We start from the raw sequence: 144,179 nt of genomic DNA on the forward strand, positions 1-144,179 counted from the left end.
TTAAACACAACTGTTTCCTAATGTTTTTGCCACTGTGGCAAAGGGAGGGGCACTAGGCCTGGAATCATGTGTGTCCCCTCCATGGAGGTGCATCTGGACATGCACAACAGCAAGGCATATGACACGAATGTGCCACTTTCAAAAACAACAACATGTGGGTTTGTTAAGAACAATCACAGCAAATTGTTTAGTCTTCAGTAAGTCAGCAAGCACCTGATGAATAAAAGTTTAGATTGTTCAGTAAATTCTTCATATCTAATCTAATTTCTCCACACTTGAATTACTATGTTGAATTTCATAAGATATGCTGTGAAAATAATAGATTCCTAAGATACATTGATGAGATTTAATAAAGTTTCAGATAAGGAGAGTATCAATCTATTGGTTTATTTGAGTTTTATTAAAGTGATCAGCATCTTCAATTTTCATCTAAAATTAGAAGATAATATTTTTTCACATCCTATTATTCCATATACGGAAATGGTATATCTTTAAAGAAATACAAAACAAAACTTTTGCTCATAATGAACACTAAGTAAGACCCAACCCCTTGAATACTGGCTTCAGTTCTAGAATGAACGAACACCTGTGGTGTCTCTGAGCTGTTCTGCTTCAGAAATCAATCCGGAAGGACTGAGCTTCAGCATAGCCAATGTGGTTTTCATCCTTCCTTCTTGGATTCTTCCAAGGAAACAGACTCTGGCATCATGCCTCAGCAGTGTCCAGGCTTCGATGTGAAAGGCGTAAGGTTAGGAGTGCAAAGGGAGCCCTCTATACGTTTCTGACTTCCGCCGTGAAGAATAAAATATTATAAGATGGAGACAGTGGCGTGAAACACCTGCAATCCCAGCAGTTGGCAGATGGAGGCAGGAGGATCTGGAATTTGGTCATCCTCTGTTGCAGTAAGTTTGAGAACAGCCTGGGCTATATAAAACTGTCCCAAAAAGTATGGGATGGAGAGATCTGTATAAATTTTCCAAATGGAGATGTTTAATGGAGAAATAAAGTGGAAAGATCTGAAAACCCATCATAAATTAAAAGCTAATAAAAAAGTACCAAAGCACAATTGAATTCCCACTCAAATGCACGATTGTTTCCAAGGCTTTTCATGTCCTATCCCATCATTGGCTTTAGCGGGGAGCAATGGATAAAACAGAACTATATCTAGGGAGAAGTTTACAAATCAACAAGAAGCTGTGCTACCTCCTGACGTTTATTATAGTGCCGTTAGTTCTTATTGCATATGGTATGTGCCCGTTACAGGTAAGGGATCTGTGCGTGTAGGATGCTCAGTTCAGTAGAAGAGATGTCTATTGCTTCTCTGGTGACAGTCATCAGCATGCAAGCGCGGTATTTGGTGTGTAGGGTTATTCTTTCAAAAAGTGAAAAACTTCTTAGCTTTAACTGAGGAGGGAACATGATCTTTATTGGCTTATATGCAACGTTTAATTTTGGTTGTATGCAGAGTTTGCATAGTTCATGATTAGTTTCTAATGAAAAACTAGATGTGCTGTCAGTGACCTCGACGATCAGGTGACAGTGGCAAACAGAAAAATTTGTAGAAGAGGCATAACTTTTAAAGTAGAAAGGTCAGCCAGAACTGCCTGAAACAAACAAAAAAAAAAAGAAAGAAATTATTAACACCAAAGTCTGTCAAATCAAGCACAACATAAACCCCCGTTTGGGGTGATTCTGGCGGCGAGCCCCTCTCAGTTCCTCTGCTGGCTTCAGTCTCTCACCAGGCTACACTTCCTACTTGGAATCTCTGAACATGTGCACAATCTAAAATGCACATAAGAAGAGAACTGAGCTCAGCCTTGCGCTTTCCTCACATCACAGGCAGCGGGAGTTTATAGAAGGTCTAGCGTTTCAGCTTGGTTCTATTAATAAACCTCCATTATGAACCCTAGACCCGTTACTCCAGTGTAGAGAGTGACTGATGCGGGAATCATGTTGAGATGTGGCTAGTATTTACTCAGTTGCACGACACAGAAGCATCCTCTTCCCTTTAAACACAACACGTAGGTGGCTATTTGAAGGACAAATAACACACACAGTCCCATGGCAGGCACTATTTAACTGAACCATATCTCAGGTATAAACTCTACCACTGAAAGAAATCAACTTTAAAGTTTATCAGTGGTTACACCACAGAGAAGACTGACACCCTCCCCCAACAAGAGTAAACTGCAAATAGTCTATCCCATGGGCTCCTGCACCATAGATTGGTGCTAGTCTGAGCCTCCCATCTGAGAAGATTTTTTTTGGCAGAAACTCATAACTGGTCAAAGTCTGAGAAGAGGTGATTGTCAAGTGCTCAGTCCTCCACTAAAGCTCAGGAACATCATGGAAGAGGGGCAGAAAAAAACTCAAGAGGCAGAGGACTGGGTAGGAGGCTGTGAGCCTGTGTCTTCTGGACAAGACAGGGCCATTGCCCCTATGAAATCACACAGTTGTGGTTATCTCCACGAGGCCTACACAAGTTTAAGCCTGTGAAAACTCCACTCTGCATGGGGAAGAGGTTCACCAGGTCCTCACGGTCTGGAGGAATTCCCAATAGTTAACGGCTGATGGAGAATGGGGCTCATTTTCACAGTGGTGCAGTGACTGATAAGTTGATCACGCTTCAGTAAATAATATTATACCCAAGCTCACGAAAGCAGCCCTAATTAAACCCCAAAGATCACACCTACACAGTGGGGGAGGGGGATAGGAAGCATGGGTATCAATTAATGGGAAAGAGGATTTTATCAAGAGACAGACAGGGATGAGACAGTGGCCGAAATTGACCAAAATTCACTACACACTTATATAAAAGTTTGCCAAGGAAAAAAAGAAGCACAAACAGAAAATATGGTGGAGCACCAGCAAGAATCATGACTGAATTCTGAAATGGACAAAATACACAGAGATGACAGGAAAGAACCCAAAGCTTGGATGGTGAGAACTTCCTTCAAACACTTACTATTTAACTCTTTCAGTTAGTGTTAGTTACTGTTTGTAACACACGGGCAAAGAAAGTATACTCTAGGTTCCCATTAAACCCACTAGGTATTTGGTTTCCCATAATGGTTTCCTGAAATAATCTTGTTTATGGCCCCTCATAAGAAGGTTGTTTTCAAGTGATTAGGGAAATTTGAGCACTTAGTAATACTTAACTCAGAATTTATAGGTTTTACCCGAGTTACAAAATTCAGCTACAAGAAGTGAGTGTCCTGTGCAGCAGACACTAGAGCGAGGGCCTGGCGGCCTCTCGGGAGCTATTTCCATCCCACGGCAGTGAAACGTATCCTTACTTCAGCTGCGGCCAGTGATGTCACCTCCATCAGGTTCACTGCTCGGAAAGCAAACACAGCAGCTGCCAGCACTGGAAAAGAATGCACAGTATTTCAACTGCTGGCCTCCTCCACAGCCCGGACACACATGCTCTGCCCACAGCCACCGCAGACAGCAGAAGGAGTGTGCAGCGCAGCTGTTCCTGCCCTCTGCCTTCAGGAGGCATCGTAAGTGGGACATCTATTCTGGAGAACAGCGCCTGGCCACTTCACGGAGTGAGTCCCATAGTTTGGGGGAAGGAAAATTGGGTGGTCTCAAAAAGTCATTTATAAACAAATGACTTCCTTCACACCAGCAACGAGCACCATAACTGTTGAAGTGCATGGCACTCTAAGGGTGGTCTTTCAAGTCAGTTCATTTTGACAGATATTTCTAGTATATGAAAATGAGAAGCCTCGGAAAGTCACATGAAGTTAAATTTTAAAAACTCATGTGTTTGAGGGAGGTGTCCCAATATAAACATGGGTGTAAAGCCGTTTAAAAGTGATTTATAATATCTTGCTATATTTATATCTTTATGTACTCATTATTGACTTTCAAAGAGCTATCTAAATGGCAGAAGGCCATTGTAGGGCTAATCTTGATATTTACTATGTTAGCTACAAGAAAAATAAGTTGAAAATTCAAAAGTATATAGACAATTTGAATTTAGTAACAGACACTAAGTAGAAACATTGGGACCATTTGTTTCTGTTAAACACACACAAGAAGGGCCAGGCAAGCATGCACTGTTTATCAGTATAGGAGTGACCATGAAACTCCAAGCCAGTGAGGACCCATTTACTAGACAGGCAACCCTGGTGAGAAAATAGAATTGCCTGGACAGAACCCCTGACTCTACCACTTTCCCCCGTGGTCTGAGCTGGTACTGCACTCCCTACCCTTTGAGCACTGAGGCGGGAGGTAAACATGATCTGGAAGACTAGTTCTCAGGTTCATTACATAATATGCAACACAAACTTTTTATATGATTTTACTATGAGAAAAACCATGGCAGTTAATTTTCACGTCGTCCACTGAGAATTAAGTGCTATTATCCGGTCCATTTTGCTAGTGTAGGAACTGAGGCATGGTGAGCTGGCTGTCATGTTTCTGGTCACAGGAAGAAACAGAGCTGATACTTAAACCTGGTTCTAAGCCCTGTGCATGAGAGCCTTGTATGACTTCCCTACTGAGTTCAAAGGCAAGGAGTAGGACTCGGCCCTGACATCAGAGACTGTGCTCTCCTAGGGAGGGTCAGCATTGCAGTGCCTCAGAAGACTCTCCAGACGTGGCCTGTGGTGGTCCAGGGCCCTGATAGGAAGGCTGTGCTTGAGGAGTGGATATCAGGCGCTTGCTGTCCAGGTCTCCAGCTCACCCATGAAAGGAGCAGTGCAACCAGGGGAGCTCAGGCATTTTGCGTGCAGATGAGAGACTTTTGGGATGTCTGGCAAGACCATTATAATTAGACAAAAAAGAAAGCCCTGTAGAAAACTCAGGGATAATCAGAAGATAAATTAAAAAGAATCAGCTGGAACTATTAAAATTGAAAAAAGGGATTAAGAGATCTGGATCAAAGGGCTTTCTTTCTCTTTAACTGAAAAGAGTTAAAAAGGAATGTAAAGTCATGGAACATGATGTTTACAAGAGTATTAAATCCATTTCTGTAGGCTAACAATTGTTTACTGCTTCCCACTATCGGGAATCATATTTTGGACAGTGGAAACACTTTAGAGGCTAAGAAATATGACTCCCACTTTCATTTCTGTATATAGTTGAGCAGCTGTGAAAGTCTGACAGGATGTCCAAATATTTGCTGCAGCAGGAAAGAGTCCTAGATGGTGGCCAGCTGTGCGACCGAAGGTAGCGGAGTCCACTGATTGAACTCAGCATCCAGATGGGAGCGCAGAGCCTTTATTTATCCTGGTGTCACATCACACAAGTGCCTTTCTGCTTGCTTCATGTTGAGTTTGTCCAGCCCCTCTGTACAGAACAGAGTGGCTTGCCATGGAGAGAGGAGCTATACTTTGGAGCATCCTTAACTGAAGTCAAGCTGCATATGAAATGTGGAAATGGCTGTGTTCACTTTGGGTTTTTACAACTATTCTCACTACTTTAATCTTAATAAACTCTATCATGACATCAAGATGCCTCTGTCTTCAGCTCTTCTTTAGTGGTCTGCCAGTCATAATTAAGGACAGATATATTTATGAAAAGATTTTTTAAGACTCTATAATAACATACTTCATGTTAAAAGGTGGCTCTAAATACCTATATCAAAACTATATGACATAATTGATAGAAATCTGTGTATCTCTTCATGAAGTGATCTATTATTATAGACTTTTCCATGGTTGGGAGCGCCAACATTCCAGTTTCATCTGTAGATGTTCTAAAATTCTTGTAAGCTTTGAGAACATTCAGGCAAGTGTGTGGATGCAATATATGGATCAGTTTCTAACTCTTTGCCAGTCCGGTTTTAATTCATGCACGGAACTAACAAGAGTACCTGGTAGAAAACAAACCCAGTAGTCTACATACTTCTCTCTCCCTTTCTCTAAGCTAAGGCAGTGATGAGGGACAAACCCGGACACCTGGAATCTGAAGAGCCCTTGAAAGTTTTCTAAATCAAAGCTTCTTTCACGAGAAAACGTTTCCACTTTCCAGGTGGCAAAGCTCACGCTACTCAATCACTCTCCAAGAAAGCACTTCTCACACCTTGCTCACCCACGGTCTTCTCTGGAATGATCAGAAACCGAGGAGTATGCTCTTTAAAGTTTGGGTATACCCAAAGAGAGAAGCTTGGTGAAGTCTAAAATCCAGACATTTGTGAAATGGTAGCAGAAAACCAGACTGCTTAGTCTGGAAAATAGAAGACTCCAGCGAAAGATGGGGGACTGAAAGCAGAAAAACCATGAAAGCATCTTGGTTTAAAAGGGGCCTATTTGGAGCTGTAGAGATAACTCAATGGTTAAGAGCACTTGCTGCTCTTTAATATAACCTGAGATCAGTTCCCAACACCCAGGCAGAGTGGCTCACAAGGGCCTGCAATTCTAGCTTTGTGAGATTAGATGCCCTCTTCTGGTGTCTGTGGGTACCCCCCCCAATAAAATCTTCAAAAAAAGGGGGACACTTTAAATTTTAAGTTGTGTTATGTATTGTGTGTGTTCACATATGTGTGTGTGCATACGGAAGCCAGACGATAACTAGCGGTCCTCTCCTTCCACCGCGTGGGGCTTGGGGATTTAACTTGGGTTGTCAGACTTGGCAGTAGGTACAGTAGGTAGGGCAGTTGGTCAGCAATGTCTGAAAAGCTGCAGGATGCTCTCTGACATTCCTGCATTCCTAGATGATCTGCCACTGTCCTTTAGTGAAAACGATGAGAGGAGACTGTTCTTCCCTAACAAGTTTATATGAGCGTTAGGAAAAATGACAGAAGGATGCTGGGAGTTGTTAAAGCATCAATCAATGTCAGGCTGACTGCACCTGAGGTGACATTTATCTTCATGTACTTTATAGTTATTCTAATTTCACCTTTCCAAATGTCACCCAAATACTATGAGCCTGTGGCAGTCCAGAAAATGTTAATATGGTGCCCAGAGAATATTCTTGGCACATTATTTTTCTTATTGCTACAATATCCCAGAAAGGTGATTTTAACAGTAAAGGCAGGAAGCAAACAAAACATGGCCAGGTTTTCTGTACCTCATAAGTTGTTGCAAAAATATCCTAGTTGTTACTTGAATTTCCTAATAATCCTAGTGACAAAGAACTGAGTCAGCTGTGCACTAGGGTGCAGACCACACAAGGAATCTGTACGTGGAACGTTACAGTGTGATTGGTATACATCTGTTGTATAAACTGCTTAATCATTAACAATGGATGAATCTATGGCTTCCTTGAGCAAAAGAAGAAGTGTCTCCCCACCCTCCACCTTTTAAAGAGAGAATACCTAAGAGAAGAAATTTTGGCACCAGGGTAGAAGACAGAGACTACTAGCAAAAATGAAAAGGTTTGGGATGCAGGATAAACCGCAGTCCAGAAGAGGCATGCCTTGAGATATGCAGGGGGCTCAGCCTCTGAGAAGGGGCATGGGACAGAATGTCTGAAGCTGGGGGTTAGAGCATAAGGCAAGTATATCTGCTGCACAAACCCCACAGAGACCAGGACTCAACTGGAGCAGGGAAGTTAGGTAGGTGTATCAAAGCTCAGAACTTCAAAACCTGTCTTCTAGGCCTTCTCAAGCTATTAAACATTCAGTGATGAATGCAGACCCTTCTCTAATGACTGTAGGTAAGTGTCAGACAGGAAAGGGGCTTCATGTAGAAACAGCATGAGTTTCACAAACAAGCACTTACTCTTACCAGCAAGAATTTCCAGAGAGTTGTATCCTAGGATTCTGTCCCACAAAAGCAAGAGTTGATCTGTAGCTAAGTATCCAGAAAAGGCCCGAACCATCCACTTAAATGATATACGAAGTCTGTGGACAAGAAAAATAAGAATTAATTGTGTCATTGGATCCTTTCCTCAGAAAAGGCAATATTAGAAGAATCAAGTCAATTCTGTTTTTATTATAGATTTTGAGACTCCTTATTTCCTAGAAGCTGGAAAAGGTCACGGCAAGCAGGTGGGCTTCACTCTGAGGTCCCCGAACTACTAGGAGGAGGAACTGTGTATGATGGAGTTCATGTTTATAAACATCTAACACTGATCAACAGGTGTATCTTAATTTCTGGCAAGCCATGACATTTTGGATTGCTGTTCTGAAAACTTTTAAAAATGTTCAGTGCTTTTATATTTTTCAGTTCAGTAAGTTTTACCTGTACATCTCAGCCAAACTGTTACATGGGATAGATAAAATAAAGTAAAGCAACAAGTAGGAAACATGGAAGAAAAATGGTTTAAAGCAACAACATACCTTAGGATTCTTATTTCAAACCCTTCATTTTAATGAGATCATAAAAACAAATTCAATTGAAATCATTTTGCTACAAAAAGTTCAGAGATATATGAGATCCCACTTTGATAAATCATCTATATTACAATAATAGTTTTCCTCCAGAATCACAAAATGAGCCCTTTAGTTTTACTGTCATAAGAGATAAATAAACCTCTCACATTTCTGTATTGTCTATGAGCATCTAAAAGTCACTTGACTGTACCTGAGAGGACACAGTCAAATTCTTTGTGGAATTACTCTAGATTTAATATGATTAAGTATTGGTCAGTGGTATTTACAAATTAAGTCTTTTGATTGGTTTAAAATCAAACAAAAAACTTTGTCCATAAATATTTTAATATTGAAAAATACATCTAAATTGTTATATTCAATCATTTTCATTTTACTCAAATTCTCAGTGTCTTGGGGAAGAAACAGTATCTCTCTTCATATATGTTATTCCATTGGGACACTTTAAGAACTAACCACGCCCATCCCAGCCACTTTTGGACCCTCCCCCTGCCACCATCCTCTCTCTCTCTCTCTCTCTCTCTCTCTCTCTCTCTCTCTCTCTCTCTGGTGTGTGTGTGTCTTTGTTTTATGTTTGTCTATATCTCCCTTTTTAAGTAATAAATGTCTAGCTTTATATATAGCCTTATGTCCATTTACTCTGCCGTTCACCGCATCCAGCTGCTTGACTCTGCTGCTCGCCTGGGGATCCTGACTCCTCCCCCTCCCCCCCCCCCCCCCGCCCCCGCCGCATGGCGCTTCCACTTGCAGCTGCTCCATAAGCTGCCCGGGACATTTTATCATCATATTCTTTTAAAAAGAACAAAAATATATATAACACAACAGTGATTTTAAAAGCATAAACTTGTTGGGGGATAATTTAGCATAGCAGAATCTACCCTTGAAGGTTTACAGTTCCATGAGTTTTATATGAAGAATGAGAAGATGAAAATTGCAGAATTGAATAGTATAATAATTATTTGAAAAAGATAAAACATGATACAACCTCCCAGTTACTGAGTAAGTCTGATAGACTGAAATGAGTAAGGAAAGACTCGGATGAGCATATATCCATAGAAATATGATCTAAACAAGTCTCTAGTCTCAACCACAGAAAAACATCATTGGAAAATCAAGTAACAAAAATTAAAAGAGACACACAAATAAAAAGCATGTATAGAGTTTCAAGCACCTTGCTGGGGTGGGGAAGCAAAACTGAAAGCATTGACATGGTTTCCTGTAACTCAGAAGAGGAGGGTAGTGTGGTGCACAAACATACTGCGAGATGGCAGCTAACCAAAAAGTCCCACAGTATGACAACAGATATAAATTCATAAGATGATCAACAGAATCCAACAGCATAAACTCAGAAAAATCCAAGTCTAGATATATTGCAATCAAATTACTGAAAGGTAAAGATTTGAGTTTTGATAGCAACCATAGAAAGAAGAATTAAAATAATCCTTCCTGAAATGTTCAGTAGAATTTCAAGTTGTTCAGACACCCAAGCTTAGAACTATTTTAAAAGTAGAATATATACATTTACTAATAAAATGCTATGGAACAGGAGGCAGCTACCTATGGAGGCCCAAAACTGTGAGCCGGTTTCTACCTTGTCTGAAGGTCAGAGAGTCTGAGAATGCACAAAATTGTTGACAACAACCAGGGCTACAAATCCTGACCCAGAATGTGGTTACCTGTTTCTTTTGACTTTGAGTGCCCATACAGGGAGAGCCACTCCACCCTGAAAAATGGTCAGGATGTGCAAGCATACTTCTGCTCCTTCTTTTGAACAGGAGGTTTGACCTTGGGAGTGGCTGTATTCAGATATTTGGTCTAGGGTGAGTTCACTGCCTAAATAACAGAATGTTAATGACTTGATATCTCAAGGTATTGAAACAAAGAACTATTCAAGTTGTCCTTTGTATTGTGTTAAAGAAGTCTTTTGTTGCCTTCTTCCCCCTTTTGTATTGGGGTATAAAAGTGTATGGAAAATTAAATGCAGGGAATTCAGTACTCACTGGAGCTCCCTCCGGACACTGTCCTATGTCTCTGGTTTATTATTTCACTTGCATCTTCCCTCTCTTTACTGTTTTTCTGATCCCCATACCCCTACCCTGGTAAGTAGTATTTTTGTTGAAGCTGGTCACCCCGACACCTGCCAAAGATCATTCATCAACAGCGCAAACAAACAATGAATGGTGTGGGTAAACTGGAATAAAAAGAGCTCAGTTTTTTAAAGTAGACAGAAGTAAATGAAAAGAAAGAGCATAGGAAACAGAAAATTCTAGAATGATAGATTTCAATAAAATAATATCAATTATGTTAAATAATAAGTGGCATAAACATACCAGTTAGAAGACAGATTACTATATGGGAAGAGTCAACTATACTCTGACAAGAAATGCACTTGAAAATTAAAAGCATTGATAATTGATATATTAAGTTTAAAATAGAAAACACCATGCAATTAAGAGAAAGCTATCATGGCTATACTGATATCGAGTATAATAGATTCATGGTCAATAATTAAGGACAATATTTGGGCCAAATCTCCTTAAAACATATATTTAAATTATATATAATAATGAAGGAAGAAGACATCCACAATTGTATAGAGACTAATATTGCTCAATAATTAAGAACAAAAGAAAACTGACAAAGAGCTGAATAAATGTAGAAAAGGGGCATTCCAACATGTGTTGATTTATTGACATTTACAGACTTATGTCAAGTATTTATGGAACACAAATCCTTTGAGTGTGTGTGTATGTGTGTGTGTGTGTGTGTGTGTGCACACGTGTGTGTGTGTGTGATTGTTACAGAACAAGTTTTGGGAGCTGGCTCTTGTCTTTCACTCTGAGGTTTTCCCAGTGCTGTGCTGTATACTCCAGCTGAGTGGCTTGTCTGAAGATGTCAGGTACAGCCTTCTGTTTCTGCCTCCCATGCTACCACAGCAGTGCTGGGATTGCAGATGTAAGCTACCACATCCAGCTTTTTATGTAGGTCCTGGGGCTGGGAAGTTGGGTTGCCAGACTTGTATATCAAATATTTTTACACAGAACCATTTCCTTGCTCCAAGAACATAAATTCTTTTCAGTGGATATGCAATATTTGTCTTGATTGATTATATTTAAGTCCAAAATAAATCTAAAAAAATTCAAAGCCCTGAAGTCATATGAAATGTGCTGACTAACAACAGACTATAAACAGATTGCAATAGTAGAAAAAAACTCTAACATTTCCAATATTTGGAAAGTAATATCACATTAAATAATATCACATTAAAAATTATGGGGTAGGGATCAAGTCAGGGTCTCTCATAGTCCTGGCTGTCCTAGTACTCACTATGTAGACTAGGCTGGCCTCAAAGTCATAGAAATCTTTCTACCTCTGCCTCCTAAGTACTGGAATTAAAGGAATATGCCACCATACCCAGCTCAATTTTGAATTATTTTAATAAAATGTTTTCATATCCTTCTCCCTCCCTATCCACACAACTCCTGTTCTTTTGCTGTCTTAAAAACCCCACCAAACCCCAAACCAAAATGTTTAGGTGGGGCTTCACCCCAGCCCCCGGCATCCATTCTAAAATGTTTGAGTGGAACTTTCCATTCCAAGGCCCCTCCCCTGGGAGTTGCCACAGTCCAGACTCCACCTCTGAAAAAGCCCACCAAAGGGTGGTTCCTCCCCGGGGAGGGTCAAGATCACTACCACAGGCTATTTAAACTACCCCCAGAGAAAAAACATCTGGACTTTCTGGTTCTCCTTCCTGCCTCCCCTCCATGTTTTCCTGAAAGGCCACCTGAGAGGGCATCCATTAATTTGGTCTGATTTGGATTATTGCATTGGTGGAGTGGTTTGTTGGGCCATAAAAACTTTATACAGACATCAAAAAAGACAAAACAACTACAAAACTCACAAAATAACAATAAAACCCATAGGGTCTGTTTTGGGTTGGTCAACTACTTTCAGGCATGAAGCCCATCTTGAAGTGTGGTTGATATACCCAGTGCTATTCCACTAAAGGAGACCGATTTTCCCTTTCAGCAGGTATCAACTGTAAATAGCTTCTTGGTTAGAGGTAGGACTTTGGGCTTTCTTCCCCTTCTCTTGTACATGTTGTCAACAGTCACTGTGAGTTCATATGTGTATCAGCCATGTAGTATCTGGAAGACACTGTTTCCTTGGATTCATGCACAAACTCTGGCTATTATAACCTTTCCACCTCCTTTTCACATAGATCCCTGAACCTTGATGAAGACATCCCAGTAAGGGCTGAGTGCTCCAAAGCCTCTCATTCTGAGAACATTGTTCAATTGTGGGTCTCTGTGTTAATTGCCATTTCCTGTAAGAAGTTTCTCTGATGAGAGATGAGGGATGCACTGATTTATGGAGATATCAATATATCATTAGGAATTCATTTAGTAGAATAATAGTAAGTTTTCTCTAGGGACTATTACCTATCTAGTTCCTAGACTTGTTGACAGTTAGTTAGTTCTATCTCTGGTTCTTGGAGTTGCTAGCAGTTTCAGGTATGGACTGTATCTCATGGAGTAGGCCTTAAGTCCAATAAGAATGGGTTGGTTACTCCTATAACATTTGTGCCACTATTGTACCAGTGGGTATATCTCTGAGTTCATAGCTGAGTGAGATTGATGATTATTTGTGTATAGTACCTTCTAGCAATATGAAAGCTAGTCAGTAAGGGTCTAATAGGAGTGTGAATGATTTCTCCTTAAACATTACTGTTTTTAATATACTTGATGGTCAAATAGGAAATTGCAAAGGAAAATCAAACATTTTTAATTGAACGAGATGATAACATATAAAAGTTTACTGGGATGAGGTAAAATTGACTGTGAGAGAAATCTTTAAAAATAATGCTTGTACCAAGAAGGAGAGGTACCATAAATAAAAGTAAAATAAACCCAAAGCAAGAATGAAAGAGCAGAAATGAGAGTCACTGAAACTGTAAAACTTAACAGGACATCAGGACATAAAATTCATTCTTTGATGGCTAAAGTTAATAAATCCACAGGCAGAATAATCAACAAAAGGAGGTAGGGCAGGGATGCACTGAGCCCTATCTCCAGGACCAACTCCAACTAGAGAGCTGACTGATGCAAACTGTCCTCTGATCTCCACAAGTGTGTGTGTGTGTGTGTGTGTGTATGAGAGAAAGAGAGAATACATTGTTTTCTACCTATCTGCTGGGCTTTTTATACTTCCTTCAGTTGAAGAATTTTAAGTCACTAAAATCTAAATGTAGAATTTTTGTAGTGTTTTAAAATGTGTAAGTAGAGTAGAAAACAACTACCAACACTTTATTTTCTAGCAATGAACTAAACATCTTCAACCCAATAAAGAAAAAGCCCAGTTATATCCAACCTTAATCTCTCAACAGTGAACAGAGGTCAGTGACCCTTTAAAGAGCTCAATATAAACTATTTTTGTCGCATTCCTGTTTTACAGTCTCATTTAAGAATACAATACTTTTCAAAAGAGGCCACAAAAGAGTATCAATTCTGAATTATCAAAGGATAATGAGAAATATTGTTTCTTAAATAACACTTGAAACTTTTTCAGATCCAATGGGCTTCAGAGAAATGCCTTCTATGTCTGTATCTTGTCTATTCTCACAGAACCTGGAAACAATTCCATAAGATCAGACTTCTCTTCACTTTTAAGATAAAGAAATTGAGATATATTGATTTAAATATAAATATGAATTTATAGCTCACATAACTTTACCTGGATGCACAGCTTAATAGAAATAGCATTTGCAGTTGGGTTGCACTTATATCCACTAAGGCAGGCACTTGCTGTAGATTTACGTATGAAGAAGACAAAAACCACACTTGGTTGCCATTAAGTCCTGAGGTCTTAAAGAGTTAGTGTCCTTTCTTCACACAGACCAAGCTTAACAGTGTGTACGGCTGCTTAGAAAGGATAGGAGCAAAGCTCTAATCTAGAGAAAAGTATTTAAAAGGAGACAGAGCCATTTACTGAGGTCGGAGTTAATTCACATATTCACCAATATTCGCCTACTACTCAAACTGAGATCAGTGAAGCAAATGCGAAGTTCTATAAGAGAAAACACAGGACAACTGCTGGGAGGAGTTTGGTCTCTTCCCTTTAGTGAAACCAGCAAACTTTAACCTTATACATGTCACAGTTGGGCTCTGATAACTAGTCCACACTGACTTGTACCACACTTCCCAGGCTCTATTTGTTTCCATAAATGTTTTCATTGTGAACTGAAGTTAGATGAATTTGGTGGTCCTTCTACCAGACACAGAACTCACTGGGATCCCAGTCATTCTTCTCAGCACATTGTGTTTTTCAGTGCTGGACCTGAACCCAGAGGCTCGCACAGGCTGGACAAGTGCTTTTCCGCTGAGCTGCGTACCCAGCCCTCTACTAAGAACCTTATTGTTTCTTCTTGAGCAATATAGATGCACTTAATAATTGGTACTTTTGGGGGGAGAACTGTCGCCTTACTTCCTGGAGGACAGACTGTGGCCGTGTGTCAGGCAAAGAGCAAGAGCGTTGTGTTTCCAGCTTCACCAGGGGGAAGCTTTGTGCAGAGGCGGTGAGGCAGCAAAAATACTCACGGCTGAGCTCCGATCTCTCTCAGGTGGTAAAAGAGTTGGGGGAGATAGGTTTGAAGAAGAGTTTCAAACAGCAGACAGAGCGACACAATACCCTGCATTCAGCGAGTCGAGAGAGAAATAGTTTAGTCTTTTAAATACGAACTATGGTAACACATCATTCAAAAAGACACATATCAATATGCTTTGGAATCAAAACAGAGAACACACCAATGGACCTCTGACACCATATTTAACAGTAAATTTTTATATTGTCATAAATATGCACTGTTGACATGCTAAGCAGTCTCTTTTTAAACACAACAGCCTCCACCCCCCATAACTGGACAACTCAAGGCAAACAAGCATTCTTTACAGAAAGCCTGCCACTTTGTGAACCACATAGCATCACTCAGGTCTAGCCAAAGTAATTTTTTTATGTATGTGCTCCAGTTCCCAGACATTTCCTGGTGCTTTTGCTCTCCTTGTCCCTCTTTCCCCATGTGTGTCTGTGCCTCCAGCCCCACCTTTTTGGAAAACACTGCCTGCTTTTCTCACTTTTTTGAATCACACCAAGTTATAAAACAAAAAAATCTAATCATTATCAAACAAAAAATATAATTATTATCAAATAAAAATATAATCATTATCAAACAAAAATATCTGGTTACTAAGAATAAAAGTTTTGCTTGTTTTTTAAATCTACTTTTTAAAAAGGGGCATTATTTGTAAAGTAGAAGTAACCAGTTTAAGCAAGTTATTTTGTTTTTTGTTTAAGTGTTTTTATTCCTTAGCAACTCTAAGTTTTTCTGGGACTCAGCAATCCTCAGGTTGCTCTTTGTAAGGAAGTTTTCACCCTCTTTTTGAGTTTCTAAACTGTCATGGTTTTAAATAGTTGCAGTCTGGCCATAAGCCCGAACATGAGATGAGTGTCAGTCAATTCCCCAGAGAAAGAAGGAAAGGGGCGGGGCTAGAAGGTGTGGCTGGGTATTGTCCAGATAGTTTGTTTTTTCAAAACTCTGAGGCATAAAATATGTATGGGAGTCTGTATGTGCATGTTTCTGTGTGCTTGTGTGTGTGCTTGTGTGTGCACATGTGTACGTACACTGTGAGTGTGAATGTGAGTGTGAATGTGTACGTGGCTACAAGACTATGATCCTGACGATATCAGAAAGGAGAATTATTAATAATCATCTTTCTGTTTATTCTAGGTTAAATAGGAATGGAAGATAACAACTAAACCCAATTCTCTTCCAGAGAGTCTCAAGATGATTTGTTAGCTTATCTGTGACATTCTAGAATTTTCTTAGTTGCCAGCTTTCACTGGCAATGCAGGAGGGCAAACTGAACACAAAGACAGTGGAGCAGGGCACACAGTTGGAAATGGAAGGATAAAAACCAGCTGTTCACTTTAGTAGAAAGAACAGTCTTCACTGGGCAGTTTGGCCGGCCCGCCCTGCCTTCCACTGACAGGTTCTCACAGAGAGCTGGGTAAGCTACCCTCAGGAAGACCAAGACCACAAAGGGGAAAGCTGAAAGCAAAGTAAGGGCTGCCTTGGCCAGGGCTCATAGGCAAAAAAAGATAGATAAAGAAGTAAAAAAAAAAAAGAACAAAAGACTTAACTGCTGTTAATATAGGAGCTGAATAAATACAAAAAAAATGTAACAAAATAACTGATCATTGGCCACAAGACAAATAATGCTCAATTTTCATTTGAAAAGATGAAATGACAATAACTATAGCAATAATAAAAACATGAAAGTAGTTATTTATATGCAGAGCGCCCATTCAGTTCTCACCTGCACGCTCTGCTCTGTGAACTTCCCACAGCAGCACAGGTGGCCTCATCAAGCTCCCTTCTCAGACCCGGTATCAACAAAGGAGGGAGGCATCTTTGTAAAGGATGAGAATCTAGACAGTCCATTTTTTTTTTAAAACACAGAAAGCTAAAAATCTAGTCAATAAGAGATGCTTTCCTCGTTACTCTGCAAAATATTTAAACATCACTTTCTTCTCTCTCATTGATTCTAGAAACACATTATTTGAAACCATACATTAAAATTTCCTGCGGTGTAATTGAGCAGGAGACGTTCTCTTTAGGGAAAGAACAGTTTAGAGTCTGAGCTGATCCAACTTATGCACTTACAGAAGGGTGAGAGGAGATGGAGTGGAGCCTGAAGAAAAAGCGGACGTACATCTCACGGAATATCTGGTACAGTTTGTACGGTTCATGATACAGAAAACACAGCGGTGCGACTAAAAGAGAAAGTAAGTGGTAATACTGCGTGACTAAAGTGTTTCGGTAAGTTCACGAAATGCAAAGCCCAAAACAAGAGAGCATACTGTTCATACCCACAGCAGAGTCTGCTGGTCATGCACAAATTGTGTTTTAATGCTGCAAGTTAAAATAACTGTTAAATATCATACATGTACAGATTATAAATGGTTAGAATCCCAACCTATCATCTGGCTGAGACTGAAGTGACAGAGTTATATATGCATAAAAATGAATTAGCAGGGAAGCACCATCCGTTTCTTACCCCTTTTCTGAGACAGGTGTCATAGCCCGTGCTGGCCTTTACCCCGAACTCCCTCTGCCCCTCAGCCTCCTCAGTAGAAGTTCCTTGTTCTTCTTTTCAATCATCATAACAACTTATTCATTAGAAGAATTGTTATCTGAGATTTGCAAATGGAGAAACTGAGGCACAAGGGAGCTGAGATATTTCTTCAAGGCTACAACACAGACTTGTTTCAGTGTCTGGGTTTTCATCTGTTACACCAGCTTTTTGTTCCTGTGTCCTTGGGGATTTTCAGAAATGAAGAGCCCACTCCATAGCACATCTTAAATGTGACACCCTACACTTTTCTCTCTAAATCAGAGCTTCTACAAAATACATATTTTTCTGCACCTTTATTGTTAGCATATAGGTAGAAAGTTTATCTGTGTATTGACTGTGTTTCTCAACCTTACTAAATTCATTTATTAATCCTCACAGATTATCTGATTATTCCTTTGGCTTCCCTATGCACATAATCACAATATCTGATAAGAAGGGAAGTTTTATTTTCTTTCCAGTATTTGTTTATTTATTCCCTTATTTATCTTGTTTTGTTTCATTGGCTATGACCTTCAAAGGACTATACTAAACAAGCAGTACCAAGGGGGTATCTTTGTCAGTTTAGAGACTAAGCTTTTAATATTCACTATATATTCAGGTATTATTGACCAGAATAAAGACATTCCCTTCTATTCTTAGATTTAGATAAGAGTTCTTATCACAAATATTTTGCTTATTAGTATAAATTATTCATAATGAGTTTCATCATTACATTTTCATATATGTACAAAATGCATTTTTATCAAATTTACTACCAGTTACTCTCGTGACTTCTTTCTGCACTAGACAGTGGTAACTGCAGATGCTCACAGCTGCTCAGAAGGATAGAAACAAGGGACGGCTGATTGCCCAGCCATGAATGGGATATGTTACCCCCTTCAAGTTTCTAGAAACATCGTGGAAGAACAGGTAGAAAGAATGTAAGAGCGGAGGGGCAGGAAGCAGTGGGAAAGTAAAGATGATCACTGATTTCCTCACATCACAAGGTCACTGCGTTCTTCAGGTTAGAGCGGCTATGCTTGCCTACATAAGATGCATACGATCAACATCTGATTCTAGAGTGGGGACAATCTCATCAGGTCCCAACCCTTCCTGAGGATTTATATTCAGTTAATATAGGGTGGGAGACATAGTCCATTTTCTTCAGTGATGTAGCCAACTGGCAACATGCCCATACTTTTGTAAAGAACTCCTCAAAACAATCCTGAGCAAAAAGAACAATGTGGAAAGATTAGCATTCCAGACCTCAAGGTACATTACAGAGCCACTGTAATAAAAACAATATGCTACTGGCACAAAAACAAACATGTAGATGGAACAAGGAGATACTTCTCATTCTTCCATTTCATAGTTTAAGAACTCTCTGGTCAGATTCCTAGCCAATTTTTAAAAATATGTCTTTGGTTGTTTGTTTTTTGACTCTGCTTTTTAGTTCTTCATATAGTCTGGATATTAATCTTCTGTCAGATGTACTTTGGCAAAATTGTCTCCCATTCTGTTGACTTCCTCTTCACTTGATTGTGAAGTGATTGAAGAAAAGCAACTGAACAATGGGCACCATTCTGTAACATGAAAAGGCCGGGCCTGCTTGTTCAGATTTCTGTCCTGCCCAGCCCCCCAGCTGTTTAGTCCCAGAGAAAAATCACACAAGAGATCTCTGTAAGTTAAAATGCTGATTGGCCCATTAGGTCAGGCTTCTTACTGGCTAATTCTCACATCTTGATTAACCCATTTTTCTGGTCTATGTTAGCCATGCGGCTCAGTACCTTTTTCAGTGGGCAGATCACATCCTGCTGCTTCTGTGATCTGGGCAGAAGTGGGGGAATCAGCTTCCTCCTCCCTAGAATTCCTCCTGCTCTCCTTGCATCATTTCCACTTCCTGTCTGGTTTTCCCACCTACACCTCCTGCCTGGCCAATCAGCGTTTATTTAAAACATGATTGACAGAATACAGACAATTCTCCCACACCAAAAAGACCCAAACACAAGTACACATAACTACAGCCAACTGATACTTGACAAAGATGTCAAACACATGCACTGGATTAAAGACAGCATCTCTAACAAATGGTGCCAGGAAAACTGGATAGTTACATGTAAAGAGCAGGAGTGGAGAGGCCCCAGCTGGTCTTTACCAGGTACTCCATGTATATATCATGGCTTCCAGTTTAGTGTTTTATGAATTCAATTCCTGAGTATGAGAACAAGTGTATCTCAGATTCTTGTATCTTCTCCTTGTTTCTTTTCTTTCTGTTGGTTTCCAGCCAACTTTAATGTAATAGTTTTTATTTTATCTTATATTTTATTTTGTTATATTTTAATGTTCTCTTAGAAATCTGTTATTTTCTATTTTATTTTTTCAAAAAAATAAAACAAACTTTTTACATTTTATATACTAATCCCAGTTCCTACTTCATCTCCTCCTCCCATTCCTTCCACCTACTCCCCTACAGCACCCCCGCAGCCACTCCTCAGAGAGGGTGAGACACATTGCTTTGGGAAAGGTCCAAGGCCCTTCCTACTATATCTAGGCTGAACAAGATATTCATTTAAAGAGAACAGGTTCCCAAAATGTCAGTACAAGCAGTAGGGATAAATTCTGATGCCATTGTCAGTGGCCCCGCAGTCTGCCCCAGCCATGCAACTGTCACCCACATTCAGAGAAACTAGTTTGGACCTATACTGGTTCCTTTTCCATCTAGCTCGAGTTGGTGAGCTCCCATTAGCTCTGGTAAACTGTTTCAGTGGGTGTCCCCATCAAGGTCTTGGCCTCTTTGCTCATATTCTCACTTGTCCCACTCCTCACCTGGACTTTGGGAGCTCAGCCCAGTGCTCTGCTACGGGTCTCTGCCTCTGTGAAATCTGTTATTTTCTAGTGGGAGACAGTAAGGGAGTGGATCTGGATAGAAAAGGGGGTGAGGATGAACTTGGAAAAGAAGAGGGAGAGGAAGCTGTAATCAGGATAAATTATGTAAGAAAATAATCTATTTTCATAAAAGGAAAAAAATAGAGTAGTTGGTTTTTCCCATGACATTTGTGCCATTATTGAACCACTACAGGCTGGTTACTGTTATTTATAGATCACAGGGCTTGTAGCTGGGTGGCATTGATGATTATTTTTCTTCTCTGATGGTGTGAAGGGTACCTTCCAATACAATAATGGTAGTCATTATTGAAGTTTATAGTTAGGCACAACTCAACATTTCCATGTTTGATGATTTAATTAACTGTCTTCTTCAGCAGTAGGGCCTTATCAGACTGTAAAGAGCAACCAATGACCTTAACAACATCCTTAGCAACATCTTTGGGGGTTTCCATGGAGCTCCTTTGACCAATGAAGCAACAAGATGTAATTCATTCCTGCACTGGAGAGTTTACTTAGTGACGCAAGATGTCTAGTTGGTACACTGTCTCCTCCATTATTTGGTGATTCCATTTATATTCCTTTTACATATGCATGGATGTATGTTATATAATTTAAAGTATATTAATTTATATATTAAATTTACATTTATGTATTATCTATTATAAAGTAATTATAGCCAACATAAATATATTTATACAGATAAATATATATGTATGTACATTTCAGAAATCTTCTATACTAGTAAGTATCTATATGGCTTTTCAAATGGCCTTTAATGTTGTTCCTCCCCATATTCCTTTCTTTAACCTTCTCTCCCATCCCCCTTCCTATTTAATCTTCCTATTCTAGTTTCCCTTTGACTCTTCATAACACTGTACTGGAGATTCTCTTTACCCTAGCCCCTAACCTCTGTGGTTATTTGGATTGTAACATACATAAAGAAGGCTTAAAATCTAATATCTACATAGAAGAGAAAATATACAATATTTTTCTTTTAGTGTCTAGGTTATTTCATGCAGGATGATTCTTCTACCTAAAACCATTTACCTACTAATTCCATAATTTTGTTTTCTTAACAGCTGAATAATATTCCATGGTGTAAATATAACACATTTTCATTATCAGTTCACCAAGGGACATCAAGGCTGTTTCCAATTTCTGGCTATTATGAACACAGTAGCAATGAACCTGGAAGAGCAAGTATCTCTCTGCAGCAGGATAGTCCTCTGGGTATAAACCCAAGAGTGGCATAGCTGAATTCTGGATAGATAGAACTCCACCAGCTTCTTAAGGAATCACCATACTTAAATTTCCTAGTGGTTGTGCCAGTTCGCACTCCCATCAGCATCCTCACCAGAATGAGCTATCATTTGTTTTCTTGATCTTGGCCATTCTGGCTGGGAAGATTAAATCTCAGAGGAGTTTTGATTTGCATTTCGTTGATTCCTAAGGGTGTTGGACATTTCTTTAAGTGTTTCTCAGTCATTTGTGTTTCATCTTTTGAGAACTCTCTGCTTAGCCCTATATCTCATTTTTAACTGGGTTATTTGTATTCTTTATGTTCAGCATTTTTAGTTCTTCATATATTTTAGATGCTATCTCTCTATCAAATATAAGGATCTTTGCCCATTCTGTATGCTGCTTCTTTGTCATACAGAGGCATCTCAGCTTCGTGATGTCCTGTTGGTCTTAGTGCTGAGCTGTCAGTGTCTGGTCAGAATGTCCTGTCTGAGCCAGTGAGTTCAAGGCCATTCTCCCCTTTCTCTGCTGTCAGATTTAGGGTATTTGGTCTTGTGCTGAGGACCTTGATCCACTTGGAGTTGAATTTTGTGTAGGTTGTGAGTATGGATCTATTTTATTTCTTCTACAAGGAGCCATCCAGTCTCATGAACACCATTTTTTGAAGATGCTGTGTTTTTTCCAGTGTGCTTTTTACTTCGTTGTCAAATACCAGGTATCCATGGTATGTGCACTTAGTCTGTGTCTTCTCTTTGATTCCATTAATCAGTGTGTCTGTTTTGTTCCAGTCCCATGCTGTTTTTATTACTATAATAGAGCTAACTACTAGTGTGTTCTTATTCCATTAGATTAGATGGCAAAGCTCACAGCAGCCTTCACAGTGTGTTCTCATTCTTATCTGCTGAGAAAAGATTACCTGAACAGTTACAATCTTTATTTTTAATTTTCTTAATTACATACAAAAAATTGTATTTAATATCTATTATGTACATAGTACTTTAAGTTTTGTGAATGGTGAGATATAACGCATTATCATTATGTTTGAATTTCCAAAACATAACAAAAATGATGGCTAATCAAGCCCAACTTACCATACATGGAAAATCCATGGAATGGGATTACACCTGAAAAGTAAAGAGAGTATCAGTCACACACCTCTGCTTCATGCAGGAGTCACAGGATCAAAACTGCAAATAGAGATGTTTCTTTCTTCTTTCAGTTTGTTTGAAAGGTCAGCAAGAGCGATTGTAACCGACAACAGTTGTTTTAACACTCAGAAAAATTTAACTCTCTTAGACATTTTCAAACATATCCAAGATGGAGGAAGTAAGGAATTAACCATGAAGTGACTGTGGAAAACTACAGCTATGCCTTCGTCTTGGGCAGGAGTTGGAGAGCACTGGCGACCTGCCCATGTCTTGGTCTGTGTGTCCATTTCCGGATAGAATACAGCATTGGCCATGAACCTTCTTTACTGCAGTGAGGTTGTTCCCACTGAGTCAGAAATTAAGGCACTGTCCTTTGCTAACCATGCCTCCTGTACTAACAAGGGGGCAAGTTACTATCATCCTCAAAGCCCAGGTTTAAGCTTAAATTATAATAGCATTTGCATTAGTTTGGACCTTTTCCTTTGTGGGCTTTTCAATGGGAAGAAATGTCCTATAAAGGAGATAGGGTTCACCATAATTTCTAAGGGGTAAAAAAATTACCTTATGTCCATCAATAAACATAGCACACACCTCATAAATATTTATAAAGCATTAAAAATATTGGCAAGGCAGCACCCAATGGTCTATCCCCCTGCCCACTCCTTCGTACTCCCACTCCTACTCCCACATATACAGATTTGGGTCAGCCTGCTCCAATCTCTCTGACTCGTACTATCATTTTACATTTCTTTGTTTATTAACTTCCGCCACTCTGTATCTCTCAGCTAGATTCTTTCCTTTGAAAAGACCAAAATTGAAAAGAAATCTTCACCTGATGAGACATCCAATTAATTTTCTATTGACGTGGCAGAGCAAGCAGAACTGAATTATGTGCTTACAAAAATCAGGACCACACTGTACAGGCTGACCACGCTGTACAGGCTGACCACGCTGTATAGGCTGGCCACGCTGTACAGGCTGATCATGCTGAACAGGCTGGCCATGAAACTGAGTTGGAAAACCACCGTGATGGTTTTAGAGTCAGTTGATTATGTTCCTCCTTAAACAGTTATATCCTGCCTGCTAGAATCCAGTCTGCTAGGTTCAGTGAGATTTTCAAGGCATTTCTTGTAATCTACATTACTTTATAGAAAAACTACACGAATTTCATCAGTTTTACTAATAATTCTATCCTGGAATGACAGGGCTGTATCATAAATTCATACGGTATAATCATCTGACAAAAATATTATACAAAGTCTACATTGTTTGCAAAGAAAGACTCAAAGTCTAACTTTAGTACACTAATTATCTTGCTGTATTCTGTGGAAAAATCAGAATTTACATACCCTTGGTTCTAAACAGAGTACCTATAATTTATATTACTGAATATTGTATCATATGGCGTATTAATCAGTTTATCAATGCACTCTAGAAAAAACTCAAATTTATGCTTATTTATTTTAAAGTATAGAAATACTGTGTTCTTCTAACTTGTAAGGAGGCAAAAAAGTATTAGGAGGCCATCTAGACTAAGTTCTAAGAAATCCCAGCTGGCTCTCAGTCAAAGCATATCCAGCAATAGAGGACAAGGCCCATTTCCAAGGCATCTTTGTGGGAAACAGTTTCTCATCTGGGTCAAACTCCAGCTACCTGCAACATCTAGTTCTTATCCTAATTCTGACCGTGAAGGTCACATGCAACATGTCTAATTTGCCTTCTATTGTACAGGAAAATATTCAGAAATATTTACTCTCACCCTATCCCTGTTACAACTGAGTACCTACAGAGGCTCCATGAGGTTCTTGAATTGTTCCTCAGAAAAAGTAGCCTGGCTCTCTGATTTATTCTCATCTGAAAGTTCAGAACTAAAACTGCTTCCCACAGAGTCACAGCCAAGGTGGTGCATTTGGACAGTTCTTTCCGGACCCGGGTAGGGCTGTGCTCTTCTTGGCTCCATGTCTTCTTTGTGACCATTCCAGTTGGAGGTAATTCTGGGCTTGCATTGTTATCTAACGGGTCCGATGTTCTCCCTGATACACAGTAGCTGTGCCCTCTTCTGTGACAATATAAAATGGTGAAGAAGAAAGGGTGAGGATAGCATTGTCTCTAGAAAACACCTTCAATGCAGGCTCCAGCTCATTAACCGCCACCCTTTGGAGTCAGTGAAGAACACAATGAGATACCAGCAGACTTGTGTGGTTAATCTGGTTTTGTCATTTAGGAGTTTTCTGTGTCTTTCATTAAGTTTCTTAATTTATGTAAGCTTCAATTCCTTTATCCACAAATCAGAGAGCATGCTAGAACCTACTTTACATGATTAAATGAGCCAATGACTGTGGTTCAGTCCTTATATAAGAGTTAAAATGCTTGGGTTTGTAATAAATGTATACTGTTGACATAAGCAGTCAAAAATGATGTCATGCTTCTTTGTTTAAAAACAATTTAATAAAAATATTAAGATGGGAACACAGTTATTATTTTGAGCTAGTATGCCCCTGCACCCGGCAGTTAGCAGCATGGCTCTTAGGTGTCAGGTGCTCTCCGTCTCTTTTCTGTCTCCGGTGCTCACCTCACAGCACGGGGATGATTTATAAGTCTTTGTGCACTTTGGCTGTTTCTGTTGCTCACCAGGGTTCTCCTTATCTCTATTTGCCTAGCCACCATATGTTTTGAAAACATTCTCACTTTTAACACCCAGCAGCCCTTACTTCCCCTGCACTAGAAGGCTGAAGTCACTGGCATGACCTCTGACCTGTCTGTTGTTTATATCTCACTTTTTCTCATTGGTGTTCTCAGCAGGATGACATTCCCCTTCCCTCCCCCCCCCCCTTCAGGTCACTAAATCCTGTTTCTTTAAAGTCTCCAGCTGTTAGGAAGCTAATTTCACTCCACGACTTGTTCATGTTTGGCTTCTGTGCTGAGAAAGGCCTTTGTATTGTTAAAGATTATTTACAAAAACAAATAATATGGAGCAGAGAGACAGTGGCCAGAAAAACTGAAAATATTGACATCTGACTGGTTACAGAAAAAGTCTGCCAACCTCGCTTTGGAATCCTGTCCATCAATGATCCCTTTTTCCCTTCATGCATGTCACTCAGGCAAACACCTGCTGAACTCTAGCTCATCTGGATGCTATTTTAAGGATGGCAACTGACCTTTTCTTAGGGAAAAATTGTAAGTTTCTATAGCAAAGTGAAGAGGGATGAGGAGGTCAGAGGTGCAGAGGAAGCCACAGGGGCTGTACAGGAAGCACCAGATTGGTGTGGGAAGTCCTTCTGCATATGTGCTGATATTATTCGTTAATGAATAAAGGAGCTGCTTTCAGTCAGTTGCTTAAGAGAATATAGCCAGGCTGGAAAAGATATATAAAGAGAGGAGGCAGAGTCAGGGAGAAGTCATGTAGCTTCTGCCTGGAACCATGCCAGTAAGTCAGAGCCATGTGGCAATACACAGATTAATAGAAATGGGTTAATTTACGATATAAGAGTTAGCCAGAAATACGCTTAAGCTATTGGCCAAATAGTATCGCAAATAATATAATTTCTGTGTGATTATTTTGGGTCTAAGTGGCTGGGAATGAACCAACAGCCTCCCCCAACACTGGATGAAGGGCCCAATGGCAGTCAACTGATGGCTGAGAGAAGGAGGAAAGCTCACTACACACAGTATAAGGTGGATGGTTGTGGGCCTGCCCTTTACTTCTACTGTGGAGGCACAGAGGCAAGGGTGGGGTTCTAAGTTTTTGTATTTTTAGTTTCTGTGCACACCTTTCAAAGATTTTACACACACGCATGCACACACACACACATACATACACTTACACACACACACACAAAACACATACACACAAACCAAAATATCTCCTTACACATCACCATCAAAAGTCCATTTCCTTCCCCAGACACCCTTATATGATAAGATCTATTTTCTGCCCATATGGCCCTAAATTCTGGTTGCCAAATCTCAGGTCTCTCTGCCTGTCATGACTAAGTTAGATTCCAACAACTGAAGCCACCTTCTGAGCCTTGACCTTACCATGGCAATTATGACCTGGGCAGATAAGGCAGATAAGGCTGTTTATCTTCATACTTCAGTTTACATGTTTTATTTTCTGTGATTCTTCTGACAATTCTTAATCTCAGCTTCCTTCCAAGACTCTGCCATATTTACTTTCCTTCTCTCTACCAGAATTCTCATTATTAATCTTTAATTGAAACTGTAAAATTCCAGGATCTTGCCTCTTTCTGGATGTTGCTTCTATGGATGCTCAGCATATCCCCTGACAAGCAGGAAAGAAACCTTTAGGCTATCGCTGCTTCCTGGTTCTCCTTTGGTTCTGGTACCTGCTATAGTATATTCTCTCTTTCTGGTCAGCTGTGCACTTGGCTACACCAGCAACATCATTCTTTTTGCCTACCCTATAAACATGACTCTTCCTCCCCAGTGGACAGCATCCTCTTTAGCTTTAGGCAATGACATTCTCCTCTAGCCCTGTACCTAAGTACATTTAAATTTAAAAATTTTAAAAAGATACCAAGTTATTTGAAAACTTATATATAATATATTTTGACCATAGTCAGCAACAGAATCATCTCCCAACAGTTCTTGACTTCTCACCCCAAACAATCCATCACAGAATACTCCTGTGCCAGCTGAGCTGCCCTGACTGATTGAGGCACAACCATTTCTCCATGTACCTAGGCAACACTATGCAATTCCAGCTCTATCACTGTCTACAGACATGAAGGGAAGTTATTTAACCTATTTGTTCTTCCAGAACTCTCTCAGACTAAGGACAGTGATCCTGGACCAAGAGCTCTAATTGGACTATAAGCACTACACAAAGTTCATGTGTTTTCTGAGTAACCATCACACATTCTCAGGTCAAATTCCCTGAAGCCAGTTCACAAGGCTTATATGTTCTTTTAGGTTCTGATGAATGTATCCTGTAGGACAGAGAGTGGTCCAGGGGAGGTTCTTTGTGGAAGCAAGAACAGGATGAGAAGAGGTGTACATATTGTACTCTGGGGACTGCTGAGGAGTCACAAAATCCAAAACCTGCCCTTCTGGATTGTTATAAAGGTATCTGGGCCCAGACAAAAAAATGAAGAAAATTTTACCAGATCATTGCTTTGATTAACAACTTATACTATTTAGAGTTATGATAGATGGGTCCTGTGAAAGTTATGGATAGAGCAGCTTTCACCTATAGAGCGCTGTCAATGGTATGGTTAGGGAAAAAGATAATGTAACACAACACAATACTTGACAGAAGTCAGTGGTCAATACAAGCATGTTCCTTCTCTTATCTCACTGCCCTCGAATTCATTCTTAGTTTTTATAAAATATAGGTCCTTTGAACATAGGAACTACTTATTACTTATCTATCCACTAAGATAAGCACTGCACCAAAAATATAATTGTGCCTATTACATGCTTGCAGAAAGAACCCATGAAGCCTAGAGCGTCTGCCGCTGCTATTTTTAAACCTTTTATTTAGTTACCTACATCCAGGGTCTGTAATTGGACTCTGATGAGCTCTTACCTGTGGTTCTGCAAAAGCCTCCTAATTTCTGCTCCTCTCTCCAAATGCTCAGGTCCCTAACTAACTTTTCAAATTGCTCAAGCTATCTTCTGAAATACTGCTCAGTCTACAAGGAAGACCTCTACATCCAGGGCTTCCTGATACCCATTCATCAATCTATCACAGGTCACTTCAAACCATGATGAAGACCTCAACATCTGGGGCTTCCTGCTGTCCATCTATCCATCCACCACAGGTCACCTCAGACTATGAGGAAGACCTCTGTATCCATGGCTTTCTGCTGTTCATTCATCTATCAACCACGCATCTGCTGAACTCTTACTGGTTTAATTAACTGATATTCTGTAGCCTCTATGGAGTTAAAAATAAATGAAATATGGACCCTTCATTACTAAAATTCAAATTCTGCTTTAGTTACATTTGTTATGTTGATTAAATATCTACAGAGTGGAATTCAAACCTGTGACTGGCCCAGCAACTTGAGATACATCTACTTCCTCTTTACTATATGACCAAGTTCAGAGCCTCTGAGGTATAGCACACTACATACACCATCACCAGACTTCATCAGGTACTTTAACACTTCAGTAGCTTTTAATGATAGTTCTGTATACAACAAATTCTGTTAGAGTATACAACTCAACTCTGTTAGTGTGAGTGAGCTATGACCTAAAAAAAATCCCTAACCTCTTAACCTTTTCTTGATAGTCATCGCACTTGAACTCTTATGTACCCCCAACTCCCTACAACACTTACATTTAAAAATAAGAAAGAATATTTTTTAAAAAATCTAGATAGTCTTTCCTGTTAAGCCTTTGCTGAAACATTTTGATTGGTGGGTTGAAATGGCGCTATAGTTATTTTTATCATCTACTACAAATTCTGAGGATTGCTAAGTGAGTCATAGCTTAATCAGGACAAGGCACTTTTAATAAGGAAGATTACAGCGATGGAGCAGCACAGAGGGGTGTGCACATCAATGTCATCCATGGCCATTAAAACTTTCACTGCATCCTCCCAAGATCTGATGTCTGCAACTGCTCTACATAAAATAAGGACCACATTCAACACCATGTATCCTCTTCAGGATCCAGCGCAGCATCTTCTGTGTGGTGCTGGATGATGCTGTTAATGTTTACAAATACTATAAAGGCTTGTAAGAAACATGCAAGTAAAAGCTCACGTATAATGTGTGATTAAGATACAGCACGGAATATTCTAGATGACACAATGCAAAGAACAAAGGCTCAATGAAGTCATACAGAGTTAAATTCCTCATGACTTTAGTCAAGTTACCACCCTTCTCTGCATCCTTAATTTATGAACTTTTGTGGGGTTCTCTTCAAATACAAATGAGTTGTTGTACTTAAAACATACCAGTGTAATCTTTAGTAAAACATTGGTGTACAATATCTATATCAATATCTATATCTATAGCTATTTATGCTCTTCAAAGAGAAAGAATCATATTTAAATATGAGCATAAACCCAAGAAAAACTTGACTAAGATTAAAGGGTGCTTCAAAAAGTCTCCATGGTCTGAATAAGGACACAGAAAAATCATGACAGAAAAAAAGGAGGCCTGAGGATCAGTGAAAACCCCATGAGCACTCCAAGATACACATTGGATTTCTCTGAACATAGGGTTACTTCTTAACTAGTTTCTTCAGACCCTTTCCTCTGCCTCTCAACACTTTAGCCTTTCAAGAGTCAAGTTTCATTCACCTGGCCACCACCCAAGCATGCTTTGAATCTGGCTTCCAAGTTCCACAAGTATGCAATGAGAGGCTGTTTTAGGATCCATGCCTCCCTCCTGCATCTGAAGGTCTCAAATGTTAACTGTCCATCCCTTGTGATATGACTAACGGTACAAAGACACCCTTTAATACACCCTTGCCAAAGCTCAGAAAACACTGTCAACAAAAATAAATCTTGAACTAAATAAGACATAGATAGTAAATATGACTCACAAACCCCACAAATATCAACATGCTTCACACTTAGCAAATCTGTTCCCCCTTTCCTCACTGTCTTTATAGCTTACACTGGATTCACTTCAGTTCACAGTTGAAGGGGGTAGGCCCTTTCATTTGCTTAGTACATTCAGTTGTTGAAATAATAAATTCCTCGTTTATTCTCCCCTTACATATAACCAACATGTCAGTAAAGACAGTGATTAAGACAATGGATAAATTGGTTTCTTAAGCTATTTTCATCATCTTTCTGAATTAAAACTTTAAAGTATAACTTTGACACTTTACTTAATTAAGAATTTCCTAAACCATCACAATATAACAATATCTAAATGTGAATACAAATTTACATTTATGCTCTAAACAGAAATGAAGCCCCTGCTGACAATCACTGTTCTAGAGCCCAAAACTTCCCTACTCAACGTCATTATTGATTAATGATTAGTACATTATTACCTTAAAAATCACTCATAGGTAAGTCTAAGGCAGATTTTTCCTGTTATCATAGGAAAATCTCTTTCTTCCTCTCTCTTCTTATTCCTCTGAATTCTTCTGCATTAGTTTTCTTATTCATTTGAATATCCATCCCGTTGTGTTTACTGAACACAGACTTTATGCTACATATCATTACAAATGCTGGATATATTGGTCATCAAAACTATGAAAATCTGTTCTCTTCAAGTTTACATTTTAAAGACAATCACATTGTACACAGCAGCCAGGATGACTTTTGAAAGTATTAATTGGAAAGCAGAAGAAGCCGTCATTGGGAAGAATAGAGGACGCAGCTCCAACCACTGTCCCCCAGTAAAGCAATGCTTAACAAACAAACAAACAGAAAAAGCTAGAATCGATTTTTTAAAAACACTCCAGAATCTAATAAAAATAATACTCTTATACCAAGGGGAATGTTTAATGAAGTGAGAATGTTGGTAAGACTGAGCTGTGGCATTTGAATTTACCCACCTACTGCTGTCCCCTACTCTCTGGCTTGACAGCAGCCGTGAAAACAGCAGCCCACATTCCTGATGTAACTTGCTGGTGTGAGAGAGAACAACACAGATCTTTATATATATATATATATATATATATATATATATATATATATATATATATATACATATATATAAAATGTTCCTTTGTGCTGTGACTTGTCTAGTAGCTACCTGAAAGCTATGCTCAGATATGCTTTGCTACACCATCTAGTCTCAGGGATTTCTTAGGACTGAAATGGCCTGTCAAGCAGCATTTGTCAAGAGAATTTAAAGGCAAATAAATACACTAACTATGGCCCCAAGGAAGAAGGAATAACAGATGGGGCAAATAATAGACAGACTGAAAAGCATGAAAAAGAAGAGGCTCAGAAAGGAACTATATAAGGAAATAAGGACTTTGAAATCTCCTATGTATAGAATACAGAGCGACTGAGGACGGACAGAGAACCCAGCTTTCACTGCTGACTTTTAGCCTCTAGAAAAGAAGTGAAGACTCACATAGAGTTGTAAATTACCTAGATAACATTTGGTGTGACCCACTCCAAGGCAATTTGCAAACACTGGGAGATGTTTTAATTAAAAAATTAGTTCTAAACATTTAAGGAAATTCTTATCAAATCACTAGCTCACTATTAAGCTAAAAGAACAGAGATTTCAGTAGGTACAAATATAAAAATATAATAATTTAAGAAAGAGTTTACATAAACCACTAAACAAATAATTTTAAAGTACAAGCAACAGCAGTGAATTCTGGAGAGGAGGCAGTTTGAATCCCAGAATTATCATTATTGCAATTGCTAGAACTTCAAGCACTATGTTGAAGAGAGATGGTGAGAGTGGACAGCCTTGTCTTGTTCCTGATTCTAGTGGAATGGCTTTGAGTTTTTCTCCATTTAATTTGATATTAGCTGTTGGTTTGCTGTATATTGCTTTTATTATATTTGGAATTATCATATTTTAATAGGGAAGACAGTCAATTTTCAGCAATGGGGAAAAATATCTACTAGGTATTTAAAAAATGAAGTACAAAGGGCTGGAGAGATGGCTTAGAAGTCTTTATTTATTTATTTATTTTTGAAAGTTGAAATGGAAGTTTAATCATTACTTTAGAAGTTTTTAAACATAAAGCAAAGAAAACCAGCCCACATATCACAATCCCAGAGAACCTAGACAACAAATGAGAACCCTAAGAGAGACATACATGGATCTAATCTACATGGGAAGTAGAAAAAGACAAGTTCTCCTGAGTAAATTGGAAGCATGGGGACCTTGGGAGAGGGTTGAAGGGGAGGGGAGAGGCAGGGAGGGGAGCAGAGAAAAATGTAGAGCTCAATAAAAAATCAATAAAAAAATGAAGCACAGTTTATCCACAAGGGGAAGAAATTAAATAAATAAAAAGAAATTAATACAAACTGTCATTGAGTAATCCTAATGGATTTACATCAGTCAGATCCCACCCTGGATGGCCCTGGTTTGCCTCTCCTACTTACCCTGTATCAACTCATTAGAAGCCACCCTACCCATCGTGGTGTCCTTCAGACCATCTGTCTTGGTCCTACTCTTGGCCTTAAACATGCTATGCTCTCCCTCTGAAATGTGCTTTTCCCACTGCTTTGCATAGCTCACCCTGCCCACTTGGACTCTATTTTTTTCTGCTTCCTAGAGGTGTCTTTTCATCTGCCTTATCTACACAGCCAGGCTTCCCCCACTCCCCACCCTTTCTGATACCTTTACTGTTCAGTTCATCACTCTCAAATGTTTTCTTGCTTTCTTTCTTGCCTATCTACTTTACTAGCATGAAAGGTCCTTGGCAGCAGGTCCATTATTTGCACAGTGTGGGTCACTCAGCATTGAGACAGAGCAGGAAATGAGCAATCAGCAAACAAACAGAGGCAATCTATACATGTTGAATAATAATAAAAAAAAAAACTGTGAAAAACTTTTAAGACACATCTGAGATGTCTCCCTCAGTTCAGAATTCTTGTTTAAGAAGAATTTAATTATTAGAGAGGATCTGCACACTGACGATTCTTCAGTGAGGTAATGTCTCATGCCACCTTGGCTTTTACGTCTATTCCAGGAATGGCAGCCACAGATGGGTGGAGGGACCATGTGGGTGGCGGTGAGAAAAGTTCTGTCCACGGGAGCGACTGCTGATCAGGGTCAGTACTCCAGAGTGCTGCAGGTGAAAGTCTTTCTCTGCCCAGGAGAGTCAGGCCAGTTCTGGCTGTGGTAGGGCTATAGATGTCCCTCGGTTTTCAAAGTGTATTATTCTGGCAGAGGGCGGAGAATGAGAAGCATTGTGTAGTATTACCTAGCTGCAGAGAAAGGACTCTGTGCACTAAGTGGACTTGGTCTCTAGAAAGGTGTCCTTGGCTCTGTAAGTCCTAAAACCACCTCAAAAGAAGTGATTCTGTAGAATTAAATTTATGAACAGCTATGAGTTTATCTCAGCTTGATTTCAGCTATGTACTTTTAGTGTGTGTAGGAATGTCTGTAGAGCTCCTACATGGGACTTTTCACTTTATCAATACTGTAGTCACCTTCTTCTCTTTGCAAACTATAATATAATATAAGAACTATAATAACTTCAGTTACAGGTTCTGGGGCTTAGGAGCAAGTGATAAAATTATTGTTTCTGAAGCCAGATATCTTGGGTTCAAAGCCTGGCTCTGTCACTCACTAGCTGGATAGGTTAGCCTTTTGTGCCTCAGTTTCTTTTTCTGTAAACTGAATAACAGTAATACCTGTATTACAGGGTTATTATAAGGATTTCATGAGATAATACATACAATATAGTTAACATAACTCTGGCTTGCTTAGTATGGTTCAGAAGATATTAGCTGATGCAGCCACATTGCTCCTAGGTTATAGTTGTGACTGTATGTACATATGTCTCAAAATGATTTTTAAAGATCTTATCGTAGGGCTAGAGATAATGCCAGTGGTAGAACATGTGCCTAGAATACGTGACACAAGGTTAGCACCCAGTACCACACACGTACACGAAAGACATGAAATTACAATATATTACAACCTTGTAAAGATCAGAGAGTTCCTGGCTTTTATATGAATCAGTCCCAGGATGATTTCCTGGACTGCTCCTGTATAAAGTTTTATAGTCTGAGGTCTTTACACTTTAGTTCTGACATGTGTCAGGCATGTGTTTAATCTTCTAAACAATGCCTCCTGTTACCTTGAGTCTATGAACACTTTTTTCAGCTACTTAGAGACTTTTTATCTTTTTATGATTTTCTATTTCTTAAATATAAAAAGTTATTGAAAAATTAAGTCCCTGGGATGAAGGATAAAAAAATTATGTCTACATAGAGATATTAAAATTAAAACACATCTAATTTAGTTCAAGTAAACGAACTGCAACAATACAACTGCCAGATACTAGGAGGGCAATGATGAAACAAGAATATGATCCTGGGCCGTCAGAAGTCTGCACCACTGAGAGGGAGGTGAAGTTAAGAGATGCCAAAGTTCTCCGCCCTGGTACACGTAAGCCAAGAGAAGGGCCCTTAACACTCTCTTGGGCCCTACAAGGGATTTATCAATGCATCCAAAGAGGATCATGTCTGAACTGAGCCCCTGCGGACGGTCTGTCCTCAGCGGGAACTGGCGCTGGCCTGAGATAGGAGCAGCACAGAGCTCGTGGCGGAGCATGCGCTGTGAGAGAACAAGCAGCTGGATATCGGTGGTGAGTGTTAAATGTGCTATGGGAAATGGTGCTATATGGAGCCAGGGAGTCAAATGTACAGGGGTCAGACTCCCATGATCTAAGTCATACTGAGAAACCTGGGTGTTAAACTTTTCAGCAACTTTAAGAAACTATAAAAAGTGGCAATCCTCAGACTTTCATTTTGGAGGTGTAACTGAGATGGCAGAGGCAAAACCCAAAAACTAGAAAAGGTGAGGAAGAGACAGCAGTAGAGATGGCCATTACAGTTCCAGGAGACAGCAGGGTCAGATGGGGCAAGGCAGCGGGGAGAGTGGGGAAGAGATAGCCCCAGGTGAAAGCGAAAGGCTCTGGAGACATAGATGGGATGACTTCCAGGTTTCAGGCCTTGCGTAACTGGGCAGATGAAAATGACAGTTGACTGAGAAAGGTATAGGTTGGTTGCTTGTTATTTCAATTTTGTTTTGTTTTGTTTTGTTTTGTTTTTATCCTGAGGGGCACAGGAAAATAATATACTAAGTTGGGTTGTACTAAGTTTGGGATAGCCACAGAAGAGGGCAGAACTAGAGAGAGAAGTTTTAGTAATTAACAAGCAGATCCACAAAAGCAGGTGGAAAGCCAGAGAAATGTGTGAAGACAAAAGAGAAGAGCAAAGAAACAAGGCTGTGAGGAACCAGGTCACAGAGCTCAACGGTACAAGATGAAACAGGCCGGAGAGCCACATTTGGTTTTCATATAGCGCTCGACACTGCTAAACACAGCCGCGATGGCTGCACCTTCTGCACCCACTACGTTAGGCCCTGCGCTCCTGCTTTCATAGCACGCCTCAAGGGATGGTTATCCATATGCCAAGCTGATGGGACTCACGACAGGGAAGTCACGGAACTTAACCCAGGTCAGAGGGTGAGTTGGCAGAGCTCAGGTTTGAATGCAGATCCACTGGGTCACAATGCCCAAGCTCTTAATTCCTCTAAAGCAAAAGTTCTTCAGGGTGTGGTTTAATACCAGCAGGATAAGCACAGCTCTCCACCACATCTCTGTGCTTTCTAAAAGACCTGTATACTGAATGTCTAAATAGTGAATACTGGGTCCTGTACAATCATGTCTCAGCAAGTTCAACGGTTTTCTTCACAATCTTTGTATTTCATAAATACCTCACTGGCTGCTTATGAAGACAGGGCGGTCTGCTTTCTAACTGCAGCCCTGTGATAACACACAGTGAGAGCCCTGGTTGAGCTCATTAGGAAAACCACATGCCTCAGACTTCGGCTTCTCACAAATCTCCTGTTGTCTCCAAGAAGAGCTGGAGAGGACATGCACAGTTTGGCGTTAAACTACACAAACATGGACAAAGTCACTAAAATATACCTTTTACAGAAGGAAGGAATATTTTAGATGATACTTTGTGTTCCATTTTAAGGACAGACTGAGAAAGTTTCAAGCCCAGAACAAAAGCTGTCATTGCCCCATTTCCTTCCAGAGGAAGCAGCAGCATCACTTACCATTTGGTGGATAAAAGACAGCGTATTCTTCCAATCCTAGCTTTCCTGTAAGAGAAAGTCACAGATGGTAAAACAGAGTTTGCTGGTTTTGTTTTTGTTTTTCTGAGACAGAGTTCTCTGTGTAGACCTGGTATCCTCGAACTTGCATTATAGACCTTGAACTCAAAGAGAACTCTGTCTCTGCCTCACAAGTGCTGGGGATTAAAGGCATGCGCCACCACTACCTAGTTAAAGTTTTTACAAAACCAACATTCTGTGAATGTCCTAATAATGAATGGATAATGAATGGAATTTTAAGAATAACCACAGTCTAACTTTATTTTTTTTTCTTGATATGGAACTAGTTGAAAATCTGTCAGCCATTGGTGTCAGCTTTGTCTGACACCAACAAAGTCTTTTAGGAATTAAAATCAATAATATTGCTTAAACATTGCTTTCAATTTCCTTAAGCACTTGAAAATAATTTATCAGCATACAATTGTTTTTCTAAACTTAAAAACACTGCTCAGTAAAGCAAGTCTGAAGGCTTGCCATATCCCATTAGCTTGTATTTTTAGAAAATGTGCTGAAGAGTTAAAAACTAAATATCTTTTTTTTTTTCCAAGACAGGGTTTCTTTTTGTATCTTTGGCTGTCCTGGAACTTGCTTTGTAGACTAGGCTGACCTCAAACACAGAGATCTGCTTGCCTCTGTCTCCTGAGTGCTGGGATTAAAGGTATGCACCACCATGCCTGACCAAAACTAAATTATCTTCAACTATGTAACAGTCACGTATCCTGACTCCCAACACAGTTTGTGTGGTCAGAGAGAAGGACAGACAGCTGAAAACAGAACTGCTCTGGGAAAGTACGTTCTCTGTAATGCTCAAGAGCTGCTCACGTTCCCATCTTCCACTGAGTAACGTGAGGTGCGGTGATGACTAGTTTCATGTCAACTTGACACAAACCAAGCTATCTGAAAGGATCAAACCTCAATTGGGAAAACGCCTCCATAAGACAGACTGTATAAGACAGACTGTAAACAGATAAGCCTGTAAGACATTTTATTGTTTAAAAATTAGTGGCTGACTGAGGAAGGCCCAGTCCATTGTGGGTGGAGCCATCCCTGGGCCTGGTGGTCCTGGGTTCCATACAAAAGCAGACTGAGCAAGCCCTGAAAAGCAAGCCAATAAGGAGCACTCCTCAGTGGCCTCCCTCTGCATCACCTCCTGTCTCCAGGTTCCTGCGCTGTTTGAATTTCTGTCCTCACTTCCTTTGATGATGAACTGTAACATGGACGCATAAGCCAAATAAACACTTTCCTCCCAACCTGCCTTTGCCATGTGTCTCCTTGCAGCAGTACTAACCCTAACGAAGACAGGGGCTTTATTCTTGACAGTTTTCGGAACAACTCTGCATTTATTAAAAAGACATTGATTTTTGCATTGGGATTTGAATTAAAATTTATTAAGTGTTTTGTTTTTTTTTAATTGGGTATAAAGCAGGGAGAACAGTAAAAAAGTATGGCCATCTTAGGTTAAGGTGGGGACACACAAAACTGATCTTTGTGAGCAGAAATGGAATAATGAGACCCGGACACACAGTTGATCACAGCAGTAGACATGGAGACAAACACGGCAAATATAGGGTACATGCCTCACCCCCATGGCCAACAACCCAGGCCAAACCACAAATAACAGAATAGGACTGCTGACTTCTTTTAAATGGACTTGGGGGTTTCAGTGCTTGGGGGAGGAAACTGATGATAGGCTGGCAGGCATGAGACAGGCCGGGTCAGCCAGGACCTATAATTTGCGGGCCAGGAATGTGAAGTTTCTCAGGCACCAGGGCTCTGGAAGGGCGAGGATGAATATAGAGAGTGTGAGATAATCAGGGAAGGAAAGAAGATGAGGTTAAGATGGCGGGGGCGGGGGGGTCCTTAAAATTATAGCTCATTTTAGTTCACTAGGTAATTCAATTTTATCATCACTCTGTGTGCAGGATGGGATGTAGGTCTCTCTCTCTCTCTCTCTCTCTCTCTCTCTCTCTCTCTCTCTCTGTGTGTGTGTGTGTGTGTGTGTTAGCAAGTAGAGGCCAGAGATCACAGTCAATTACCTTCCAATCACCTTCAACTTATTTTCTGAAGCTTCAGCTAGACTAGCTGAGCAATGAGTGGGATCCACTTGTCTCTGCACCCCAGGGCTAGTGTTTTGGCACACTGCTCTGCCTGGCCTTACTGGGAAACAGACTCAGAGCCTCGTGTTTGCACCACAGGCAACTTATCAACTGAGCCATTTCCCTACCCCAACAATCTCCTAAGATAAAAAGAAAAGAAAGTTTTTATGTATTCATGTCAGCCCCAAGTTGGGGAACACTGACTCCAACACAAATGATGGAGTTTATCCTACCTAGGGCAAAAGTTGGAGCAACCAGGCAGTGATAAAACCCTGGGGAAACGGGTTCTTTCTTCATGGAACCAGCAGAAAGGTCACACATAAACAGACAATGGGGCAGTGAGATTTTAGTGCTGGGTGATGAGGGAAAAGGAGAGAAGGGCTCAAGTTAGTTCAGTCTCTAGGCGGTGACAGGACCTGAGTCGGCGGCATGGACACGATGAGGCAGCTCGCGTTAGAGCACTAGAATACGCATTAAAGGGGAATAGCACGTACTTTATGCCATAATTTTAAGAGTAGCAGAACTAGACAAATTCAAAGATTAATTCACAAAAAGAAAGTTAAGAAAAATTGAAAAGGCAAATCTCAGCGATGAGTTCATAATTAGGAAAGAGAAGAAAATCCGACAGATTTGGCGCAAACAGGACAGAGGAGGCAGGAGACGGTAAGGACTAAGAAGGCAGCTGCGATGCTATCTCTGTCTCCCTTGGAGGAAGATCTGGGATTTGTGCTGGGTGCTGACGTTGAAAAGACAGTCAGTACTATTGCAAAGAAATAGAAGTAATTTTCAGTTTAAAAACTGGAAATACCAATATAAGTTATAAACCACTCAAACATCCTTGGAATGATTATGTAAGTCTGTAGTAATTTCTCTTTAGTATTATTAAAACATTACCTCTGATGTATGATTTCGGTGGTGAAGCGCTGTTGTATGCAAAGTGACCCAGTACAGACGTATCCCGTGAAAAACAAAGTAATACCTGGATATAACATTGGAAAAATAAACAATGAGCACTGCTATAAAACAATTGGTAACAATTAAATTAATTATAACTTCATACAGAGGAGGCCCTGGAGTGGGATGGCTTAAGTTTGAGGTTGCTCTTTGCAATGGAAGAGCGCCCTCTATTGGTACACTTACATTAAATGCTCATAAAGGGACTCATCATGAAGGCAGCCAATTCTCGTAAGGATTTTCCCCTATTTGTCCCCAGACTTTAAACACCAAAAAACGCAAGTTGCTAACTATGTGATGATTTTCCTGTGTTTTATCTGGAGACTAAAATCACCTTGAGAAACTTAACAGATGAGAACCACATGGGGCACCTGTGGGTGATCACACACAAGCACCGAGGGGTACAGGGAATGGGAACCAGACTTAATAGGAATGCAACAGTTGGACATGCCAAAAATGAGGGGAGAGCCTCCATCCCCGGAAAGGATGGCAGCGGAAAAGCAAAGGTTTTCCCAATACAGGTAGAAGCTGGCTGTCCCGGTCAGCAGGGGCACACAGCAACTCTATCAAGAAATAAAACAGAGATGGTGCAATCAGGACCAAGCCAATAGAATAGCGTCAGCTGGAGTGTTGACACCAGCCTGAAACTTGGGGCCAGGGCCCAATCCTCAGGAAGATGAAAGCATTTAGAAGACCTGGGGTCCCAAGTCATCACAGAGAGGACTGCATAAGAAAAAAGGGCACAGAATGAGGAAGGAGTTTGGACCTTTTGTGCCAGGTTGGTTATCCATCTAGACTTAATTTTGCAGTTTATTAACTGGATGGCAAGGGTAAGTAAGTGACTGGACTTCTAAGTATTTGTGTCCTTATAAGTATATGTAAAATGCATATAATAACAATGCTAAGGTCTAAGTGTATTGTGGGGATTAATTGATATGCAGGAAGTGTTTAGAATAGTACCAAGGTCACATTATTTAAATGTTATCTATAGTTATTGCTAAACTGTCTATATTAGCTCATCTCTGTTCTTGATATATTTAATTTGGGATCTGATTACATATATGGCTCAGCTACCATGTTTCTTCAACTTAAGACTGTGTATCTCCACTTCTGGAAACACTCAAGCATTGTATTTTTGAACGATCCCCACTTTTCTATATTTACGTTTAGAGGACTTCTATAATTCTGACCTTCACCTCTTCAACCTTCTGTCCCTTTCAATTATGTCTATCACTTCAAACTCCACTTTTGAGAACTTCCGCAGATTTCTAAGTCAGCTGACTGTCTTCTTTTGCTCTTACTATCCACCAAGCCCAATGCCAGGATGAAGTAGGGGGTCCACCAAAAGAAAGCCATGCAGACGAACATTGCTCTCAGTTACAGTGAAGGGAGGTAACAAGCAGCAAGTGTGGTGCGACAGTAAATCAGATAGCACACTACATGGCAAGTTCCGTAGGAACAAGGTAAAGGAGGCCCAGAGAAAGGCTTGTAAGTCCATAAAAGAGTGGTTTTTGTGAAGGTGCCCTTTGGTCAAACACTTGAAAAGGGTTGAGAACCTTAGTGTGTGGCTGACTGGGGAAGAGTACCCTGGAAAGGAAAGGGAACAGCTGGAATGCGGGGAGGGGGGCTCTGGAGCTGCGAAGGTGGAACATTGGTGTCAGGTGTTGGGGACAGTTGTCTTTGTGTCAGTGGGCATATGCCTAGCACTCAATAGTAATACTACACTCAATAGTAAGTAACACTAAATTACATTAAGACAGGAATGCTGGTATTATGGTATTATATGCTCACTGTTATGCTAAGAAATATGTTTCCTTTCTAGGATACAAATGGTATAAAATGGATATTGGGTTGTAAATATTAACAATGAAAACACTTAACATCACATTTAGTCAGCCATACTGATGAGACTTCATGGGTGGAGTCTCTCAGGCAGGTTTCCAGGAGACACAATCTCATAGCAAACTCTCTGTTCCTCTGTCTTTTCAATCTTTCTGACCCCTCTTTCACAATGATACCCGAGCCTTATTCACAGGAATTATGTTCTATTTGTGTCAGTGAGGACTGGGGTCCATAATTGATCAGTTGTAATGGTCTCTAACTGTTTCACAATAACCCTAAGTAAGGTGGCAATACTTGTTTGTATATCCTAGTAGCCTAATTGGACTTAAGGCTGGCTCACCAAGAGGGAAATCAAGCCTGGTATTGGAAACCTAGCCAGCCACCTTGGGATGGTCCTTAGGGAGGAGGCATTCAGGTCAGTTCCTGCTCAGGGGCCTCTATGCCTTGTATCTTACGTGCATGGTGTCTTTAGTAATAAAGACTTAGCTTCCAATTCTGGGGGCAACCAAGGGCAATAGCAATAGCCTATAATGCTTTGGGGAGTCTCTTGGACAACTCCTATACCTAAGGCTCAGGGAGCATTTTGAAGAAGGGTCAGAAGGTTAGCAAAGAGCTGAAAGTTTGCTGTGAGATGGTGTCTCCTAGAAATATCCAAAGCTACATCCATGGAATCTTAGCAACATGGCTGCCTAAACATGACCTGACCAAGGAAGAGACCAAGAGACATGCAAATGTGGAAGGGGGAAAACCCATGAGACCTCAACCCTAGACAAAGAACTCCAGACAAACAAGGGATGCTAAGAGCTGGAGAAGCAGTCCTCCCTAGGGAGAAGCACGCGGACTGGCTATCTATTGACAGATGGTCACCTCTGAAACACACAAATACAAGTAACATTATATGCACTGAGTGGGTTGTATTTATGCAGTTCAGAATATATAAGCATATTTGAAAGTTAAACAACTGTAGAGAAAAAGGCCATGAATTTGAAAAAGAGCAAGTTGTGGGGAGGGCATAGAGGGAGGAAACAGAAGGCAGAAATGATGTAATTATAATCTCAAAATTTATTTTTTAAAAATTGATCTTATAGATGTCATTATATTGACAATCTATGAATGGCAAGATTACCCAGGATTGTATAACTGGACTCAACATAATCATAGCGCTCTTTATCAAGGAGACAGAGGCAGCAGGGCAGTGAGAGGGACTTTACAATGCTGTCTACTGCTGCCTCTGAGAATGGTGGAACCAGTTGTAAGCCAAAGCATGACATCATTCTAGAAGCCAGAAAAGACAAAGAAATAGATTCTCCTTCAGAACTCCCAGAAATAACGCAACCCTGTGGATACTGCGAGTATAAGCAAGTCAAACCACTCAGATTTCTATCTCAGAACCTCAAGAGGATTTATTTACTTTAAACCACTGAATTGTAATGATTCATTACTGCCACAGCAGTAAGCTAGTACAAATAATAAACTAATACAATAGATAACACCAAATAAAGGCAAAAATACTCAAAAATAAACCAAGGAAAATCCTAAGAAAATGTTTCTATCAACATTCCCTTAGTTTAGCAGGCTGGGGTAGCACAGTAACTTTAGAAGAAGCACTGTGCTTAAATATATCCCATAGAGGCGCTGCTGCCTGTGGCCCCGAAAAGGCAGGACATCTGAGATGCTCCAGGGGAACACAGGGACTGTAAAGTGAGAATGCCAGGGGTAGTGCATAGACAGTACATCCCGGGGCGCAACCCTGCCATATGAGCAGGGCTGTCAACTCCTGCTCTGGTCTCAATCGGTTTAATTCTCATTTCTTAATTGGTAAAGAGATGCCAGGTTCATCGTAACCTGCTGGGATGCACACTCAGAAGCAGTGGCCACTTATAAATTAAGAAAACTTAAATGTAGCAGGTGAGCTTACTCACAGCAGGGCTCTCCGTTATTTAGAAGAATTGTAAGAAACAGGCGCTCATACGACCTGCAGGTTTATACCACAGAGTTAGACCAAGAATGTCTGCAAAGAGTTTACCGGGGCTGAAAGCTTTCTTAATATGTCAAAGTATATTTCTTTTCAACGTTTCTAAGAAAAAAGTCATTTGTGTAATGAAAACCACAAAAGAAATGATGGGTGCCATCTGGACAACATGGTTAACATGTAAGTGCTAAAATCTTCCCATTTGCATTTTCTCTAAACTAATGAAGAAATGATAAAATTTCAAGAATGGCTTGAAAAGTACTCTTCCCTGCCTTAAATTTTTCATAAATTAAGGGTTTTAGACATGGAACAGGCTTGGGGGCCTTGTAGTTGTATGAGCTTGGGATCGTCTGTATTTCATCTGAGAAAGGGAATAAGGTTACCCTGGAGAGCCAGGCATCCCTGCAGTCCCAGCACTTGAGATTCGGCTGAGGCAGGAGGATCAGTAGTTTCAGGACAGCATGGGCTACATAGCAAGACCCAATTTCAAAACTCAAACCCAAACAATGGAACGTTTTATGTGGTTCTAAGAATTAGCTATCAAGAGGACTCTAATAATAGAGTAGCAGGAAGCCATGACGCTGTCTTCCCATCCAGACAACTACCGTGCAGGCAGTGATGTCTCATATAGCTATTCGGGAAGCACGGAGTCTGTGGACACCTTGAAGTTTTCAGGGGGACCTCTAGTGGCAAATTGTGGCTAACATGGTCAATGCCAGCTCATAACACAGCAGCATTTACCCCCTCCCCACTCTTGAGATGCAGTCGTGTATGTGTATGTTCTTAATACTCTTGCAAACAAAGCAAATAACTACCAAGCATAACGCCACATAATACAAATGTGATTTTTACTTTCTTCGTAAGTACCCAAATTTAAATTTTCTAGTTATGATTGCTACTTCCTTACAGTCTACGTCCTAACAAATTCCAGCATGCCTGCTGTTTCCTTACAGAGAGAAATAAGACTCGGAATTCCATGTCACGGTGGGAGCTACAGCCCCTTCCTTGCTGCACTGTAGAACTGCACAGCACTCTGGACACCTACTCCCTGACTGATGGCTACTGCGCATGCCTGGAGTGGTGCAGAGGCGGAGGTGGAGAAGGGCCCGCTGTTACACACACCTCCACTGCTTTCTAGCTGAAGTCAAGGCTCTGGATTTAAAGAGCCGACTGCTCCCATCCCTGCTCCATTCTCTTTTCCTCCTGTTGGGAGACAGGACATTATAACAAATGCCCCTGACTACGGAAAAACTGAGAAGGTAATCCTCCATGCCCAGGTAAAATGTAGGCTCAGAAAAGCTCTGGAGAGACTTTAATGTTGTATCTCATGCTGACTTTGGAAAGATCTTACAAAAATCAAAGCAACAAAAACTCCAAACGATACTTAAAAATATGGGCTAAGAGGTGAAGACAGTATGATTTTTAGAGATACATTATTATACTCAAATATCCAGTTTTCAACAAAAATCATAAAGAACAAATACAAAGAAATGAGAAAGTATGGGCCATTCAAATGAAAAAGTCAAATGAAATTGTCCCTACAAAGATCTGATGGAAAATTTAAATGTTTGGGGGTTAAGACAATGATCTCAAAGATGCTCACATAAAGAAATACGTGGAAAAAATAAACAATGACATCTGAATAAAATGGAAACCCCAATTGAGAGACAATGGACTCAGAAAAACAACAACACAAAACAGAAACAATGACTGAAGCAAAAATTCACTGGAAGGATCAAAGGCAGATTGGAACAGGTGGAATACATCCACCAAAGCTGAAGATAAAGCAATGGAAAATAATGGGTTTGTGAAGCAGAAAAAAAGAAAGTACTAAAATGAATAGACTTTGGAACCTATGACGTCACACTGACTACTGTATGTGCTGTACAGAGTCCAAAAGAAGGAAAGAAAGAAAAAAGGAGGAAAGATAGTACTTGGGAAGTATGGTTTGGGGATTCCAGAATAAGACACTAGAGAGGAGAAAGCAATTAAAAATCAGTCAAGCTCGATGAGAATGCCAGGAGGCAAAACACAGGTAAGCTCATGACCACGTAGCCTGGAGGCCAAGAAAAAAAGGAAATTGAAGAGGCATGATCAGCTGTGCACATAACCTCAGTGCTGCGACTAATGTGTGCAGGGCCTGCATAAGACCAAGCGAGACAAAAATCCCTGTGTGGATAGGCGAGGGGTGCATGAAGGCCCAGCTGAGGAACTATTGGCACCTGATGACTGACAGAGAGGGAATGGCAGTTTTCTTCAGGAATGTGACCCAACAGGCTCTCCACTCTACAGGACATGGTCCCCACCAATGCACGTACAGGCTGCACAACTGGACTCAATGTTTTGTTGGTGGCGTTTTTTTTTTGTTTTGTTTTGTTTTCTAAAATAGAGCACATGAGGTTGAGAGGGAAAAGTGATGGGGGTTAGAATGTCCTTTCTGTGTCAGTGAGTTCAAGCCCATTCTCTTCTTTCTCTTCTACCAGATTCAGGGCATCTGGTCTTAGGCTGAAGTATTTTATCAATTTGGAGTTGAATTTTGTGCAGGATGCTAAGTATGGATCTATTTTCTTTCTTCTACATGCAACCATCCAGTCTGATATGTCCATTTGTTGAAGATGCTGTATTTTCTCCAGTGTCAAAACTCAGAAGTCCATAGGTGTATGGATTTGTATCCGTGTCTTCAATTCCATTTCATTGGTCAATGTGTCTGTTTTTATGCCAGTTCTTTTTATTATTCAGGATTCTTCTTGCCATCCTGTTTTTTTCTTTTTTCTTTTTTCCGTGTGTGTGTGAGTTTCCATATGAAGCTAAAGATTATTCAGTTTCTTTAAACTGTGTTGGAATTTTGATGGGGATTGTACTGAATCTGTAGATTGCTTTTGGTATTATTTGTGCTGTTTTCACAATATTAATCTTACAAATCAATGAACATGGGAGTTTTTTCCATCTTCTGGTGTTTTCTTCACTTTCTTTCTAGAGTATCTTAAAGTTTTTACTATACAAGTCTTCCATGTGCTTGGCTGGTATTGTCCCAAGGATTTTGTTCTTGTCATTTTAGAATACTGTGAAAGGTACATTTCCCTGATTTCTTTTTGTCATATGTATGTAAAAAAGCTACTGATTTTTGTGTGTTAATTTTGTATCCTATTACTGTGCTGAAGGTGTTATCAGCTGTACAAGTTTCCTGGTAGAGTTTTTAGTGTCTTTTATGTACAAAATAATATCATCTGTAAGTACATTATATTATTTATAAAGTTTTAAGTAATTGAACTATTCATAAAATAACTTTAAAATATCATCATGAGAAAGTATTCTTTTGAGACAGGGCTTTTCTGTGCAGCCCTGGTTGTCCTGAAACTCTCTCTGTAGACCAGGCTGGCCTCAAACTCACAGAGATCCACTTCCTTCTCCCTCCTGAGTTCTGGGATTAAAGGTGTGCGCCACCATCGCCCAGTGAAAAAAGTATTTATTAATACCCGAATATAGAAAATAAACTTAATTGAGTAATTTCTCAAAAGAGAAACGTCTGTGTTGTAAGCATCCTCTCATTATGCAATGAGGATAAAGATCTATATCGAAGCTTATTTAGAAAAATGAATAAAGAATATACACAATAAACTAAAATTTAGTCTTTACAAAGAATGACATCTTGTCACATGAGACTTGGATGAACCCAGATGGCCCTGCTGTATGAGGCAAGCCTGTCACAGACAGACAAAGATGGCAGATCCTACAGATGTGAGACTTTTAAAGGGCCAAACGCACATCAGTGGGGATCAGGGCGGCCATTGCCAGAGTTAGCAGAGCACACAGGAGGGAATCGATAGTCAATGGATTCAGTTATGACAAAGTTATCAGAAATTTGTGAGATAGGCTATGCCCCACATACAGTTAATAACAACTCTTGTTTAGTATTACTTCTAGAGTACAGCAGCAACAGCAGTCATAAGATGCAGTTGAAAAAAATTATGTAAAACCTAAAAAGAATGGAATTTGAACTAAAATGTTGATAAAAATGAGTAGGCGCTCAAGGTCATGTTGAGAATATTCCCTGTATGCACTGTGGGAACGTCACACAAGCCCTGGCCAACAGTTCCGAACCTCCTCTACATCCATGCCCTGTCTCAGCACCCAGACTGTGGGCCATTAGGGGAACTGTAGTTTACACAGTGTGGTGATCGTAAGGATTCCCTGAAGATTGTCCTGGTTTTCCTCGGCAAACACATCCACTGTTTGAAAATGCTGCTGCTATCTGACTTGTTTACTTTCAAGTTTCTTACATATAAGTCACTTATGTGGTGGTGGAATGGATATGCTCTTATGGGTCATTCTGGTATTAACTGGAAAAGTTGTTACCCTTGCTCACTGACTCTGTCAGCAGGTAAATTTGTCACCCAGCAAACTTGTTACCACCACCAAAAGACTTTACAGCTGGAACTTAACACTGATGGCCTCTCCTCATTCACCAAACGTGATAAACTTGTCAAATTTATACTCTCTGTAACCACACATTGTAATACAACAGTCAGAGACTATAAATCATGACATTGTTGGCTATTGGTTGATACATGGTAATGAATATGTCCATAAGCTTGGTGTTATTACACTTTTAATGTAGTATGGTGTATATATATATTCATGTGTATAGATGCATGTGTGTGTGTACATGTATGTGTTTGGATGTGTGTGCATGTACACATGTGAATGAAGATCGAAGATTAATCTTTAATTGCTGTTTACCTGAGTCATTGAGGCGGGGTCTCTCACTTGAACACAAAGCTAGAATACAGGCTAGTCTAGCTAGCCAATTTACTTCGTTTGTGCCTTCTGAAAACTGCAATGACTGGCAGACTACATGCCCACCGAGATGTACATGGGTCCTGGGGATGAGAACTCTAGTCCCCAAGCTTGCATGCCAGGTACTTTATTCAGGGAGCCCCTTGGTCCTGTTATAATAGTTTTGTATTTGTGATTAAAACAGGATAAAAAGGACCAAACATTTTAATAAGCAGAGAAATTTAGATGTTTCAGGGTTTTTTTTTTGGTTCAAAATGCATCTTTACTTGTATAACATTAATTACTATATTTTCCTTAGGAATCAGTCCAGAAAGGATCCATTATATTAGGAACTAAACCACAGCAGAAGGAAATTTAGAATTCGATGATCCTGGAGAAACCTCAGCCAGAGAGTAATATTAAAATCTAAAAAAAATACTCAACTTTTGGATAAGAAAAGCAAGTTCTGTTCACTTATCTACTGATCTATCCTCCAAATTCACTGATTACTTACTGAAATTTCAAATATACTGTTGAGCCACTCAGACAATTTTTCATTTCAGTTATTTTATTTTTCAACTCTAGAATTTATGCTTTATTTTCATCTCTTTATTGACCTTATCTACTTGATTAATAAGTCATCCAAGCTTTCTTTACTTAAGAATGGATTCTTTAGTTTTTTGACATGCTTAATTTTAAGAAGTTATTTATTCTTCGACAATTTTATACATATGTGCAATGTATCTTGAGTCTATACACCCTGAACAACCCTCTCTCATTTACTCTGTTCTATGAAATATTTCTAATGGATGCTTTGAAGTTTGTGTCTGTCAAAATGATCAGAATAATCATGATTCTTCACACTGGTTTTAGAACATTTAACTATTTATTAATATATCCAATAGAAAGTAACATGTAAAATGCATTCTTTAAACATCTTGGGATTACTTAAGTATTAATTAAGTAATGTCAACTTAAGTTGACATCCAGTTTTCGAATTTGTGCCAACAAAAACTATAGAAAACTGACTTGCTAGCACATCCTGGCTGCAGCATATAAAACCAAAAGGGGCAGCTCAGAAACTCACTTTGGAATTTGGAAGATTTATTTAACTATAGAATATCTTTAAAGTATTATAACTTGGAGAATCTAAAACAAATATCTGGATAACTTAAAAACTTACCTGATATAAATAATCTTCAAATACAAAATAGTAATCATCATTGCTTGCTGTCAGTTTCACATCCTGAAATTAAAAGTTACAAAGCACTGAAAATTACTCAAATGAATCTGCCTCTAACTCTAAAGAATAAATGCACCATTTGGAAATAATATTACAGTGAATTATATATTTTATGTGATGTTATAGAAATTTCCTGGTAAGATTTTATTCCTATTACATATTTACTCAGTAAAATATGTACTACACTATTTGCTTTCTAATTTCTCAAGGTTTCATTAAAACTCTTTAAGATTTATTTCAGTTCATCTCCTCCTAGATGTCTTAAAGCTAGAAAAGAAGAAAAAACAGGATCACACATCCAGCTACAATTGTAACACTCTCCCTAGACTAAACTCCATCCTCACCACTCACAGCTAACACACTTAGCCAGTCCCTCAAACATCCCCTATGTGTTTGTCATTGATCACTTGAAAATCACCACCTGCTCCTGGGAGGCTGTAACTTTCTTGCCCCATGAATTCATTCTTCAGGGCTATGTCATCCACTGGATAAAATGTTGGTCCTTTCTTTACATACTTGGTCCTTTCTTTACATACTTCTGTGTGCACTTCTTGCTCTGAGACTATTTAAAAGAGTTCTACTCTCCCAAAGAGACCTTTGGCTCTCTCATCTCCAATGCCTTGCTTGATACACACTTAGCTCCATCACAGGGTCTGACACCTAAGCCATCAAAACATGCGTTTGATGGCTCAATGATAAAATTAACAGAAACTAATGGCCCAACTGCAGTTCTCTGTGATGTGATGCAATGTATCATTACATAGGCGACCTATTCCATGGCAAACCAACAATAGCTCAAAAAAAAGAAAGAAAGAAAGAAAGAAAAAACATTGGCATTCCCCCTAGACTGTCTCTAAACAGGTTTTATGTTGACTTGAGCTATTGATTGTGCACTTCTGGGTAAAAGTCACGGACATTCCACCAGATCTGACTATGAGTTCAATTCACTTACACTACTTCTAGCTGCATAACTTTGGCTGCACTGCTCCAAATCCAGGCCACTTTGCTTTGATAAATGACCCTCAAAAGTCTATGCGTTAAAGGCTTAAGCCCCTACTTCATACACTTCTGAGAAATGCTGGAACTTTAAATGCTGGTACCCAGTGAGAGAAGTACAGTTATTGAGAGGTGACTCAAGGAGATATGGACCCTGGTAACTTTCTGTCCCTTTCTTTGTACCTTAGCTGCCATGAGGCAAATAGCTTTGCTCTACGTTGACTCTTGCCCTGAGGTACTGACTTCCCAGACCAAAAATCACTAGGACTCCATAGTATGAAGTATACAGTAAAGCAAGCCTTTCTTTCTTCAACAATAGTATCTCATATACTGTCACTGTAACAACAGAAAGCTGAGTCTCCATGTCTGTAAATGGGTAGATTACTATGTTATGGGATATTTGTACACTGTGTGAAGATGTGTTCATGTGACTGGTGTAATAAAGAGTTGGCTGGCTAATAGCTAGGCAGGAGAAAGAGAGAGAACTCTGGGAAGAAGAAAGGTGGAGTCATCAATTAGATGCAGAGGAAGCAGGATGAGCAGTATGAAGTTGAGAAAACGAGCCTCGTGGGAAAATGTAGATTTAAAGATATGTGCTAATTTAAGTTATAGGAACTAGTTAGGAACAAACCAAAGCTATGACCAAGCTTTTATAATTAATAAGTCTCCATGTCATTTTTTTTGCAAGCTGGCAGTCCAAATAAAGAAGTGCTGCATTACTACTTATGTGAAAAGGTATGGTAACAGCATCAGAGTCTGAGCCAGTACTCAGAAAACTCTAAGAGTTGATCAAAGGCTCCTCCAGGTATATACTTAAGTAGATAACACTGTACCTTGAAGATCCTCTACACCCAAAAGATGCTGACACTATTGAACCCACTATATAATCGATTCAACAAGTACTGACTGGTTGATCAGTGTCGATAGAGGTTTCTGTCCCACCCAGACCCAAAGCCATTTAGTCCCAAAGAAACACACAAAGACTTACATTAATTATAAACTGGTTGGCCTATTAGCTCAGACTTCTTATTAACTCTTATATCTTACATTAACCCATAATTCTTGTCTGTGTTAGCCACATGGCTTGGTACCTTTTATCAGTGAGGCATTCTCTCTTGCTTCCTCTGTGTCTGGATGGCAACTGCAGACTGAGCCTTTCCTCTTCCCAGAATTCTCCTGTTCTGGTCACCCTGCCTATACTTCCTGCCTATACTTCCTGCATGGCTACTGGTCAATCAGTGTTTTATTAAACCAATACAAGTAACAAATCTTTACAGGGTACAAGGCCATTATCCCACAGCACCCCCCCCCCCTTTTGTTTTTCAAAACAAAAACTCTGAACCTAATCTTTGCTTAGCTTTTTTTCCTGACCATTATCTGTAACAACTTGTAACCAACAGTCTAAACAAAGACAAACATCTATAATCCATTTTTAGGGAATGTGGGCACAGTTTTCTAGGCTACTTCTTGCTGAGTAGGGATGTTGGTAATCTTATGGGGGCATAAAGAAAATTTAGGATTATGGTAAAGTCCAGACTGGAATAGTCTGTGAGGTTTGATCATCTCAGTCAGAAGTCTTGAGGCTGTTCTGGGTGTAGAACTCAGAGGGAACTCCAACAGAGATCCTCTGAAATGTTTGATCATCTGGCCATTTGCTCCTATTGGAGATTTTTTCAGGAGATCTTCCTTGACCAAACCTGATTTTTTATTAACCCAGAATAAACCCATAGCCTCTCATTTCCTTTATCAGTGAGACATTCTCATCTTGCTTCCTCTGTGTCTGGCTGATGATTGTAGAATGAGCCTTTCCTCTTCCCAGCATTCTCCTGTTCTGGTTGCCCCACCCATACTTGCTGCTTGGCTTCTGGCCAATCAGCATTTTATTGAACCAATACAAGTAACAAATCTCTACAGAGTACAAGACAGCAGCTAAGGATGATCAGAATGAAGGACACCAAAATCAAAACACAAAGAAAATAAAGATAATGTTTATCTTTAAGAAGTTTACTCTATCAGTCTGAGAGATGGTTCAGTGGTTAAGAGCACTGGTTGCTCTTCCAGAGGTCTTAAGTTCAATTCCCAGTACTCACATGGAGGCTCACAACTGTCTATAACTTAGCCCTATGGGATCTGTTGCCCTCTTCTGGTGTGCAAATGTACATGCAAACAAAACATATACAAAAAAATCTACCATATCAATGAAAAAAATTTGTAATAAAAATATGGAAAAATCACAATGATGGATTAAAATGATCCTTGACTATACAGCTGAAACAGTCTAGAACATTCAGCTAAGTAGCCGAACCAAACAGAAGTCAAGGGATTGATGTAATAAGTCATGAATAGCTCTGGAGAAAACTTGAAACTACAGAACACAGGGAAAGAAAAGGATCACTCATTCAGAGGTTCCATGGGTAAGGTAAAGCAGTGCCTTCTCAGCAAAGGTGAGATGGACTCTGAGCCAAATGGTCTCAGGGGTAAAAGTGATGTCTTACAAAGGCTTCTGAAATGCCAAAGCAAATCCTCACCCAAGAGAATCTTGTTGATTGTCGTTAATTCTTATTAGAGATTAATTAAGCCTTTTCCTTGGGAGTGTGATAAAAAAGACTGAAAAAACATTGGTATAACTGGCAGACCAGAGTAAACAATAGAACTAGAGGTTACAGTAACAAGGTAAGATGTTGGGGAGGCGAGGAGAAGCCAGTACAGATAAAAGAATCTAATAGTTAAATTCCTTCCCACACATTTCTTGAGCCATAATTATTCCATAAACATTCAGGGGAAATGTTTATATTTACAGTTTAATTCCTGGCACCAACCACTCAATGTATCCCTACTACATTTTTGAGTAGTACTATTAAGTTGAGATATACTTGACCATATATTTAGAAGCTTAAACAAGTGTTTATTACATGACTGAAGAGAAGGTTCAGTGCTCAAGTACAGAACAACTTTTGCAGAAGAGTCAAGGTTTCTTACTTCAGACATCTCACAACCAACTGTAACTCCGGGGGCACCTGCATCCAGGTGCACACTCCCATATGAAGACACATACACGTAATTTAAAATAGTTTTATTACAAAGAAAATATACAATAAGTCCTAAATAATTATGAGACAAATAGGATTAAAATACTATAGTCTTGTTTTAATTTTAGTTGTTTTTCCACTTTCTTTGTGTGGAAGACTTGAATTTTAAATGACCAAAGTTTTTTCTCTTCACAAAAACATGGAGGAGCTGGGAAAAGAACATAAGAATAATTCCCTTGAAAAGAAGATAACACTGTCTGCAGATCTCAAGCTTAGGAAACCAGCCTCAATTTCACAGGTACAATTATCACATCTGTTATTTCCTCCCTACCTTGCCTTCTTTCCTTCGTTTCTTTCATTTTCTTGTTTTTTTTTTTTTAAACAGGGTCTCATGGTTAGTTTCAAACTCATTAAGAATCCAACATGGCCCTGAACTCCTCCTGGTCCTCCTTTCTCTGGATTCAGGGTACAGGCATCCCATATATGTACTATCACACAGTCACTCAAACTGTTTTTCAAGTTTAATGTGTACTTTTGTCCATAGTTCAAGCCCTGAAGGGAGAAAACTTTGCACTGTAAATGCCACTGATGAAATGGGAAACCATGGGTACTTTTACTTACTTTATAAATTAGACTGTCCACCAAAAGGTCATGCTGTATCACATTGGTCTTCAGTTGCTCGTAATACAGGATGTCCTGTATTTAAAAGTAAAGCATATAAAAATTTAATGTTTATAATGTCATCCTCAAACCTTAATAAACAATAGTCTATAATGAAATTATGGCTTTAAGAGGTAGGGACTCTGTTTTATCCATTATCCATTTATTCATTACTACGTAATGATAGTTAAGTAACAGTAGATGTTTAATAATATGCCTATTTTCATCATATGTACCTACTGGGTATTCAATAAATATCTGATAAACTAATTAACTATAATAATGACTACAGCATTTATGAACTATGTGGATCTGATGATTACTTTAACAAAGTTAAACAGAACAGTGAGAACTATCTCTACCCACACTTGAAGAGCTTAGGTCCAGAGAGAGCATAACTCACTGTCCAAAGTCATGAACTGGTCATTGTCATGGTTCAAGGCTTTACAGCTGGGCTACTGTTTGTTTTCCCCCTTCACAGTTTGTGAAGCATCTAGATGTGAATACTAGGAGAGATGTGTTGGACAAGGCTGCTTGTTCATTCCCGGCTGCCCAGACCATGAAATAACCACACAGAAACTATATTATACTGTTTGGCCAATAGCTTAAGCGTATTGTTAGCTAGCTTTTACATCTAGTATTAACCCATTTCCATTTTTTTTTAATTTTACCATGACACTCGTGGCCTACTGGCAAAGTTCCAGCTGGCAGGTTGTATCTTTCCCCTCTTGCAGCAACATGGATTCTCACTGACTCCACCTTCTTCTCAGCATTCAGTTTAGTCTTGTGCTCCCCCCAGCCACCTAGCTTTATTCTGCCCTATCACAGGCCAAAACAGCTTCTTTATTGATTAACCAATAAAAGCAACACATATACAGAAGGACTTCCCACACCAGAGCTGGCCCTCGGGAGAAGGCTTCTAGGTCAGCCCCGGTTCAGTTCCTTGAAGACTTGTACACCACAGCTTTAACGTCACTTCCCTATCAATGGAGACTCAGGCTGTCTCTAAGCAGTTTGTCCCTAGGCACAACGCAGCAGTAAATCCCCTCCTGCACTGTTTCACTGTTACAGGATAAACAGGCAAAGTAGAGCTCTAGGGTGAAAACTCTACACACCTTCCGTCAGCATATGGACTGCCTGACTACTCTCCAAGAACAATACCAATTCAAAGCCCCCCAGTAAAATGAGTAACATTTAATCTACACCTCTACCTCTATAAACTCTGCATTAATGAGAAATGATATTGCTATGTTGTGTTCATTTGCACTTTTTTCAATCAAGAACCTGAAGATCCTCCCCTCTGCTTCCTGGCCTTAGATTTCCACAGCAGGGATCTGCCCTTCACAGGATTACCTGTCTGTCCATTAGGTAGTCTTTCTCTCTATAATGTGCCAGTCTCTTCATTAAGAAGGAGAACCAACCTTCTGTCATTGCGTTGTAAGCACTTTTCTTCAAAATAACATGCTGTTTGAATTTTTTGGTAAACACTGACAATTCCTTAAACGTTCTTTATGGTTTTGAGTTTCCTTACATTAGGAAAGGCCTTCACACCACATGTTCATACAAATCGTTTTTGAAAAGCCGCTAATTTTTCACTCAAATATCTGTATATTTCCTGGAACTTATTATTGTGTCTTGTATCAAAAGGTCTTACTGTTTTCTGCCAGTGTAACAGCTAATTATCAGCATCAGCATCAGCATTTTCTTTTCTTTTCTTTTTTTTAATAAATGAGTTGTTGACACATTGTAAATATTCCACATTTTTATTATGTAAGAAACAAGACATTTGGAGTAAGCCACCAACCACAATCAGGAGATTGTGATTTTTTTGTATGTGACATATATTTACAGAGAAGCAAATACATGCCTACTGCTTATTTCTTTAACTAGCATTTTCTTCTCTTGCTTTCTAGGACCCAAAGCACAGGAAATGGTGCTGCTCACAGTGGGTTATGTCTTTCTACAACAATTGAGACAATAAAGAAAATCCTCTATAGACAGGCACACAGCCCAACCTGATCTAGTCAATTCCCCATTGAGAAAATCTCCCCAGGTTATTCTAGACTGGAAAGTTGAAAATTAAAACTGTAATAACTCTGACAATTATCAAATATCAATAATTTAAAAATGCACTTCTGTGGCTTTTGAGGAGTTGCACTGTACAGCAGAGTAATCATTATCTGTAGTAGCTGCTACTGCACACTAAAATTTTCAACTAAAGTAAAATTATAGAGCAAGGACTATGCACTGATTTGCTACTCTGTTTTCTTTAATTATGGATTTGGTTATTCCCAGACACTTAAACTCCATAAAAACCTTAAGGTGACTACATCTGGTTAAAAATAAAGAGATTTTCCCAAATATTTATTTTTTTAGAAAAAAAGTGATATTTTATGATGTTAAAGCATCCCATCCAAGAATACAATGGAGATCTTTATCGTGTAAGACAAATCTATAAGCTTTTGTGGGCTGCAGAGAAAGCACGCAGCACTTTGTTGGGGGGGGGAATGGATACATACCATAAGCCCATATTGGTGCCTGGTCGGTTTCCTGGGGGTCAGGTTTTACTGCTCTCTGCCTTTTGTGTACACTGTTTTCCTCATGTGCGCTCCAAGGCTCTCTACATTAAACCTTTTCATGTTCCTGCTATAATAAACCAAGTGTGTCTCACTTCTGTATTTCAAGTTGATAATATGGATAAAAGCTAATGATTTTTGAATGTTTTTATAGAACATCCTACTAAAACATTTTACTTATAGTAATTTTTTAGTTTTCTAGGTACTTAACCATGATCTTAATACATATGACTATCATATACACCCAGAATATGACTGTGTGTCTTCATCCTCCAATCATAAACCAGTTCATGTCCCTATCTTACAACATTGGTTAGAACCTTAGAAACGGTGCTGCATAAATAATGGTACTATTGCAGCCTTGTGCTGATTCCAGTAAGAAAAATGTGAGAACCATTGTTCAGCTTGTACTCAGATTGCTTGTAGGAAATAGTCTTAAGTTTCAGTTACTTTCAAGATTTGATTTGGAATGGCTGTTGGGTTTAATCTGGGCCATATGGCACCTACTGTGACTTTTTTCTGTTAACATGCAGATTATGTGATGGGAAGCCTAGTAGCTATACCACCATTACTTGGTGTCCTGCCAGTATGAATTCAGTTGATCCAAATTGAACAGAACAGGCTGTCTTTTCGCTCCCCTGACAATCTACAGTGTATGTGTAACCAAAGAAGATGACCATTCCTGTCTGAGAGGGACAGTTCTGCAAGTTATTAGTGATACATTGTATTAAGCTACATTTTATCCTAGCACTTTTATAGCTCTCATAGAAAGCAGAGATAAACACAGTTCTTGTGACATCTGAGAAAATAGTGCTTTAGAAAAGGTTCAGTGAGTTTACACTATTAATTTTTAATTTGTTCTTTAAAATTTTTTGATCATATGTATGTTGACATATAAACAAATGAAATCAAATCAATTCTAGGAATTATATCTATGGGTAATATACACTGAAAAAAATTTACCTGTATTTATAACTTCTGAATTACAAATGCTCACAGAAAATTTTACTTTAATTGCTATGCCCAACAATATTTATTTGTAACTGTAGTTGTAATGTTTTTTGGTAATACTTTTTATTATCAACTAATAACATGCTTTTCTTAGCCATTGCTAGAAAAGTAATAAATATCTTAATAAGAGTAATCATTAAAATACTAATTTTAGGATCATATACTTTTATAAAGAAATATATCAAATGCATTTAATAAAATTTTAATCACAAAGAAAAATTTTACTGGGCCCAATTATTCAAAATAGTCAACAATCTCATAAATATAATTACAGAGTAATCCCATGAACTAATAGAGCTGGCCAAAGTTCAGACAAAGTAAAAAAATATTATGCAACAAAGCAACAAATACAAAATTCTGGGTGACCGAGTGAAAGCAAGGTCATGCTGGTTCATAAACTCATCTGTCCATAAAATTTCAAAATCATAGGCTAGATAGCAAAAATGCTTCAGAAAACCAGTTTACATTCTTTCAATATGTAGTCAAAATATACTGGCTTCTTCTAATAAGTAAATTAAGAAGTATCTGTAGCCTTCATAAACTGAGAGCAGTGGCTCCTTCACACTGACTTCAGTACCAACAAGCACACAGAGTAAGTCATAGCGGTCTACTGATACTGGTATGCACCAAAGCTTCTGTGTACCAGAAATAATTACACAGATAAATATTTTTGTACTTTGCTCTTAATTATATTTTACATGTCATCTTACTCGGCTAAACACATGTTTATTAATCTTTAGTATATTTTATTTAAAGTGGTTTGGACATTTAATATTTTCTCTCTTGGAGATAGAGCTATGGAAAGAATCTAGGTAGATAAATCATCATACTTCACAAACCTGTAAGTTAAATTTTTTTTAAAAAATCATGCTTATGAGTGTTTTACCTGCACTTATGCTTGTGTACAATGTATGCACCCATGGAGGCCAGAAAAGGGGATTGAATCCCTTGGGACGAGGGTCACAGGTGGTTTTGTGAGCCACTGTGTGGGTTCTGGGAATCAAACTTCGATCCTCTGGGAGAGCAGCCAATGCTTTTAGCTGCTGAGCCATTTCTCCAAACCCAAAATCATGTGATGTAGGCACAAGTTCAGAGAAATTTCCTGGAAGATGAGGTAAGCTACCTGATTCTAGAATTACCATTGTGCAATGTGTTTTATTTTCATGTAGATCATCATAAACATTATAGTCCATCATTTATTCAAAATTAAGTATTCAATAGTAAATTAAAGGTAGGTGCTATTTTCCACACTAGTATAGTTCCTCAAGATTTAAAAACATCTACTGAACCAGTTTTAAGGTTGTCTGCTGCCTCAGAGCAGTAGGAGAGGAAGAGCTAACAACCCATGGCCTCTGAGAAGCCCTAATCTCCCATGAAAATAGAAAAAAAAATAGAAAAAGGCAAATTCAAATGAAGACCTAGGTTATTCCAAGGACAAAACAGGCAGCTGTATTAAGTAAAGCAGCAACAAGTATGTGCCCTTGGTGACTTGGGTAGGGCATTTGCTGCTGTGCAGTGGGGACACAGACTGGACTACACCAGACTGAGCAATTTATTAAAGAAAGCAATGCATCCTATTAGATAATGTAAGTCATTAATGAAATTCAGTATAGCACAGACTTTTAATACTCAGCTTTGAAAGGAAAGAGGAACAGGGTAACAGCTAGAAAAGACACAGAATCTGTAACTTGCTTTTATTCGTAGAACAAAGAGGATGTGAACTGAGTGCTCCAGGCTCGAGTCTGCAGGGCTATGCCCAGAGACGGCTGCTCTGAGACACAACTCCTTTTGGCACTGGTGTTTGCTTATCTCACTTGAACAACATTCTCTAAGAAAGACTTGATGACCAATATGATAGCCATTCTAATTCTCCATGAATATTTGTATCCTTAGATGTCTCAAAGATTAAATAAGTTGGGTTTCGGAATGATGGCTCAGTACCTAGGAGCACTGACTGCTCTTCCAGAGAACTCTGGCTCAGTCACCAGCTGTAAACTCCAGTGCCAGGGGATCCAGTGCTTTCTTTTGCCGTAGAGGGTACTACACACACGTAGTGCACAGACATATGTGCAGGCAAAACACCCATTCACACACAAAAATTTTAAAGTAATAAAAAGTTTTAAACTAAATTAGGATCCAGTAATTCAGCACATATTTCCTGATCATCTTTTATGTGCTAGGTAGGATTCTTTCTTTTGCCACAGCGCTCAGAACAGACCGTCCTAAGGAAATATTTGCTGCTCGAATATCCAGTGAGAAAGTTGTAATGTCAGTGCGGGCCCAGGCAGGCTCTCTGGAGAAAGGGACAGAACAGACTTGGAGGACCTCAGTATAGGGGGAGATCTTGTTTATTTGTTTTTTGTTTGGAATATGGGACATATGCAAAGATCAGAAAGAAACAAGATGTGTTGAGGAATTTTAAAGAAAAGGTTTAAAATGTTTTAAGCAAGAAGGCAGTGGTGGCGCATACCTTTAATCCCAAAACTAGGGAGGCAGAGGGAGGCGAATCTCTGAGTTTGTGTCCAATCTGGTCTACAGACTGAGTTCCAGGGCAGCCAGGGCTACACAGAGAAACCTGTCTGAAAAAAACAAAAGGTGGGGAGGGGCAGATGTTAATATTAGAGAAAGAGTGTTTGAAAGCATTTGTAGGGAACAAGGTGGCATGCTAGAAGCCAGATTGAATCCAGGCACAAGAAGATAATACTATAAAATGGAAGGGTAGAAATATGTATAGAGAGAAACACATGAATTTCAAACAAGAGGGAATTCCAGATGAATATGGTATGATACTCATGTAGACAGAAAAGAATGACATGAGCCTTGCATCTGGGCACTCTGACGGACAGTGGTACAAAATAAGCAAAGACTTCAGGAAGAACCAGGACATCTTGAACTTGAGGTGCTCAGAAGATATTCATGTGCATCAGTCACTGGGCACCCATCTGAACCTCAAGAAAGACCTGACAAGACCGTTAGTCTGAGATAACTGTAACGGGAGTCACAAGAATTAAGGAGGGTTACTAAATGTATGAATGAAAAGAAACAGAACACCAAAAACTTAAAACCCACATGGAGAGGGGAGTTCAGAGACGGAGCACCCTCCCTAGCAAATATGAAATACTGGGTTTGGTACCCAGCACCCCCAACATACACATCACTAAAGAAAGCCTTATATAAGTGCCTGTTGTTTCATTAGTGAACAAAATATCGAAAAGTTTTTGTTTTTAGTTAGCAAACTGATACCAAGCACTTTTAAAATATGAATAACATTTGCTAAATATATTTTTTGCTCACACAGAGATGTGCAGAAAATGAGCATATAAAAGCAATCCTTTTAAACATATCATCTATTTTCTTGAAAAGCAAGAAGTCGAAGTTAAATACTTTCCTATTGAATGTACCATATTAACCAGCAGGAATGCAAAGTATTGTGCTCAAGGTTTTTGCAGTAAAATGAAAAAATTAAATATCTCAATAAAATTTTATCTTAGAATAGCTTTCATTTACTGGAAACATTCAAAGACAGAACAATGAGTTGAGCCAAACTTCTAAAGAATAGATTCGGAGGAGCAAATCTGAATGTTCTGCTTGTGTGTCTAAACTTTCAACTATGACTGTAACTAGATATGTAGTTTAAATGATAGAAAATTCACTCAGCAAAAAGTATTTCCCCCTTTCCTCCCCTACCCCACCCTCAATGCTTTACCTGTAACAGTTATTTTGAAACTTCTGTACTCTACTGTTTTTCTGAAAATACTAATTTCTAATTATAAATATTAGATAGATTTAGTATTTAAATTTACATTCTAAATGGCTACAATTTCAAAATTCCAATGTAAAAATCGTGTTGGAATATTGCCCAACAATCATTATCTGTCATTATTAAGGTTGCGAAAGGCAGCAATTCCTTTGCACATGGAACAGAACTGTCTAACCCAGAGCAGTGAGAGCATGTGTTCCTTGGAAACTTAAATCCAAAGAATTCGATTAAATTCAATGTTTTCTAGAAGATCAAACAAACATAAAAAATGTTTTGTGAACAATTATCTTCAAATTGTTTCCAAAAGACAGCACTACCTCATGCTGCAAAGCTGCTCTGCTGTAAATCACAGCTTCATTCTTTCAAATAAAAGCTACATTAGTGCTGTTCAGAGGGAGACTTACAACACACGCCATACATATATACACAGACACACTACACATAACTTGTAAAGGTTAGAAATGTAGTTTTTATAACAGACAGTAATGTTTTAGTTTGTTATCTGAATTATAAATCACAACTGATTTGTAACATAATTACAGATAATATTAATTTATTATGACTACTGCCATTAGTGGCAAACATTTGTGTCCATTAGTATATAGACTTATCTATGTTACTTTTTGTATATTTGTCACAATTCTGTGATATAAATATTATCACCTATATTTATGTACAGTTAATACTGAGGCTTGAAGAAATTTAAGCAATTTGCTCAGTGATATGTGTTCAGTAAGTTGAGGGAACTCTGAGTTTAAACCAGGTTTATTTAATCATAGAACCTGTTACACTACTAGTGTGACAATGATTAAAAATCTCTAAATGGGTGAATTTACAACTATATACAGTCACTGTATGTAGATAACTATATATGCATACACAGTGAGAATATTTCAGGAGAAGCCAATGTCTTACGCAAGTTTTCATTACTAAATTTATGACCCGGGCTGGGGATAAAATTCAGTTGTAGAGTGCTTGCTTTGCATGCCTGAAACCCTAAGCTCCATCCCCAACATTAGAAAACAAAAAACACATGGTCTATCTTTTAGAGATTTAGCCACTTCCTTTAATATTCATTGCATTTCCTGAGAAAATGATCAAGTATTTGGATAATATTCCCACATCATGTCAAATTTTAGAACTACAGGGATAGCACACACTTCCTAGGTAAGCACACACCCAATGTGGCCGTGATGCCTACAATCCCACCACTTTCAGAAGTAGAGACACGAGCATCAGCAGTTCATGGCCAGCCTCAGCTACCTAAATGAGTTTTAAAGCAACATGCTACATGAGAGCCTACCTCAAAAAAGACAAAACAAACAAACCAATAAATCAAAATTCACAAGGAATTCACTGACTGGTTCGCAGTTGCTCTTCTTCGTTACTTGCTATCATAACATCCCAATCTGTCACATCTTTGCTGACCTGAGTTCTTAAGATTTTACCTCTTGTTCTACTACAAATACACATGATCACACTATTTAAAAGTGTCTGCTGAGCACACTGATTAAATTCAATGTTACATCCTTCCTTACCTTAACACTACAGTGAAGGTGGGAATGAAAAGTGGGGTGAATAGCAAACTAGTTACTGGCTTTGGAAAAACCGGTATTTCTCAAACAAACTCCAACAAACTCAAATTTGATCCCTCCTGTTTGCTTCTTACCTCAGGCTGACTGGAGATATTCAAAATGAGCGCCCAGAGCTCAGCTCTCAGTGCCGTGGGACTCCCTTGTCGGATGTACTGCTGGGCAGCCGCGCTATCCTGCTGCACCAGCACTGTCAAATGAACGCGATAACCCTGTTAGGATTCCCGCTGCCAGGAGCATCTCAGGATGGCTCATTACCTCAGCCTCTGGAAGGGACACAGCTGCATCTATCTTTTTCTCCTGTCACTCTCTTTTCAGGGTGGCCCTGCTACAGCTGAAAGGAGTCCTGATCTCCCTAGCTCCTCCTCGGCCTGCCCAGAGCCTTCAGTGCTGACACCTTAGGTCACTGTGCTTTCCCATAGCTCCACACACCCACAAGGACTCCCCAGCCTGGGGTCTGGCTTCTGTGACAAAACAGAGCCTCATCCTCAGAACCCGTGATTTCCATAAATGTATGCTACCAAGTCATGGAGCTTCTGGTATTTGAAAGCGGCACTGTAAAAATATGAGACATACTATGGATTCAGTCTTTATCCAACAGCATCATTTTTTTTTTGTTTCCTCTTAAAGGGAAGAGGAAATTTTCTACTAAATGAAAAAGACATGATGAAAAGAGACAAAAAGGGCATAATAATTTTTAAAAGAACATTCTTTATCTGAATGTTTAATGAAAGAGGTCAAGCCTACAAAAAAGGTCTTTGAAATTAAGATGACTTTGAAAAACTGAAGTAGGGACATTGCTACATGACAATAATTGTCATGATGGTTCGGTCTGACACACAGTCTTCTTTGCACCTCAAAGACAGTAAAGGATTTATAGAAACAAGAAAAAGAGTGCCCAAAAGGTGAGCAATTGTTCCCCAAGATATGGAGACCCGCTACGCTTATTAAGTCTTATCATTGTGAGCAGTCAGCGGGATTTAAGAGCTCCATCCTCTCCTGATGCAGGAGCATGCCCTCATTAGTGCTAATGAGAGGTGTGTGGGTGCATTAAACAGGAAGCTGCCTGCTTGATTGTGAGATGAAATTCTGCTCTTGAGTGCTCGCTCTCATGTGGCTGACGAATGTGGGCCTGCATTTCCTGTTCAGGGAACCAGCTGTGTGCTTAATCTACATTGCCTGAGACAGCTAACACGCTGCATTTGCTTCTAAATAAAGATTCCTGTTAGATTACTGCTCGGTTAAATATTATGATCTCCCGAGCTTCACTTTACGGCGAATAGATCTCAGCTGAGGCTGTCACAGCACAGTCACCTAGCGCGGTCTCATTTTATAGAATGTAATAAACCCGACTGAACTTACCTTTTTGCCCAATACGCACATGCTCATTTTCAAAAAGTTCTAAAAATGTTAAAAGAAATAAAATTAGACACAAACATGATCAACTACATTTAGAGTAAAAAGTATTTTACCCCAGTGCTGATACTTTAATTATTTTTAAAGTTCGATAACTATCATAGAAAACATAAGAACTCATTTGTTTGTTTACGGCTGAATCTTGCTGCCCAGGCTGGTCCTAATCTCATTAAGCAGGCTGGAGGGGTCTCAGGCTCACAACCCTGCTGCCTCAGCCTTCTGAGTTAAAGGCACCACTATCACACACTACCACACTGGCTCTGAAACCTGGAATCTGCAACCTAAATGTAGAAAGCCTTCACCTAGGGAGCTAAAAGAGAGTTTACACATTTAAATGGGGAACAAAAATGGACACATTGAGTTTTCTTTCGTTAAAGTGGAATATATTCTTATACAAAAATGTTTCTATACATTTAGAAAAATTCAAAGAAAGATTGTTTTTAACATCATTCCAGTGGCTGGAGAGATGGCTCAGGGTTAAGAGCTGTTGCCGCTCATTGGAGAGGCTGAGACCTGTTCACAGAGCCCATGCCGGCCGCTCATTGGAGAGGCTGAGACCTGTTCACAGAACCCATGCCGGCCGCTCATTGGAGAGGCTGAGACCTGTTCACAGAACCCATGCCGGCCGCTCATTGGAGAGGCTGAGACCTGTTCACAGAACCCATGCTGGCCGCTCATTGGAGAGGCTGAGACCTGTTCACAGAACCCATGCTGGCTGCTCCCAACCACCTGCAGACTCCAGCTCCAAGGGAATCAGCGTCTGCCTCTGGTTCTATGGGCACCCTCACACACACAGTCACACGATTACACAGACATATACATACAGAAGCGTGTGCGCACACACACTACATAAATAATGCAAAATAGTTGAAAAAATAAAGAAAAATTCTTTGAATTAAAAACTTTAACAACCTTGTTAGCAGTTCATGTATAAAGTTCAATTCCACTCCCGCTGAGCATCAAAGTCTAACACAGCCTGTCCCTCGTACGTAGAAGCCCTGCCTCATGAATGCTGTTTAAGAACTTTCACTGGAAACAGTTGCTTTTTAAAAAGTGTCAATCATAATGCAAACAGACTCATTAACTATGACATATTAAACTCTGTTCACAGAAAAGTCAAAGAATACCATTAAGGGAGTTTTGACAAGGTAAGTCTCTAAAGTATCTGTAGTGTGTGTGTGTGTGTGTGTGTGTGTGTGTGTGTGTGTGTGTCAGAGGGCTTATATCCAGAATTTATACAGACAGCCTTACAGAGAAAGGCACTTGCCAGACACAAAAGGCCAAGAGTTTGAGAAGGTTCTTTATCAACAATCAATTACCAATGGTATAAAGAACAAGGAAACATAAAAAAACTAGTCATCCAAAAAAAAAAAAAAAAGAAAAAAAGAACCAATATAAAAGATGGAGCCACTGCAGTGGTAAAAACAAAAAAAGACTGAAATTTTTTTTTTTTTTCGAGACAAGGTTTCTCTGTAGCTTTGGAGCCTATCCTGGAACTAGCTCTTGTAGCCTAGGCTGGCCTCGAACTCATAGAGATCCGCCTGCCTCCACCTTCCGAGAGCTGGGATTAAAGGCGTGCGCCACGACCGCCCAGCTAAGACTGGAAATTTTAAATGAAGAAAAATATGGACCAAATGAACGTCTCATACAAAGTTGATGAGAGTGTAAGCTGGTATGGTAACTTTGGGAAACTAGCAGTGTCTACTGACATGCGTGTGCACGATTCAACCACTAGCTCACTCCCAGGTGTATGCCTTGAGATGTACAACACATCAAATGGCCTGTCAAAGAATATTCACAGTAGAACAATAGCTGATAACCAGATGGTGGAAATAATTCAAATGGTCACCAACAACAGTCAAGCTAGACATCAGTATTTACATCTGGTGAACCACAATACAAAAAATGGAAAATAATAATTTTTCTCCATAACACTATGTATCTTATAGACAATAGTAAGCTGACGAGACCAGTCAGCAAGTGGGTGCAGCGAATAATTCCAAACAAGTCACCCTATCGTGTTGCAGGCAAGATGGCTATTACTATGGGGATGGCAGAAACAGTACCTGTGCCGGGGCGGGGGTCTAAGCTATTGTAATATGCTGTTTCTTGATTGGGTGGCAGTCACACGGTGTGTCCACTTTGTAAACCGCTGATCTGCATATGGACAACTTGTGTACTTGGAAGTTATCACTTGTTCACTAATTAAATGTCACATGGGAAATACTAACCAGGAGGCACTTGTGTAGAATCATCTATACCCAGTTGTCCTGTAGTTAAGCCAAGTTCTACAAAGCATTCTTTCTGAAAAATAACGTATGAAGAATTAGCACACATCTCAGACTCTGGTGCGTGAGAAAAGGTTAACAAGTCAAAAAAAATCACATGTAAAATGAATCTCTGTTTCATTCAAATATTAAAAACTAAAGAACAGTAATAGACTCGAGGCATTAGGAGCAGAATGAGCACAGCTGTGCACTGCACAGTGACTGCATCCTTTTCATGTGAAATGAATATGACTAGAAGAATCATAGCATTTAGGAAAACTTAGTATACACAATGAAAAAAGAAACTTAAACACATAGTATTTTTCCAGTGCAGGAGCTTTGATAATATTTTTCTTTCTATCACTTTTTCCTTTCTAAATGTTTTTACTTTGAACACTTAGTAGTATGAATGCTGGCACTGTCTTCTTCAAATTTTTTTCCTTGATTTTTCCTCTTTAGGTAACACAAATCAGCATAGTAAGAAATGATACTGATCCTTCTGGGTAAAGGCATAGTGATGCTCCAACCTTTCCTAAAGCAAGGACATGCACACAGAACACATGCACACACACACCCCCATGCACACACACAGACGTGTGCACACAGAGCCACTCACTCACTCATCACACTTATCAGTTCTATCTAACATTGTCCAAAATTACCAACATAAACTTCTGGGTTTTCTATGATTTGGCATCTAACTCTGATGATAAGAAGCCAAACCACAAATATCCAAAACAAGTTCATTTCTGAGCAAAACTGAAGTATTAAGTGCTCAGCTAAAATAAGGACGAACTAGAGTTATTCATAATAGCTTCCTTCACTCATCTAGCAATGTCCTAGGACAATAATCACATAGAAAACCCCATGTTAATCATATTATTTTATTCTACAAGCAATTAAATATTCTATTAATAGTTGCTTCAGTGCTTTATAACTATTCTGATTGGTGAGCCATACTTCAGTCTCCTTTAAAATTGAGCTAATTTTAATTTTTCCAGATTTTATCTGATAGTGAGTTTCATGATTCTTCCATTTCAACCACTGTCTTCCATGTACTTTATGACTTTTCCTTCACTGAATCATTACTGTTAATGATTATGCATCTCAGTTTAAAAACAGCATTTATCTGGATACTAAAACACAAGTCTATGGCCAATAAACACTTCAATACTAGGTTCTGTAATCAAGATGAAGAGTTTTACTTATGACATGTGAGATCTGGGTGTCCATTTTCCATGTCATCCTCTGGACTATTTTTTATTCAACATTAGCAAATAATCAGATTTCCATCAAAACTGATCATAGGGAGTGTGCCTCCTTAGAAACCTTTCGTACTGTTCCAGGCTGGCAAAAGAAATTCTAAATACATTATCTTCTCTCAGCCTCTACCTAGACTAGACTAGATTAGACTAGACTGGACTGGACTGGAGTAGAGCTGTTCTTTTCCTATCTGTCCATCCCCTCCCCCAGCCTGTAGTCCTCTGAGGATGAGAAGTGTCTCTTAGTACTGAGCTCCCCAGTACTTATCAAAGCACCTGGCCTAGCAAATACTGAGCACCAGTGTCTAGTTCCATCCGGCTGCTCCACTAAATTAGTCACCAGCTCTCTTTAGAGATAGTAGATCTCCATTTCTAGAAATTTCCTTGTAATGTGGAAGAGTACATAATCCAGGAATTCAGAGTCAGAATCACCCTGACCCAGTCTAAAGATGGCAGGGACTCGTCCTAATGACTACAGGGCCTGCTCCACAAGAGGGACTGTCATGCCTGATGCTACAATCCTTGTTAGAATCCATGAGTGGGAGATCATAGACCATAGGGCAGAACCCGCAATTTTTATTTTCCCAACAAATACTATTCTAACCACAGAAAAGGAGAATTTCTAGAAATGTCAATGAAGAGAAAAAAAGAAGGGAAAAGACTCTACCGACACCCAAAACAGACCAATCCAAGACTGGAGCCAGCGCTCGAGACTACCGGAGAATATATGTTCGACACCAGGGCTGGAACACTGGCATGTTTGCTGTTTTCTGCTTGTGTCATTTTACAAAATCTAAACTATTTAAGGGGCCAAGCCGGGGCCTGTTGTGCAGCACCCACCAGAGGTCCTTCTGTAAACGCACAGTCTCAAGCTCATTCACTCTCACTCTCTCTCCCCATGCCCCTCTTTCTGGTCTCTGAACTCATTGCCTCATGCTCTCAAACTGCAGCAGTTCAAATATCTGGGTATTTTAAGTTCATCACTCCACTCTGGGAATAAAGCAAGAAAAATGTGATTGGCAGCTCTGCAGCAAAGACTTCCCTAGAGTGTGGTGGGCCGCTCTGTTAGACAACTCCTTAGCCAGCCAATTGTGCTGTATATAAGGGCTCTCCACATCTTCACCTGCTTTTCTGGTGTCCTAGAGTAGGTGGAGGGTCAGAAAGCATAGCAGCAGGGACAAGAATATCAGTCTCACTATTCCATAGACTTCACTTGATCCCTGTGTGAATGACCTCTATCTTCCTTCTGCACATTGGAAGTCTCAGTCTGGAGTGGGAAGGAGCTCTGCGGGACAGTCTTCCACAGAGTCTCCATTCTCAGCCCTACGAGTTGCCTTGGCGAGTACCCACGGCATCTCATCTCTGACCCTTGAGCCTTCCCAAGGTTCTACAAAGAAAACCATTTGCTTCTTTTGTCAGTCAATTTCTACTGAAGAAAGAAAAGGCATGCCACAGACGTCAAGAGGAAAAAACAGGAGTGGCAAATGCAGAAAGCAGCCATGGCTTCTACGAGTGTGAACTAGATATGAGTACGAATCAGAAAAGTGTCCTCCAGTGCTCAAGGCCATGGTCAAGACCAGGGTGGGAAAAAAAAAACTGTCAAGAAGAGCAGGCCGGAGCTGGGCTGTGGACAACATTATTATACAGAGGAACCAGAAGGGACACAACCTTCTCCTGCTGACGCCTTTCAAGTGTCCCTCCAAAAATCATCTTTCTAGTAACAAAATAACAGGAGGCCTGCCGGCAAATGGAGAATAGTCCTGATCTAGCCGGATGCAGCAGATCACAGACTGGAAGACGTGGAGCCGGCAGCCTGAGTGGTGCTTGTGCACCTCTCACTCACACTTCCCGTCTGGTCTGACTTCTCCGGCTTTAGGTTATTTATCACGACCTCTGCATCTTTAAAGTTCAGAGCGTCACCACAGACGTGCTGACAGTGCTGCATCCTTTATTATTTTGGAATGAGAGACAGAAGGAGTGATGACAACATAGCTCCGCCATCAGGAAATCTCAAAATTAATTCTAAAAACTAACGCTTCCCCAAAAGGATGGGTTCCTGAGCAAATGCAGTTTCTTAGTGTCTCAACATGTTCTGGGCTCCAGGAAAGTTGATTAAATTAAATAACATGTGCTTTCTTAAATATCCTTTGAAAATCTTATATTTGTTCCAATTTACAGTTACACATCAGACACCTGAGACCCAGCAAAGATCCAACACACTCCCTCATAAATATTTGTTCTTTATTAAAATAATGGGCAAAACATTATAGGTCAATGTAAGCTTGCTTTGGCTTACACTCCAACTTGCTCTTTCTATGTACATGTTCCCAGCCAAAAAGCTATCAAATTAGTAATTGGTTAATATGTCCATGACTTCTTACAATAGATATATGCTATATCAAACTATTTTTCTAGTGGTTATTAGAACATTAATATATTTCTAAATGTCTATACTTACCAATTCAGGGATGTCTTTTACTTTCAGAGGAACTTGGATTAAACCCAAATGAGTCCTAAAACTAAGAGAATCACCATTTTCATAATTTGGGTTGCGGAGATTAATTAATACCTTTAAAAGTAAACAACAAGCCTGGTTAGTTTTTTGTATAGGTTTGCCCTTGCCAAACATGATAACTCTTGTTGTAAAACCATAGGTTAAAAAGTCATTTGGGGTCATGCACAACCTTCAACTATATCCATCATATTTGCATATCTATCCCATAGAACATACCTCAAGAAAGTCCTTAGGAGCATAAACAGGCCGAAAAAGGCTTAAATCTGGGACGAGTTAGAGTAAAACAAAACTTCAGTTAATATATGAGACGAACAATAAATATTAATGTCACTTTACTGTGTTCCTATAGAGGTGAAGCACACATGTGTTAAGTATTGGTTATTTGTTGTACAATGTGTGAAACACTGGGAACACAGAAATAAAAACACAGTCCTTGACAACGTAAACAACATAGTATAGAGGATCTTAAGAGTTTCATATAAAGATTCTGTATGAGAATTTTCAAAGTATTTAGAATACTAATAATGCATTTGCAGTGAATTTATCCGCTGTGTTTAACTTCCCTGATCTCAGGTGCAACATTTCCTATCATAGGAAATGCTTGTCTGGCTCGCAGACTCGCTTGGGCAGTGGGGGCACAAGATGTGGGCAGTCATGTATACATCTGTCCACATAATTATAGGCATCTACAATACACAGTTGTTACTCATTATATAGTACTAAATCTGGCTATATATTAAATTTAAAGTGAGACAAAATACATTTTAAAACCATTTTAATTCTTGACATTTACTTTTCATTGGTCAATCTCCTTAGCATCTCAGCCAAATTAACCTTACAGAATTTCTACTTTCACTAAAAGACAAGTCTCAGGAAGCTATTGAATGAATTTTATTTACTTGGTTTTTTTTAATTTCTGCATTTATGAATTACAGACTGACGGGCTTCGTTATGGCACTTCATACCTGGGAATAGCATATTCTCATACTTCAATCCCCTACCACTATCCCCGTCCCCACTGCCCCACTCTCTCTAGCTCCAAGCCCTCCTTCTGCTTTCATGTATGATCTCTATTGTCTTTTCTCTTTAATTATTGTTGTTACATGCATACATATAAATCTATAAACACAGCCAACCAAGTCCATTTAGTGTTGCTGATAAGCATGTTTTGGGGGCAGAATACTTGATATTTGATAACTGCTTGGGGCATCTCTAGGGAAGGCCAGTTTTCCCTCTCTCTTAGCAGACCTTAACTGTCTACAGTCCTTTCTTTAGGAGTGGGGTCTTCATGAAATTTTCCCCATTCATGTTGGCATAGCAACTAGTGTTGTCCTTGTTCAGGTCTTGTTTAGGCCACCCTGCCGTGTTGTGGTCATTTCATGGGTACAGCTTTCCTGTTCTCTAAAGAAGATATAATCTCACAGCAGATCTCCTGACCATCTATCTTTTACACGTTTTCCCCCAGTTTATAAATCTACTAACAAAATTCCTACACCTAAGGGAACATCATAGAAGAGGGGACAGAAAGATTATATACTTCTTAATAAAAATGTTTTAAAATGATATTTGAAAAGAAGGAAAAGTGACTTAATGTTGGCTAAACAATAGAAAACAGAGCCTAAAGTTGGGAATTCTTAAGCTGCAAACTAGAAACCAACGAATCAGATGGCGGGGGATTAGTGGAGGTGGAAGGCTGCCACACTTTCAAAGGAAGCAGTGCATTATCTCAGTCAAAAGACAAATCCTGCAGGCAGTCCTTCGCATACCTGGTTCATCAGTCCCCATTTCATTCCATTTATTCAGAAGTTCTTTCTGTTCTCCAACTGGTCTCTAAAAATGTTTTAATTAGTTTCAAAATCAATAACATATTCAAAAATGTAAAAACGGTACATATGAGAAACAAATTAAACATGGAAAACTTCTTTGGAATTACACTTAAATTAACTTTTAAAATGCTTGAAACATATCTAGTCTCAATGGCTTAGTTAGGACTTGGTGCCAATGAGTCTAAGAAGAGAAGGTAAATGAGCAGACTGGCCAGGAAACCTCACAGAGAACTGCCTGCACCTCAGCCACCTCACATCCTATGGTCCTCACCCCATCAGCAAGCTCAGAAATGCATGGCAAGAGGACTGGCTGGGGAAACACGACAGATTCAGTAGCATGATCTTCTGATGTGCAAGACAGTATCGTATCATACTACATATTCAGACAGGTTTTCATCTAAGGTTTTTCTATATACTACCCTGGTGAGTTCTCCGTGGCTCTCATCAAAAGTCTCTGCTCCCGATCTACTCAGTGGAGGATAACTGGTATGCCGAGAAGGAGGTGAAGGAAGCTCATTCTCTCCTGCTTGTCAGCATCACAGCATCTAACAGACTCATGTTGACTTTTCTCTCATTTCCTACCTCTCCCACCACTAAGTAAGGACTAGATCTAAATATACCCTGTGTCTGCAGAGATACAACAAATTATTCTATGCTCCTTCTACTAATACTGGAAAATTTTTATCATATTGCCAATGACAGGATTGCAGTCAGTCATCAGGGCCTTTGAAGAATAGTGCTCCTGTGTTCACCAACACAGAATGTACAAAGACTAGATGTCATTAAAATCTTGAAAGTACACTCACTCCTTACAGCTGTGGTAGCTTGAATGAGATGCCCCCTAAACTCTCGGCATTGGAATACTTGGTCTTCTCACTGGTGGTGCTATTTGCGGAAGTTAAGGGGTATGGCCTTACTGAACAAAGTATGTCACTGAGGGTGCACACTTCGTGAGTCACAGGTCTGCACCATTCCCAATTGGCTTTCTGATTCCTGCTTCCGCTGTCAGCTGCTGCTCCAATCACCATGCCTGCCTATGGCCTGCCATGCTTCCCATTGTGATAGTGACGGATTCTACCCTTCTGGATCAGTAAACTCCAAATAAACCCTTCTTTCTGTAACTTGCTTTGGTCACAGTGTTTTAACACAACAATAGCAAAATAACTAAGACAACAGACAAATGTCTAAGTAGGGCTGTAGCATAGGTTCATTATAACAATCACTAGAGGTTATACAAAGTAAGAATATGTCTAAGACATAATCAAACATTTGGCACTTACAGATTTTTATTAAAAAAAAGAAACCTGATGCACCAGTAAATGAAGACTAACAAGGTTAACAGTTATACAACTTTGTGACATTTTTCAATACTTAACTCACAAAAGTATTTCAGCAGAAAATGTTAAAAACGTTAAATTTACCTTTCGTGCCAATGGGATACTCAGCTCAGTGCACATACTATTTAAACTCTTCAAGATTCGTTTTTCCCAACTTCCCTGAAACAAAAGGAACAATCATTGTTTTTCACTAACAATATCTACTCTAATAAGAAAATATATTATTATGAGATTCATAGACATGGCAAAGATAGTTGTGCTCATTAGTTCACTCAACAAACACCAATTACTTCTCGCTCTGCATCAGATACTGCCCATACTGCAATGACATTAACTCTACTGTAGTTTGGGTAGACAGTGCTCTTGGGCCCATATATAAAGTTCTGAACTCCAGGCATACACAGTTGAGAGAAAAGGGAACTTTTTGAGAACTAGAGCCTAGTGATAAGTCATTTAAGACATTGGGAGGGTTTCCTGTAGGGCATTTTGGTGATTGACAGACATTCACATGGTATATTTTGAGTTTCCATAAGCAGATAAGGGCTACATGAATCCCACCAGGAAGCACGGACTCTGGTGCATACTGCCCAGGTCAAGGTTCAGTCTACCATGACTGCTTTAGTGAAGTGAGGCAGAGTGACCACCTCATCAGTTGCCATGAGTACTAGACAAATGGCCACATGTGAAATCCTAAGTTGCTGTTACATTAGACCTCTGTGTGCTACACGCACTAGTTTAAAAGAAAACAGATCCACTTACAAGCACTTGTACTAGTTTCTCCATATACTGCTTTCTTTGACTACACCAAAGTAGTTCCCAAGGCTTCTTACACAGAAATGGGGTTTCACAATCATGGAAGTTTAAATAACACTAAATAAAATTTTAAACATTTAAATTTCACTTAATCCAATGTTGTTCAAACTTGCATGACTCTAGCAGTCAGAAAAGCTGTAATTCTTCGTTCAACATAAACTAAGTTCCTGCAGTATAGCAGTCAGGAGAGCAGACGCAATGGGTGCAAAGATGCCTCAAGTGTTCTTTGGGGGGCACACAGCTGGTCGGGAAGGTGTGCACAGAAACTGCTGCTGCAGGTTATGCTAAGGGCTATAAAGCAGAGAGCTATGAGCTTGAAAGGAGGGGCAGATCCTTTCACCAGGGGTACTGGACAGTGACATCAGAGAAAAGATGCCACCTTAACTGAGCCTCACAAGATAGATGGCATCTTGGTAACACAAAGTAAGCAGAAAGCTCTTGCCAGGACAGAAAAAAACAAAATGCAAACAGCGTTCATAATGCAGAAGGAAAGGACACAATGACCTAAATGAGAGCATAGGACAATCACACAGCAGCAGAGGATAGTAACATGGAAGGGGAAGCTGAGGACAGAGAGGGAAAGCTCTTAAATGCTAAGCTTTAGGTTAGGAGCTCCACTTCTTAGGCAACTGGGAATCACAGCGGTACACCAAATGGCCTAGTTTATGAGACAATCACAACATTCTCAACAAAGGTAGAGACAGACACTAAAGATGAGTGAGACACTAGTGGAATTGTAAGTCATCAAAGCATGGTGACATTTGGTACAGTCTAAATGGAAGGCAGATACTAAGTAAAAAGTATTAAATTACTAGCTGGCAGAAAATTAATCTACTAAAAGTTAAATAAATGATTTTGGACTAATTATTAAGAGAATTAGTGACTTCCTGACCCCTAAACTGTCAACAGTTTGAGAGGAGACAACGGACAGTAGAATACCATTATGCCAAGGACTTGAACAGCAAACAAAAGAAGTCTAAAGGAGCAAAAGACTATGAGGCACAAGAAGGAATGTGATAAAATGGTAGTCATCAGATCTAGACTAAGTAGGCTCCATGGAAACTGGAAAAAAGTGCTCAACAGGGCAAGGAACTGAACTGGCTTTTCTATGGACAGGAAGTAAAGGAAGAAAAACTGACAGTGATTAGGAGAATATTCTTATGATTTGAATATAAAATGTTCCTCCACAAGCTATGTATTAACTGGGAGTCAATAGTGGGGAAGTGGTTGGATCTTGAGGGTTCTGCCCTAATGAATTAAACTGATGGATTTATAATAAAATTTCATTATTAGAAGATAGTGAAAAATAGGAGGTGGAGCCTAGTGGGAGGAGTTAGTCACTGGGAACACATCCTATAAAGATGTGTTTTGTCCTCTACCCCTTATCCTTATCTGTTTCTGTCTGACGTAAGGTGAGAAAGTCTGTTCCTCCACAGCCTTCTGCCATACCATGGCCCATAGCACAGGAGCTAACTGATCATGCACTGAAGCTTTTGGAGCTGCGAGCCACAAACTTTCCCCTCCTCTTGAGTTTTTCTCCCAGATATTTGTCACAGTGATGAAAAATCTAATAGAAAATTGGTACCAGGAGTAGGGTCATTACTATGAGAAAACCTGACCATCTGGTTTATGGCAAGAACCAGGAGAAAAAAGAAACAGATCAGAAAGATTTACAAATAATGAAGTTTGGTCAGAAAAGTCTATATAAATTGGGGTTATGGCAGGTTTGTTTTCTGAAGAGATTCACACTATTAAAAAAAAAGCCAGATATTTGAAATTGAGACATGTCAGTCATCTTAAAGGCATCTCAGAAACTGGCCAAAGCCCACTTATTACAAACTCAAAATTACAAAAGGTACATTCATTTGAAAGGTTTTTCTCACGAGAATAGAGCACCCATGAGATAGGGTGCCCTGTTGGCACAGAGTCACTGTGCTCAGCTGGCCAGGGAGGCAGAGGTTGCTGCAGGTACAGTCCAGAGAGACCTGGTTATCACTCAAGTTGAGGCAACCTTGGTGTCATTCATGGGATAAAGGCTTTGCAAGCATGCAAAATGTAAACAATCCATTGTCATGGAGGCATCCAGCCAGATTTCAAATAAGTATAAAATGATGCCTGTTGGAGAAAGGCCGCTTGTTTGTTCCCAGCTGTTTAGCCCCAAAATAATCGCACAGAAACTGTATTAATTAAATCACTGCTTGATCCATTAGCACTAGCTACTTAGTGACTAACTCTTACATCTTAATTTAACCAATCTCCATTAATCTGTGCATCACCACGAGGTCGTGGCCTATCAGCAAAGTTTCAGCATGTCTGTCTCCGGCGGTGGCGCCATGGCTTCTCCCTGACTCTGTCTCCTTTCTCCCAGTACTCAGTTCAGTCCCCCAACCCCCCTGGCCCCGCTGACCTAAGTTATGCCCTACCAACAGGCCAAGACAGTTTCTTTATTCACCAATGGTATTCACAGCATACAGAAAGGAATCCCACAACAGATGCCAGGAATGTGGAATGTCTGAGAGAAAAGCTGTAGGCATAGGAGAGAAGCCATGTGGACTGCAGCTGAAAACACTTGCAGTGGTGGGGCTGCCCAAGCCATCTGGAGCTCACATCAAACCACCATGTGTTCCAGATGACACTGGGTTGCAGTCTTGCTTTGGTTTGATCCTTCCTTTCCAATGACTTTGGAAATCCTTTTCTATGACTTTGGAATAGAATTGTTCACTCTGTACCACTGTGTAAGTATGTAACTATCTTTTGGAATAGAATTGTTCACTCTTTACCATTGAGTAAGCATGTAACTTGCTTTTTAAAATTTATAAGGGTTCACAGGAAAGACTTTTCCCTAAGTCTTAGAGGACAATTTGGAATTAGATGTTTGGGCAATAATAGAATTATTAAGAATATGGGGCCTCTTGAAGATGAACTAAATGCCGTCTCACCTTATGAGGAGAACAAGAACCTTTAGGAGCTAGGGAGTGAAATGTTACAGTTTAAATATGAGCTGACTCCATTAGCTCAAAAGTAAATGGATCATAAGGCCTCTGAGATAACTGATGAATTATTCCCTTAAAGATGCATAATACTTTTGTATTATTGGGAAGTGGTACGAGTGGGAGACAGACGAGCTGGAAGAACTGGGTCACTAGGGACCTGTTCTCTAAAGATGCATTCATCCTTGGCCCTTTCCCTTCCCTGGTTTCTGTCGACCAAGAGATAAACAGAGCTGTTCCTCTGTACCCTCCCACCATAATGTTCTGCTCCAACACTGCACAGAAACAATGGAGCTGGAGGATCATGGACTCAACCTCTCAAAACCGAGAACCAGAACAAATCCATCCTCCTTCTGAAATGGTTTTCCAGGCACTTACCACAGCCACAAAGGCTTGACTAGTAGGAAGAGATATTTCATATGGCATGGTTAAGGAATCGATTAATTCAAAAGATGCCTATTCAGAAGTACTCTAGGCTAGGCACTATGCTAGGTGCTGGGGAAAGATGCTCTTAAGGCAGTAAACATTTGGAGCAAAAGGACAGGTAATACTACAGGTTTTGCAGGTCACAGGATCTCTATTGTAGCTACTTAATTCCTGCAGTGCAAAAAGGGTCAGAAACAATATATAAATGACTAAGTACTATTTTCAAAAATATATTTTTGTAATTCCCATCGTTTTCCTGTGCTGTAGACTTATTTTTCCTCATTGTTTACAAATTATAAAAATTTTCACACATGAAAGATAAAAAATAATTCAACTGGACATTCATATATATACCACCATTAATTTTTACCTCATCATGTAGCTAGTTTATATAAAAGAAAATGCATAATCTAAATGTATCATTGCATGGGGATCAAGCAATAAATATACATGTACAATCTAAACCATAACCAAGACACTGAATATGATTGTCATCCACAGCAAATTTCCTCTTACTTCCTCCTTTAAACGTCTACCCTCAAACTTCCTTATTCTGAAACTTCCCTTTTATAGATTAATTCCCATCCTAAAACTTATTAATGGAATAATATAGCATAATTTTTTTAAAAGACTTATTTATTTACTTTATGTATATGAGGCTCTAACTTCATGTATGACTTTGTGCTAAAATAGGGCATCATATCCCAGTATAGATGGTTGTGAACCACCATGTGGTTGCTGGAGATTAAACTCAGGACCTTTGGAAGAGCAGCCATCTCTCTAGGCCCTAGCATACATTCTTTATGGAAGATTAATATGACTCAATATAATATGTTGGAGGTTTATCTATACTATAGTATGTATTGATAGCTTGTTTTTCTTCATTTTTGAATGACAATCTGATATAGGATTCCCCTCTGTATGCTGTGATTACCACTAATAAATAAACTGCTTTGAGCCTATAGCAGAGCAGGGCAGAACTTAGCTACGCAGGGAAAACTAAACTGAATGCTGGGAGAAAGAAGGGCGGAATCTAAAGAAGTCATGGAGCTGCTGCCAGAGACAGAGATGCTAAAACCTTGCTGGTAGGCCACAAGTTTCATGGTAAAATATAAAATAATGGAAATGGGTTAATTCTAGATATAAGTGCTAGATAGCAATAAGCTTAAGTAATTGGCCAAGCAGTGATTTAATTAATACAGTTTCTGTGTGGCTATTTGGAAGTCTAGGTAACTGGGAAACAAACAAGCAGCCTCCATACAACAACAATCCAATTGTACAGAGGAAATAGCTTATTAAGATTTACTAACTGACGGACAGCCAGGTTATTTCTAGTTCGGAGCTCATAGGAATAAGGTTTTTGTGAGCATCCTTCTAAAAGTCTTTTCATGGACATTTGCCTTTTTATATTTTGGGCAAAAGATAGGGGATGGAGTTTGTGGGTCATAATACACGTGTTTATCTTTGTATGGAACTGTCAGACTTCACCCCACTGGTGACAGCATTTGAATTCAGGCTACCACCACCCCACCAGTGTTTATCCTGTCAGCCTTCAGTTGTGGTCATTCTCCTGGTGTACAAAACACAGTTATTAATATTATTCTTAATTTGCTTTGCAGTCAGTTACAAACATGTGTAAAACTGGCCTTTGTTAGCCCTAAACCACAGGTGGCAGGCTGCATTGAGCCCAGAGGGTGCTGTGTGACAAATCCTGAGTCTGAAATAAAAAAACAGAATCCACCATAGACAGAATAAACTGCTACAACCCGGAATGTCAGCACTGCAGTTTGAGGGATGAAGAAGTTACTATTTGCCTTAGTTAGGGTTTTTTGTTTTGTTTTGTTTTTTGTTTGTTTGTTTGCTGTGAAGAGACACCATGTTCACAGCAACTCTTATAAAGGAAAACATTAAACTAGGGTGGCTTACAGTTTCAGAGGTTTAGTCCATTGTCATCATGGCTAGGAGCATGGTGGCATACAGACAGTGCTGGAGAAGTAGCTGAGAGTCCTACATCTTGTAGGCAACAGGAAGTTGACTGAGACACTGGGCAGCATTCTGAGCATAGGAAACCTCAAAGCCTGCCCCCACAGTGACACTTCCTCCAACAAGGCCGTACCCACTCCAACAAGGCCATGCCTCTTAATAGTATTACTCCCTATGAGCTTATGGGGACCAATTGCAGTCAAACTACCACATCTGTCACCTCTTCTTCCAGTCATGCTAGAACCTCTGCACTTTGTTTCTCAGGTCTAACATGCGAAAACTGATCATTTTTCTATATTAATTAATTAAAAATTTCTGCCAGGCATGATGATGCACACACATTTAATCCCCAAACTACAGAGGAAAAAGCAGATGGATCTCTGTGAGTTTGAGATCAGTGAATTTCAAACTAGCCAGGGCTATATAGTAAGACCCTGCCTCAACATATCCAAGCCCAGGCTGCTGCCAAGAAACATATCTGGGTCTACTCTCCTACCACAGCTGGGGTCTGTGACGATGTCCATCTGCAGTCCATGTTGCCACCAAAGGCCACACAGGTGCTGGGGTCTGTGGCCATGTTGTTGTCTGAGGGCCATGCTGCCACCAGGGCTATGCCAATCTGATTGGCCTCCATGGCCAACTGGGACCATGAGGACCTCTGGACCTGAGGTGCTGTAAAGGGCCATGCTGGACCAGTCCTGCCCTTTACTGGCCCTGGGATACCTGGCCCTGCCCCTGACTAAATGCTGCAGCAGGAAAGCTAGCCCTGTCCCTCATGAGAGAGCTGCCTCCTCCCCCCATACTTACTTCCCCCTCCACAAAACTTGGGAAAGATGGCCCCATGGCATGGGCCTAGGAAAGCTGGCTCTGCCCCTTGCCTGAGGAGATGGTTCCAGTACCCTGGACTGACAAGCGCAGCTACCACCCAGGCCCACACTCTAGGCCTTAGGTTGGCCTACCCTAACATCTATGACCTGCTGGAGCTTGTAAGGGACTTGTCCTGCAGAATGATAACCACAGATTCTCCATGACTCAGGGTAACAACAGAATATCTGAGAGAAGTTTTGGTGAGCGTCCAGTAATGATGTTGTGCCAGAGGCCTTGAACCAGACCAATGACTCATATCTGAAATGAACATTTTGTTGGTGAGGCTGATTGAACAAAAGGGTATACTACATGACACACCACAGCACCCAATGCCACTAAGATGAATGAAGAGGTATTGGAAAGACAGAGGATGGAGGTGGGGTTTTTGTTTGTTTTGTTCGTAATTAATTTTGAGAGGAGTTTCCTTTGAGGGGATGTGGATAAGGAGGTACTGGGAGGTGAAGAGGCCTGGGGTGTGTGATGTGAAATTCCCAAAGAATCTATGGGAGTGCAAGCTGATACAGCCCCTTTGGATGTCAGTGTGGCAATTTCTCAGAAGATTAGGAAACAGCCTTCCTCAAGAAACAGCAGTACCACTTTTGGGTATATATCCAAAGGATGCTCAATCGTGCCACAAGGACATGTGCTCAACTATGTTCATAGCAGCTTTGTTTGTCATAGCCAGAATCTGGAAACAGCCTAAATACTCCTTGACCGAAGAATGGATAAGGAAAATGTGGTATATTTACATAATGGAGTACTACACAGCAAAAAAATATAATGATATCTTGAAATTTGCAGGCAAATGGATAGAGCTAGAAAATATCATTTTGAGTGAGGTAACCCAGACCCAGAAAGACAATTATATGTACTCACTCATAGGAGGTTTTTAAGCATAAAGCAAAGAAAAGCAGCCTACAAATCACAATCCCAAAGAACCTAGACAACAATGAGGACCCTAAAAGAGACATACATGGATCTAATCTACATGGGAAGTAGAAAAAGACAAGATCTCCTGAGTAAATTGGAAGCACGGGGACCCTGGGAGAGGGTTGAAGGGGAGGGGAGAGGCAGGGAGGGGAGCAGAGAAAAATGTAGAGCTCAATAAAAATCAATTATATATACATATATATATATATGAAAAAAAGAATTGGGTTATTAAAAAATATTTAGATGCCAACAAATAAGCAGGAAGAAGTCTTAAGAATCCGCCACCCCAATTTCTTTAACCCATGGTGCCTAACCTCCCACCTTTTTATTATAAAAAAAAAAGGAGAGAGAGCTGCCTCTCCACTGAGGCAAGTTGAGTTCTCTCCATCTTTCTCTTGGAGAGGCAGCTTCGGTCTCTTCTCTCTCTCTCTCTCTCTCTCTTTCTCTCTCTCTCTCTCTCTCTTTCTCTCTCTCAATATCCAACCTCACTCTACATGGTATGCCTATCTGTCTGTCTCTCACGATGCCTGCAGGGAATGATGCTGGAGACCAGCAGTCTTTGGAGACCTGGGCTGTGGTCTCATGCACAGTCCCTGCCTAGGACTGTCTGCTCTCTGGACTCCCTGCCCAATGCCTGCCTACAGGGATCCTGCAGCAAGCTATTCGGGGATCCGCAGCAATTTTTAATAATCCATTACACTTAACTTCTAGTTTTTGTTTCAGTTTAAATCTTTATAACAAAAGCCACACAATTCTTTTATGAATATGTTTAACTATCATGCTTTTATACAAATAAATAAATACTATTTTGTGAAGAAATAAATACTATTTTGTGGACCCATTTCTACCTTGTCTGATGGCCAGAGAGTTTGGATTACTCAAATGTTCGACAAATGTAGTTGCCCGTCCCAACTCAGGACGTGATTGCTTGGTTCTTTTGACATTAAGAAAGCTCCATTCAATCCTGACAGCTGATCAGGATCTGGAAACACACTTCTGCTCCTTCTTTTGTAACTGAGGTCACCTGGGGAAGGGCAACCTTCAGGATCTGTGACCTAGAGCAGCTTCCCTAACTAGATAACAGAATGTTAATGATTTGATGTCTCAGAGTGATAAAGCAATCGGCTGTGTGAGTTATCCTTTGTATCATGTTAATAAAGACTTGTTACCTACCCCCCTCAATTATGTTGGGAATAAAAGCTGTGAAAAAATTAATGTGAGTGATTTCAGAATTTCAGTCACTGGAATACCTTCCTGATACTTTCTATGGTTTCTATCCTGTTATTTTATATGCATTTTCATATTCTTTACTTGTAGTTCTAAAATTCCCACGCCCCTCCCCTGGTGAGAAGGCCAGTCCTCGACACTGTCTTGTCCAGGGCCATGAGAGGCACAGCAAGATAACTAGCGGTCAACAGACTCAGCTGCCAGGAGAGTGGTTCTCTGGTAAGGAGCCTCACCTGCAAGACCATTGAGTTACTGACTGTGGAAATCGATTGCTCCTGTCTGTAATTTCTCTCATGAGTCACTTCATCTCTTCCCTAAGAATAGCTTTGGGTGTTCCCAACTGCTTGTGTGTTTATCTCATGAAAATATTCCATCTACTAGGCACATGTATGTGTAGGTAGTCTGGAAGATTCTTCTCATCTGACTGTATAATTGTGATATATAGAATATATACTGGGTGCCTTGAATTCTCCCACAGCTGACTTGGGAAACAGCAACCTCAGTTTACCCCTGCTCTCCTACTTACCTTCACCTCGGTTTTATTGCTACAAGATCTTAGTCTAGAAAATTAACTGTTTGTGCCTTTACTTCTAAATATACAGGAAAAAGCCATGGCTCACTTATCCAGCTCTGGAGAAAGGGTTCCTTCTCATGCGGGTGTCCGCGAGAACAAGCACCTGCTGCTTAGCCCAAAGCTCAATTTTACACTATGTAGCCACAGCTTTCCCCTTTGATCTAGCCAATTTAGATGTAATCTCTAGAGCTGAGAGACTCCCTTTAATCAGCTAACATTTGGTGAAAATGCTAATGCAGATCAAACACCATCCATTTTCCTCCAGCAGATTATCCCAGTTGCCCTGGACACAAGGCTAAGCTCCCAGCTACCGCTGAAGAAAGTGCTTAGAAAGTGCACAGTGCTGCCATGTTTTCTTCCCTTTTCTACATTTATTTGTTTACAAACTTCTGGCTTAACTAACCACACAAGTGTAGTTTAACAAACAAAATCCCTTTCTCCCCCGCTTAGAAATCATAGTCCCTTCTGCTATTGACCCTTTTTGCCTCTTAAGATATACTGGAGTGTTTCACAAGTCACGCCCCCTTAGCCAATAAATAAGATACAGGCACCTGCTCTGTGAGCCCTTATCTGTTTTCATGGCCCTGAGAAATGCATGCCTGGTACCCTTACTGTTGCCAGAAAATTGCTGATTGTGTGTGTATGTGTATAGAAGCTGGAAACTTTGCAGCCAAGAGAACAATAAATGGCAGAAAATGAGAAGAAAACGGTGAGCTGATTTTCCTTAGCCCTCAGATTCTAGTTCCTTCACTTATGGTAGTGTCTCCTTTGAACCCTGACAGGAGGTTTGTAAGACTGACCCATAAAAGCCTTCGGTACTATCTGACCCTAGAGATGCCACCTAGAATATATATTACATATTTCTTCAAAATCTCCATAATTTCTGTTACACTGTCTCTATCAACATCTGATTAGGAGGAGGTTTTAATGAAAATAAGTTAGACTCTTGCTAATGTATACTTCTGTGAGCCTGGCAACTGGACACAGCAGAGCACTTTCTACAACAGCAATGGAGCAGAGGGATGAGGGCCCATGATTTCTGCAGGAAAGATTTGAAAGCTTCATAATAAAAATTTTAATCTATTCTGAGGCCACACTGGAAAGAAGAACCCAGTCTCTGGCTACAATAACCCCACAGTCCCATCTCGCCCTCAAAGGAAGGCCCACAGGTATGGCTGTGCCAGAGAGGACGGTGGGCTGTGTCCAGTGAAGAACAGCTAGAGAGATGGGAACACGTGACAGGCTCAGTGACTTTACATGTTGTTTTCTAGCAGGTTTTGTACTTAACTTGTTTTAGTTTTTTCTTTGGCTTGTTTTTAATGCATTAGTTCATCTATATTCCATTCTTTTAAATGCACAGGCCATGTGGAATAGATGGTTAGAGAAGGTTTTACCTTACTTCAAACTTCAAGCCCGGATGGTTTATGACCCTTTTATTTCTACATACTGTTTTCCATGATTACTATAAACCGGTATGAACCTTGATTACTGAAAATAGAAAGGCAGAGTGTATAAGACTTATTAACATTACTAAAGAGGTTCTTATCCAATCTTTATATAATGAACAAATATATATTGTGTCAATAAAAATATACTCTGCATCGCATTGCTTGGCATGGAAGAAGAAAACAGAAATGAACCGTGGCCAACCTGTGCTTTTCTCATGTAGACCAAAGGCTCTTTGAGATGCTCAGGAGGTGCAGAAGGGTGACTGGGCAAGGGATACCTAGAAGCAGAAAGAGACAACTAAGTAGTATTTTGAGCTCAGAATAATGAATTCTCTTAGTAAGAAGTTACTCACCTCTGAAGTCCATGCTACAAATGAAATAGAGTATCTGTTAACAGTTCAGGTATGTATGCCAGATCTAATACAAGTTTTAATTATACCATTCTAGCAATGGTAATGTTTTTGCTTTGTATTTCACACAGGGTCACACTGGGTAGCCCTGGCAGGCTTGGAACTTTTTATACTGACCAGGATGACCTTGAACTGGTCCTACCTCTGCCCACAAGTGCTGAGATTATGGGTGCGCAGCACTATGCCCAGGTAAAATATCATCAGTTAAGAACAGAAACACTCTGGTTTATAGTACTAGGCCCTAGGAAGTCAAATATTCAGGTGCCAGCATCTGGAGACAGAAGGTAAGAGGCTCACCGGGCAAACAGCTAAAGCCTGGCCTTTTATGGTTTCTCCAGTACAGTCTGAAAGGGTAAGTAAGGTTCTTGTGCCCTGAAGGCTCCAAAGAGTCTCAGCTGGTAATACTGCTACCGTGGCAAATAAATTTCACCTATAAACCTGGAGGGGACATTTAAATCACAGCAGACCACTTAGATAATTGCTGGGTCCTCTCTAAGGGCAACACAAAACAGATTGAGACATGGTCTCCGCATTTCCAACCTGTACGTCATGAGCCATAGGTGCCCAAATATAGCTATGAATATGACTCAAGAAAAAAAAATATAATAAACCTACTTGTCTTAGTTAGGGCTTCTATTTCTATAAGGAGACATAATGACCACAGCAACTCTTTTAAAGGAAACCATTTAATTGGGGCTGACTTAGAGTTTCAGATGGTGGGAAGCATGGCGTCCAGGTAGCTGGCAGGCAGCACACAATGAATGTCACACTGAGTGTGGCTTAAGCATCTGAGACCCCAAAGCTCGCTCCCAGTGACCACTTCCTCCAACAAGGTCACACCTCCTAATAGTACTACTCCCTACAAGCCTATGGGGGTCATTTTCTTTCAAACCACCACACTATTTAAAACATTATTGGATTACTTGCAATTTTTTTGTAACTTGATTGAGTAGTTGAGTATGAACATTTCAATCTCAAAACATTGGACACGTCAGATAGATTACTCTTCCAAAATGCTGATAATATGAATTCAATTTCTAAAAGTAGCTATAAAGATTGTGCTCGCTCACTCCCTCCCTCTTTCTCTCTCTCTCTCTCTCTCTCTCTCTCTCTCTCTCTCTCTCTCTCTCTCTGTCTTTTAGGGCAAGAGTGCTGGGCATTGAACCTAGGTCCTGATGGATAAATAAGTCAAAGAATATAAAGTGTTTAAGACACTGAAACAAAGTAAGCATTTCAGCAATGCAAATTATCTCCAATATAACCTGGATAGTTGTGAATACAATAGAAAACATGTATTATTTTAAATGAACGGAGACTGAAAGAAGGTGTACAGTCTGCAATGGGAAGTACAAACTGAGCAGGAATGGCAGATTCCATGTAAGTAACAGAATGGGCAAGACTTTCTGTTCATAGGAACCTAAGATCTTTAAAGCATTTATTAAAACAAAGAAAATGAGGTAAGCTTTATTAGGCATGTGTGTGTGTGTATGTATGTGCGTGCATGCGTGTGTGTGTGTTTGTGTGTGCATGCGTGCATGCATGCGTGTGTGTATGTATGTGTGTGCGTGCTTGTGTGTGTTTAGAGCTAGTTATTTAATGTTACCTAACAAATATTCATTCCTTACATTTTGCTTTTAAAAAGATTTATTTTGCCTTTAATTAAGCATTTGTTGGGGGAAGAGGTCCATGCACAAGTGCAGGCTCCCACTGAAGCCAGAAGAAGGAGTCACTGGATCCCTGTTACTGGTTATAGGTGGCTGAGCTGATTTTAGTGATAGGGATCTAACTGGGGTCTTCCCCTAGAGCAGTATGTGCTCTTAACCACTGAGGCATCTGTCCAGCCCCCATTTTGCCTGTTTTATTCATCCATCCAATGGTTAATGCTAATGAAAAGTAAAAGAGAACTCATTATATATACCAGGTTGGCTTAGAAACTCACAGAAATCCACCTGCTTCTGCCTCCTGAGTACAGGGATTAGAGACCCTATGTCAAAAAATAGAAAAAGAAAAAGAAAGAAGTGAAGGCAGATACAACAGAACACTCTGCATCCACTTTCTTCTTTTGGCTTACATCAGTGACAACACATTTCCCCTATTCTCGATATGCCATTCCCTGGGCACAAAGCCTGTCTAATACAACGGCCTCAGCTTCTCCCCAGGCTTTACTCAAGTTACAAGTATTCGTTATGAGTATTCTTAACACCTTATCCAATCTTTCAATCTGAGAAGACTCAAGCAAGCTTGCTAACCCTGATCTAGCTATGTGACTGGATTTTTAAGATTATCTAATCTTGGAGTTTAGGTCAAAGTCTCCCTGTACTCTCATTATGAACTACAGACTTTATTTAATCTTTTAAAAGAAAAAAAGTCCAACTCTATGTGTGTTGATCCCATATACATGATGTGGGATTCCCCTTTATATGCTGTGAATACCACTGGTTATTAACGGACTGTCTTGGGCCTGTGCAGGGCATAATAGAGGTAGCAGGGAAAACTAAAACAAGAGTGCAGACACAGGAACTCCATCGGCCTGCTTATTACACATCACGGGAGCAGGATGTGAGCTTAGTTTTCTAATCGCCACCCTGAGTGCTTCTCATCCCACTGGCACACAGTGAACACTCCATGAACAATGGACAAATAATGGGGTGTTGACTGAACCACTAAGCTGACAATCATATATATATTGATTGGTTGTTTGCTTGGTTGGTTGGTTGGTTGGTTTTTCAAGACAGGATTTCTCTGTGTAGTTTTGGTGCCTGTCCTGGAACTTGCTCTGTAGACCAGGCTGGTCTTGAACTCACAGGGGTCTACCTGACTCTGCCTCCTGAGTACTGGGATTAAAGGTGTGCACTACCATCACCAGGCTTTGGGTTATATTTTTAGAGCAAAAGTTCTATACACTTTAATAAGCCCTGATGGTAAATGAGGGCATTAGGTTCTTAGTAATAATAGTAATCTTGCAAAGAAAAAGATATGTTTAGAATGACCAGTTTGTAATGACAGAAAGAAGTATGATATTCAAAATTTAACAATAAAAAGAACATAAGTATGATGAGAACTATCCCATTACCTAATTACACTGGATGAATACATTCTCTATAAACAAATTTGGTAATATAGATAGTACCACCTAATCACTATTCAGACCAGACTGTAGTGATTTGTGTTAACTTACTAGAAACCCTATAAGTATACTAATGAGAAATAAAAATATACATATAGACAGAAACACTAATTTTACTACTTACAAAATAAATCTACTTAACTGAAACAGCATCTCAAAATACACAGAAAAGAACTCACACATTCAGTTCACTATAAACAGCATTCTGAAGTTTCTTCTCCCAACCTGTTTTTCAGTTAAAAATAGATAAATATTAGTGTCTTAAATATGCAACATAGTAAATTTTTTTAAACTTACAAAATGTGTTTATTTTATGTGTGCACCTGAATGTATATATGTCCACCAAAATTTATGTATGAACCTGCAAACGTCAGAAATGGGCATCAGAGCCTCCGGGTCTAGAACTACAGGTTGCTGGGAGCTGGGAGCTAAACCAGAGTCCTCTGCAAGAGCAGGCAGTACTCTAACTGAAGAGCTATAGCTCTAGCCCCAACTTAATAAATTTAACTCACTAAAATGTTGGCATCATGGTTATTTATGGAAGAATTTTGTCGATCATTAACTGCTATGTAAGTAAATCTATTGACTCGTTTTCTCGAGTTAAGAGTAATGCCTTCTTCTACCGTCAACATGACAAATGAATGCCAACGTCTTTGAACTGATGCTGTGACGGATGTGTCACGGAGAAGGACAGGAAACCATTGGTCCAGACTAGAGACAGCACAAGAACCAGTTTCTGTTGACTAGTCATCAGCAAAAGCAGAGTGAATACGACAAGGAGTTGCCACTGAATAGCTCGGCACCCACATGCAAGTGTTGATGCCAGGTCATCCCTTCTTGTACAAAAAAATTAAGATTTTCTTTTTGTTTTGTTTTGTTTTCTTCTAAAAGCATAGAAAAGTAAGAAAATGAAGTAGAAGAGCCATAGCAGGAAGTAAAACAACCAGCTACTACATAAGGATATATTCGCCACACGTGGGACATATTCTGAGTAGGATGAAAGCAACTGACTACTGCAAAGCAGCCATTTCTACAGTGTCCTTGAGTGTTTGCACAATTTTATTAAAAATTGTGAATTCCACTCCTCTCCAAACAGAAGCCCTCTGATAAGTTATACCAGTTTGGAGGAAGAAGCCCAAAGTCTGAAGATGCTTAAAGATAGGGGGACTTTACAAACCTGATATTTTAAAGAATTCCTTAATATCTTCTTTGAGTGACTCAAGTCTGATCTCAGGTCTCTGGAGGCAGGCCTAGATTTTTGGAAAAGAGAAGTGGAAAGTTACAAGTCATTTGAGTTCATGTGTAAAGCCAACGAATGTGTAAAATGAAACACCAATGTTTTCAAATGCACTTGGAGGTTATCACAGCATGGACCCATCTGGACTGGCTCACCGTAGAGAAAGTCTCACTACTCTCATGATAGCACACCTATCTACACAAAGCACAAGGATGTACACCTTACAAATACTTAGCATGTTTACCTAAAGTCCCAACTAGAAAAACACTCAGGTTTTAGCAATCTATTCTCACATTATACCCTAAATCCATGGTACCCCACCTAGATGCCAAAGCACCAGATCTTTTGATGGACGTGCCTGCAGTCTGGATTGCTGCTCAACAGACAAGTGTTGTACCTGTTTATGAAAAATGCATACAATTCCTGCTTTATTTGTGTATATCACTAAGATCTCTTTCATCTTCACATGGATGCTTTGTATTCCACCGCAGTCGCATTTCAATTGTATTTTAATAAATAAGACTGCCTGAACATCTGAGAATAAAACAGTCCCACTGGCCTTACAGACCAGGTTATGGTTACACACACCCTCAATCCCAGTAGCCACACTAGTTGCTATAGAAATCGAGTGGTGCATGCTTTTAATCACGGTAGTGCACACCTTTAACCCCAGCCCTAGAGAGAATTATAAAACGGAAGAAAACAGCTCTCAACACACAGTCTCATTCTGAGATTCTGGGAGGCAGGATCGCCATTTCAGACTGAGGTGGAGGTAAGGGCCTATGGCTGGATGTTTGCTTTTCAGATCTTCAGGTTGAACCCTAATTTCTGACTCTGAGTTTTTACTAATCATGCTTCATTCCACACTGCAGTTTTGCCATAAATAGTGTATTCTTTTCCTACTTGCAATGGAATTGATCGCCCTCAAGGTGTAGGGGTTTCATGACATAGCTCTGTCTGGGAAAGATTAGAAGCATGGCTCTTAACAGGACATTTCTGTTACTTTCTGGTATTTTATGCGCATGCCAAACCCACTAAAACAAAGCTTGCCCTCACTCATGTCCCCTGCTCCTTTCCTCAAACTTTAAATCTTCTTCAGAGAAACTCACCCATCTGATCTTCCAGCTCAAAAGTTTCCGATTTAATTATTCTCAACTGCACTTTAGCTCCTCCACGGCTCAGCCTCTTCTGGAAAGAGGCTGGTGGCCGCCAACAGTTAGTAAGACTTATCTTATTAATGATGCGGCTATATGTCTTTGTCTGTGCAGGAGGATGTGTACACATGTTCAGGTGCCTGTGGAAAGCATAGACGTCGACCCTCCCTGGAGCTGGAACTACAGGACATTGTGAGCTGCCCCACATGGATGCTGGGACCAAACCTGGGTTCTCTCAATAGCAGTGTACCCTCTTAACTGCTGAGTCATCTCTCCTATCTGAAATTTCTATTTTAAATCTTATTTATTATCACATGAAAAACAGACCAATTAATAACAACCCAAAATTCCAGGGGAAACATAGCAAAACTAGGTGATATCTACCATAAACCCAAAATACAACTGGCTGTGACCACTTAGCAACCAGGAGACCTAAATAGTGTTAGCACCTGTGTGCAGAGAAGCCCAAGATCAGGGGCACCTGACGTGTGGGAAGAAAGAGAACCTCCAAGTAGCTGACAAATACACCCTGAACATTTAATGAGTCAGTTGAAGAGCAGGACCTAAAGCCTGGAGGGGCTGGTCTGCTCCAGTGTGAGATACGAAGGAACTGGAGCAGTACAGCCAATCAGGACTCCCTTTTCTAATAAGCGCACGCTAACGTGAAAACATGGATAGAGCAATTAAACTGTGGGTCACAGGGAAGTAGCTCATTACCTTGAGAACTGGTAAGAAAGAGAAAACCCACTCATGCTGTCTTTCTAATAAGAACTGTGCAACTGAGAAGCCAAACAGTAAACAAGAAACGTTTAGATAGTAAGTGTTGCAGCTTGTGAGCTGGAGAAATAGTTCCGCAAGTAACAACACTTTCTGTCCTTAAAACAGACCTGAGTTCAGTTGCCAGCACCCACATGGTAGCTCACAATTGTCCATATCTCCAGTTTGAGGGTTCCAATGCCCTCTGGTCTCCATGGGCACCAGGCATATATGTGGTATATAAATATATATTTCAGTGAAACGCATACCTAAAAACTAAACTATTGCAGCTAATAACTAAAACATATCTGGTTAAAATGTTCTATTTTGCAACCCCAGTGAATTGCTGACTCTAGACATTATACAGACACATCTATTAACTCTGCAGAAGAGACACCTAGACAGCTTGTGCTCCTCAATGGAAGAACACTCTGCTACCAATAGCTGTGCCAAAGGGATGACACCTGAGTCTGATGAAGCCCGGGGTCAGCCGTCAACTGAGAAAACATACAAAGGGCAGAGCACGGTGAGCTGTACTAAGGGTTTATAGTCAGTCGAGTCCAGCTATGAGAAACGCTGAGACAAATGAAAGGAAGAGGCTGGACAGAAGGTGCAGCGAACAGAGTGCTGCTTGCTGTGAGAATGTGAGGACCAGACACGGGAGCCTCAGCATCACATAAATGCTAGGCAGATATGGTGGCCTGCTCGGACTTCCAGGACTTGAGAGACAATGGCCAGGGATCTCAAAGCAAGCTAGCTCACTAGAGTAGTCACATTAGCAAGAGCTTGGTTCACGTGAGAGACCCTGCTTCAGTAGATAAAGTGAAGAACAACTGGGAAAACACAAGGCATCAACCTCAGTCATCCACGTACACACAAACATGAACACATGCGCCCAAGCACACACACATAAGCATAAACACACGTGACTACACACACACACACCACAGATAAGTAAACAAACCTATATTAAAAAGACTAGAAGGCATTCATGTTTTTAAGTTAGCAAGACTAAGCTATACTAAGAGATACACATATGCAGGAAGTTGATTACCATAGACATCAGGAGGCCAGGGAGGACCTGGCTGCAGTTCTGAGGCAAGTGGAGGGGCCTGGCTGTAACAGTGTTACCCACTTCCATGGTAGGTGTTACACAGTCATTCACCTTGAAACAATGCATTACAGACTTGCCATTTGTTTGTATGAAAAAGCTTCAAAAATGAAAGATGTCTTTAATTTTTGGAAAAATGTCTTCCAAAACACCCCTTCTCTCCATTCTAAAATCTCACCTTTAGTCTAGGCCTCTTATTCCCCTTTTTAAAATTTACACAAGGAGAAGGTGTCAGATCCTCCAGATCTGGAGTTACAGACAGTGGTGAGCACTGGACATGGGTGCTGGGAGCCAAATTCAGGTCCTCTGTAAGAATAAGTGCTCTTACCTACTGAGCTGTAGTTGTGGTTCCAGGCCTCAACTTTTACTTGAATAATTGCAAAAGTCTCTGAACTTGACATGCTGTTATCTTAGATGGCACTCCTCAGCTGGCATGCACAAGTTCCTGTACTTTTTCTTCTTTGTTAGCATTTACTAGCTCCTACCATACTATCAACTAATTCATTTCCTATATTTATTGGTAAATTATATGTCTCATTGTTTAATGGCAAGTACTACTAGGGGAGCTATCTTTGAGCCTAAAATACTTACTTTCCCAAAGAACATACATAATATATGCTTACTGAATGAATGAATGAATGAATGAACCAACATCTCCTTTTCCAATCTGCTTGCTAGTGATTTCTTCCTAAAACATAAGTCTGCCCTTGATGTGGGATTCCCCTATGTATGCTGTGAATACCAGTGGTTAATAAGAAGTTATTTTGAGCCTATTGCAGTGCAGAATAGGGCAAGGCATGAATTACAAGCTAGAGGAAGAGAGAGTAGGCAGAGTCAAAGAGAAGCTATGTAGCCATGGCAGGAGACAGACACCGGATGTGACCTTATCTGTAGGCCATAAGCACGTGGCAATACAGAGATTAATAGAAATGGGTTAATTTAAGAAAAAAGAGCCAGCCAATAAGAAGTGTGAGCTAATAGGTCAAGCAGTGTTGTAATAATACAGTTTCTCTGTGATTATTTCAGGTCTGGGCAGCCAGGAAACAAATGAGTAATCTCTGCCTACATGCCCTGGCTGTGGCTCTCCAAACATACAAAGGAGTCTGAAATTTTCAACAGGCATACATATCCCTTTACAACGTAAATCTACTTTATCCCTATGGGTCTACTGCTGATACTGCTTGACCAAACTAAAGATGTCCTCAATTTCTCATCATGGTACTCATTATTAATGGTAAATTATATCCAGTGATCCTACAACTGTAAATACCATAAGGGCTTCAAGCCTTTGTTCATGTCGTTTCCTTAGGAAAAAATGCTCCCTCATCACAATCTATAGTAGCTTCCAAAGCCTCCTTCCCAGGTCCCCTAGCACAGACAGCACCACGTCCCCCATGGCAGCACAGAGACTATACCAGAGCACTGATCTCACTCATCGGACCAATTATCAGCTGAAGGACAAGGGCCAATCTCCACTTTTGTGTCCTACATTTTACCCTGACATTAATTACTGCTTGACAAAATTATATTGACCAAACCATGTTCTAACCTTTTTAGCCAATTTTATCCCAAAATAAATAAGGAACATCATAAAATTATTTTTAACTGAGTAGAGTGATTTCCAGTCCATTATTCCCAGGAGTATTTTAAAAGCTGTGAAACCTCCGGCTCATTACTCACAATGACCAAGGCAAATGGAAATTTAGCTTCTCTTGTTTTTCTTTCCCTTCTCTGTCTTATATTTGGAAATGATTCATAGAGTACCGTTTAAAGAATTTGAAGAGAAAAGCTCACTATTCTTTCTAAACATTTTCACTATTTCAATGTTACTAGACCTCATGGACAGATTTTATCCTAAATGCAAACTTGTAGAGAGCGAAGGCAACCCAAGTGAGTGGGACTCTGAGTGCACGTGTGCTGCTGGCATGGAAACAGACGTGTCAAAGACTCCAGAGCCTCAGATCCATGGAGGAATGGCAAAGTCTTCCCTTCCGGTTGATGTATGAATGTTGATATTGTAGAAAATATCATCCATAGCATTCTTCCCCTGAGATATTAACTAAAGACCACTTCCCTACAAGATTAGGGAATCTGCCAATTAGCCAATCTGCCTAATTGGTTCAGCTATAAACCATAAACCCTGCCTCCTAGATTATCTATATGCAATAACCCTATCTCTCTGTTCAACTCTATAATAACAAGCATACTGATCTTGGGGGCAGGGTGGGGGCAGGGACAGAGCTTGAGGTTTCTCTAGCAGAAAGTCCAGTTCTCTAGATCACAGATTTCTGTCCATGTGTCCATCTGTCTGCCTGTCTGTCTTTTCTTCATCTCCTCATTGCCCCAGTGAGGTCCATTCCCAGAGCCCTGCTGGACACGGCACAAACCAAATTTGATGTGGGATTTCCTTCTGTATATGTGAGAGAGAGTAGGCAGAGTCAGGGAGATGCCATGTAACTGTCAAAGGAGACAGAACCTGAAATCTACCAGTAGGTCACATCCTCATGGTTATACACAGATTAATAGAAATGGATTAATTTAAGATGTAAGAGTTAGTTAATAAGAAGCCTGACCTAATAGGCCAAGCAGTATTGTAATTAATATAGTGTCTGTGTGACTATTTGGGGAGGACTGCTGGGAAATGAATAAGCAGTTACAAATGGTGCCAATGTGGGCCAATCACAGCCACATAAAACCTAAGAGAGCTTGGGAAGGAATTCTAGACACAAAAGAACAGAGTTAAGCACAGCCTCTTGGTAGCAGCATTTTCTTGGGTGGACTCTTGTTTGCTAGAGGCAAGAAGAGGCACAATTCCTTTACGAGAAGGCTTCCTGACTCAGCGTGAGCAGCAAAAACTGCATAGTTCCTTTAAGAATTAGCTTCCTGGTTCTTGCTGGTCCTATTATAAAGCACTTAATGGAGTTTGTGAGCAGCATGTTACAAGTTGCTTAATGGCAACATAGACTCGCTGTGTCTCTGGAGCTGGGGCAGTGAACATGGCTCAAAGAGCTGGCAGTAAATGTACCTTCGCCATATTGAAATGGTCAAGAGCGGCAGAGATAGCAGTCGGGGCTGCTGTAACCACACTGCTTACCATTTTAAAATGCTTCTTGTCAGAAAAGGATTTCAGATACACAATAGGACAGATGCAGACATAAAAGACCTCTAAATGAGACACAGTAGTGTGTTTAAAAATGGATGTAGGCTTGGGAGAGAAAAGAAAGAGAGTAAAATACAACAAACTCTTTAAAGAGACAGTAAAAGTAATATAAAAGAGTATAAACAGTCATAAATAAAGGGAGTAAAGAACAATAAGCCACATAAAGATGGAAAATATACAGAGAGTCTGAATTATGTATATTATTATGTTTTCTTTGAATTTTTTGACTGCAGAGAGACATTTGGCACTAGGGACTGCTAAGTTAAACCAACATTAAGGTATCTTGACTTCAGAATTTGGGTCTAATATGTTGCCTTGGAATAGAGGTTCTATTTTTGCTTCCACAGAAGATGAGAACCTGTGAATTTCTTCCAGACTAAGGTGGTTTTATGGAACAAGACCCCTTCTGAAAGGTCTCCATGAACCCTAAAAAATCAACCAACAGTAAGAAGCAGTTTGGAGAAAACAATGCCCAAATTCCTATAATGATTGTTTGTAGATGTTTGTTGTCATTTAAAGGGGGTATGATATAGAGATAAATACTTTGCATTGGTATGGGTCTTAGTCTATTGATACAAATTTAAGGTTGATTTGTTACACTGTGTCGATGTATTTCTGTTCTTGTTAAAGGTATTGTATTCGGATAGTACATTTAAAAATGTAATGTATAATTAAGAAATATAGATTAATAGCTAGTCCTCTATAATAATCAAATACTTAATTATGTTAGGTTTCTAGATATACAGAGATAAATTTCAGTTAGATAGGTAATCTTCAACACTTCACTACGCACTGAAAGTAAGCCGTCTCTTGCTAACATTCAATCAGTATTTAAAAGGCACAACTTTACTCTGCTACAGTTCTAGTGTCTTATTTCTGTATTTTATTTTGATCGCTCAACATGGAGAAGAATTCTGATTCACAGAGAATTATCTGTATTACTAATAAATTTCCCAGCAATCTATCACATTCCCAAACCAAAGTATTACAGGAAAATGACAGATAAGTAGTTAGAAATAGTTAGGATAAATCCAAAATTCCCTTATTGCTCACACAGAAATCAGACTAAGGCGTCTGACCCAATGGCTCAAGTGTATGTGCATAGTGTTCCTTCTGCTTGGTGTGCTGCACCCTGGCAGTAGGCTACAGTAGCAGCCTGGTGAGATATGTGCTCGTGTTTCCCTAACCAACACCCTGCCTTGCACAATAGCTGCAGCCACATCCTCACTTTTGTGATGCATCAGACACAAACACAAGAAAATGCAGGCATTTACAGGAGCAATGCAGACTATGCACTAAACGTTTTTGGTGCTCAATGCGCTTGAGGAGTTATTTAATATAGCTGTTAAAGTGTCTGTTTTAGACTTGGATATAATAGAGCACAGTTTAAAAAGCACTTAGGAGGCATAAGAATGGATTTGGCACCAGAGAGCTGAAATTATCTCCCAGACTTACTTATTAATTTAATTAAACCATTTAACATCTCTGCATTTGTTTCTTTATTTAACAGAGGGGGGGGAAGCAAAACTAAGTTATTATGACAATCGAGGAAAAAATTATCAAAGTAATTTTTAAGCTATGTAGTTCAATATAAAGTAATGCTATGTTACAAAATAAGGTGTGAACCTAACAGGTTTTCACGGAAGAAGATATGAGTCTTGGAGAAAGGTTTTTTTGTTTTAAGATCTACAGCCAGAACTTTAGTTTTCTTGAAACCCAATGCCTCTAGCTCACAACAAGAACTAAAATATGTTTGTCTAGCAAAACAGGAGATGGGAAACGCATAGCTGACCCTGGGTACACTCTTAATCCTTTCATGCTGATGATGACATCACCCTTCTGCTGGTCTCAAAATATGCGATCTTCCTCTTTCCAGTGCACAGATGTGCAAACATACATGGACACAAGCACACAGTTTTCTCCCACTAGAGCAGTCCTAAATTCAAAGTCTTGGCTATGAACAATCTAAAGTTTCTGATCTTGGTGAGTAAAGGAAACTGGAGAAGCAAAGCAACAGCTGCAGCCAGGAGGGAGGCTGAGGCCACAGCTCCCAGAAGGGAAACCAGCACACACAGCAGGGTGCACCAAAAGGGTTCCCTTGAGCCCTCGCTGAACTGGGCCCCATCACCTCCACTTCTCTATGCAAGACTGTAATGTGGGATGTGATGCTGTCAATAAACTCTCCAGTCTCTAACATAATAATGCATTGGTCCACCTTGAACTCGAGTCTGTTCCCTGCATATGATTCTGTAACATCATGTATGGTCAAATACTGGGTAATGAAGTCAAGGAATTGACACGTCATGGAACAACATCAAAAAGTAATATTCCTTAATGCCACCACCAATATTACCCACAAATAGTTTTTAGATATTGGGAAGTCATTAAACTCACAGTGGCAGGCACACTTTCCCAATGTCACATTTTTATTCAAAACCTGAATTTCTTTGAAGGGACATGTTAGTTAATGTTACTCATTTTTTGATAAAGTATCTTCCAAATATTTTTGAATGGTAACATGAATTCTGTGAATAACAGCACACATGAATACATATGAATTATACCTTTGACAGTTTCTCAACTGTTCCACTTTTGAAAAATCAATTCCATTTGCTTATAACTCCTAAGTGCTTTTTCAATTATTTCTTTCTTTACAGATATAATTACATCATTACCCCTTTGCCTTTCCTTGCTCCAGTCTTTCCCATATACCTCTCCTTGCTGTTTTTCAAATTCATGGTCTCTTTTTTATTAATAGCTGCTACATAAATATATATGTACATTTATATATATATATGTGTGTGTGTGTGTGTGTGTGTGTGTGTGTGTGTATGTATATATTCCTAAATATAACCTGCGCAGTCTGTATAGTGTTACTTGTAAGCATGTTTCCAGGGCTGACGACTTGGTACTGGATAATCAGTTGGTGTGCTCTTCCCTGAGGAAAACTATTTCACCTGCTCTCAGTACTCTTTAGTTGCCCGTAGGTCTTATGTAGGGCTGAGGCCTCCAGGGCTCAGTTTGTGCACTGCTTGTGGAATCGCAGATGATCCCATAGGATGTAAGAAGGAAAACCAAGTAGAGGAAGAGCCTCACCCCATCTCTCCTGATTAAAGAGGCACGAATGTGCTCTGAAAACAATCCTGTGCCTTCCCCTCCTGAGAACACCTCAAGCCCTCGTGCTCTGTGTCGTCACCACCAACAATAACAACAACAACAACAACAACAATAGTAATAGTAGTAATAATTGATACTCATTCAGGAACTTCCAACTCTCCAGTCTCGCCCAACCTAGACACCTTTACCTGTCCAGAAAGCTTCAGCACTTGGTAACTGGGTTTCATCTTCCCACCCTGGGTGCTACACAACTTCCTGACTCTCCCACCATTTCTTCTAGGTGCATTTATGCTCCATTCATCTGTATTGCTCTTGCAATAATTAATTGAGTCCTTTGTACATGCCAGTTGCTGAGCTTAAAAATATAAAGATATCCTCCCTTACTTTTGAAGATCTCACAGCATAATTAAAGGCATAAAAATAAAAGTGAGAGATATGATTTTAAAAGATATTACATTTCCCACAGTAATTCCCAGACATCCTTGTCATTAGTGTAATTGTTCTGGACTTCATCTAATTCCTCTCTAGAGCCCCTTACTAACACTAATGAGAAGCTCAATGAAAACATGGTGAATTAGATTTCTCTATTTCTTCCTAATACTTCTGTGCCCATCTAAAACTGTAGCACAGATGCATTGCTGTAATCCTACAAGTCGCAATAGTCACCCTGTAGCCAGGAGTAAGTGTTAATTTCAGGTTGGACGGTCTGGTGTCCTGAACACTGCTTGTGCCTTACACTCTGCATGTGCCATATAATTCCAGCCTGACTCTGGTTTCTTTCACCCGAATACGATCCTTCCCTGGCCACCTTCAGCTGGCATGCCCAAGCTGGCCCATTTTTCTGCCTACATGCTTTTCTGTACCGTTATTCCCCCTGCTGCCTCTTACTCCCTTTCCTAAGATCATCCTGAGATCACTTTCTCTGACAGATTTCTCTCCTCGCCATTCCAGCTTGTTTTTACCAATCCAGGAATCCTACAGGACATTTTCTTTTTTTTTAGATTATTTTTATTGATTTTATTGAGCTCTACATTTTTCTCTGCTCCACTCCCTTCCTCTCCCCTTCCCTTCTACCCTCTCCCAAGGTCCCCATGCTCCCAATTTACTCAGGAGATCTTGTTTTTTTTTCTACTTCCCATGTAGATTAAATCTATGTATGTCTCTCTTAGGGTCCTCATTGTTGTCTAGGTTCTCTGGGATTGTGATCTGTGGGCTGGTTTTCTTTGCTTTATGTTTAAAATCCACTTATGAGTGAGTATATATGATAATTGCCTACATTTTCTAAGCAATTTAGTGATGACATACAACATAAGACATACTTTAACAAGCCAAATTCACATTGTAATATATATCTTGTATCTTAAGTATAAATTCCATACAGGCAAGAGCTCTTGAAACTCTATATACCCACTTTATAGCACTAAACATACAATAAAGGACATCAAATGGATAAGAATGATATCACTTCCTGATTCGGGACAAATAAAGGACCCTGAGTTTCTAATTTTTATACCAACTGTAACATTCCAATATATATCTCTTCTCCAAATATATTCCAAACATTACCTTAAAATATACCAAGAAAGATACATTATGTATACTGCTATTCCAAAGGACCCAAGTTCAGTTCCTAGCACCAACACCAGGTTGGTTACAATCATCTGTAACTCGAGCTCCAGAGAGAGCTAGATGCCTCTAAACTACATGGGCAGCTGCATTCATAGACACACACACAAAATTTGAAAAAAAAATATTTAAAAGTATTTTTAAAAGATAGAATTATTTTTCTCCAATCATGACAAACTCACTTATTGGTATTAAGATGTTTTGGGGTTCTAGTCAGGACAATACCTATTACATATTCCTCTCTCCAACACCTATCTTGTTTCAGGCCCCTTCCTTTTATAATTCTATTATTTATAATTAAAAATTGAACAACAAGACATATTAAATGCTTATTGAAATAAAAACAACATTTCAAGGCTTTACACAACATCAATTTTAATCACAATAAAATAAAGTAACAATAGTAATGCTGTGCTGGACATCATTTGAGATGAGACTGTCACCCCGATGTCTAGAGAATTAGAGAATGGAGGAGAAATCTCCATTCTAAGATTTAGACTAACTTCAAGAATATTCAGAAAACAAAAAAAATGTAGCCAGTTTACTAGTTAAGAGGATATATTAAAACACAATTGCTGGCTAATTATATATGCTAAAGACATAAGATGGCAAGGACAAAAATCTAAAAATCTATTAAAATTATAAAAATCTATTAAAATTTAGCTTTTAAACATCTATGCAATTTATTTTTCTATATAAGGTACTCTACCAATTTCTGTGAACACCTAAACAGAAAACTTGAGGCAATCCAGAAGATGTACCAGCAGAAAAGTATATTAATTAAATGTAAAAGACACATCAGATCCAGTCAGCTGTTCAAGAGCACTTTAGCAAGGCTAACTGAAGGAATAAATGGGTGAGTGTTTCAAGGGTTAAAGGTAAGTACTATATTTAACACTGAGACAACAAAGGGCACTGGATGAAAAAACACGGTCTCATTTGCCACCTTTAAAAAAACCCAAGATTGCCATTTTTATTATGTTGATCCTACCTATTCAAGAGCATGGGCAACCTTTCCATTTTCTGGTATCTTCGTTAATTTCTTTCTTCAAAGACTTAAAGGTATTGTTGAACAGGTCTTTTACTTCCTTGGTTAGTGTTATCTCAAGATATTTTATGTTATTTGTGGCTACTGTGAAGGATAATGCTTCTCTGATTTCTTTCCCAGATTCTTTATCATTTGTATTTAGGACAGCTACTGATTTTTTTTTAGTTGATCTTGTATCCTGCCACATTATTGAAGGTGTTTATCTGCTGTAAAGAGTTCCCTAGTTGAGTTTTGGGATCACTTATGAATACTATCATATCATCTGCAGATAGCAATAGCAAAAGTTTGACTTCTTCTTTTCCAATTTGAATCCTCTTGATCTCCTTTTGTTGTCTTATTGTTCTATCCAGAACTTCCAGAACTATGTTGAATAGATAAGGAGAGGTGGACAGCATTGTCTTGTTCCTAATTTTAGAGGAATCACTTTGAGTGTTTTGATTAAGGGAGCTATTATGGGACTAGCAACCTGGCTCTAGAGAAATTCCCAGGAATCTATAAAGATGACCCCAGCCAAGACCCTAAGTAATAGAGGAGAGGGGGCCCTAACTGGCCCTGCCCTATATTCAGACTCATGAATATCTTAAATGCCACCACAGAACCTTCATCCAGCAACTGATGGAAAACAGGCAGAGACCCACAGTGGAGCACTGGGCTGAGCTCCCAAAGTCCAGTTGAAGAGTGGGAGGAGTGAGAATATGAACAAAGACGTCAAGACCATGCTGGGTACACCCACTGGAACAGTTTACCTGAGCTAGTGGGAGGTCACCAACTCCAGCCAGACAGGGAAGGAACCAGTATAGGAACAAAATAGTCCCTCTGAATGTGGGTGACAGACATATGGCTGGGGCAGACTGAGGGGCCACTGGCAGTCGCACCAGGATTTATTCTGACTGTATTTACTGGCTTTTGGGGGACCCATTCTCTTTAGATGGATTCCTTGCTCAGGCTAGATATAGTAGGTAGGGCCTTGGACCTTCCCCAAAGCAATGTACCTTACCCTCTCTGAGGAGTGGATTGGGGTGGAATTGGGAGGGAATGGGAGGAGGGGAGGGAGTGGGAACTGGGATTGATATGTAAAATGAAAAAAGATAGTGTGTTTTCTTTTTTTAAAAAAAAAACAGGTTTCCTTTTATAAACCACTTAACTTATAAGTGTGAGATACATTATCTTGTTCAGACCTCAGCAAATGGTATGAAAATGTGCAAAGTGGATGGAGAAACTACTAGCTGGTTAATACTCTCATCTAGAACAAAGAGTGGAGATTCTCTGTGTGTGTGTGTGAGAGAGAGAGAGAGAGAGAAAGAGAGAGAGAGAGAGACAGAGACAGAGACAGAGACAGAGAGAGACGCATTGGCGAGTAAACAGGAATTAGAGCAACAAGAAAACGCTGAGAGTAAGCAGCAACACAACAGCCACACTTCCTCTGGGATTGTAAGCCTATTGGGAAGGACATGAGCTTGAGAATCACAACCAGCTCAGCACAAGGCCATGCAGGGGTGCCGAGGACACAGAGAAATAAGCAGGACTTTGTGAGTATTAAGCACTAGGCCAGTGTTATCCTCAAGAACTGGAACTCTGTAGTATGGATGGCTAAAAACCTAAACACAAAAAAGCACCGAGAAGGTATTTTGGCAGTCTAACAAGAAAAAAAATTCAAATTTTAGACCCACAGAATACATCAGATCTTTTGTTGAAAACCTAGGAGAACCAGGAAAGAACCAAGGGAAGGTTGATCTTAAGTAAACTCAGCCTTGACTCAACACATTCCCAAATGGTATTAAAACGGGTAACTAGTCCCAAGACTGACTCATGGGGGAAGATGACAAAGATGCTGTCATTTGGAGGCTGTATTTTAATTTGTACAGAATGCAAAGCTTTCAATAAAGGCATTCTGCTGTCTGACTGAAGTCACACAAAGGCAAGAGGAATAAAAAGGTTACATAAAGCTTTGTGAGTAATCTAAATAACAGCTTTAATGGAGAAGGGTCATTACAGTTACGAAGGACCCAGCGCCTAGCATCACACATAGGAAAATGATTATACATAGGAAAATGATTATAAAAATCTAGGAAAACAGACTCAAAACTTGCTTCTATAAATAATAGTCACCTGAAAGACCTGGCGACAAGGCTCAGCAGTTAAGAACTCTCGGCTGATCTTCCCAAAAGTTTGGTTCCCAAAACCCAGACCCAGTGACTCACAATACCTAATGTAACTCCATCTTCAGGGAACCTCATGTCTTATTCTGACCTCTACCTGCACACACACACATATGGCAAACACACAAACATTAAAAATAAATCTTTAACCTGGAAATTTTAGAACTTAAAAAATATAATATATGCACAAGAACCCATTAAGTGAATTTATCAGATATAAGAAACAGTACAAAACAGGATGAATGAATTAGAAGGTCCAAAGGAAATCGTAAAGGGGAGGAGGAGTAACAAAAAGGTATTAGAGACACACTGAGTCATGAGGCCTACTGTAGAACCAAGAAACAGGGGGTAAAACAGGTATTTAAAAAAGATGTCATCCAGATGATTTTCCAAACTGGTATTCGGTTTAAACAACCTCCAGACCCTGTCTTACATAGGGTTGCTATTGCTGTGATGCAATACCATAACCAAAATCAACTTGAGGAGGCAAGAGTTTATTTGGCTTACATTTCCACATTGCTGTTCATCAGTGAAGGAACTCAGGACTGGAACTCAAACAGAGTGTATCCTGGAGGCAGGGAACTAATGCAGAGGCCATGAAGAAGTGCTGCTTACTGGCTTGCTCTCCATGGCTTGTTCAACCTACTTTCTCACAGAACCCAGGACCACCAGTACAGATGTAACAATAGCCGCAATGGCCAAGGCCCTCCCCCATCAATCACTAATTCATAAAAAATGCTCCACAGTAAGATCTCATGGAGGCATTTTCTTAACCAATGCTCCCTCCTCTCAGATGACTATAGCTTGTGTCAAACTAACATAAGACTACCCAGCACAGATCCAAACAGAATAAATGATCATCAATAATAATATAAAAACAATAATACTTTAACAATGTACATCTTAACAAGTCTGCTGAAATCCCACAAACAGAAAGAAAATGGTAAAAGTCCCCAGGTAGGGGCAGGCAACATATATTTGATTTAGCGATGACAGAATTCTCAACAGAAGTCAAGAAAGAAAAAGACAGCGGGTAACACCTCAAATACACTGCAAGAAAACCATTTGCATCTTAGAAAGCCATATGCACAAGAAGTAGCCTTTAAACTGAAGATAAATAAAACACTATCAGACGGATAAAAACCAAGAAATTAGAGACTCAGGGTATAACTCATGGCGGAATGCAAGCAAGACTCTGGATCAATCCCAGACCATAGCAGTCCAACCCCCACACCAAAGCTAGCAATTTGCTCTAGAAAATCTGTCACACACACACACACACACACACACACACACACAAAATGTTATGCCATTAGGAACCCAAAAACTAACACAATGAATTATCACACCACATACCAGATAACGGATGACAGACAACAAGGACCGGAGAAAATGTGAGACAATGGAATTTTTATCTACCGGGAAGACCAGTTGTCATTTTCTTGCAAATTAACCATAATCTTATTGCACAACCCATCATCACTGTTTTGGTATTGTTAAAATTTGAAAATCGATGTCTACACTTGAAGTATAATCATGAACTGTTCATAGAAGCTTTATTCATAACAGCCAAAACAAGAGACACTAGGAAGTGATGCATTATTGGTAAGTAGGAGAAGCCAATGAAGAGACCACACTGTGTAGGTGTGATGGTATGATGTTCTCAAAGGGAAAAGTTTAGAGACAGAAAACGGTAGTGGTAGATGGAGTCTGGGCACTCAGGACAAGGGAGGAAGGAACAGGTACGGTAAGGCACATGGAATTTTACATGTTACATATTTCTGAAAGCTCTGGAGCTGCACGGCAAGAAGAATGGGCTCTTTTGTGAACTATAGAATCTAGTAATAGTGAATCAGTCTTAGCTATCGGTGAGAGATGCACCACTCACCAGTGAGACATAATACAACAAAGGGAGACACTCGGAAGGTAAGAGTAGTGATGGGGAACTCTCTACTTTCCACCCAATTTTTACATAAACCAAAAGTTACTCTAAAACAAAGTGTGTTGATTAAAAAGATTAACTTCCCAAACAGAAAACCCTAAGCACAGGCTATATATTGCAGAACACTCCCCCATGATTAAAACTATAAAATTTCTTAACACTTGCAGAATGTAGCAAGGGGAAAAAGTGGTAACATTCTATGAGGCCAGAACACCCTTATATAAGACTTGACAAGCACATGAGAAAGAAAAATGGTCCAGCAATTTTTCTCATGGCATAGCTGTACTCCTTAACACTCGTATCAGTGAGATTGTGCCAGCTCTGTCTTAGAAAGCCACTGTGACACAGCAACACTCACAGACAACAATGAGAAAAATATATATTGTTTATAAAGTCATAAGTTTTGTCTTTAAAATTTAGTTGTGACAAAGAGAGACATATCAATAACAATAACAAAATAGAGTATCGGACTGTAAAGAATTTTGTATGGTATAAATGGCAGGAGATTTGTGCAAAATTTTACCAAATTTTACAGACCCAATAGGAATTCATTTGACTGAAAATAATAGAGGCAGAAATGGAAAGTGGTTTCCAGACTGAACAAGGGTAGAGGTGGAAAACCTAGCACTATGGGTGTTCTACCGTAGCAAAAATCCTAACTAGGATTTTTTTAAAAAATTATTACTTTAGAATTTCTTGAAAGTAACAGTTAGATTACAACCACAGTTTGACCCCAACCCAGGAATAGTGAGTGATTTCATTATCCAATTCTCACCAATAACAGGTCATTTGGAATAAAATCATAACTTTTAAATCCACTCTGATTGCCCCCCCCCAAGAAAATCTGAAGCTGTTAAGAAAACAAAATGAACCAGATTCTAAGCACAGTCATCCAAGGACAAACGGTCTCCAAACTATTTGGCCTTTGACAGATCAGGGAGGAAAGGCAGGTTGACACACGGCGCAAGAGCAATCAACTACTAAACATACAGACTGGTTTCTCCCCACTTTTGTTATATCGATTTTTAATTGTCACATTTTTCTATTTTAATTAAGAAATTTCAGACCATATATTTTGATCATGTTTCCCACCCTCTTGCCCCTCAGACCCTCCCTACCTAACTACCCACTCAATGCTATGTTCTTTCTCTCTCACTCAAAAACAAAAAGACCACGAAAATAAAAAATAAAGGAGCAAAAAATAAATAAGACAAAAATGCCAAAGTGAAACAGTCTACCAAAAAAAATCCATTGAGTTCATTTTGTACTCATTAACTACTCCTGGGCATGGGGACTGCCCTGGAGCATGGTTGTTATACCTAGTGACAATCTACTGTAAAAACTGATTTTTCTCCTTGCCAGTGGACATCTGTCACAGATAGCACCTTTGTTAGAGGTGGGAAACTGTATCCACTTTCCCCTCTCAGTGATGGGACTCCATCTGACTTGAACGTGTACAAGTATTGTATATGCTACCGGTCTCTGTGAGTTCATATGTGCATCAGTCCTGTTGTGCCTGGAAAACACCTTTTCCTTAGAATCAGCCATCTCTTACAGATCTTACAATCTTTCTTTTCCACAAAATTTAAATAAGTAACATAATATAAATGTTCTCCATCCTGGAGTTAAACTAGAAATCAACAAAAGAAAGGTATTAGAAAAGTCTCCGAAAATTTAAAAACTAAACAGTGTGTTTTCTAGATAACCCATGGATCAAAGATAAAGTCACACAAGATATATATTGACATTACCCATAACCGCTAAACAACATAAATATCTGCCAGGTAAGTACTAAATAGAGAAATCAATGTCGGAGCTTCCAAATAATAAAATATTATTCAGCAATTAAAAGGAACAGAAGTACTGAAATATCAACAGCATGGATGAACCCCCAAAGCCTAACGCTGACAGAAGCACCCACAAAAGTTTACACACTGTATGATTCCATTTAGGTGACATTCTCATATAGCAAAGATCTCCGGGCCATTCAATGCATTCTCAGAGTCTAATCTGTTTGAATGTGTTGAATAAATGCTAGGTGGGCGCATCGGAAATCACTGCAGGGAGAGTGAAGTGCAACAAAGTGACATTTTTAAAATTGCACATTGGGCCCCAATCCACCCACGAGACAGTAAAAGAGAAGGAAGGCATGCCACTCAGTGAGTACAACAGCTTATGAGAATAGGTCCCTTAAACGACTACATTCCCTGGCCTGAAGAAAGGCGTGATGTGCCCCACCCATCTTTAGTAAAATCCAATCGCACCACGCAGGGGTATGGGCAAACCAAGGTGAGGAGCTCAGGGAGGGATTTAAGACATCAAAGGGGGTGAGAAGAGCAGTCAGCTCTGGCTTGGGTTAAGGCAGTGTGGCAGACAGGACGTCCTGCGGCCCGCCGGTCTCCATAGCTTCCCATCAGCCCCGCTTACCCAGGCCTGCCGTTCCAGCTGAGCGTACAAATTGGAGCCCTTGAGTTTCTGGACTATCTGGGCAATGACGAGAGACAGGTCCGACTCCTCCTGCAACATTTCCCCAGCCCTAGCCCGCCCAGCCGCGGGGACAGCCGCTGGCAGGGAAAGAATGCGCTGCAGGGTCCCACTCCAGGCCGCTGACACTTCTCCCGGACCTTTTTTACACTGGGACTCCTTCTGCGGGCGTTGCCAGGCAACTGCTGGGCCTTGTGTCCGTCCCTTTCTGGTCCCCTCCGCATCTGAAAGGACTAGCACTTGCGTTCCGGAACCGGAAAGAGTCCAGGGCCAGAAGGTGGATTTCGTTTCATTATTCCTGCTCAGTCTGATCAAAAACCCAGAAGAAAAGCTTGTTCGTCGGCAGCCAGAAAGTTTCGGGTGCACACACACACACACACACACAAAAAAAAAAAAACCGGGAACGCGCTGTGTGTGTGTGTGTGTGTGTGTGTGTGTGTGTTGAAATTTCGTTAGACTCTATATAATATAGGTTCTTAACTCTTCCACCAGGCTTCAGAATATGCTTGTGAACGAAATTGCTGCTGATCGCACCCAAGAATTGTGGAGCTCTGACACTAGCTGTCGCTCTTCAACGAGGTGCTTAAATTTCAGAATTCAGTTTACACCACTTGACAGGATGTTTTGATCGTTAGGTGAGGTAAGAAACAATGCGTGAAATTGCACTTTTGTTTCCTTTTCTACTGTTTCTTATTCTCTAGAGTCATATCCTAAGATTAGTCTCATTACAGATAGAAATTAACCAACAAACATAACTAGTACTTTTTTTAACATTCTTAAATCAAAGATGACTAATATACTGCACTAGTCTTCAGGAAATTGACTCCAGATATCTCCTCTTCCATGTGTTCATTCGGTCTTTTAGTCATGGTTCAACTCTCAGTTTATCAAACATGTACGTACGAGGAACTGTTTAAGCACAAATATTTAATAAAACGCAGTTCTTATCCTCAAGGAAATATATGAAAGACATTTATAATTAGAAGTAACTGCTTTAACTAATCAAATGTCAAACCAAAGGCCATTGACAACTCAATAGAAGTTCTAAGATACAATTACACATTAGATTAATATTACTAGAGTAATTAAAGACTATTTTCAGTTGTGTGTGTGCACATATATTTTCAGTAAGGCAGAAGTAGTACTTCAGGGAAACAACCTGAGACTGCTGAAAAGGATGCTCTGGTCTAATTACATCAAACTTGAATGTCCTTAAGAATCATGAGAGATTTTGCTAAATCAAATGTGGTTTCTGATTCAATGAGCCCCTAGTGGGATCTGGTCATCTTAATTGCTGACAGGGCCCTGGAGATTGTAACGTTTGTGATCCAAAAGCTAAACTCTAAATAGGAAAGACATTGGACACCTGCCATCTGTTTACATCTACCACATCCTGGCATTTGTCACACCATCACAGAAATACTGTGAAGATAGACACAGACTCTCAAAAATCCACCTGGTCTACATGGTTTAGGAAAACAACTCTGAAAGAGCCAGGCAGGAATGGGATATAGTATTTTCTTTGTTTCTTTTCTCTCTCTCTCTCTCTCTCTGTGTGTGTGTGTGTGTGTGTGTGTGTGTGTGTGTGTGTGTGTGTGTGTGTGTATTTATTTATTTATTTATTTCTATTTGTTTTTGGGTTTTGGTTTATTTGAGATAGGGTCTTTCTGTGTAGCTTTGGTGCCTGTGCTGGAACTTTCTCTCTAGACCAGCCTGACCTCTAACTCACAGAGATCCACCTGCCTCTGCCTCTCTAGTGCTGGGATTAAAGGCATGCATCACCACTGCCAGATCTTTGTTCTTTGTTTCTTTACAAAATATTTTCCCACGACACAGATTGTCTTAGACCTGTGGATGAATAGATCTCATTTCTTTGTAACCCCTCCAAGGTGATACCTGTTCATGAACCATTAAAGCAACCTGACTTTGAATAACAATTAAAAAAAATAAAAAGCCATGGTAAATTCTGCCTTGATGTTGAGAATAAGGGAATGGTAATGAAAGAGATAACTGTGCTTGGGTTTAGAAGGGTCTTGGAGCAAAGAAGCAAGACTTGCATTCAGAAAACATTCTCGCTCCCTTCCTAGCACGTGTCCTAAGAATGACACGGCTTCCTTTCCCTATCAGAATGTCAAGTTTCACCTGAAAAAGAAGAAAAATACCGTCCCGAGGAGTATTTTTGAGAGAGAGCACCTAATATTATAATTTTAATGAATAAGATACCAAAACTGAGATAATTAGGTAAAATAATATCCCATAATATTGACAGGGAACAGAACATACAAGAAATGTGCACGTGTCTAGTAATATTGTACAGATATCGGCTATAAGTTGCTTCTGAGAGAACAATTTTCAGGTTTAAAGCAACAATCAAGAAGTTTAGATTTGATTTTCTAACCCTACACAAGGAAAATAAACCCTTAATCATAACACTAAAAAATGTTTCTTACTGACACAGAAGCAGGTGTGTTGGAGCATGATTCAATTCTAGACTGCCCTCTGCTCTCTTTTTCCAATTCAATTTGGCAAGACCTTTCAAAGCACCTGCTTCAGGCTAGGAATGGCAAGGAATACAAAGATGAATAAAACTGTCCCTTCTCTCAAGGAATTCTCAGTTCCTGGGGATAATGTAGTAGGTATGCAAAGAGCTTGAATGAAGATAGATGCTGTGCACATGCACATTTTGTGTTCAGGTCCCTGCTCCACAGTTAAGAGGGAAAATCTCATCTCCAGTCTTTGGTAGAGGATTTGTATTCAAATTCCTTGTTGTACCCACAATGAGCAGAGACTGAGAAAATGCTCTGCTTTTACAGTTGAGACTGAATCCTGACTCAGTCTAATAAGTGGATAACAGAGTCCAACCTCACCTGAGTGGTGACAGATGCCCAAAACAGAGTCAGAAATAAAACAGTTACCAAGAGACATCTCCTGAAATGCTCTCGGATTCTGAGGAATGGTGCTCCCGAATCAGCAGATTTGGGTCTCTGGGCCCCGCCCATCTCTCTCAGACATGCTCTGCTTTGTATACGAATCTCCTGGCTAGAGGTCAAACATACATGTGAAAAGCACTGAAGACTGGCACCTATGACACAGATGTGGACTATGTCAAAAACACTCTTCCAACCTGAGAAGTCATTGAGGCACACACCCCAGAGGTACTTGGAAGCACCTTTCTTTATTCACGTGAGTCTGGTTTCCATAAACTCTACTGTCTACACTGGAAATTATTTTCACTTGCTTTAAGAGAAGATGCTGATTTTAGCATGTTGTATTACAGAACAAATTGAACTATAGGCTACCAGGGATTGACTTAAAAGATTTAAAAAAAATCCAAGCACAGGTAATCCATGCTATCACAAATGCCATACACCTCACTGACTGTGGGAACAAATAAATTTATGATAATTGTTGGGTCCAGGGGAGTTGTGCAAATATGGGGACAGACCACCAAAGTCTAATAAATCAGAAGTAAACTTTATCCCAGAAACCAGAATCCTGAAAAAATAAAATAAAAAAATCTTCATGGGGCACCAAAAGTTTATCATCTAGCTGAGACCACAGCCAGAGATGGATTTTGCAAGACTGAGGCAAATGCCAGTTTCTGAACTCACCTTTTTACAGTAGGGGCACCAAGCATTAGGTCTGAACAAAGGAATTACTGAGTTATAGATTGCTTTACTTTACAATCTCTGTTAACAGAGGTTTTTCAGTTAAACTAGTGTTTGTACTTAATCTATTGTCTTCCTCAGTACTCCCAGGTGGTGTTTACTGAAGCCCTGTGCTCTCTCTCCCCTTTGATGCTGCCAGTTTCAATAGCAGGGATAATGCCCAGAGGTCGTATGTCTATTTCCTAAAAGTTGACGCAGCTCACATCCTAGACTAGGTCTCCGTTTGCAGAGAGATGCTTTCACCTTGTAAATAGAGCTATGGGTTGGTTGTAAAGCAGAGTAACCCACTGCTAATAGTTAATCCTTAAGCTGATGAGAAAGCTGCTGACAATCTGTTCTCATTGTCCTAGGCTTATAACTTTATATTTATTTCTACATTCTTATTTCTGGAATCTACATTTTTATATTCTTATTCTTGAACCCTTCAATAATATCCATTACCTATCGATGGGTTGACTCTGCTACTGAAGTTTGATATGTGGTTCAAATGATGTCAGATAAGGGTGGCTTTGTGATGGGAATGTTCATAAACAAGCATCCCTGGGTGAGTCTTGTATTAATCAGTCCTATGCAGACTATACTTAAGAGGTAGATAACACACAGGTTCACACCCGCTTACATAGCTCACATAGAATTTACATTAAAAAAAACTACAGTATTTATGTGACATCTTTCTCAGTATCACGGTGATATTTTAAAAGCAAAAACAAAAAAAAAAAGAAAAGAAGGAAGAAGAAGGTGGTGTTTGGTTCAAAGTGAGACCCCAGCCCCCTGACACCCCTATATCCAAGAAGTCTGGGATGTTTGGGTGGAAGCATCACCCCAGCCCCTGGCATCCATTTCAAGCCCCCTCCCCTGGGAGTTGCCTTAGTCTGGACTCCACCTCCAGGAAAGCCCACCGAGCGGTGACCCCTCCTCAGGGAGGATCAGGGCCACTCCCACAGGCTATTTAGGCTGAGCCCAGAGAATGAACAAGTGGTCTCCGGGTTTCACCTGGTCTCCCCTTCTCTCTTTTCCTCTCGCCATGCTTTCCCGGTGCCATCCGGGGTCACTGCATTTAATGGGCATCTTTCATTAGGTCTAATTTGGTCTAATTGGAATTATTTGCCTCGGCAGAGAGGCTCGTCCTCAGAAATATTCCTAACGTGGCCCTTTGAAAATATGCTCTGAGAGTATATGACAAGAAGAGGATGCTTGCAAATGGCATTTTAAAAATAGCTTTTAAACACTGATGACTTGAGAAGGAAGCAGCTTGTTTTTAAATTACTTTCGTCTAATTCCCCCCTATATTTGGAAGCCACTCTTCTAGGATTCTCAGCAATTGTCTCTAGCTGGACAAAGGGGAATGGACTTTGGAAGTACAATTTGCACTATTTGGAACAAGTGAGGTTTACTGGTTAATTTTTAAGAAAAGGAAAAGAAAGGGAAGGGATGGTGACTCCCTAGTTTCTCCAGGAACCTCCTGCTGGTGGGTTAATAGCAGAGCAAGTGTTCCCTAGCGTGTCGCCTCCTCAATCATCTAGGCACAACTCTGTTTACTTATCTCAAACTTCACCTCACACAGTCACACATTTTCATTCTAGATATTTATCTTTCCAGGGTGTTTTTTCTTATTCTATATTCTCTCTCTCTCTCTCTCTCTCTCTCTCTCTCTCTCTCTCTCTCTCTCTCTCTCTCTCTCCTCCCCTTCTCTCTCTCTCTCTCTCTCTCTCTCTCTCTCTCTCTCTCTCTCTCTCAACTTTTATTGATTCTTTGTGGATTTCACATTATGCATTCCAATTGTACTCATCTCCCCATCTCCTGACATCTGTCCTCTGCCCTTGCAACCTCCCCCACAAATCAAAACCAAATTTAAAAGAAGAACCAAAAACCAAACAAAACAAAGAGACAAGACAAAAGAAGAAAAATTTTGTCCTGGAAGCTGTAGTGCGGCTCATTTAGTCACACAGTGCACCCTTTGCTTTGTTCCTCTTTACTTGCAAGTGTTCATTGCCAGGAGTCATTCTTTGGTCTGTCGTGAGATACCCGGCTCTGCTATACCACCTTCAATGGGCTCTCCCTGGGGCTCCTCACCGGTCTCCTGTTGCCCTGCGTCATGGAGATGCTGCCGGTTTGGATATATAGGTTTGTCCCCTTCACATGCTCCAACAGTCCATAGATTCTGTGAATGCTGGGGTTGGCCACTCATAGCCCTGATTCTGGGTCTGGGTGATAGATGGGTTGGTCAGCTCGCCAGCCTGTCTTCATGGTCACTACCGGGATGAGCTCTCCAGCACAGCCTAGGCTAGCTCACCAAATGCAGCCTATAGCAAGGAGATGGGTCGGATCTCCTGCTGTCCGACCCTCAGATCCAGCTCTCCCTCACCCATATTGCCAGGGCCAGCTCCACTGTTTTGCCCAGGAAAGGTGCAGGGCCCTCTCTCCTGATTGTGTAGTGGGTATAAGAGGGAGCAGGGATTAGTGATCCTGCTCTCATGCCCTCAGGGCTTGCTGGGTTACCTGGCGACCCCTACAACAATTCTGGTGTGCTGCTCTGACAGAAAGTAGGGGATGCTTCCTAGTGCACTGCAGCCAGGGAGGGTCAGGGCTAGCTCTCCTACTCTTGTGACCCCAGGGCCAGCTCTCTCATCTACCACAGGGAGTAAAGGGGGAGGGGGAGGGCACCTTTCCCTCGCCCATGCCACCTCACGGCAGACAAGCGGAGGCGGGGTCAGTTAGCTCTCCTGCTCTCACGCCCTCTGAGTTGCTCACCTGTGTCCCTGACCACATTTTTCCAGAGTGCGGGGACAAGCTTTCCCCCAAGAGGTAGGGCCGGCCTGCTTGCTGCAATACCTAGTGAGGGGGCAAACCAGCCGTCCCAGGGCCAGTGAAAGGCGGTGCTGGACCCGCACAGCATGCTTCCAATGGCTCCCCTGCTAACACAGGTCATAGACATCACTACAGCCCCCAGGTGTAGCAGAACAATGGATGGAGACAGGGCCCTCAGCAGCTCAACAGCAACTCAGGCCCGGACGCTACCACAGCCAAAGTGGCATCACAGGTCACTCAGATCAGTATAACCCCGGATACCAATATGGTCGCTGATGGCTGACCAGATGCTGGCATCTATAGAGCCCTTGGTGGTAATTGGAGCCATGGACACCACCCCAGTACCTGGCTTCTGCAGGCCCATGGACCCAGCCAGACATGGCCCTAGGCAGTGACCGTTGCCAGGACATCTCCAGGGCTCAAGGTGGCGACACCCACTACCCAGATCAGCATAGCCCTAGGTGCAGCATGGTCCTTAGACACTGACATGGTCCAAGGTGTCCAGTAAGACCCCAGTCACATAGCCCTCAGTGACAATAGGAGGCCCAGATATCAACTCAGATGCTGGGCCACTGACCCAAATAAGGCCCTCTGCAGCAGCCCTTGCCCAGACATCATACACCCAATGACAGTGCCGGCCACTCAGATCAGGATGTCCCTGGTGATCACAGGTTGCAGCCCAGATCCCGGGCATCTGTGTGACCTTTGGTGGCAATGTGGGCCATGGGTATCGATACAGACCCTGGCTGTGGTAGGACCACAGACCCAAACAAGCTCCTAGGTAGCAGCCTGGGTCGTGATATCATTATGGTCCCAGGTGTAGTACAGGCCACCTGGACCAGCATGAAGCCCATAGCAGTGCGGTCCTCAGGTGCCAACATGACCCCAGGTGGCAGCCTAGACCCCCAGAATCAGGACAGTCTTCAATGGTCTCAGGAGTCACAGAAATCAACACAGACCCTGGATACTGAAGGGTCACAGACCCAGACACAGCCCCCAGTCATAGCCCTGGTGGAAATTACACCATGGTCCCAGTTGATAGCCCTGGCCACCCACATAGGTCTGGTCCCAGGAGTAACATAGCCCCCAGACACCAAAATCATCACAGGTTGCAGCCCAGACCTCATGCATCCCCGTGCAACATGGGCCAGGGACATCAACACAGATCCTAGTTGTGGTAGGACAATGGACCCAGACATGGTCCTTGGCAGCAGCCTGGGCCAGGGGTCACTATGGCCACCCAGATTGGTATAGCTCCATGGCAGTGAGGCTGTCAGACACCAGTGTGGTCCCAAGTGGTGGCCCAGATCATAAGCTCCTGCACAGCCCACAGTGAGAACAGGATCTAAGGACACCCACAGTGACAACAGGCTCTATGGACATCAACACAGGTCCTGTCAGTTGCCCTAGGACCCTGGATCAAGGCATGGCCCTTGGTCATAGTCCAGGCCCAAACATCTCCCTGGTCTCAGGTGGCTAGCAGGCCATTCACATCTGCCCATTCCTCATCGCCCTCACCTCTCCAGATCTGCCTCTCTCCCCAGCCCATGAACCATTCTGTCTCTCCCTCTCTTCCACCTTTCCACCTGAACTCTCTCACCACAATGGTACCTGACCACTCACTGCCAGACTCTTGATTAGGTCACAGGTGGTGCTTGGTTGAATAGTGTCTGCCCCAGGCACAAGGAATGGTGTGGAGCTGTTGCTTTTCCTCTCTCCAGTGCCCGGGCCTAGAAACCTTGGGTGCTATTTGGTATGATGGTACATGAATGATCACCCAGTGACAGAGGCACCAGGTCGGCTCCTGGTTGATTGTGGCCCCTGCACATCTTCTCTCCCATCCTTGCTCCCCTATCAGTCCAAAAGTCCTGTGGAGGGGGTGTCATCTGTATCTACTGCTGATTCAGGCCCAGCTGGGGTCAGTGGCTCCTCCTTGATTGTGGCCCCCCAGACCCAAATGTCTGGGAATGTACTACTCTTTGCTGTCTCCTTGGAAACTTACATGTCATCTGCTGTCTTTGCACGGGCATGCGTTTCCAGTTTTCTGGAATGTGTAACAATGTGTATAAGACAAGGACATATGTAAAGAATACGGTGATTAAAGTACTAACCCATGAGGTCAAGTTGAAGAGTACAGTTGGTTGTCTTCAAATCCATCATGGAAGTCCACGAGCTGTTCACATGGTTGCAGATGAGAAATTAGGATCAGCTTATAGAACTAGAAACATCAGAGGAACAGTGGTCAGGAGCAAGACCCATGTGTAAACAGAGGATAGTACTCCAATGAAAACATGGACTCACTGAAGATGCCTTAGCAGGAGAGCCCCCAGAGCAAGGGCGGGCATCTATTACCAGGACTTGACCTTGAGACAACTTTGGTACGGGGTATGGAGCAAGGCCATAAAGCTTGGGACAATGAGGGCAGCAAAGAGAATCATTGGATCAAGAAATCGGATTGTTTATTATACAAAAGAAAGAGGGGATATAAAGGCAAAGACTGTGATAAAGCAATGCTTTTTAGTACAAACCTTCTACGAGTTATCTTGTTTTGTGTTAAAGATTAACAAAACTATGTACCCTAGTGTATGTGTTCATTACTGTGACGTGAGAAGCCTGTGAATAATTTAATATCCTTAAGATCAATGCACTATTGCAACTGTAGGATTTTGGCATGCCCCTTGGCACCCAGCCAATACATGCACCCCCTGCACAGTCTCTCAGACATCCCAGTGTCATTTATTTTGGTGGCCCACATTTTGACTCTACTCATTAGCCGACATTTGGTGGCCATCTTCCCTTTTCCTCTCTCCCATCCTCACTCCTCTATCAGTGTTCCCTGGAGTCATTTCCACTATTGCTTTCATATGTGAGTTCTTACCTCACTGTTGACTGCCTAGAAACCTAATCCTGTCAAGAGTCTAGTAGGGTACCTGCAGGGTAGAATGTACTTAAGGATTTGGGGTTGAAGAAGAACACAACCATTTCCATTTTCCTTCGGGGTTGGTGGGTTCCTGGAGATTTAACTATGACTTTCCACCTCAACATGGTACTCCAATCAATGCGATGGAGAAGGGAAAGTGCTAAGAGGGATGAATAGGTCCATATTATCAAGAGCCAATGAAGAATATTGAGAGAAAGTGGGGAGAGAATGAAAAGAGGAGAGAAGGGGATGAGAGAAGAAAGCAGAGATGTTAAGAATTTGGTTCACATAGCTGGGAGTGGTATAACTCAAATCTATCCAGCAACCCCTGCAAGCTAGACCTCAAAAACTCTTCAGTAACCCTTGCAACCCAGTAACATGGAACTCAGGAAGAATTTCTGAATTGCAGTCCTGACACAGATGCTTTCTTTACTGCTCTGTGGAACCCTCGTGTGATGGATGAGGTTCACCTAGAAACAGATAACCACAAGTGCTAATCACATCTGTCAGATAATCTCACAGCAACATCTATCAAGGGGCCTTTGAGTACCAGCCTTAGTACCCCCCTCAGGGCTCAGAACTGGATGTCTATGGCAGGTGAGGATCTGAGGGTAAAAAAAAATTTAATTCAAGTACATTACTTCTGCATCTTCTTTATTTTTCATGCAAGGGGAAAAATGACGTGAAGGGGACATGGAGGAGAGGGAGAAGAAGAAGAAGAGTAAGGGGAAGAATAAGGAGAAGAAGGATGGAGAGTAAGGGGAAGAAGTAGAAGTAGCGAAGAGAAGAAGAGTAAGAGTAAGGGCTGATCTCCACGAGGTTTCTAGTTTTTACAGACGTAATTGGAAAATCCCACAGGCAAGGACAATGATAATATGCACATCAAAATCACAAAAAGGGGCAGGCAGAACCTGACAATGCAGTACAAAACAGGTGACCTAACCCAGGAAATAACCAGCATTCAAGGGGAAGGACCTGATGTCACAAACAATTAAATAAAGTTACTAAGCATCCCTGAATCCTGGATTCACCCATTCTCCTCATCTAATCTCTTTGGTGATAGCCAGCTTTGAGGATGCCCAGATTTGTTTGTTAGCAAAGGTGCTGCCTTCCTGCTCAGTGCCTGTCTTCTATAGAAATTTCTATGTGGTCTGTTAGCAGGTAACGTTGTGGGGGTGGTTCTATGTAAATTTGACTGCTAGAACAAAGAGTGAATGCTCCAAAGCCTCTTGGTGTTGGGGACTGGAGCAAGGTCATTCCACTGCCAGCGCAGAGGTTGCACTGCTGAGGTGTTATAGGAATGAATCCCATTTTGAAGGGAAGAATCATGGCTTCACACAGTTTCCAGAGATATGACAGTGACTTTTCTAAAAGACAAGGGTTCCTGCAGCTCTGCAAAGTGGGTTGTTCCATGTGGATGTGTGTGTATCCACTTCCTGTGGATTTGCCTATTGGTCTGCCAGCTGTGCATTCACTGTATAGTCTGGTGGGCTCCAACAAACATAAATTAGTGTTTACACACAAACATCTGAATTAGTGTTTAAACAACTGGGTGCCAAAGCCATGACACAGATGTACATAGTAAACTATTGCCACAGGTCCCACATTGTCATGCTCTTGATAGGACCCTTTAGTCCTGTTCACAATTCCCTCAACCTCATCTGATAACTCTACAACACTTCCAGTTTGATTCTGTTTGAAGGTATTCTTTGGTCCTGGCTTTATTGATTCATCCATTGTTTCTCTGCTTAGCAGGACTCCATAGTTGGATCCTAAGCACTTGAGCTGGGTACAGGATTCATTCAAAATGCAAGTTTGCATCTGGTGGTCCATTGGACCTCAGTCAAGATATAAGACTCTCCAGATTTCCACCAAAAAAATTTAATTCACTGAACTAAACACAAAATACATACCAAATTGCACAGTTGTTAAGAGAAATGGAATGTGGCAAAAAATGAAATGGTGTTCCCTAGGGGAAGGAAGAGGGAGGAAATGATTCACCAGGAGTCGTTCAGTCAAAGCATTTTTATTTGTTTGATGACGTTACTTGATGTCCAAGTATGCTGGCAACGCTTTAAAACAGCATGCCTAGAACACTACATTATATAAATAAATGAGTCCATCTCAAAGATTCACTTGCTGGAACCACTTCACAGGGCAATATGAGAAAAGCAAGGAGGGGAAATGAGGGCAGTCAAAAAATACTTTCCATGTCATTCAGGATATGAGTAAAGGTATAAAATTGTTGATCAATGTTAAGATTTATTCCTGCATTCCTGAAACATTAGCTGTCATAGCAAATTTGGTGAGCTAAAATTTTCATTTTCCTTCAACAACAGTGAAATATATTCTTTCCAAGAATGGAATTCAGAATCATACAAGCTGCACAATGTGATGTAGGCACAGTTCCAGCTTCACAACCAAGTTTGCTGAAAATCTGTACAGCAATTTTTCACTACTCTGGAATGTGCATCTTGCAGCACGTGCCTGGATGCTGACTTATTTCTTTGCCAGTTTTTTTTGGAGGTTTTTTTGGAAGGGGGATGCAAAAGAAAAGGATCTAACACTATTTCATTTAACCCTTTGCACCCCTCACAAGTTAAGAGCTATTGTCTCTAATTTTTGATGAATTAGGATGCCAATATTTGAAATCAGATAACTTTTCTAATGGTACAATAAAGTTCTAAATAGCAGACCTGGGAGCAGGACCCAACTTCTTCACATTTTTCCCATTGACGAATCATTTTTGCCTCAAAAATTTTCTGTCCTGGGAATGGGAGTGTGGAATGGGAATGGAATGGTTAGTGTGGAGGTGTTGTCCTCAGATTGGAGCCTCCAATGCCACACAGCACAGAAGGATAGCAGTTGACAACAGTTAACCAAATACTTCAAAACAGGCTTCTAACAGTTAATAACCAAACATGACAATAAAATATAATAAGATGAAGCAAAAACTCTCATATCAAAGTTGGACACAGCAACCCAACAGGAGGCAGAGTCCCAAGGGTAGACACAAGAGTTAGAGACCCACTTGTTATCACAGTCGGGAGTCCCATAAAAAGTACTTAGCAAATAGTTACAGGCAGAGGGCCTGATGGAAACCCTGGGAGGCCCCCTTCTTGCTGTTTCAGTCTCTGTGAGCACATATGCACCTCGCTTAGTTGAGTCTGTGAGGCTTGTTCTCCTGATGCCCTTCATCTGCTCTGGCTCTTAATCTTTAGGCCTCCTCTTCTTCAGGAACCCATAAGCTCTGTGGGGAGAGATTTGATGGAGACATCCCATTTAAACGCTCTTTGTGCATAACGTTTGGAGGTGGGTCTCTGGCACTTCCCGTCTGCTGCTGGAGAATCTCTGATGAAGACTGGATAAGGCACTGATCTATGAGTATAACAGAATATCATTAGGAGTCATTTATTTTAGACCAGTAGTGTTTAGTTTTACCCTATGTCTCTGGGCCATCTAGTCTCTGGTTCTTGGTTACCCAAGCAGTGTCAAGTATAGGTTCCTTCTTGTGGGGTGGGCCTTCAGCGAAATCAGACATCGGTTAGCTACTCCTACAAGGTCTGTGCCACCATTGCCCTAGCATATTTTGCAGACAGAAGTGATTGTAGGTCAAAGGTTTTTGTGGCTGGGTTGACATCCATGTTTCTCTTTCCATGGCATGCAAACTATCTTCCCACACCCAAGAAACTAGAATGTAGGGGTGAAGGTTCCAAGCCCACACCAGCTTGACTTCTCATGTTCAGTGAGTTGTGTGGATGTTGTCCTCGGCAATAGGAGTCTGTTGTCAGTTTGTAGAGAGCAACCCTTTATTTTAGCAACAGCCTGGGTTATTTGGGAATTTCCATGGGATGTCCTTGACCAACAACTCAACTGAAAGCAACCTAGTTGCACCACTGGAAGCCTCGACTGGAGCTAGGAGATGGCCAGCCAATGCCTGTATCTGTGGAGACATGCTTTGTGCCCAAGTATGTGAATAATTTTGGAGGAAAGTCCATGAGATGTAGAGAAGAGAGTATAATCCTCTGTGTTTGGGTGAAATGTTCTGTAATATCCATTAGATCCATTTGGCATATAATGTCTATTAGCTCCAGAATTTCTCTGTTTAGCTTTTGTCTGGATGACCTGTCCAATGGTGATAGTGAGGTATTGGAGTCTCTCATTTTCAGTGTGGGGGGGGGGCGAGGGTGTCCATATGGGATTTAAGCTGTAGTGGTTGTTTTTTTTTTTTTGGTTTTTTGTTGCTGTTGTTTTGTTTTGTTTTGTTTTGCAAACTTGGCTGCCTTTGTATTTTTGGCATAGATGCCCTGGTTGTTAATTGTATTTTTATTCCAGCATCTAGGCATCTGGGCTTGGGGTGATTACAGGTCTTAGGAGCTGATTTCTGGGTCTGTCTTTGTTCCCTGGTTTCTCTTTTCTCTCTGGATTTTCAGAGAGTATGATGGCTGTGTGTTGCTGCTCTACTGTATTGCTCAGCTGGTGAGACCGGAAGGAGACTCCAGGAGCAGAGGGAGAGGTGTGGGTTTGCCTTCGGCCTACTCGTTTCCCCGGGTGGAGCGGTGCTTAAGTTAGCAGGAGGTGCCCGTTGGGGTGGGGAGCTGGGATAAAATGATCAAACTGGGGGAGGAAGGTTAGGAAGGGACGGGCTATGGGATGCACAGGACACGCGGGCAGGGAACCAAGGCTGCATCTGTACTGTACAGCACTGGGGATGAGACTGGGGGCCTGGATCTGGGGGAACAGAGCGAGGGGAGAAGGTCTGCGAGGAGCCTACCTGGTTTTCTGTCAGGTGTGGAGTGTGCGTTAGCAAGGGTGCCTGCTGGCGTCGAGCACTGGGGTAAAGCAAGCAAGTCGGAGGGCATTAGGGGAAATGAACCGCGGAGTCCACAGACGATGGGCAGGGGCGAAGGAAGACGGCCGCTTGTGCTCTGTTGTAGCCCTGGGGAGGAGAGGTAGGATTGAATTCGGAGCAGAGGAGGGCATGGTGATGGTCTTCAGTTAGCTCACCTGCCTCCCTGTTCTGCTCAGGTGCTGTGTTCCCAGGGAATGAAGGCTGATGGAGCTGGAGGCTGGGATACTGGGATGGCGTGGGGAACAGAAGGTTGGAGACTAAGGTCTTTGTGATCTCTTGGGGATGGGGTCAGGGAGAGAAGGGAGACCGCAACAGCTCTCCAACTGCAGAGCTGGGGGTGAAGCTCCACGTTATTAATTTCTAAATATTAGAAGATAATGGGATTTTATTAAACTTAGAGATTCAATCTTGAAAATGTTAGACACATGATGAGTACAAAAAAAGCGTGTTCTATTCTGAGCTAAATGATGGTATTTCTCCCTATTCTTGAAAATTCATAATGCTTTCTCCCATAAATGGGTAGACCTAGGGGTCACTGTTGGCACTCCCCATTTCAAAGATAATAATAAAACTCAGCATGACAATTTCATGTGTGAGAGCGATTATTTCCTCAGTCCATTCCTTGGCTTGAATCGATCTTCATAGGCTGTGAAGTATGGCTGTGTTTACCCAAGATGCTATCATTTCCCTGGACAGACAGGGGCTAGGAGTGCATTTCCTTTCTTTAGTAAATTAATGACTCGGTCAGAAAGATTGGGATGTTATTAAGTGAAAAATAGTTAGAGGAATTAAGTTTAAACTTGAATATGATTCCCCCTTGGGGACTACAAAAGGGAAGCCATCCAAATAGAAGAGTTCATGAGTCATGAGCCTGTGGCTTGTGTTTCTGTAGATGAAGTCAGATAGCAAGACCTGCTCACAAACTGTGTGATCCTGGGTATTTCTCTAAGGTCAGTATGCCTTGGTTTTCTCATCTACGAAATGAAGCCATAACACTTCAAACCTCTGAGACACTAGCCTTAAGCGCTTTCTAGCATGTCTCATTTCCCGTAGGCCTCAGAGGAGGTTCAAACCAGTACTTTGGGTGGGTATTTAATCACTAGAAGGATGTGCTAAAAAATTAAAGACAGGGATTTTAGTCTATCTTAGGGGCCCCTAAGTTTTGTGTTCTGTATTAACTTTCTATCTGATAATAGTGCACACTGATAGAAAAACACCAATAATAAAGATCTGTTGACCTTTGGCTTGTGCCAAACATTGTGCCTAGAGCAGATAAGGATGGATCTGTTACAGTTCATCTGCAAAGAACAGACAGCACCTCAGCTGTCTTCCACAGAAAAGCATTTGGGAAAGGCTGTTTAAACACTTAAAACAGCTGGACAAGCTCGGCAAGTTCTAAAGTGGTCGCCAAGGCAGCTCCTTGGTTTGCAGATGTTACGTTCTCACGGTGTCTTCTGTGAGAGTTCACCAAAGCTTTCTTTCTCTTCTTTCAAAGCACCATTCCTGCTAGATTAGGTCTGACTTTAGTGAACTCATTTAACAGTTATTACTCCTTGAAAGGCCCTATCTTCAAATATAGTTGAGCTGGGGTTAGACCTTCCACCTATGGATCTGGGGAACGCAAGGTCCATCTGTCACAACAAGTGGAACAGGCCTCTGCTGTGGAGAATTGGCTCCAGGAGGAGAGGAGATGAATGTGTGGGCTTGGGTGAAGGAACTGAGTGTCCCAGTGGAATTATGTAGAGAATAGGGTGAAAATATAGCGTGGACATAGAAGAGCCCCTAACAAAGAGGCCTGCGTGGAGGAACAGATCTCTTAGGTCCAGTTCTTCTCTATTCCAGATGTAGGGTTCCCTAGAAACCCAGGTACTTGAAAAGAAAAGGAAAAGAAAGTGGACGCTATTCTGTGCAGGTCGTTACTAATTTTCTATGTAAACCTCCCCTCCTCCTTTGATTACAGGAGCCACCTAGTCTCAACGGGAAGCAAGATCGCTTTGCTCACGAGTCCTCTGTTTACGAATTCAATGTGCAGCAATGACGGGAGCAGCTATTTTTAAGCCTTAGTAAGAATCAAAATTGGTGTAGGATCCTTACATGTCAATCACCTTGAAGCCCTAGAACAGAATTATCTATACTTTCAGCCTCTGTGGCCTGACTGTGCCCCTCCGATGCTTGCCAAAATCTAATCCTTACACAGGAAAGAGTGGGTGGTGCTGAGCCTGGTGGTCTGAGTTGCGTCCCCCAAACCTGCAGGGTAGAAGGAAAGGAACAACCAGCGTAGGCTCTCCTCTCCCTGCTCACACTGTGGCATGCATGTACACAAACACACAGAATAAATAAACAAACAATAAATAGATTCTTTTCAAGTTTAAAGTAATTTTTTGATAGTATTAAGAGATGGTCTCTAGGCCATGAATAAACCGCTGGAGCTCTGCCGCCAAGAATGGAATTAGTGTCCTTCAGAAAGAGGCCTTAGAGATACCCCATGCGGAAACGCAGTGGCAGTGCCCCATCTATGGAGCAGAACGGGGCTCGCACCAGACAGCAGATCTGCCAATACCTTGGTCTTGTACTCGCTAGTCTCCAGGCCCAGAAGTGACAAGTTTCTGTTGTTTATGAATAGCCTGGTCTAATGTATCTGGTGACAGTGGCCTGGTCTGAGACATGGACCGAGGAGAGCGAAGCTTGGACTATGTGCCTCACTGTGGTCACGTTTGAGAAATGGAAAAAACCTGGGTTTTAATCTGAGCTAAATGTTTCCAGTGCCTGGGCTGGTTTGTGGGGCCAGGAAGTCCAGGCCCTCTGCCCTCCTCGACCTCTGCTGAACCCACAGTTTAAAGCGTTTGAACCTCTGTCTGCCTCTTTCGGTTTCCCTCCAATTTATTCCTGCCTTTAATACCTTTTGTTTTGCTCTTGAGCATTTACCTGTAAAATCATTGGAGCTTTGTTCCACCTCCTTTCCACTCTCTGGCTCTGCAGGTTTGGTTCAGTCCAGGATTTTGCTTTTTCCTGCTTGTATCCAGTTTCTCTGTTTGTCTCTATGATTTTCTACCTGTGCCTGCCTTGTGTGGTGACTTCGAACTGAGTTCCATTTCAGAAGAAAAGGGGAGATGTGCCTTCAAGTTTCAGATATTTCACTGACACGTCTATGAGGTGTCTTTCATACGCTGGACCGTCCTAGACAAAGGACGCAGCCACAACCTGGGCAGTCAAGGCACAAATCTTACCGTGTTTGCACTCTGTGAAGGAATGAACTGCAAACAGACAAACAGTTCAAAACTGGGACAGTTCAAATGATCATGGTAGTTTTGGTGAAAGGAAATAGAGACAAGGCGGAGGTATCTGGTAGGATCACTGGGTGGTCAGGGACAACAGTGAACTTCAATGAGGCTGGCCCAGGCTGCTGTAGTCACTAGCATTGTCCTCCTTGCTTTCAGTTACCATGCTAGATATGCCATAACCGATGGTAACTTAGGAGAAGAAAGGGTTGCGTTCATGCTACATTTCATACGACATGTCAGTGAGATGACATGGTGACAATTCGTTGGGGAGGGAAGTCAGGGCAGGAGCTCAAGGCAGCAGGTTGAAAGCAGAGTAATGGAGAAACGCTGCTGGCTTTCCTTCATGGAAATAAATGGCTCGCTCTCTGGCTCACACCTTGGCCCACGCTTAGCTAGCCTTTGTGTGTAGCCTAAGACAACCTAGGTACGATGCTGCCCACAGTGACCTGGGCCCTCCTACATCGATCAATACTCAAGGAAATTCCTCACAGACATGCCCTCAGACCAACCTAATCTAGGCAACTCCGTAATTAAGACTTTTCCTCCTCAGACAACTCTAAGCTAATGTCAAGATGACAATTAAGCCTAAGACAAGCATCAAATTATATTCACCACTCAAACAATTACTAAACTCATAGAAGTGGTTAATGCTTGTGCAAACACGTAGAAAGCAAAGGAAATGAAGGCCACGTTGCAGATGGAAGAGGCTTCCTGAGAGCAGTGCTGCAAACAGACCAATCACATGTGGCGTGGCCCCTGCTCTACTAGGTTTCTTGGGCCCTGGAGATTTCTTTGCAGAATTCTACCCAGAAAAAAAAAAAAATACAAATCCTTGCAACTGCAAGTTCTACGTACATATTTCTTCCTGTGAGTAATCAGTAGAACCCTGGGCTTGTCATTGCCGAGACTCTGCCATCATACTGAAAACTTTAAAATGATGGTCTCGGTGAGCGTTTATATGCAAAACGCACCTCATTATGCTTTAAGGATGCTGGCCTCTGATTGCAACTTGCATCTGGATTGCTACCTCCTTTCCTTCACATGCTATTTTTCTTTCAACTGATTTTTGCTTGTTTTAGCTGTGCGAACTCACATCCAACTAAACTCAGGTCATTCATTAAGCTAGTAATCATCAAAGCTCATAGCTGAAATTTCCAATCATATTCCTGTGGAGACAACTTCTTCCTTGATGATAATACAAGTTTGAATTTCAGAGTAGATGACTCTAAAGATGGCTGTCTTAAAAAAAACTGTTGGACTATCACAAGATATTTACAAACAATTATATTAGTTATGATGTGGCCACGTTACACAAACAATTGACTGGGTTTTCTTTCGTATTGTTTTCTTGTTTTATGTTGTTGTATTTTTTTTTCAGCTTTTCCCAGATGACTCAGGATAGACGAAACCAAGAAATTGTTTGAATTTTAAATGTTCTAGCATCAGACGTCCATTATCAGGACAAGGTGCTGCCTATCTTAGAAAGAACATTCTGTCTGAGGCATAGGAACCTTCTTTCAGAATCTATTTTTTGATTTTAACCTTGGTTGTAACCTTTACCCTTTAAAACGAACTCCTGGGTTTTAAATAAAAAATGGAAAAACTGAAGAAAGCATAAAACAAATAGATAATCAAGATTTTAATGACTTTATCATTTGCTTGGAATTTTCCTTCCTTGTAAGGCCAAACAAAGGAAACTGTGGAGCTGAGTGGAAAATCAAACTCTTAGAGACCAACCCATTACCTGATAGCACATCCGGTGATCTCATGAGACCTGGGGAAAGGGTTGAAAGAATGGCCAGTTCTCTCTTCCTGAACAATTAGGTTTGTTCCAAAGAAGTCATGCCATCCAATGGCCCCTGGGTTTGAAGGACAGGGGACAAGTGTTGGTTTGGAACCACCAAGGATTTCTGGACTTGTCACGTGACACTCTGTGCTATTGCTGACAAGAGACTTAGGTAGCACTCAGAACACATGGCTCTCACTCTTGTCTTGCTGAGAAATTGGTAGTATACATCACTGTGTTTGTATCATCAGATGGCATACTATGGCTAGACAGAAATAATTCAAAAGATAACCTCAAGAATCTGGCCTGGTGACACACTACCTGTAACCCTGCTTGTTGGGAAGCTCTGGCAGGAAGATGGTGAGTCCAAAGCTAACATGAGCTACACAGCAAGTTTGAGGCTCGAACTGCAATGGGGAGGTCTGGATCAAAGAAAAAAGAAAGAAAGAGAAAAAGAAAGAAAGAAAGAAAGAAAGAAAGAACGAGAGAAAAGAAAAGAAAGAAATCTATGATGTATTTAACTAATACAGGGACCAATAGCTCTACAATGCTGTGGTGCAAGGAGAGAAATAATTTAGAATACAGGAAAAAATCTGTAAAAATAAATAAGTAAATAAATAAATAAATAAAAAATAAAATCTGATGAGTTTTCAGGAATTCAGCTATATACTAATTTCTTGATTACTGAATATGAATATACTATATTTATACTGGATATAAAAGATTAAAGTCAAGAATTAATGATTGATGTAGGAACAAAAGGTAATGATCACATTATGGCAGACAAGCATCATGAGCAGCACCGACAGATACGGTACTATCTACAACCGCGCCTATGTGATTCAGCTATATTCATACCACAAAGCCACACAGGGCCCTTGGTATAGGTCTCAGTTATAATACCTTTAAGTAGACTTTCTCAGTCAGCTTGATGCTTTGTTGTTGTAGTGCCAACTTCTCTGATTCCTAAAACATGAGAGTCTTGTGGCTTTAACTTTAGCATGGTCCAAAATGCCTTGTGACTTAGTTCTTTATCGATAGAGGCCTCAACCACACGACGTATGAGATTCCCCCCAACTGCTGACGTCCTGAGAATCTAAATTTTTGAATAATTTTAAAATGTAGACTAAAGAATTTTAGCCAGCGTAAGAAACGTCTGCTGCAAACCTAGAGAGAGAAAGGAATACCTTGCCAACTAGCAAAATGACTTCCTGTACACAAAAGCTATTTCGAGAATATCACAAAAGGACATTTTCAAGTCCCATGCCCAGACAACCCTCTCCTGCTGCCTGACACAGAGAATTTGAGATTCATCTGTTTAACTTAGGACCTGATTTCTAGAAAAATTACAAATGCCTCTGGAAAGGTCACACATTCAACACTGTCAGTAATTTTTGCCTTTGTTTGAATAATTTCTTTTTCGGTTTGACCCTGTCTTCCATGAAGGATTTGACACTGTTTACTGGGAATGAGTTAAGCAAATGCATTACTGAGATGAGATCTGCTCAAAGCCCCGGGACTCCTATAAGGAAGGTGCCACCAACAAGTAAAGCTCTCTGTAAAGAGCAAACGGCTCTAAGAATATTAGCTATGCTGCTAACAACAAGGGAGGCTGGGTACTCAGAAAGGAACCTTGCACACTTACCAGTGATTCAGAGACCACTATGGCACCAAGTCAAATCTGTCCTCATTCCCCATAGGGGGCCTAATGTTCCTTGTCTTACTCTTTGGGCATGTTATTACAAAGAAATCCATTCGCAGGTTGCTTTTTCCCTTGCTCATGTTGCTTGATTTCCTGAGTGGCATGAAATCCTGACAACCATAGCACCATCTGGTCCCCCTTCTCAGTCTCCTGACCTTCCCTCTTTCCTGGAAGTGCAAAGATTCTTTATCTTTGCCTAAATCGCTGTCTATTAGGCGCAGGAAGAGGGAAATGACTTCACATTGCCAGAGCTGATTGGAAGCTGACAGACTATTCTGGGACAATCAGCTGAGTCACGGTCCATTTCTGAATGACACAAGCGTTAGACAAAGATGAAAGCGTCAAGATGAGCAGGTTACAGGGCAACTTTCAGGAGTCCATTTTCAACCTAACGGCCACAGGTCTTTAAAAGGAAACCAACGGACCCTCCTTCTCCAAGTAGTTAACAGTTGCCGGAGCGCTCCTAAGCAAGAGGTGAGAATTCATCACCACCTCCGCACCCCATGCTGAGATTTTGTCTGGCTTCACCACTCAGAGGACTTGTGCCTGCTGTCACAATCGCTGTGAGTTCATATGTGCCTCCGCAATGATGTGTCCCGAAAATGCCGCTTCCTTACGGTCATCTCCCTCCTCTGGCTCTGACAATCTCCCCACTCCTTCTGCAACGATCCCAAAGTCTTTGGAGGAGGAAATATTGTGTATGCGTGTATGTGTCTCTCTGTCTGTGTGTGTCTCTGTTTGTGTGTGTGTGTGTGTGTGTGTGTGTGTGTGTGTGTGTGTGTCTTTCTCTCTCTCTGTGTGTCTGTGTGTTCCATTTAGGGCTAAGTGTGTCCAGTTTTTTCTGCACATTGACCAGTTGTGGGTCTCTGCTTTGATCAACATTTACTTGGGTGGAGGCTTCTCTGATGAGATTTGAGAATTAGTGTGTGTGTGTGTGTGTGTGTGTGTGTGTGTGTGTGTGTAGTGTCTTGGTTATTTTTCTATTGCTGTGATAAGACACCACGACTGAGATGACCAAGGCAGCTTATAATAGAAAGCATTTGATTTAGGGTTTCAGTTTCAGAGGGTTAGAGTTGATGACCATCATGACAGGGAGAATAGGAGTGCTGGAAAGATGGCTCAGTGGTTAAGAGCACTGGCTACTCTTTCAGAGGGTCTGGGTTCAATTCTCAGCACCTACATGGGAGCTCACAACTATCTGTAACTCCGTTTCCAGGTAGTCTGACACCTTCTTCTGGCCTCCGCAGGTTCCAGGCCCAAGCAGCACCAGATATGCTTGCAGGTGCTCACATATACACATGAAAGGACAGGGAGCCCAGCAGACTGCAGGCAGGCATGGAAACTAAAGCAGTAACAACGAGCTAAAATCTTGAGACATAACAGCTAGGCAGAGAGAACTAACTGGAAATGGTGTGAAGTTTTCAGCCCCAGTGACACACCTCCTCCAACCATGCTACACCTCCTAATCCTTCCCAAAGAGTTCTACCAGAAGGGAACCAAGTGTTCAAACATATGAGTCTATGGGAGCCATTCTCATTCACATCATCACATATGAGGATACTACTAAGTCATTTGGAGTTAGCTTACTGTCATGCTCATTTAGTAAAGTATTGTTCCTGCCATTACATTGGTAACACCATAGCACCGGCATGCATATTTTGGCAAGCTTGTCTTTGCGATGCATAGCAAGGTTCGCGGCTGATACCACCGATGATTACTTTTCTCTTCTGGTATCATGCAGAGCCCCTTTGAGCACTACAAACACTAGCTAGTTAAGACGTTATTGTGCTCTGAGTTATATTTATGCCACAGAGATATCATTTCTAAAACTGATATTAGAAAATGTCCACAATTTCATGATGCTTCCCCAAACAATGTATGCTTTTACTTGTAATAATGGCCATATTGATACAGTGGTAAAACTAGGCAGTTGAACTTTGTAGGGCTTAGAAAATCTTCATTGATCGTGAGATAAGTGGATGTTGCTATGAAAGTTATCACTCGGGAAGAAAAAGTCCCTAGCCAAGGATTTCTGTGGTCCTCACGCCTCCTGTTGATGTAATGGAGAACACTTTTTGGTTTGTTTGTAGGAACGAGGGATTGACATTGGGAAGGCAGTAATTTCCTAGGTGAATCAACCGAAGTTTGCAGGACTGATGGATGGGAATGAAAAACGAGCATCATTATTTGGTGAGCAAAATAAATGATGCCTTCCCTCCAGCTGGACCTTTGTATCCTGGCGAAGCATTTTCTACAACTGTGACATAAAATCAAATGCCAACTGGGCTGAAGTTAGAGCCTGCCTTCTCATCACTACAATGTGAACTGTTAAATTGATATTCAAAATACATTAAATGATTTTAAAGGTTGTCTTTTCATATCTTCCTTTCAATCATAAATTGCATATAAGAATGATACATGTGAATTATTTACAAATAGCACACTGTGGAGAGTGAATTCTTAAAAAATATTTTACTGATAAAATGTTCGTAAAATTTACACGCATTGAAAAATGCATGTTTTCTTACATTCATGAGCTCATGCCCATTACTCTCTCTCCAACATCTTTGGTTCCCCTAGATACCTCCTGAAACTCAGATGCACACACCAGCATTCACACTTCCTCCTACAGCTTCTCACTGCTTCCATTTCTCTCCTCTTTGTTGCCAGGTTTATGGATGACATAGTCACCATTGGGTGATATGTGGTGTGAAGAACTGCACGTGTGTGGGTTTCATCCCCGACACCATCCCCAGCACACACGTGTGTGTTCAGACCCTGATCCTAAAACCCACACAGTGTGACTTCATGCCTCACAAACCTTAATGGCAAATCCCAAAGTCTTCCTCGGTCCTTGATCTTCTTGTCACCAGCAAAATGATCCCTCCTTCCTGTTACTTTCTGCATTGGGGCAGTGGTGCGGGAGAATTATCTGTATTCTGTCAATCATATTTTAATAAAACACTGATTGGCCAGGCAGGCAGTATAGGCAGGAAAGCCAGACAGGAAGTAGGGGTGGAGCAAAGAGACTGGGAGTATTCTAGGAAGCTCCCTCTGCCACTCCTGCGCAGACCACCGAAGAGGCAAGATGTAAGCTGCCCAGCTGAGAAAGGTACTATGTGGCTGACATAGATAAGGATAATGGGGTAACAAAAGCTATAAGAGCTAATAAGTAGCCTGACCTAATGGGCCAATCAGTTTATAATCTTATGGAGTCTTGTGTGTGATTTTCCTTGGGAGTTGCCGACTGTGGGGATCTCTATGTGATTGATTTTCTCTTTGGGATTTGCCAGCTGTGGGGTACCGGGCAGGACGGAAACCCCAACAAGCCGGCCCCCTCATGTTACAGGGCAGGAAATTCAGCTGCCTGCCAGGTGTGGCTTAAGGTTCCTGAGTGACAGATGCTTGGTGGGGACAACTTTCATTTCTGTTACTGTGATTAAAGCAAAAGCAAAACAAAACAAAGCCACTCTGATAAGCAACTTGCCGATGAAAGGGCTTATTTTGTCTTATACTTCCAGGTCATAGTTCATCACTGAGGGAAGTCAAGAAAGAAACCTAAAAGCATAAACCAGCAGACAGAAATCTGAAGGTAGTCCTATTTGCTATTTCATGCAGCATTACCTTTGATCTTTAACTCCCAGAGAAAGAAGTATAGCAGAAACTTCTATACAAGAACTCTGCTTGATGACTTCATTGAATGCTCATGATCGGTTTCTTTATATAACCCAGGGCCGCTTGCCCAGGGAATGGCGTTGCCCACAGTAGACTGGACCTCCTGTACATCAATTATAGAAATTATTGAGAGATGTGGTTTATTAAGAGGCGTTAGTTATTGGGGCTGTGCCCTTCTGGGACTGGGGATGCTGATCTCTTCTTGTCTTTCACTCTTTAGCCACCAGGAACTCACCAGCTGGCTTCACCATGTGCTTCTTGCTACTAAGCCTGGCCTTGCAGGATCTATAGTGATGGAATCAACTGACCATAGACTGAAACTTCCAAGGCTGTGAGCAGAAAATAAACCATTTTCCTGATTATTTCCATTTTTAATTGCAGTAATGGAAAGCTAATGCATCAGCCTTCAATGTTAAGCTTCAGACACTCAGCAAATACTATCAATGTAAGACTTACTCCAAAAACACGCACACTTCTGAGGTGACCTCTGTTGTTTTTGACCAGTAGGCACATCTTCAGGTAGAGAAGCAAATAGTTACATTCAATAGAACAGAGCCTCAACTCATCCTTCAGATATGATCATATGGAAGGGCATGGTTTCCCATTCCCTGAGACACAGAGATAAATCTGAGAAGAATATGATGGTTAATCTCAAAAGTCAGCTTGAGGCAGATATACTTGTAAGACAGGCCCCTGTGCATGCCTGTGGGGGTTATATTAATCAGGTTAATTGAGGTGAAGAGATGCACCTATCATGGGTAGCACCATTCCCTAGGCTCAGAACCTGGATTATATAAACATTCATTTTTCTCTGCCTCCTGACTCTGGATCAAATGTGACCAGGTGCTTCAAGTTCCCATCAGGAATTTCTTGCCATGGTGGATTGTAGCCTTGAACCATAAACTCTATGGTTTTGTGTCGGAGGTACAGCTTTAACAAAAATACCACTTACCAGGGTAGGGGTATGGGGATCAATAAAACAGTGAAGAAGATGAAGATGTGAGTGAAAATAATAAAACAGAAACATAGGACATTATTGTGAGGGAGTTCCAGTGAGTACTGAAACTGCCTGCTTTTAATTTTCCATACACTCTTATACCCAATACGAAACAGGGGGGGGGGAGGAGGCAATAAAAGACGACTTTAACATGATAGAAAGGACAACTCCAACATTAATTGCTTTGATAACTTGAGATATCAAGCATTCTGTTATTTAGGCAGTGAATCCACCCTAGACCAAATATCTTGAAGGCATCCACTCCTAAGGTCAAACCTGTTTCAAAAGAAGGAGCAGAAGTATGCTTGCATATTCTGACCATTTGTCAGGGTGGAGTGGACCTACCTGTATGGACCTTCTTAAAATCAAAAGAACCAAGTAACCATATCCTGGATTAGGATGTGTAGCCCTGGTTGTTGTCAACAATTCTGAGCAACCTCAAACTCTCTGACCTTCAGACTAGGTGGAAACAGGCTCACATTTTTGGGCCTCCACAGCTTTGTCAAGGTATTTCGTCACAGCAACAGGAAAAGTGACAAAGGCAGAAAGGAAAGGAATGAGACCAAGTGTAAGTCAGCCTTTCTCCGGGATTTTTCCATAGGGAAATGGGAGTGTGAAGAGGTAAAGCTGGAATTTCAGATAGTCTTCTTAGGGAAGAAGAACACACAGAGAGAGCTCCTCTGCAATGGGTGGGGGGAAAGGGGACCAGAAAATAGACTTGTGCAGATGCAGAGTTCAGCTCCGACCCCGACACCTCTGGGACAGCTGCTATTTCAGCAAGACTTACTTTGACTTGGGTGTTCAAGTTACCACACTTACAATAAGCATCAGTTTGGTCACTTGAATTCAGTTGAGACTCTAAATCTTCCAAATGACAGAGTCCTCACTTGGCTCTCTTTTACTCACACATAGATTTGGGAGTGGTATAGCTTGTCTAGAATAGAAAAATTAGTCCTCATGATTTCATATTAGGAAGGCCAGCAAGTGATATAGCAGGACAGCTACAGGGATGGTATGGGTGCTGCTTGGTCACGACACAATCACCAGGGAAACACTCAACAAGGAGTTGAAATGCAGGACAAGGACAGTGAAATGTGAATAAGATCGGACGGTCTGTTTCTCTGTAATTCCAGGTTTACTTTGTTTGGAACTGTATGGAGAATGGCTCTTAAGTGGTCTTTCTTTCTGTCTTCTTACTGCCCTAAGGGTTCCTGAGAAAGGGTCATTATGAAATGCAATACCGATTTAAGAACCTTAAATTAACTTTACTGTTCTGTGTGCCTATCTGACTTGTTGCCAGAAAAAATACAATTATTTTATCATGGGGAGGTTTGGGAAGAACATACCTTATAGGTTTGATGTTGGCTTTGGGAACATCCCAAATTCACGGGAAAGAATGAAACCCCAGTCTCCGCTGTCATGAGGAAGTGGGAGGTGAAAAAGATTGTGAATCCCGTTTGAGAAAAGGCTTAAGAAGTTCAGCATCACATAGGACATCCAACCCCAAAGACACCTCACTTGCTTCATCAAATGGCCTCACTTCATCAAATGTCTTTGCTTCACCCAATAACCCTGTCAACCACATTAGGCTACAGTGGCTTTGTTCTAACTCCAGCTAACCAGTTCTCCCAGGCCCTGGACCATCAAACAACACCCAACTGTGCTAGCTTGCTCACAAGTAGGGGCCAGAGACGAAGCAGGAGAAGCAAGCCTACTGGCCCATGCTGAGAAGGAAGAAAGCTTCTGGCAAAGGGGGCGTCCCCACTAAGAGAACGCCTGTCCCTTGAGGAGTGGTCAATACAGTCACTACCTTGGTGAAGAACAAGAAGGCTCAGCTAGTGGTGATTTCACACGATGTAGATCCCATTGAGCTGCTGGCTCTTCCTGCCTGCCCTGTGTTGCAGGAGTTCCGACTGCGTCATCAAGGGGAAGGCCAGGCTGGGGTGCCTGGTCCACAGGAAGGAAGACATACACCTCTGTGGCCCTCACACAGGGCTCTGGTGAAGCTGGTGGAAGCTATCAGAACCAATTACAACAGATTGGACGAGCTCCATCACCACTGGCAAGGCAACGTCCTGGGTCCTAAATCAGCCACTATTGCCAAGCTAAAAAAGACAAAGGCCACTAAGCTAGCTTAAATGTGCGCTGCTAAACTTTCTGCAAATAAACACAATTTGCACTAAAACGTGGTTATAAAGGTGCAATTCTAATGACCAGGATTACTGCTCTTATGAACGACGGCCCAGAGGCAAAGCCTCTTGAGGGTGTCAGTCTATGAACCAGGGAACTGGCCCTCAGCAAACCTCAAGTCTGCCCACCTTGATTTTGAACTTCCTGGCTGCCAGGCCTACGAGGGACAAATTGATGTTGTTTATAATGCTTGAAGTCTGTAGGAATTTTGTTGTATTGTGGTTTAAAAAAAAAATCAGAAGGGTCTAAGGCAGCATTGTTACAGCAGGAAGACACCGTGGGAAGACTCTCCTCATCTTCCTAAGCAAAGGGCACTCATGCTTTCTTTAGACATTTCTGCCACTTTCATTTCTATTCAGATCATGCCCAGTCCTCTGCAAAATAAATATAGAACTGAAAGCTCCAGTTTGAGGGAAGACCTCCTTCCCTTTGCTTGTGGTTCAGTACCAGACTGGGAACAGAAACAAGCTTGAGGCAGACTGGACAGTCTTGAGGAACTGAGCTCAGCCTCGGAGACCCCCACATGGCCTGGGACAGTTAACATCCAGTGTGCGTATTAGCCAAAACGGGTTATGGTATTGCCTTTTTGTAGGGTTCTGCAGAACGTATGGCATAGTAGCATCCAGGGAACAACAGCTGTCATCTTTGCAGGATGAAGCCCAGTGTTCCCACCTGTCCTGTGCACGGGAAGGTGCTTCCCAGTCTGAATGACAACCATCCATTCTTTGTCCCCGGATTACCTCACTGGTTCCTTCTGAAGCTTATTTTTATTTTTGACAGATCATTTCCTCAAAGGTGACTTTGAATTATGTTTATTTTCCCCAATGTGTTAACAAGGAGACTTGTCAAAGTAATCAAGAAGCAGTGTAAACAAGCTTAGAGATGTTTTCACCCACGTAATAAGAACTAAATCATTTTGACCTCTATCTCAGAGGAGACCAATCAGTGTGGTTCTCCTGGGTGACTGTCAGCACTAGTCAGTCTACTTAAATCTCAGCTTCCCAATTTAATGAGGAAAATTACCACCAATCTTTTATCAACTACTTAAAACATTTCTAAGAAGGTGCAAGAGACAGAGACAGAACTAGAAAGTTAAGTTCTGCTTACAGGAGGCTTTGGAAACACAAACGAACACTTGAAAAAGACAAGCAGATAACAAGAAACAAAACATCACTAGTGAGTACTTGTCTAAGGCAGAGATAGGTCAAAACAGAGAGCTCAGACAAGGAGTTGGAATAGATAACAAACCTAGATAATGTATTTCCTTTGACAGACAAGTGCCAAATTTGAGCATTTTTTTCTACAATCTCTACTCCAAAACAGAGCCTATTCTAGGCACAGAGGTAAATGGCTAACAGAAACTGTCCCTCCTTTGTGGGCTCTGGCACGTGTATGTATGTGTGTGTGTGTGTGTGTGTGTGTGTGTGTATGTGTGTGAATGAGTGCACACATTCATTTTATTAATAGGATTAATAAAATGAATTATTAATTCACAATTAATTAATTAATTAATCACAATTAGTTTAGGCTAGGAGGTAATCACTTTTACTCTTTTACTTTTTAAGGAATCAGCTCCTTTTAATTATGTAAATTGCCTTTTTAGTCCCATCACTAATTTCTTCTCCAGTCTTCATTATTTCTTGCCATCTACTGCTTCTGGTTTTGGATTGTTCTTGTTTATCTAGAGTCTTGAGGTGCATCATTAGGTTATTTATGTGGGGTCTCTCATTTCTCAGTGTAAGCACTTACAGCTATAGGTTTCCTCTTGGACTGCCTGGACTGTACCTCCTTAAGTTTTACTTTTATTTTTACTTGACTCTAGGAATTATTTAATTCCCTCCCTAATTTGAAAAAAAAACAATGGAATTTTGTAATCAAGTTGAGGTTGTCAAATAAGCAAGCCCAAAGTCCCATGACAAATGTTCTGCTTAGAATGAGGGAGTGGGCAATTTCACAGTGGGAAGACAGTGAGATGAAGACAGAGGCAGAGCTTAAAGTGATACATACAGCCACAAGACAAGGGAGCCAAGAAATGGTGGAACACCCCCCTCCCCGGGGCCTGGAGGGACAAAAAGAGACTCTTTCCTCAAGTTTCCAGAAGGAACAAGGACCTACTGGTACACTGACTGATTCTGACATCTGGCTTCCAGGAGAGAGTACCTTTGTTATTTGTAATGGATGACAAAGTCATCCACTGAATAACATTGGCTACAAAGATGCAACAATCCAGACATATTAATCTTTATGTTAAATAAACTTGACTACATAGAATGTAATAACAACATTTTTTTCCTCTCTCAATGTCTGGCCATCTCTGTTTTGCCTCTAGGTAAAATTCTAAGTTGCTCTCATATTTCTCCCAAATATTTAAGATAATTCAAAGCATTTGAAAGTTTTAATTAAAAGATTGCTCTTATCATACTAACCTGAATCCAGTCCCTAGGATCTGAGTCCAGTGGGCACAGTTCAAACCATCTCATTTGGCTTGAGTAGAGAAAACAGGACCCTCTTCTCTGACCCATACGAGGAAGATTAGAAGCATAGCCCCCACACATCTCTCTAAAGAAGAGCCTCACTCTTGATGCTGCAAGATCATCCACTATGAGGTTACAAAGCAAGGCTTTCTAAGCATCCTTTGCAAGTTTTGCAAAGAGGGTCACCAGGCACCTCACTCTAGTCACTTTATTAACTCAGGTATTTGTGCTATGCACATGTATTTTTGTATTTGTGGGGTGTGTGTGTGTGCACATGCACACAAGAAGTCAACCTGGGCTATTGATCTCACTGGCCTAGAGATTTCAAAGTAGACTGTGGACCTGCCTGTCTGCCATGTCATTATGACAAATGGGGATCACAAGCTGAGACACTCAGGCTTCAATGGCAAGAATTTTATCAACTGAGCTATCTCTTCAACCCCAGTTTGTATTTTTTCAAATTTACTTCAAAACATTATTCTTTGGGCCCTGGGTCCAAACAAGGAAAAAAAATCCTTTTGTCACCTTGGTCCAAGAAACCTCGATTCTCTTTCTGGTGGCTACGAGTAAGCTACCTGATAAATTAGAATGAGGACATGACTGCTTCATGGTATGGTTGAGGAGAAGAATTTTTATTATAGATATGAGGGAGAGAAGAGCCAGCAACAACTGAAAGTGTTCATAACAGAGGGGAAAAAATAGCAGATTAAACATGACCAAAAGGTTCATGGGAGGGGCAGGAGAAGGGGGAGCAAGAGAGAAAGAGAAGAGAGGGGGACCAGAGAGGGAACCAAGAAAGGGAAAAGAACCATGAGAGTGAAGCCAAGAGAATGCATGGGAATAATGATGGCTGGATTATAGAGGAGGGAGAATCTGGAAGGGAAGCTCAGGGGCTGGAGGGGTTTAGGGCAGTGGGTGTGCTGTGGAACAATGGTCTTGTACCCTGTAAAGATTTGTCACTTGTACTGGTTTAATAAAATGTTAAATGGCCAGTAGCCAGGCAGGAAGTATAGGCAGGGTGATCAGAATCTTCTGGGGAAAGGAAAAGTTCAGTCAGTAGTTGTCACCCAGACACAGAGTATGCAGATGAGAATGCCTTACTGATAAAAGGTATCAAGTCACATGGCTAACACAGGCAAGAATTATGGGTTAATGTAAGATGTAAGAGTTGGTTAATAAGAAGCCTGAGCTAATAGGCCAACCAGTTTATAATTAACTGGTAGGCCTCTATGTGTTTCTTTGGGACTGAATGGCTGCAGGACCAGGTGGGACAGAAATATCTGTCAACAATTGGGGCCAATGTGGCCAACTAAATCTACTTAAAACCTGAGAGAGTTTGGGAAGGAATTCTAAACACACACACACACACACACAGAGAGAGAGAGAGAGAGAGAGAGAGAGAGAGAGAGAGAGAGAGAGTTTAACGCAGCTTCTTGCTCTGTTTGCTGGTGGCAAGCAGAGATGTGACTCCTTTAAGAGGCTTCCTGACTCTGTTTTAATGGCAAGAACTGCATGGCTTCTTTAAGGGAAGGCTTTTTGGTTTGTGCTAGTTGCAGGAACAGTTCTGTCTCTTTTTGGAGGTTGATGTCCACCACCCACCTCAGGTCTGGATGTTTATGTGCCCACTCAGGATTTAGAGGAAATCAGCTGAGACCATGCCCACAGCTCAGCACTCCCCACCTGGGCAGTCAGGGGAATCTTATCTGCTAGGCATGCATAGGCAGGAGAGCATGGTAGATTCCCACCACCATACACAGAGGTATTTCCAGACTGCTAAGTGTGCTGCATGACAGATTTAGCTTTTACTCAGATAAAAAGGGTTTATATGCTACACAGTGCTACCACAAGTTGAAGCAGTGAGGATAACTCCCACCCAGCAGTCTCAGAGGCAGTGAGCATGCCTTCACTATGTTGGACTGGGCTGAGCAAGCAGGTAGAGCTAAGTTGATCCTAGCCACATCCACTTAGCATTAAAAAAAAAGCGCTCCTGGTCAAAAGTTAGTACAGATATACAATAAAGACAAATTCAGATGGAAAAGACCTCTAAATGGGTCACAGTGTTGGATAGATGTATATAAGCTTGAGAGAGAGAGAATAGACAGTTATAAAATGAAGTAAATGGTTTTAAGAAATAAAACAAAGTCTTTAAAGAGACAGAGTAAGACAGTCATAGATTAAAGAACTAAAGAAAAATAAACCACATAAAGATAGAATATGTATAGAAAGTCTGGATTATGTGTTTTCTTTGAATTTTTTGACTGTGAATGAGCTAAGTACAGAGAGACATTTCATTGTATGAGCTGCTAAGCTAAACCAACATATATATATTTTAAAGTTATCTTGACTTCGAAATTTGGGTCTAAGGATATGTTGCTTTGGAAAAGAGGTTTTGCTTTTGTTTCCACAGAAGATGAGAACCTGTGGATTCCTTTCAGACTAATGTGGTTTGATGGATCAAGATCCCCTGAAAAATTTCTAATAGGAGCAGATGACCCAGATGATCCAACATTTCAGAGTACCTCTATTGGAAGTTCCTCTAAGTTCTACATCTAGAACAGTCTTAAAACTGCTGGTTGAGATGACTAAGCCTCACAGAATATTCAAGTCAGGACTTGACCATAATTCTAAATTTTCTTTAGGTTCCCATAAGATTAGCAGAAACTTTGCTCACATTCCCCCCCAAAAAAATGGATTATGGATGTTTGTCTTTGTTTAGAGTGTTGGATACAAGTCATATGGATAAATGGTCAGGAAAAAAGCTAAACAAAGGAGATTAAATTCAGAGTTCACATTTTGAAAACAAAGATAGGGGGAGTGCTGTGGGACAATTGTCTTATACCCTGTAAAGATTTGTCACTTGTATTGGTTTAATAAAATGCTGATTGGCCAGTAGCCATGCAAGAAGCATAGGTGGGTTGATCAGAATAGAAGAATTCTGGGAAGAGGAAAGGTTCAGTCAGTAGTTGTCACCCAGATGCAGAGAACTCAAGATGACAAAAGGTACCAAGCCATGTGGCTAACACAGATAAGAATTATGGGTTAATGAAAAGTGTAAGAGTTGATTAATAACAAGCCTGAGCTAATAGGCCAACCAGTTTTTAATTAATGTAGGCCTCTGTGTGTTTTTTTGGGACTAAATGGCTGCAGGACCAGGCGGGACAAAAAAACCTCTGTCAACAGGAGTGGAATGAGAAGTGCCTAGAAGAGCCAGAACCCTCTATCAGGTACTCCCTTGAGGAGTCTAGTAGCCAGGCCAGTGTTGTCTGCTTTGATATGTTAGTAGGCACCTCAGCCATTGTGTGTGTGTGTGTGTGTGTGTGTGTGTGTGTGTGTGTGTATGTGTGTGTGTGTGTGTGTGTGTGTGTGTGTGTGTGTGTGGAGGAGGCAGTCCTTTGAGACCTTACACACAGGTGATGACCTCAGCTATTCTTCATCAGTAGAATGGAGTAACAATCAGTCACTCATTGATGAATGTGGAACTTAAAGGGAAGAGTCTTCTGTCTCCATATCTCACTCCACACTCACAAACGTACAACGAGAGAGCTGCCTTCATTTCTGTGCTAACACAGGACCCCCGGGTTATTTCCAAACTGCAAATGAAGAGATAACATAATAGAACAGCTTAAATTAAAATTTAAATTTAATTAAATTTTAAAATGACTTGGAAGAAAAGCCCTAACAAGGGATAAGTTTGCTAAAAACAAAATCCAAATTTTTCCCCTCAATGTTGCTCTGTGTGGATGTTCTTTTATGTAGGCAGCCTTCCACTTATCTAAGGCAAGAACAGGGCCTTGGAGGGGGGTGCAGAAATTAGGTTTAGATTTTACTTCAGCCACCCCCAACCTAGTCCTATATAAACAACACCAAACTGTAAAAATCCACCCACTGCTCCCTTAGATTATCTTTCTGAAAATAAAATATCCTGGGTGGACTGATAACATACTCTGAAACAAAGCAAAGAAAACACATCCAGCTCACAACAGGCAATTGAGTTTCTTGTCAGCGTTTGGATAATGTTTAGCCCTGATATAAGCAGGGAGCCCTGTCAAGTTTGCATACACAAGGACAGAGAAATGGGTGGTCCTGGTGCACGGAGCCAATGCCTAGCATATGCAGTTAATAGAACAAAATTGCCAGCCAAGCCTGAAGGCTTATTATAACCTACTGGGTGGTTTCCCTCACACTGTTTTCACTAGAAGCATTTCTCTTTTTGCTGGGAAAATGAATGCGTTTGAAAAAAAAAATGAGTAGCTCAGTTCATTTCAGGAGCCAACAGTAAAAACTCCAGCTCTTCCATATTCAGGAGCCTTGATTAAGCTCTACCACGTGTAGGGTATGTGCGGGACCCCAGAAGAGTTCTAAACTAACTGAAAAATGCAGCAAAGCAAAACAGGGAGAATGGACTCCAGAGAGATGCACTTGTTCAGAGTTCCATTCACAGGACACTCCAGTCAAGACGCGAAGCCCAAGGTTCCTGTTTCCAAACCCATATGAACTTTGCCCCATACCCATTGCTTCTTAGTGAAGATCGTTGCCCATGGTGGCTGCCCAGTCACTGGTCTTTGCAAGCCTTGTCTCAATACAAGCTTTCACTTTGCCATGTTAGACCATGGGGCAGACTGATAAATGCATGGGCCTTAGAGGGCCAAGCTTGGATATGAACTCTGCGTGGCCACTCATTAGCTATGACTTGTGCTATTACTTAGCCTACTTGAGACTTAGTTTCCTTGTAGGTAAACAGTGATCAGAATAGCACCGTTCTATGAGACTGTTGCCTGAAGTCAGAGACCTGGCTCACCCTGCTCTCAGGCTGTAGGGCTAGAAGTTTCTTCCCCCAGAGGACCTTCTCTCAGGTGTGGCCTGGACCTTATGAATGAGTCCAGGTGAAGCAAAGTTGTTCTATTAAGAAGACAGAAGTTTATACACACCCAAGTGTGCGTCTGGGTTTTTCAAGAGAGACGGTTGCCCTTGAATGTGTTTTTTGTGACTTTTGAAGTTGTACTGCTTAACAGGTGTAATTCATAGTTACCACGAAATTTAAAAATTAAGCCAGAGATGAGATGGTTTACTTATTTCTCTGAAATACTTCCTTCTGTAAATGAATGTGCAGGAGAGTTTACGAGGTACAGTGTTCTGGTTGAAGGACAAGAGGCAGTGCTGAGGCGAAACTCCAAGCTTTGGCCTTATGCAGGTCCACTCGCTATTTTAACATCTGTCCTGGTTTTCTTTCTGCTGCTGTTCCCTGGGAAAATGGTCCTGGGCTGTGTAAAAAGCTGGCTAGACCTGAGCCAGAGAGAGAGTCAGCAAGCTGTGTTCCTCCAGGGTTTCTGCTAGAAGCCCCTGCTTGAGTTCCTGCCTTGACAGCCCTCAGTGAAGGACTTTAACTTGTGAGATTAAATGGGCACTGTATGTTCCTTGATTGCTTTCGGTTAGAGTTTAGTGTTTTGTTTATTTGGTTTTTGGGATTTTTTGTTTGTTTGATTTTGTTTTTGTTTGTTTTTTAGTTTTTCTTTTCTTTTCTTTTTGTTGTTTCAGGACAGGCTTTCTCTGTTTAACAATCCTGACCGTACTGGAACTTGCTCTGTATACCAGGCTGACCTCAAACTCAACGAGATCTGCC

At 40.8% G+C, this 144,179-nt stretch overlaps 1 protein-coding gene and 1 long non-coding RNA gene across 6 annotated transcripts; one reads left to right on the top strand and one right to left on the bottom strand.

Moving 5' to 3' along the window:
* Positions 1 to 366: 366 nt before the first annotated feature.
* Positions 367 to 108,380, bottom strand: Tbc1d19 (TBC1 domain family member 19). Of its 5 annotated transcripts, XM_048414831.3 has the most exons (22): positions 108,150 to 108,379; positions 89,590 to 89,662; positions 88,592 to 88,637; positions 87,225 to 87,269; positions 85,078 to 85,153; positions 73,702 to 73,776; positions 72,221 to 72,284; positions 70,671 to 70,717; positions 70,398 to 70,508; positions 66,642 to 66,714; positions 64,357 to 64,395; positions 63,072 to 63,184; positions 54,017 to 54,091; positions 49,311 to 49,373; positions 39,478 to 39,562; positions 36,431 to 36,475; positions 22,671 to 22,703; positions 17,004 to 17,113; positions 14,881 to 14,972; positions 7,680 to 7,795; positions 3,297 to 3,367; positions 367 to 1,604 (listed from the first exon to the last, which is right to left on the bottom strand). In XM_048414831.3, the coding sequence occupies exons 1-22, from the start codon at positions 108,246 to 108,248 to the stop codon at positions 1,530 to 1,532; spliced, it is 1,626 nt and encodes a 541-aa protein (XP_048270788.1). In that variant the 5' UTR covers positions 108,249 to 108,379; the 3' UTR covers positions 367 to 1,529. The 5 variants fall into 5 exon arrangements, with proteins under 5 accessions (XP_048270788.1, XP_048270790.1, XP_048270789.1 ...); XM_048414833.3 differs by lacking the exon at positions 49,311 to 49,373 and having other exon boundaries at positions 108,150 to 108,380; XM_048414832.3 differs by lacking the exon at positions 87,225 to 87,269 and having other exon boundaries at positions 108,150 to 108,378.
* On the top strand, positions 2,948 to 5,461 carry LOC125387345 (uncharacterized). The gene is made up of 2 exons (XR_007227832.3): positions 2,948 to 3,551; positions 5,091 to 5,461. It is a non-coding gene; the product is annotated as an uncharacterized LOC125387345 (long non-coding RNA).
* Positions 108,381 to 144,179: the final 35,799 nt, after the last annotated feature.

Source organism: Myodes glareolus, chromosome 8 (assembly GCF_982192425.1).
Source record: "Myodes glareolus chromosome 8, mMyoGla1.1, whole genome shotgun sequence".
NCBI classification, from domain to species: Eukaryota; Metazoa; Chordata; class Mammalia; order Rodentia; family Cricetidae; genus Myodes; species Myodes glareolus.

Coding starts and splice junctions, on each gene's coding strand:
- Tbc1d19 (XM_048414831.3), bottom strand. CDS start 108,248: ATGTTGCAGGAGGAGTCGGACCTGTCTCTCGTCATTGCCCAGATAGTC. Junction 89,663..108,149: donor AGCTGGAACGGCAGGCCTGG/GTAAGCGGGGCT, acceptor CCAAAAATCTAG/GCCTGCCTCCAGAGACCTGA. Junction 14,973..17,003: donor CCATCTCCTCTCACCCTTCT/GTAAGTGCATAA, acceptor CGCTGAATGCAG/GGTATTGTGTCGCTCTGTCT.